At 56.4% G+C, this 139496-nt stretch overlaps 9 protein-coding genes across 12 annotated transcripts in view; 2 read left to right on the plus strand and 7 right to left on the minus strand.

Moving 5' to 3' along the window:
• Positions 1-16704: 16704 nt before the first annotated feature.
• Positions 16705-20460, minus strand: ERAL1 (Era like 12S mitochondrial rRNA chaperone 1; the record flags this gene model as incomplete). Its single annotated transcript, XM_079545207.1, has 11 exons — positions 16705-16827; positions 17118-17198; positions 17482-17631; positions 17832-18221; positions 18349-18461; positions 18916-18977; positions 19351-19397; positions 19698-19775; positions 19867-19994; positions 20067-20195; positions 20373-20460. 11 exons carry the CDS (start codon positions 20458-20460, stop codon positions 16705-16707), a joined length of 1389 nt encoding a protein of 462 aa, XP_079401333.1.
• Positions 20461-24997: 4537 nt separating this feature from the next.
• FLOT2 (flotillin 2) lies at positions 24998-37042 on the minus strand (the record flags this gene model as incomplete). Of its 4 annotated transcripts, none has more annotated exons than XM_079545093.1 (11): positions 24998-25036; positions 25191-25340; positions 25493-25676; positions 25810-26024; positions 26442-26561; positions 26651-26764; positions 27231-27349; positions 27787-27910; positions 29740-29830; positions 33185-33266; positions 36994-37042. In XM_079545093.1, 11 exons carry the CDS (start codon positions 37040-37042, stop codon positions 24998-25000), a joined length of 1287 nt encoding a protein of 428 aa, XP_079401219.1. The 4 variants fall into 4 exon arrangements, with proteins under 4 accessions (XP_079401219.1, XP_079401220.1, XP_079401221.1 ...); XM_079545094.1 differs by lacking the exon at positions 29740-29830 and adding an exon at positions 31392-31482; XM_079545095.1 differs by lacking the exon at positions 36994-37042 and adding an exon at positions 35752-35770.
• Positions 37043-37944: 902 nt separating this feature from the next.
• Positions 37945-40100, minus strand: DHRS13 (dehydrogenase/reductase 13; the record flags this gene model as incomplete). Its single annotated transcript, XM_079545033.1, has 5 exons — positions 37945-38228; positions 38624-38935; positions 39007-39130; positions 39783-39901; positions 39980-40100. 5 exons carry the CDS (start codon positions 40098-40100, stop codon positions 37945-37947), a joined length of 960 nt encoding a protein of 319 aa, XP_079401159.1.
• Positions 40101-41208: 1108 nt separating this feature from the next.
• Positions 41209-67702, minus strand: PHF12 (PHD finger protein 12; the record flags this gene model as incomplete). The annotated part of the gene is made up of 15 exons (XM_079545237.1): positions 41209-41543; positions 41838-41976; positions 42478-42560; positions 43079-43177; positions 44908-45051; positions 46379-46501; positions 47957-48773; positions 49775-49936; positions 50611-50775; positions 51475-51607; positions 52549-52669; positions 53204-53591; positions 55106-55178; positions 67201-67382; positions 67637-67702. The coding sequence occupies 15 exons, from the start codon at positions 67700-67702 to the stop codon at positions 41209-41211; spliced, it is 3030 nt and encodes a 1009-aa protein (XP_079401363.1).
• Positions 67703-69376: 1674 nt separating this feature from the next.
• On the minus strand, positions 69377-81412 carry SEZ6 (seizure related 6 homolog; the record flags this gene model as incomplete). The annotated part of the gene is made up of 17 exons (XM_079545222.1): positions 69377-69409; positions 69926-70028; positions 70105-70225; positions 70327-70365; positions 70451-70648; positions 70727-70918; positions 71001-71195; positions 71263-71459; positions 71541-71679; positions 71926-72120; positions 72201-72367; positions 72822-72990; positions 73056-73241; positions 73528-73720; positions 74315-74448; positions 74518-75066; positions 81343-81412. The coding sequence occupies 17 exons, from the start codon at positions 81410-81412 to the stop codon at positions 69377-69379; spliced, it is 2880 nt and encodes a 959-aa protein (XP_079401348.1).
• A 2397-nt stretch (positions 81413-83809) lies between these two features.
• Positions 83810-86599, plus strand: PIPOX (pipecolic acid and sarcosine oxidase; the record flags this gene model as incomplete). The annotated part of the gene is made up of 8 exons (XM_079544926.1): positions 83810-83947; positions 84499-84647; positions 85342-85543; positions 85625-85807; positions 85870-86016; positions 86087-86245; positions 86328-86403; positions 86469-86599. The coding sequence occupies 8 exons, from the start codon at positions 83810-83812 to the stop codon at positions 86597-86599; spliced, it is 1185 nt and encodes a 394-aa protein (XP_079401052.1).
• A 2247-nt stretch (positions 86600-88846) lies between these two features.
• MYO18A (myosin XVIIIA) lies at positions 88847-114449 on the minus strand (the record flags this gene model as incomplete). The annotated part of the gene is given in 43 exon segments (XM_079545297.1): positions 88847-90026; positions 91250-91375; positions 93386-93525; positions 93605-93790; positions 94494-94631; positions 94758-94841; positions 94915-95031; positions 95172-95285; positions 95355-95501; positions 95570-95674; positions 96363-96473; positions 96736-96936; positions 97027-97150; positions 97781-97935; positions 98020-98147; positions 98236-98347; positions 98422-98541; positions 98619-98708; positions 99465-99608; positions 100006-100134; positions 100367-100432; positions 100509-100618; positions 101016-101256; positions 101392-101578; positions 101668-101827; positions 101913-102054; positions 102810-102896; positions 103208-103400; positions 103480-103570; positions 103640-103840; positions 104919-105063; positions 105171-105234; positions 105310-105410; positions 105879-106021; positions 106122-106332; positions 106421-106597; positions 106673-106782; positions 106849-106936; positions 107298-107354; positions 107643-107774; positions 113436-113548; positions 113551-113752; positions 113754-114449. Coding segments are annotated over 43 exon segments (7368 nt in total).
• A 5982-nt stretch (positions 114450-120431) lies between these two features.
• Positions 120432-124050, plus strand: CRYBA1 (crystallin beta A1; the record flags this gene model as incomplete). Its single annotated transcript, XM_079545306.1, has 6 exons — positions 120432-120462; positions 120892-120956; positions 121751-121869; positions 123057-123198; positions 123642-123784; positions 123903-124050. The coding sequence occupies 6 exons, from the start codon at positions 120432-120434 to the stop codon at positions 124048-124050; spliced, it is 648 nt and encodes a 215-aa protein (XP_079401432.1).
• Positions 124051-132239: 8189 nt separating this feature from the next.
• Positions 132240-139496, minus strand: part of NUFIP2 (nuclear FMR1 interacting protein 2) — a gene marked incomplete at both ends in the record, with an annotated part of 8623 nt that continues 1366 nt past the window's right edge. The window contains 3 exons of the mRNA XM_079545351.1: positions 132240-132292; positions 132642-132674; positions 137246-138976. Coding sequence (XP_079401477.1) covers positions 132240-132292; positions 132642-132674; positions 137246-138976 — 1817 coding nt within the window. The remainder of the gene's footprint in view (positions 132293-132641; positions 132675-137245; positions 138977-139496) is intronic.

The following is a 139496-nucleotide window of genomic DNA, read 5'->3' on the forward strand; positions in this document are numbered from 1 at the left end:
ATTCTCACGCACAGCTTCCTTCTGCCCTCAAAGTAACCCTACTATGCACAGATCCCCTTCCCAGAGCAGAGCATACAGCTGCAGCCTCTGCACCAGCACGTGTGTGCTGCAATCCCATGTGTTCAGGTGGCTGGGAGCAAGGCGAGGTCATCGTTCTGCAGCTTGCTGCCCCACCAAGGAGCTGCATGGGCTGTATGCTCCTTGCACACTCAGCTGCAGCATCTCCTGACAGCTCCTCCTGCCCTGCACTGCTCTGCAGAGGAGCAGGAAGCTTTGCTGAGTGCCTGGGTGAAGGGGGAAGGAACACGAAATACTTCCCTCTCTGGTGCCTGGATCACCTCCACAGTTATCTTCTCTCATTCCACGCTTCCCCTACAAGAGCCCAGGACTTAAGTCTTAATCATCACTTACAGAAATCCTTGTGGCTGCACGTGACAGGAGAATGACAGTTTTTCCTTGTAAAGCATCATTAGAAGTTAGAGATTATGACAGTTCCCCGAGCAGGAAAGTGGCTCCTTTCCTTTATTACAAGCTGATTATTTAAAAAAAAAATACTTTATCAGAGCCAACTTTGAACATATTTTGCCTATCCACAACACACAAACAACAAACCAGATGTGTTAGAGACTGAAAAATGTGTTTGAACTCCCGCTTTAAAAATAGATTCCCTTGAAAACGAGAAAATATTTGCAAATAAGATAAGGCAGGATGAACATGCAAAGCAAGGAGCAGAGCTCTCACGCTGAGACGAGGAGGAGTGACTCACTCAGGGCTGGATGCGATGCTGCTGGATGAACACGTGGGGTCTGTGCTGGCTGTGCTGGCTGTGCACGAGTCCCTCGGTGGGACACAGAGGTTCTGCTGGCTCCTGACAAAGCAGCTTGCAGATTCATCTGTGACCGCAGGCACAAGACAAGCTGCCGGGGGAACACAGAGCACAGACAGACAGACGCTGCTGTGCCCAGGAAGGCATTTGCTTCCTCGCTCCAGGCGAGGTGCCGGCTCCTGCTGGGGCGTACTGACACAGAACTCTGCCCTCACCAAGAAACTCAAAGCTTATCTCGCTGCAAGAAAGAGGTTCTTTTTTTTGGGCTACAGTAAAGAAGCCTGTGCTTCGCTCCGTGCTTTTCCAACAAGCACAAGTGGCCGGTGGCACTGCCAGCTGCTCAAACAACGACAGGGAGAGCAACACAAGTTATGCAAGGTGCTCAAAGGCTCTGCACGGTGCAGGAACCACAGATCCCTGTCTGCAGGCCCAGCAAAACACTGCAGAGCAGTCTCACCCAGTGGTCTGAGCAGCCACAAACACATCACCCCAACAAAAACCCGCACGCACGTTTCTTTTTTTCCACAGTGAGGTGCAGCAGATGAATTGCATGCAGACAAGACAGGGATACACAGCTGTAGCTGTTCTTCAAGCCCAGGCCACTGCTTTTCCAACCACACAGTAACCAAGCCAGTCAACCAATTCCAAAAAGTAAATTTTTCAACCTTCAATTAGCTGCATTAGCACTGTTTATAACCGTGTGATTGATAAATGCTCTCCAGAAGCTGTAATGAATGCATTTTGCTCTCGGAACACACACTGAACCCCTTGGCACTCGATGCTTAATGAAAAGCAATTTATCAACTTGCTTTGAATAGCTGAATCTGACTCCTTAACGTAGAGAGCTTTGCCTGAAGAGCTCCAACTCTGAAAAAGCAACGCGTATCCCAAACCCACACATGCTGTCAGACACAACTTGCATTTTGACAAGGATGGCAATGACCAGAACGCTCATCTTGCTGAGGAAGAGGTTTTTTAGGACAATCCTCACCCCCCCAGCAGTGGGTCTGCAGACGTGCTGCTCCAGCATGAAGGTTACAGCTGTGTTCTTAGGACACTGGACCAAGCTTGTGGCCAAACAGCACTGACACACGTGGAGAAGTGGAAGCTCAGCGACTACCAGCCTGGACATGAGTTCAGCTGCATACAAAGCAAGCAAAAATAAAGTGCTTACAGAGTGTCTGAATGCTAATTTCTCAAATGGAGACTCGCTTTGTGTATTTGACATATGCAAAAAAAAAAAAAAAAGAAAGAAAGAAAGAAAGAAAAAAAGCCAACCCAGCATTTAGAAGGAAAGGCTTGACATCACAGAATGCTATGCTGGTATTAACTGCTGGGGGGATTAGCCAGCCTTCAAAGCCTGAAATCTAAACTCACATTTCTGGAAGCACAGGCTACAAATATCCAATCCAGAAATTGGTCTGCACTCCATATGGTAGCCTGAATGTAAGGATTACATATTTCCACTGCACATGTACGTCTGCTTCCCATTCCTGCAGAGTCCTGCCCTCTTCCATTTGTCTTTTGATTCAGATAAAAGCCAACGCAGATCCTAACTGCTGATATGGAGAAAGGTGCAAGGCACAGTGTGCCTTTGGATGAAGGAAGAAAAGGACTCGGGTCTGGACTGCTAGAGCATGTCAGGAGATTGTCTTTGAAACTACAGAACCAGAAATGAAAGCGCTGCTTTTGTATTTTGATTTGATCAAAGCAACTGGGGGCGGGGGGAGAAGAAATCACATCCTACAGATGCAGGCTAAATTTTAACTACTTCACACATAATGTGGGACCAGCTGATCCCATACAGGCCTAAAGAAAGAGAGAAAACAAAGAGGTAAAGTCACTCTAGCTCTGAATGTGCTCTTTCCACAGATCGCTGCTTCAGGGCCTGCCAAAGAGCAACAGGAACCCGTTTCAAAGCAAGAAAGACACAGGAAGCATGTACCCAGCCAAGGGCACACATTGTGAGTCTCCTGCAAAGAGCAGAGCAGAAAGCTCCTGGCAAATCAAGGGAAACACACTCAGAATGTAACGGCTGCTCGGGGACATAACCTGGTACTCCCTGTGACTGCACCCACATCTGACAGTGAGAAGCAGCAGCGTGTGAGGAGCCTCCAGAGGAGGGCTCTGTGCTGCCTGGGGACAAGAGGGGATCCTGCCCAGAGCAGCTGCTCAGATCCATGCTCAGCACAGGGGAACGAAGTTGCAAAGCACAACTGCAGGTCCCGAGCAGCAGAGAATAAACAGATACCTGTGGCTGCCACGCTTCCTGGTAGAAAGGATTACAGATACCTGCTGGGTCAGCTGTGTGCTTGGGGAAACTTCTGACTGTAGCAGGTGAACCATTTCCTCTGGGCCAGAATGATGGAGCTCTTTGCCCTTCGCTAAAAATTAAGCAGAAGTCATTTGAACAGATGACAACAGCTGCACACAGCAGATCAGAAAGCTCTCCAGATGCTGATTTTGAATGAAATTCAGAAGCCAGCATAAACCAGATTTTAAACGTAGAATAATCCTTACCATTATTTGCATGAGAAAACCAGGGAAAACGTTCCATGCCTGCACTCTGAAAACCTCCAGGAACACGTGGGGTTAAAAAGGAGATCCTGATGAAAAGAACTGGAGACTGCAAAATAGGACCAGAAACTGTTTCTAGAATCTTCAGGTGACAACTGGAAGTACGGGGAGCCCCGTCCTGAAATCTGATGGTGGTTGAGCACATTTCTCCCTTCTGTGCTGTATGTTCTGACGGAGCTCAGCCCGCATCCTGGGGCACCTCGTGCAAAGGAAATCTTTGACCTTTCTCACCAAGACTGCTCGCAATTATGGACTGAAAAGCATCGAAAAATCTCAGCCCTAAATCCAAAGCTTCTTCCCATCTTGTTCTTTCCTTTACTGAATGCCTCCTGATTGTGCCAAAGCAGAATATTCAGACCTCAGTCTAAACAGCCCGGGTGTTATGCTGACGGTGTCTCTGGAGAGAGGAAGAGAAGCGAGGACGGATTTCCAATAGCTCAGATGCTCCTCCGTAAGAAAAGCTGCTACACAGCAAGAGTGATAAATAAAGAGGGAAAGTCACACGCTGGAGAACTTCTACCAAGGTCACACCAGGCTGCTGAGCACTACCCATCTGCAGGCAGGATTTAGATGCCCATTTAACTACGCAGATCCATTTGCTTGTTGGCAGCAACAGTCCTCATTAAACCAAACCGGTTCTAAGCGTGAAAGGGAAGATGAGATGAGCTAATAAATACAAAAGGAAAGCCAACAGACTTTAGTCCTTCTCAGGACAACAGCCAGGCAACAGGAAGAGCACGTGCATGGGTGCATGGGTGGCACGGCGTGTCCCAGCTGGACAGGAGGAAGAGTGCAGCCACGCTGGGTTCTAGAAGCCATTGCTGTGCCCCTATCGAGAGTGCTCCTTGCCTGTTTCAGCAGGCTGAAAGACACGCTGGGCACCATTTCAAGCTATGACAAAGTGATCTTATCACTTCTGTGCTGTACTCGCTACACAAGGCCCTGATTCAGCAGCATGTAAAAAAAAATGTATCTTCATTTGCATGAAAAGCACTCTGATCACAGAGTCTTCTGTTCAGCAGCCCCCTTGCCATCCCCAGCTCAAGATGCACGCACTGCTGGCATTTTGCTGGCGACTAGAGGGGAATATTCTGCATATGCTCTGCACGTTTTAATGCAATCTTTTCCTAAAATTTTAACAGTATTCTCAAACAACACAAAAGCTGCACACATTCAAACAAGGCAAACGCTGCCAAGTGCTTTCACTGGCACTTTTCGTAACTGGGCCACACAAAGGACATTTCATACCAACGCACAGCAAAACAAACAGCTCCAAAATGCCTTTGCTGCTCAACAAGTCCAGTCTTTTCCAGTCCGCCTTTACAGTGCCTTGACACACAGCACTATAAGAGGATAGATTTGAAACTAAAGGAAGGTGTAGCCATGCAAAGAACAATGTTCTGACCGCAGTCAGATTAATCTCTGTCGTGGGAAACCAATAAGAACCTCTATATTGTTATCTCCTGATAAAAAGGGATTGTTAAAGCTTAACTGTGTTTGGAAACTTGCTCCTTTGGACTAAAGCACGAGCTCAATGCAGAGAGGTGCAGACTTAAGCCATGGTTCTCGCCTGATTCTGAGGGAGAAAGTCCACTAGTGCAGCAGCTGGAGGCTGGATCCAGCAGTCCCAAGCCCTTCCCTGATCACAGAGGGGTCACTGAGGCCATCCCCGGCCCCCTGCCCCATATCAGGTAACAACCACCGCCTCTTATGAGCCAGAGTGAGTCACGTCCCGCAGACACACCCTGAAACCACATCAGTCTCTCAGCCAACTCAGCCCAAATATAAATACCTGCCGTCCGGGCAGCAGCGCAGTCCCCATTGAGAAACGTTTCCCTTCCTGTTCACCCAGCACTGAAGCATTACAAAGTGAGGCTGACCCAGTGCCCTCCCGTCCCTGCCGAGCGTTTTGGGGCTCTGCTGAGCTGCTCTGCCAGCAATTCGTGGCCTGGTGCAGCGTGTGAGATCACAGCCATGGCCCTCACAAAGAGCAGACCTGTAAATGACATCTCGAGGATTAAACTGATTGAGATGCAATTTGCCTAGCAACCATTCATTAAGCAGAGTTCAGAAACAGGCCAGCAATCTCTTCCACCTCCTTATCGGAGCAGTAAACAGATAGCAGGCTCTGCTATGTCCTCTCTCCTCCGGCTCAGACGCGGTGCAAACACATTTCTCACAAGTTTCGGCTCCTGCAGCCAACAGCAGAGCACAGCTGTGCCTCCCAGCACGAGGGCGCAGCGCTCACCCACACGCGGCAGCTCCACGATGGCGACGCAGAGCACACGGGGAAGGCAGCTGCAATTCCCATCTCCCCGGTGTTTTCTCACATCCAGCACCAAAGCCTGTCCTGATCTTCTGCAAAAACAGCCAAGCGATTCTCCATCACGCAGCGCTGCTCCGATAGCTGGAAAAAAAACTCGATGGAAATCTTATTCCCCTCCTTCATCTGCTGAAAGGAATCGATTGGCACTCCCAAAGTCCTCAATACAGCCCCCCCAGCACAGAGAAGGGAACAAAAATCACGTCCTCCTTTCCCATTAAGCGTTTCTCCTCATCAAACGAGCGAGACAATGCCAACGTCACCAGCAAAAATCAAAGCAGCTATTTCAGCTCCGAGGATTGCACTGAAAAGATTAAGCGAAATCCTGATTTTGTGTGATTGCTTCCCCATAAGAAACATCTGACAATATCCTATTCTGCTCCCAAATGAAACAACACAGTGAGCTCGGACACATTTCATTTAAGACTATATACCTGAACGGCTTTCCTTTGGTGAACTGCTCTTCTGGGAAATCACTGTGACATACAGCACGCTACTGCAATTAAATATGCAAGAAAGAAGAATTAAACTGGCAATGAATAATTAATAGCATGTAATACTACTTCATAAGGAAAGTCTGGCTGAATATTCCCACAGATGAGAGGTACCTGAGTGCATGGCACATCACAGCTTTACTTTCACCATGGAGCCCAGGGCCCCACGATGCTGTGGCTGCTGCTCATGCCTCCTCCTCCTCCTGCCCAGCAGGACCCAGGGAAGTTCCAAGACAGACAAGCATTGCAATATTGCAGTTGTTGCTCTGCTCATCTGCATTTCAGTGTTACCAGGCTTCCCCAACGCTACCCGTTAAAAAGTGCACAGCAATTATTTCACTTCCCAGGAGAGAATAAAGCAAATATGACGCAATGATTACTTACAAGATAATATCAGGCTGAGGTTGGGAGGAAAGGAAAACAACTGAAAAAGTCTGCAAGAGCAAAAGAATGCAGTTTACTTTTCCAGAACCTCTCTTAAAGAGAAAGATAGCATCTGCTTGCCCAGCAGGCCTTCCTCCTTCATGTTTTGGAGGCCACGTCCCTCCTGCAACCCTGCCATACCACCTTCCAGACAACATGGCGATGCAAAACATGCTTTCCTCAGGAAGAGAAACCCTAAGTCCCGTTAACTGTTATGTACCAAAGTCCTCATCAAGTTGCTGTTCAGCCCTAAGCCTTTTCCTCTAGACATCAGCCAGGCCAGCTCCGTGCTAACCAACACAACGCACTCGTTCCATACCTTCAGCTGGAAATCCCCAGTTCCCTAAGTTTATCCACCACCATCCTGCTGCAGAGCACCGGGTTTAGGGATGCATGTCTGAAACACATCTGCTGGAGACGGTTACAGGGCACTGCTATCTGCCTGCTGGAGATGACAGCCCTCAGCCAGACATCCCCAGGGCCCGCAGGATTCAATGCTCTTCTCCAAAGCAAACACAAATTGGGAGTCTAATCTCTACAAAGGCTGGAAATAAGCTAGTTTAATATTAATTTTCTATTAAAAATTAATAGGATTAAATGAAACTCGCGAGCTGGAAGGCACCAGCAGCACTGCCCCTCTGGCTGCCCACAGGAATAGATGCAGAGGAGGGTGAGGATGGGTTGCAGCAGTGCTGTAGGGGAAGGGCACTGGGGCCCCATCGTGTGCCGCAGCTCCATGTCACCCTGCTGCCAGCAGCTCATCCCTGCTCTACCAAAGGCCCTTTGTTAGCACTGCCTGGCACCCACCCATCCTGCAGGCTTAGGGATTCAGAGACCTCCTGATTGCTGTGTGAGGTGGGAATGGCTGCTGGTGCCTTCCTGAGCTCTGCACGCACAATCTTTGGCTGGATGGCTGTAAACTCTGACCTTCCAGCATCAGTGCACGGCACAGCAGCACACCGCACGGACCCAGACACACATCCTGCACGTGTCTGGGGTCAGGTGTGAGCAGGAGGCTCTTGGAAGCATAACAAGGTGTGAAAGGGATGCCACGAGTCCCACAGAGACGTTCCCTTCCCTGATCCTTGCTCTGGACAGCAGAGCTCCTAACAGCTCACCCTGGTGACCACCATCGTCTCTCAGGATCCAGCCCTGCAGGGACTGGTGCCCACCTTCACCCACCTGCAGGCAAATCCCCTTTCTGACTGCCAGAATGAATCACTTTGCCAATAAGCATCCTGCAAACAACCAGAGTTTAAATAAGAGAAGTTTAACCTTCAGCTCCTATTAATGTTAACAGAACGAAGAAAAAAATAAAGTGAAGCAGGGCGCAACAAAAAGGTCTGTATCTGCATTTCTAATTATACAACCAAACGCTGCACGTGGTGGTATTTCCAAGCACTTTGCTGGTGATAAAGCAGCAAATGGACTACAGCTTCCATTTTGAGGAGTGGCTGCGAGAGCAAACAGCACTGAGGTTGGCAGCAGTAAGGCAAGGATGTGAGAATTAAGGAAAATAAAGCGGCACACTGAAAGGATGGTAGCAAGGATGTTCATAATTAGGAGAACGAGTCACCTTAAAAATGTTACATTTCATGATCTCTCATACTTTTAATGGCTTAGCCTACTTTTTCCAATCTAATTTGCATCATCCAAATAGGCCTCCTGCTGGGAAGCATTAAAATGGCAGCCCCCCATGGAGACAGGCTCCCTTCACCAAGCCAGTCTGAAGGGCTAATAAGTATTCCTAAAAACATTTTAAATCCATTAACGATGTTTAGTAAACATTTATTGAGAATTAGTGCCACTGCCAGAGTTGGCCTTACCACATATTGCTGGAGCATTTCATAAGGAGCTGGAGGTACCCCCAGAAACACCTGCAGCCATCACCAGCTCCCACCCAAACCCAAGGGCTCTCTTGCTGCTGCTCTGCATGGCCCTAATAACTGACACCTCAAAGCACGAAGCTTCCTCCAGGATCAACCAGGCAATGCTCCACAGCCCTTGGAGCAGCCAGCTGGAGATGGGGGACACAAGAACCACATGGAGCACCAAGGGACACCCAAGCAGGGGGCACCCAGCACTCTTACAAGAGGAAGGAAGGATGGGGCTGCTGTGCACTGTGTGTGGGGGGGATCTGCACCCAGGGCTGCACCTGGCTGATGCCTGTCTCCACACGTTCGGGTGGCTGAAGGATCAATCTGCTCCACCCTTGGCAATTAATTCAATCCCCTGAATAAAACAGGCCAGCACAACAGCAGTGGAAACCTCCCTATTACTGCTGTACTGAAGATGGGGGTGCTGGTACAAAAGCACGGTGCTTTGCACAAATATCTGAGCTGTGCATTATCCTCTGGGCACCATCTGCACACGACCAGGTAGGGTTTTATCTAAGCCCTGGAAGCTCGAATAAATCATTTCCTCCCTATCTGTGATCCTGACAGAGACAGACGCTGCAATCTGCGATCTGACGAGTGCAGGCTTGTCTGCTTAGCAGAAATAAAATTATATCTGCATCAATATCTGATATATTTTTAATAAAAAAATACAGCAAACCAGACCCTTAATATTGAAATAATCTCATCCTGCACCTCCATAACCCACAGGAGGTATCTACAGTGTTCCACTGCCACGGCAAAGCTGGGATTGCCACTGGCATTTCACCAGCAAGAGATGCATTCTAACGCTCACACATCAGGAAAAGCAGAAGCCCACAGCAGCCCAGGGCCGGGGATCCTACAGCACACCATCAGCAGAAGCACCCATCCCACGGGGCAACGCAGCCACAGCTGGGATAACACACTGCCAGGGAATGCCCCTCTGCCTCTGGGAGTCACCGAAAGGCAGGAAAGAAACGGCCCTCCTTCCCCCTGCCTGCTGGGTTTTATGCACTTTTGTTGGAAACGTTACATCAGGATAAAACCCAGCTTAATTGGCTCTTAAATAACTGAACAGCCACTTTAATTTTATTTCAGCAGCAATCGGTCATAAATCACGCCGCCCAAGCTCCAGCATGGGATGACAAGTAAATAGAGCAGAACATACCGAAGCAGAATCTGAACGCCGTGCACTGAAAGGTGATTTTTCTTAAACCTGTGCATCACCATTTAATGGACGTCACAAAGGCAGCAAGGCATCAATACCTGGAGCTCAAACCTGCCAGCCCTGCACGCTCCTTCGGCACCACCCGATGAGCAGAGCCCAATAAGCAAGGATCTCTGTGAGGTGGAACTGCTGGGATTGAAGCACAGGTGCAATTTCCCCCGTGCACACTAGGTGGAAGTATGTAAAACCTTAATTTGTTCCCTTCTTGACTTGAGTGGAAGTGGTTGAAGTGTATAACAGCACCTGTCACTGCTGGAGGAGTTTCAATTGCCCTTCATCTGTAACTTCTTTAATTGATGATCTGTAAGCAAGAAGATGCCCGGAACTATTAAGCTGAGCTGTGCTGGAAATGAGTGGCAAACATGAAAAACCAGACATTAGAAATATTAACTGTATCATCATTCAGACTGATTTTAAAAACAAATTCCATTCCCAGAGCATTTAAACACTCAGTGCTAATGGCAGCCATCAAAGAAATGGAATTTGCATTTCAGAAACATTCAGGGTTATTTTCACGACTACCATCTCTAAAAATAACACCTCGTTAAACAGAAACAAGGGACAGGAAGGTGCAAAAGGCTTCAGAAACAAATTTCTAGCAAATATTGGGGGAAGTAGGAGGAGAAACAGCAGCATGGGGTCTTGCAAAGGGAGGTAAGCACAGCTCAGAGCAGCAGAGCACCCAACCTGCCCGATTACATTACACAGAAGGCTCCTGGAATGTATGGTGGAAGTGCCTCGTTCCAAAAGAATCCATTTCTAAATTTAAATACCGACAGAAAATCTGGGATCAGGCCACACACAACCAGGAAAACGCCTTGGGAAGAGCTGCATCCTCTTCCTGCTCTGCCCTTCTCATGCATTGATTTTCCTCCACATTCATTCACAAATGCTCAGCACAGTAGCGAACCATTTAAAGTCAAAGGATGCAGGAATTACTGGCTCCAGGCAGAAGCCGAGGGCTTCCCTGCATCAGAATGGAGGTGGGGGCCAGGGGCCAGCCAGCAAACACCCCCATTTCCATCCCCTCAATGAGGCTGAAATGCTCGCCCTTATCCCCATAACGGCTCTTTGCTCACACAAGCACCAGGCTTTGTCCTCGCAGTCCTTGTTTAAACTCAAGACAGGGGAGCAGAGGCTGATCGCAGCCCGCTCTGCTCTCCGGCAGTGTTTGTGCAGGGGATGCAGGGCAAGGCCCCACCTGTGCATCACGGCTGCTTCCCGCTCAGAGGGCCAAAAACTGCAAACAACAGCGATGGCATAAAAGGCTGAATGAAGATGAATGACTTCCCCGGATCGTGAAATGAGAAACTGGGCACCAAGGACCCCCATCCCCATCCTACCTGCAGGGAGGGATGAGCCCAGCACAGAAAAGGGCAGGCTGGTGGCTCTGCCACGCTGCAAGCTGAGCAGAAGACCAGCAAAAAGGGGAGGACAGGATGCACCAAGGAGACAGGGGGCAGGAAATGCAACTAGCCCACAGCACTCAGCACCCACTTATGCAATGCTCTGAAACACACCGCTTTCCTTTCGCCCTGCCCTGTGGCTGCAATTCTTTCCTTTCTATCCACCGGCTGAGATGAAGTCACTACGAAGGCAGAGTGGCTCCCATCTCAGTGCTGGGCATTAAGGACAGGGAGGTGGCCGAAGGGTGAGGGGCAGCACTGCAGAACACTGCCTGCAGGATGCTCAGCACGGCATCACATCACTCATCCCTGCTTGCTCTCACACATTTCCCAGATCAGACACGATCAGAATCTGACTGCAAACAACACGCAGCTCGGTTGCTCCATGCATGCCCCACTCTTCACCCCAACACGCACCTGCTGTACTCAGTGCCAGCCCAGGCTTCGTCCCACCCAAACACATCCATGGGATATTATGATTCCTGGGACCAAACATCACTGTTTTCTTCACCACCCCTGGGAATCGGAACTGATCTCCCAAGGCAGCGTAAACAAGTCCAGCACTGGGAATAAACAAACTGAACATCGTTACTGAGCACAACAGGAGGACAATTAGCACAGAGTACAGAACGAGAGGGGGGTGTGAAGAGACAGAACGCACTGAACAGGGGTCTGTGGGGTCTATAAAGCTGGATCAACCACAGCCTGAAAAGGGTCTGTAGGCCTGGATCAACCACAGCACTGCTTTTCTTTTAATGCAGCTTCTCAGTGAGCTCCCACACGCTCCTAAGGCAATTATTTAACAGTTCCAGCCGTCTGTTCAATAAATCAAGCGAGTCAGGCTTTGGCTTTGCTCTCAGTGGTGTATTTAGTAATAACATAAATCCCCGAATCCTGGAAATTACTGAGCTTTAGAGAAACACAAAATGGACATTACTTCATCACCCATCTCCATAAATCAGTGTGGGTCGGGGGCTGCAGATGAGGGTGCTGGTGGTGAGGGACACAACGTGCTCCCATCAGGCACCAACGCTGCTCCGGGGCTGTGGGGTGGGAGAAGCTGCCAGCAGCACCCATCTCCTGTCCTGTGCCCATCCGGGAGCGGCTTGGGGTCAAAAATGGGGAAGAAGACATGAAAATGGAGAATGGATGAGGCAGAGTGCAAAACGTGGTGCTTAGGGCAAAAGGAGAAGTTCCCATCCCACGTCCAAGTGCACCGGCGTGTGATTTTACAGCTGTCTGCATTTCTGGACAACACAGCTTCTTTAGTTCTTGGGAGCAGTTCTGCTACCAGTCCCCAGGAGCAAAAGTAGATAAAATAGCCATCTATACGAGGACAACTTGAAACAAACACAAATAAGACTTAAATCAAGGCAAACACCCGAGCTCCAGAAAGCAAGGGATCAAAACCACCGTGCGATTAAGCAGCACGCGCCCGGTGCTAAGGGCACTCAGTTATTCACTCCAAGAACCCAGAGGATGAGAGGGGGTACGCTGGGTAAGGTCACCCTGTAATGTCAGCACCAATGCAGAACTGAGCCTCGGAGGGGTTCCAGCACCTGCCTTCTCTTTCATCTCAGCACAAAATGAGATCCACTTCTTTACACTTCAAAAGCCGCGACGCGCGACAAATAAGATACAGGCTAAGCGAGAAGGCACAGAAAACACGCAGCATCTTCCAGCAATCATCTCCCCCGTGTCATCCGTTATGTCAGATCTATCTATTTTTACTTAATTCTCGTTCCATTGCTATGCATCCTTGCTCTCCAGGCCATCAGGCTGGTTAGACTTGAACTCGACGCGGCTTCTTAAAATAGTTGAGAAATATCGCAAGTCTTCCCCGCAGCTTCATGCATTTACTTAAATGAATTCACTACTCCTCATGTTTCTAAACCTCTTTTCAGCATCTGCCCTTTCTGCTTTCATCAATTCAAGGAGCCTCCCGCGAGGATCAGTCCTCTGTGGCAGCACAATGCTGTCAGCCGGACTCACAGGAACGCTTTTCAGTCGTATTTTTAGAAGAGAAAGGAACGAGAGCCCACCGAATTTAATCCCTGATGGATTTTCCCACTACAGCCTGCTCCCCGCGTATCCGTGATGAGAAACTGCAAGCGCTCTTCAAGTTTGGGTGGAAAAAACCTGCTCAGAAACACGTACGGTGAAAGGGAAAAGCAGCTCCTGGGTTCCTATCTATCTCCCTGCTGCCCACGTAGGAGCAGCCGCAGGATTATCTCAGCCAGCTAGCCAACCAAAGCTCCTAGGGCACACGCTGTGCAGCCCAGCACCCGGTGGGACCGATTCCATCACAGAGTCGCTGCGGTGCTCCAGCACTGACATCACTCGGGAACCTGAGCTCCTGTACTGAGAGGTGCTACCAAGGAAACAGAGAGCTGTGGTTTTGCCATCAAGAGATTAACTATTACGGTAAGAAGTTTTCCAACGCGTGTTTTCTTATGACTTCAGCCGTGAGAAAAGGTGAAGAAATAATTAAGAACACCATAAAAAGCGAGTGCAACGCTCTGAACCAGCCCGTGCCGGATCCAGGCTGCATCTGCAGTTTATCCCCAACTTGTTCCCAGCAATTACAGGCAATGTCAGCAGGGTGACACGCACCCAGCAGCCCACACAGGTGCGCCGTGCGTGCTGCATCACCGACAGCCTCCAGCACTTCTCCGTGCCACAAGGCCGTTCTGACTTTATCTCCCCCCCCCCCACCCCTCCCGTGCTTTGGCACGAGCACGTTTCCCGTGAAGGTGCTTTAAAATAAAAAGGAAAAAAAAAAAAAGAAAAAAAAAAAAAAAAAGAAAAGAAAAGAATCCTCTGGCAGGAAGCAGAGCGGCCAGCAGCGCCCTAACAATGGCTGCTGCAAAACCCCGCTGCTGGCTGGCGGGCAGCGGCTGCACAAAGGGCTCAAGGAGCCCCTCCAGCACAGCAGGGCGGCCCCATGGGGTGCAGAGGTTGGCGGGGGGGCACCGTGTGGGATTCTCTCCATGCTGTGTGGGGCCAGCAGACAGAGGCACCTGGGCCTTCCCACCCTCACGGCCCCTCAGTACCCCCTGTGCTCCCTCAGCACCCCCTCCAGAGCCTCTCAGCATCCCCTGCGTGCCTTCAGGAGCCCCTTAAGAGCCCCTCAGCACTCCCAGTGCCCCCTCAGGAACCCCTCGGCACCCCATTCAGAGCCCCCAGCACCTCTTTTATCCCTTCAGGAGCCTCTCAAGAGCCCTTCAGCACCCTCTGTATTCTCTCAGCACCCCCCCACCCCACCCCTAAAATCCCCTGGATCCCCTCAGAAGCCCCTCAGCACCCCCTATACGCCATTCAGAACCCCTCAGCACCCCCTGTATCCCTTCAGGAGCCCCTCAGCACCTTCTGTAACCCCTCAGGAAGCCCTTAACCCCCCACTGTCCCCCCAGCATCCCTAAAATCCCCCTCAGAAGCCCCCCAGCACCCCCGTTCCCCCCTCAGCAGGCCCTACGAAGGCCCTCAGCTCGAACCAGGCCGCGGCCTCCAGGCCTCACCCTCACGGCCGGGCCTCACCCCGTCACCCAACCGCCTCAGAACCCGCGCGCGCTCTGTCGCGACCCTCCTTCTATCGCGACAGCGCCTGAGGGGCGGCGCCGGGCGGTGGGGAGATGAAAGGGGGGGGGGGGGGGGTGCATGGGGGCCCCGGGAAGGACAATGAGGGAAAGGATGACGAGACGGCGAGGATTCAACCCGGGTTAGGCTCCCGCCCCCGTCTCCCCGCACTCACTCTCGGTGCCCCTGCCCGGGCCTCATGGCGCCGCCGCCGCTGTGCCCGTGCCGGCCCCGCCGCTCCCCGCCCGCCCGCTCGCTCTACGCCGTGGTGGCTGCGCCAGCCGCTGCCGCGCATGCGCGTTGCCCGCCAACGGCCCGGCCCCGCCCCGCCCCCCGCGCACGCGGAGAAAGCGCCGCTGTTACGGCGCCCCCCTGCGGGCGCGAAGGGAAAAACCTCCGGGGGAGGTTTAAAGGGGGGGGGGGAGGCATCCCATCCATCCCATCCCATCCCATCCCATCCCATCCCATCCCATCCCATCCCATCCCATCCCATCCCATCCCATCCCATCCATCCCATCCCATCCCATCCCATCCCATCCCATCCATCCCATCCATCCCATCCCATCCCATCCCATCCCATCCATCCCATCCCATCCATCCCATCCCATCCCATCCCATCCCATCCCATCCCATCCCATCCCATCCCTACGCAGCCAACAGCGCTGAAACGAATGGAAGCTTCTCATAACCGCCTCGCTTTATCTGCGCGATGGTTTTAATAGAACGGTGCTGGGTTTATTGCAAGGGAAAGAAAAACAATACGTGGGTGAGATGGATTCACGGAATGGTGGTAAAGGGGTGGAGGAAAGCCAACGCTTGGTTCCTTGGAGGATTTTTCGGGTGGATTTTGGGTGACCTGATGCTCCTGGTGTGGTATTGGTGGCTCAGTGCAGGTTGGTAAAGCAGCCCCTTGCAGAGGGACACTGAACCCCTGCTCAACAGGTTTAGGTTCCAGGCAGAAGCCCCCAGCAGCCCCCTTCCTCCAGCCCAGGGGCACACAGAGCTCCTTCCCAGAAACCACTGTAAATGCAATGCGGTGCTGCAGTACAGCCTCCTGAGACTGATCTCAAACCCCACCTGAGCTGTTCTTCTAATCACGAGCTTTCCTTCAGCTCTGCCCCTCTCCAGCTTTCTATCCTGGTGCAAAGAGTAACGGCTTTGTAGTAACGTTCCTGCAATAAACTATTCGAGTCCCTAAGAAAAGGGCTGCCATCTGTCTGTGTATGAAAAGCAAGCACCTACGCAAGGCTGCTCCGAGGAGTCTTCAGACCCAACCCCTCAGCTTTCATTCACCAGCTGAACTGCCAAATAGATGCAAGGGCAGGACCCCACCCGACACCAAAAACAAGATATGTACAGCACAGAGCCTCCCTTGGCAGTACTGGCTCCTCAGGCAGCTGTGCTCACACCCATGAACTTTTAACAGAGTACAGGGCAAGGAACACCACAAAAATGAGACCACTGTGTGGGCTGGGGGAGCCTCTGCCTCCTGCCTCACCACTGCTGGAATCACTCAGCCTTCAGAAGAGGTGATAGATGGGTGCTGATAATCCTTCACTGCAACCCTCTGCTAAAAGGCAGGAGATGTTCCCTCACACTTCAAAGGATCACAATATCCACCCTTCCCTCGTTCAGTCAGATTCTTGACTCAAGTCATTCTGGATTTCCAAGCACGAACACTTTCCAGCAAGGATGCAAGGCACAGCCTTGAAGAAGATGACAACTCTGCAAATGTGCTGGAACTGCACTGGGGGTGCCGTGATGTGCATGCCCAGGTTCCATACCATAGATCTGAAGATTTTATTACCATCTGGGCCATTCCCCTAAAGAATAATATATTCTACTTCAGCCCGCTATCTTGATTCCATCACCCTCTGTTCCTGAATTAAACGAAGGTGTTAAGATACCTGCAGCAGAAAACGGGACGAGTTTCTCCACATGAGCTCAGTGGCAGTCAAAACCTACACGAAGAGTTCAACTCTTCACCTCCACCTTGAGCTTCAGGTGGATATCACAGAGGAAAACGTTCATCAGGTCCTGCCCGGCCTCCTGGGCGATCCTGCTGATAACTGCACCTCTTCTTCCAATCAACATCAGCTGTATCAAAACCCAGACAGAACATCATCACGCTCAGCCTTTCTGTGGAGAGGAGTCATCCAAGAAAACAACAGTGCAGACATAGAAGGACACAGAACACAGCAGTCAGAGGTGTCCTACAACCAAGCCGTGGGAAACTAATAGTGAGGTACAAGCTGTTACCGACCAGAAACCAAGCTCTTCTCAACACAGAGCCCAGAGCCAGGACACAGCATGTCTAATGCAGCAAGGACACACACGTGCTGGATACAGGGAATCTCCTTTCATGCTCCCCAGCTCTCTCCTCTTACCTTATGAGACTTTCTTGGGACCACAAGGTTCTGCACGATGACGAGCTCTCCGCTTGGCCCTTCCTCCCATAGCTCTGTCACCTGCAACAGAAGCACAGACTCAGCAGTTTGGCACAGCACCAAACAACTACAACTGCCACTCTTTCAGAGACAACAGCTCAGCACCCTGGCACAGCTGCATACCTGTAGACCCACTTAAAACACAAAAAGGGCTCCTGGCAGCTGACATGCAAGTCCCAAGCCAGGCCACGTGGCTTGTGAAGTCTCATGGGTCTCACAAACCCAGACAGGGATTCTCATCACAAAGCCTGTTATTCCCAACACAGATAACTGGAAGGCAAGTCTGCTAGCACATGCCTCCTACCTGAGTCACACCATAGGGGACTTCCAGTGGCAGGTACTCCAGTATCTTCTCCCTGATGATATTATCACAGATCTCATGAGGTGACTGGCTGGTCAAGACCCTGCTGTGGAACTCCCATGGACCTGGCTTGGCTTGCATCAGGAGGTACTGCTGTCAGCACAAAACACATCACACCCCTCAGACAACACACTGCACACACTGACAGAGAACAGTTCCTCAAGCGTGGGCCCATCCCAAGGGCAGCAGCTCTGCTGTTCCTCAAAGGAGGAGCAGCTCGGTGCGAAGCCCTGGGGCACCAGGCTGAGTGCACAACAATTTCAGAGCATAACACAAGTTCAGACCATATTTACCTTCAGCGTATCCACTTCCTCTCCATTGAGAGCTGCCAGCATGAAGATATCCTGGAAATGTGGCCAGCCTTTCCTATTTTTCAGATCTCCATATTTGTAGGCCTTTTGCCCTTCTGCTTCTGTAACAAGACTGGACTCAGAAGCCTTCACAGCGCTGCTGTTATCCAAACTGGAGCCTTTCTGGGCTTTATCTGTTTCCAGCTGACAAAGGGACTCCTGAGCTCTGTTCTCAGGTGGAGGAGTCTGAGTCACTTTAAGAACAGTTTTTGCAGGAGAACTGGAATTACGTCCAAATTCAGACCCCACTTTCAGTTTCTTTCCATTCACCATTCCCTCTGTGAGCTCATTTACGAGTCCCAACAGGATGAACTTCTTCTTTAGCAGATCCACCTAATGTAAGAGAGGGGCAGCCGTCAGGAATTTATCCTGAACAAGACCAGCAACTGGGCCCTGGCTCTGGAGGAGCTGGAAGAATCACCCCAAAGCCAGCAGTGGGAAAACCAACTTCCTCACTTACCTTGTTCAGAACCAGGACGCTGGGAATCTGAGGAAACTGAGAAAGACATTTCAGCACCTCCAGGCTCAGAGAGTTTCGTGTCCAGTGGTCTGAGACGTCCACCAAAACCAGAACTGCCAGGAGAGAGCGAGGGGAAAATAATGAACCTACGTTTCCCAAAGGTTCTTTCTAAGCTTCTCCGTAGGCTGTGTTTGAATCACTTCCCTCCTGCTGTTCCTCCTCTCACTTCTGCAGGGCAGTGTGCACGTGCAATCCAAAAATGGTGTTTCAAACGATAAAACAACAAACCCAGTTTACACTTGCTGTCCTACAAATATCACACATGCTAAAATGCAACATCCAAGGCCAAATATTCACCCAAGCTGCCTCCCTTTGCCATCAGGCAATTCTAAACCCCTCCCCCCAGTCAAGTAATTCAGTTCTTTCTATGCCCTTCTACCCCTGCTTCTTATTCACACTCCCAGGTCTGCCTTTAGTGCCCAGTAGTATATAGAGGTACTACAGCTGTAGGGTTGTAAGTTTCTGTGGCAGATAAAGGGTTTGATGCAAAGGAAGTTGAGTGCCCACCTAGATCTGCATGTTTCATGCTGTCCCACGGGTCTGTCAGCATGGCCGCCTCTAGTTTATGCCTGAAAGGTAAATACAAGTGAGCATGCTAGGCTTGTGTTGGACCACAACAATCTTCCTTCCCCCTGCAGGTGCAGGAACAGCACTTTCCATCATCCCAACTCACACAGAGCTGCCTTACAGGTTTATACCATCCTTCACTGCACACACACACACACACACACACACGCACACAGTCAAACACAACCGGGCTCAAGGGATTCCCCAGGCTCTGGGTGTTACTGAAATATAAACAATTAAGAAGTCAAGAGATCGAAATTAGGCTAAAAATTTACATTCCTGCCACTTCTACAAATTTGCACAGTGGAAATCACTTTGTGTTCTCTCAAACCTCTAGTGATAGAACCCCATCTCTCCCTACAGCAGCAGTGATACCTTTTGGCTTTCGTGGGACAAGTGAGACCAGGCGTGTCCAGAATGATCTAGAAAGAGGAAAAACACATTTTCTAAGTCCATGTGCAGTTTTAGCTCTGCCACTAACTTATATCAGCGTGATTAAACACCACTGTAAGATAGAAATGAAAAAAAAAACATAGAATGGTTGGGTTGGAAGGGACCTCAGAGAGGATCTGATTCCAACCCCTGCCATGGCTTGGCTGTCACCCAGCAGCTCAGGCTGCCCAGGGCACCACGCAGCCCGGCCTCGGGCTCCTCCAGAGATGGGGATCCTGCACTTTGCTGCCCCCGGGACACAACACCATTTCTGCAGCCTGGAAACTCACCAGCTGCGTGTCCTCGTGCGTGATGACACCGCGTGCTTTGCATCGGGTTGTGTGCACTTTCTTCGAGACTGGGAAAACCTTTAAGAAATTAAAAGGATCTCACAGCCACTACAGTTAAAAAATAAAGGTGATCAAACAGCCCTAACTCGGTGAATTGTGGCAGTTTTACCTTTCTGCCCAAGAGCTGATTGGAAAGCGTGGACTTGCCGGCGTTGGGCGCTCCGATGATGGCGATTCTCAGCACTTTGGGCTCCGGGGGCTGGTCAGGGCGGCCCCGCACCATGCGGGCCTGCTTCTCTGCGGGGGGAAAAGGCGCTCACACGGTGCCCTTACCCCGCGGCGGGGCCGGGGGCCGCAGGCTGCGCTCACCTCTGCTGGTGGCCACGGGCGGCGGGTGCCGGCCCAGGGCCGGGGTTGGCCTTTCGCCGGGGAGGCCCAGGATGTGGCCCAGCGCCGAACCGCTCCCGCTGCAGCGGGCGCAGCTCTCCAGAAGGATCGCTGAAACGGTGTAAAACCTGCGAAACCGCCCCGAAACCGAGACGGCCCCGTCCTCCCACCTCGCAGCTACCGCACGGCCCTTCCCCTACCCTCTGGGTTCGGCCCGGCCCGCCCTCACGTCCCCCAGACCCCGGCCTCCCCAGACCGAGGTTCCCGGCCCGGCTCCAGCCGCCCCACCTGCACGCCGTGACGGCGGACCGGCCGAACCGGCCCTGAGGGCCCAGAGTAGGCCCCGCGCCACCGCCGCAGTCATGGGCGCCGCCATGTTGTCCCACCGCGGGGCAGGCCGGGAGCGCGATGAGCGGCCGTTCTTACTGGAGGACAGGGCGGGGGGAGCATAGAGAGGAGGGAGACGGGCTTAGGGCGCCGCCGTACGCAGTGATGGATGTAGCGCCCCCTGCCGGCCATGCTGCATGGCGCCCATCAGTGCGGGCGGCGGCGCAGCGTAGTGTGCCCAGTGCTCCCAGTGTGCCCAGTGCTCCCAGTGCTCCCAGTGCTCCCAGTGTGCCCAGTGTGCCCAGTGTGCCCAGTGCTCCCAGTGTGCCCAGTGTGCCCAGTGTGCCCAGTGTACCCAGTGCTCCCAGTGTGCCCAGTGCTCCCAGTGCTCCCAGTGCTCCCAGTGTGCCCAGTGCTCCCAGTGCTCCCAGTGCTCCCAGTGTGCCCAGTGTGCCCAGTGTACCCAGTGCTCCCAGTGTGCCCAGTGCTCCCAGTGCTCCCAGTGTGCCCAGTGCTCCCAGTGTGCCCAGTGCTCCCAGTGCTCCCAGTGTGCCCACTGTGCCCAGTACACCTCAGTGCTCTCATTGCCCTCAGTGCTCCCAGCCTGTCCAGTGCTTCTGGTTCTTCCAGCTTTCCCAGTGCCCACAGTGTGCATAGTCCCACCAGTGCCCCCAAGGCACACACTGCTCCCAGTGCTCCCAGTGTCTCCTGCAGCCCACCCCCGTGCTCCCTCTGTGCTCCATGTCCTCTGCAATCCATCCCGCTGTTCCCCACAATGCTCCCCAGCCCATCCCAGTGCCCCCCACACCCCTCAGTGCTCCCCACTGACCCCTATGCAATCCCCCTCAGTGCCACTTTAGTGCCCCACACCCCTCACAGCACCACTAACTGCCCCAGTCCGTACCTCCCCCACACCCCAACGTTGATCCCCCCACACACAAGGGAAGGAGCCACCGTCTCTGTGCCATCTCTGATTTTATTGAACCCACACCACCACCCCACACTGACCCACACCAGCCCACACCAATCCATGCCACGCTGCGTGCCTGGCTGTCAGCAGAACCATTACCATTACTAAACTCAGTAATGGTAACGGTTTCCCTGCCAGCCATGTGTCCTTGGCTGCATTCATTCCTCAGGGCGCCCCATAACCCCCCTGTGCCCCACAGTGCAGTCCCACGGAGCAGCTCTCAGGGCCGGGTGCAGCCCAGGGGAGTACATCATCTATACTGTAGTGTCTTATAGTGAACTTACAGTATATGATGATATCCAGCCCAGGGCGGCAGGCAGCGTGATGAGAAGCACCTAAACAAAAGGAGAGCATCGTTAGTGTCACCTCGTCCCCAAAGTGCCACCACCACCCCGCTGCGTCCCCATAGGCAGCACCCACCTCTCGGGGTGACCCCGCTGCTTTGTGGGGTGCTGCTGCTGCACCCACTTTATAAATCCTGCACAGCCTCATCTGCATATCTCAAATCTGCACAGCACAGCTGGTGTGGCCCTGTAACCCCTTCGTGTCTGGGAGGGTGGGGGGTGAAAGGGAGGACACCAGCCTCCAGAAGCTCTGTGCCATCCCACAAAGCTCTGCCTGTGGGGGACATGAGGACAGGGGGGTGCCAGGGGCCAGGGGCCCCCCCCTTGCTGGATCACCCCCAGTCCTTCATCCCAGACTGGGAGCTGCCCATGGCAAACTGGTGCCCAATGTGTCCCTGTGTCACATATGCTACCCCAAAGGACGGATCCATGCGTCCCCAAGAGGGTTGTGTCACCTCATTGTGTGTGACTGTGGCCATTCATGGCCTCTGGCCGTGTGTGTCCCCAAACAGCCGCAGTGCCTGGCTGCGTGTGCCTGTGTGTGGCTCTGCCCATACGTGTCCCCAGCCCTGTGTGTCCCCCCGAGGGTCACATCCTGCAGCCAGCGCCATGCTATTGTGCTATTTGTGCTGGCAGGGCAGGGACATGGTGGCATTCCTGGAAGCCACCTGCAGGGATATGATAAGTCCCCACCAGGGCTGTGTGCTTGGAGACCCAGATAAGCAGCACTGGGTGGCTGCTGCAGACCCTGCAATGGGGTGCAAGGTGTTCCCAGCCCTGCTGTCCCCTCTGTGTGACAGGGGCAGCATGGCCAGACCCTGGCAGGAGGTGGCACAGCTGCCGGCAGCAGTGTGTCCCCAGCAACGTGAGGACACCAGGACTTGGGGACGACAGGGGGCTGTTTCCTGCTCCCTTTGGACCTTGTTGTGATGTGAGTGTCCCCAGACAGCAGCACAAGCAGCCAGCGCCCAGAGCAGGGACTCTGTCAAAGTGTCTCCCAGTGTCCCCATCCCTGCTGCTCACTCAGCTGTGCTCCACATCCGTGCACTGCCAAGCGTGCGGCCACCAGGACAGCACTGCAGAGCAGCTACGGGGGCTTTGGTATTACAGCCCCCCTCCGCCAATGCTGCAGGGCTGTGTGTGGCTGTAGATAAGGAGCCACCAACCCATCCCCACCCACCTATCTGCAGAGCCACCCTGCGTGGGGCATGCAGGACGGGGGGCCCTTCTGTCCTGCCCAGCACTTGGTGGGACACAGAGGGGCTTGGGGGCACAAGGTGTCTACAGAGCCCCCCGGTTGCTGGATGTCCTCACTCACATGGAGAGCACACGTACCAGCAGAGCCACCAGCACAGGGCTGGGGACAGAGGTGCCCCAGGACGTGGAGTCACAGCATTGCTTGTGCTGGAAAGGACTTTGGGCTGTCCTGTCTGACCCCTTCCATGGGCACTGCCATGATGTGTCCAACCTGGCCTTGTGCACCTGCAGGGATGGAGCACGGGCACCTCTGGGCACCCTGCACCAGATCCTCAGCCCTCTCACTGGGAAGTGCCATCCTCACAGCCCAACATCCCTTCTCCTGCTGCTGAAGACCCTGCTGAAAGCCCTTCTCCATCTCTCACACCCATGGGTGAAGAGCTGGTGAGGACAGCACAGTGCCACCAACCCGGGGACAGAAGTAGCCTTCAGTCCCTGCCAGCATCACTGCCCCCACAGCAATGGGGTCCCTGGATGACATACGGAGCTGCTGTCACCCAGCAAAGTGGAACAGGGTTGAACCCCACATAGTGTGGGGCTGGAAGCAGCCCTGAGGACAGGGCGATGGGACCATGGAGACATGGTATGGGGGGACACCTGAGTGCAGCCAAGGTGGGCTGCCAGGAGGGCAAACGCTCTGGGGGTGTGGAGTGGGGACAGAAGGCACAAGATGAGAGCCAGGGCACGAGGTGACAGGCTTTATTATCGCACAGCAGTGACACGGTGCAGGCATGCACACACACTGAGATAGGGAGCCTTGCCCGGCACACCCATCAGCAAGCACCAGATCAGGGTTGGCAGCCACAAGCTGGGGGCTGATAAGGCCTGGCCCCTCCTGTACAGCAGTAGGGAGGTGACACTGCAGCACCAGTGGCACTGCCAGGGCAAAGTGGGCCTGGGTCTCTGCACCCAGCAGCCACCCCTCTGCAAAGAGGGTGACATTGAGCTGTGGCACCGGATGCACAAAGTTGGGACCCCCCCCCCCCCTCCCATCCCACCAGCTGGGACTCCATGCAAACGTTTTTAGGCACAGCCACAGCAAACACAGGCAGCAGGACAGACACAGAGAGGGTGAAGGTCAGTGCCCGCTCCTGGTGGCACTGCAGGGGACACAGAGGGGACAGCCTTTTCACAGCATCTCCGGGGACAGCAAAGCCACGGGCTGCCAGGTGGGTGGGGGTTTGCAGGAGTGCTGCAGGAGGAGAGTGTCCCCATCGCAGTGCCCCGTGCCGTCCCATGCCGCTCAGGCCCTTGCTCTGCTAGCAGCGGTGAGAGGCATGGTGGCACTCAGGGACAGCAGCCTGGGTGGCTGCCTCCCTCTGGGATGATCAAACAGCTTTGGCACAACGCTGCTTTTTGGGATTTCTGCAGCACGGCCGCCTTGCAGCGCTCCTTGAGGTCAGGGAGCCTAAGGGTGGGGAGCAGCGCGGCACCGAGGGACCCGGCTCAGGGCTGAGCAAGAGGCCAGCAGGAAATTCCCTGAGGGAAGGCAAGATGGCACTGAGCCCTGGCAGTGCCCCAGCATCACCCAAGCAGGACTGCCACCTCTGGGAAGCCGTGCCCAGGCTGCAGGCAAGACAAACATGTGGAAAGCCAACCACAAACCCAGCTTGTGGGCAGCAGCAGGGGTCTGGGCAGCGCCCCATAGGGTCGCAGTGGGAGGGCAGGGAGCCCAGAGCAGGTCCTGGTGCCTGCACACATCTTGCTGAGCCCCTGCTGTGAGCTCCTGAGGACAGAGAACAGCAACACCAGACAAGCTGCCAGTCCTAACCGTGGATCAGAGCCAAACACCGGCTGGATACAATATACAATTAGTTAGAAAATAAATCTCCTCCCACCCTTTGTAACAAAAAAGAGCGGCTGATTGAACATGCATCTTTCTGGCCCTACAAAATAAGGCACCAGAGCTTAAAAACGAAACTCCAATTGTCTCTGATATAAAAGGAATTCCCAAGTGTTGAAGGCAGTTGATGTCGGAGTGCATAACAGGGAGTGATCTTCACACGCTTTGGGTCTCATGCCTGGGCCCCAGTGGCTTTCTGGATCAGGGGAATCTGTAGCAGGGAAAGAGAGAACTGTTAGGGCTGCAGGAAGATGCAGGGAGCTCCAGCAGGGCAGGGCTGCGGAAAGAGGCCGCCTAAAATCTGAACAACTCAGGGCAATTCCGCACACCCAAGAGCCATTGGCTGCTGCTGGTACCCAGCTCACCTTTGTGAGGTCCACACCGGTGATGGCACGCACGGAGGCGGGGATCTCGGCCAGCAGGCGGTTCACCTCAGATGTCACATTGCTGCTCTCCCCGCTGAGAACAACGATCTCATCCACCCTGGAGAGCGGAGCAGCCACTTTGGCAGCAATCTGAGGAGGCAGGGAAGGAGCTTGGCATGAGCACGCAGCCACGGAGCTGCTGGTCAGACCCACAGGGTCTCTCTGTGCCTCCAGGAGAGCTGGCCCAGTCTGGCAACTCCCCACCTCCAGCCCAGAGCAGGGGAAAGCTGCTCCCTCCTCACCTCAGGCAGTGCATCCAGCACCAGAGCCAGCTGGGCAGCTTCCCCGTAGCTCTGGAGCGCTTCGGCCTTCAGCTTCATCCTCTCGGCCTCTGCCATCCCGATGGCCTCAATCACAAAGGCCTCAGCTTCTCCGATCTTGCGGATCTTCTCTGCCTCCGCCTGAGCCAGGAGGACTTGCCTTACCCTGAAAAGGCAAAGCAAGCCCTACAGCAGCCAACATCTCCGCCATCAGCCTGCAAGCCGGGTCAGAGCACGGCGCTCCCAGCCCCGCACACAGCCAGCTCCCTGCGCCCCACTGACAGCTCAGGCTCACTCACTTCTCCCCCTCAGCGATCTGCTGGATGCGGTAAGCTTCGGCCTCCGCCGGCCGCTTCACAGTGGCTATCAGCTCTTTCTCCTTCCGGATGATCTCCTTCTCTTCCACATCGATCTGCTTCTTGCGTTGCACCACCTCGATTTCTATCTCCTCCTGGCGGATCTTCTGCTGCTCCCGGGCACTCTGGAGCTCGTAGGCCAGCTGGGCCTCAGCTGTCTGCATGTGGGAGAGAGGAGAACAGGGGGCTTGTACTCCTGGGTGCAGACATAAGGACCCTTGGTAGGCCCTGACAGCAGACGTGGGTCAAATCTCCACCCAGGGGTGACATCCCAGTCCTCAGTGCTGCACTTGCAGTCCCTCTCTGTGTGCTCTTCTCACAGTATTTGAACAAAAACTGCTCTGGGTTCAACTCAGGCAACTCTCCCCATCCCTCCATCTCCCCCTAGTCTGACTTAAGTGATGGCAACAGGGTAGGAGAGGAATGTGCTGCAAGCAGCGTGCACTGTGACACACAGACCTGGGTTCTCCAGACCCAGCTCTCTAAACATGCAGAGAGAGGAAGCTGGAAAGCCTCGGAACAACCAACACCACTGCAAACCAGGGGACACCAGCAGGCTGTCAGATACCTCTCACCTTAATGTTGACCTCCTCAGTGAAGGCAGCTTTCTGCAGTTCAAAGGCACGCCTGGAATCTGCTATTTTAGTATCTGCCATGAACTTGACATCCAGCATTTCCTTCTTGCACTCTGCCTCCTGCAGAGAGAAAATGGAGAGCACAGCTCAAGGGTGTGCAGCTGGAGCAAAACACTGCTCTGGGATGCTCAGCACAGCCCTGCACTCACCCGAATGCCAGCATCCCGCTCAGCTTCTGCCACACCAATGTCTGCATCTCTTCGGACGGCCGCAGTCTGAGTCTTTCCCAGGGAGCTCAGGTAATCCACTTTATCATAGACATCCTGGAGAAAGGGAGATAAGTCACAGCCGCTTCCAATGAGCGACTCCATCTTGTTGCCTTCCTGAAGGAGCTCACAGCAATCATTGGTTAGGCCAGACTCAGGAAGAGCCACGTTAGGCTGCTGCCAAGCAGAACCAGGCATGACAGGGAGAGGCGGCTCTCCCAGCATCCTCCCTCCAGCCCTGGGGGCTCGGCCAGCAGCGAGCTCTCCTGTTTGAGCTCTCCTGTTTGAGCTCTCCTGTTTGAGCTCTCCTGTTTGAGCTCTCCTGTTTGAGCTCTCCTGTTTGAGCTCTCCTGTTTGCACAGTGCTGCCTGGATGCAGGGCACGTTGCAGCGGCTGTCATGGAAACCCCTGGAGGGCTGGGGCAGGCTGTCAGCCCCTGCTTTTCCATCAGCCTCAGTGGGAGAGCCGGGGTCAGGCTCTGTCCCTGCTTCACAGCACGGCTGGCTGTGCACCATGATGGTACCTTGATGGTAAAGCTCAGGATCTCGATACCCATGCGACCCACGTCTGGAGCTGCCACCTCTCGCACCAGCTTGGCAAACTGGTCCCTGTCCTGGTAGATCTGCTCCACCGTCAGGGTGCCTGCAGAGGAAAGGCAGGCAAAGCACTTTATTTGAAACAGGGAGCATGTAACAGCATGGGTCTAAGCTCAGCAACATCCTACTTGTCTCAAATCACACAGACAGCGAGGTCAGCTCTGGGCACAAGGGCACAGCTTGCTGCCCAGCCCATGTTCTGCACATCAGCATCTCAGAAGTGCAGCCACACACAGGGCTACCTGCAACCCGTGGGGACTCAGACATCTCTTACTGCAGGCACCAAAAACTCATTTATCACAACACCCAGCAGCACAGCACGAGCTGCCGGAGGGGAGGAACAATCTAAGCTGCCACATCTGCATTCAGCAGAGGAAGCACCCATCGTGGCCTGCCATGGTGGCAGCATTACTGCTGGGGTCAGCCAGCACAGGGGGAAAAAAGCTGCTGATGATGCCTGCGAGACTGTGAGCCCATCCGCACCTAGGATGGAGCGCAGATGCCCCTCCAGTGTCTGAAGGACCACGTTCTTCACATCCTGCACGTTCTTCCCCAAGAACTGCTCACAGGCCACAGCCAGGAGCTCCTTCTCGGTCATTATCTTCACCTGGAGACAGGAGACAAAACCAAAGGGGCTGATTGTGCCTGTCCAAGGTGGGAGAGACACCCAAGAGCAGCAGCAGCAGCAGCAGCAGCACCACCACCACCAGGCTGCCAGATCCCCACGCTACCAATGGGAACGGCGGTTCCACATGGTGCTCCCTGCAAGGAGGGATGACACGAGATGGCCACAGCATGCTGTGTTCTGCCTGCACACGCCTGGGGGCTCTGTGTGCCCCCATGTGCCAGCACCTGGCCAGCCTGCTCCTCACCATCTGGTGCCAATTCCCAGAGCTGCTCCCCGCTGCCTTAAAACCCCCCACTGGGTACGGATGTCAGGTAGTGGAGATGCAGCACACGGTTCCTGAGCGCAGTCCTAAAGTGGCAGCTCCTGGTGGTCCAGGACATAAGGATGCCTGTGTGTCTGGCAGCAGCAGGGGGGGGAGCAGGGCCATATCGGCATGCAGCCACCATGGCTGGGCGCTGAGAAAGTCCCACAGCACCCTCTGATGGAGACAGCGGGGCTGGGCAGTGCCGGTGGTGGGGCAGCCCTCTGTGTGCCGTCCACCAGCCCTGGCTGCTGCTGCCTGAAAGCCCAGCATCATCCTGGCTCAAAGACCTCCAAACGAGACCCTTCTGGAGGCTCCACTGTGTGCTCTCGGTGGGTTCACGACCTACAGACCTCATCCTGCCCCCCGCCAGACCCACATCCAGGGTTTAAGTGCCGGTAAAAGCAACACAACTATTTCTAGGTCTGTGAGGTGACAAGTTCAACACCACAACACTACCCCGATCACACGAAGAAATGCCAAAGCCTCAGGTGAGTGTGACAGATCAACAACAAACAAAAAACAACAGTGGGAATAGCAAATAACCTGGGCAAGGTAGATTTGGAGCTGTATTGGAGCATGGTGGTGCAGCTTTCTGCCTGCATGCACTGCCCAGCCTAGTCCTGCTGTGAGTAGTGGGAGGATGTCCCAAAATGAAGCTAAAAAGAGCTTAAAAGAGAAATCCCTCCCATGAAGGAGTGTTGCCAATCAGAAGATGGAGAAGCTGACAGCTTTACAGAAGGGTGTGAGGGAGGCAGGGGTGCATGCATTTCTCCAACCATGCAAAGACAGAGCTGAAGCCACAAGTGTGCCCAGCCCTTCTGCTGCGTGCAGTGATGCAGACACTGCTCCTGGCTGAGCACAGCCCCACTTACAGCACCTTGTCTGTCAAGGGCCAAGCAAGGAGCCCCTGCAAGAGCACTGGGTGGAATCTCTCCAATGCACAGCTGTTAAAGAGCTGCAGTGCTCATCCTGGGGGGCTCCTGGCGCACGTGAGGTTTTGGCTGTGTCTGAAGAAGGCTTGAGGCAACCAAAACTCAATTCAAGCCAGAAATTTCATACGCAGATTTTATTGCCCTGAGAGTTCAAGTTCTTCCTTCAAGCTTAAACTCACCACGAAGAACAACAAGACCCACACACTAATAATCCAAAGCAACCCAACTCTCGGCACCATCTCAGATGTGAATGGCTCAGCCCTGCAGTGTCACACAGCTCCAGGGCCACCACGGCACATCACAGACAGATGAAGTCACCCACACAACTCATCTGCCACAGGGACAAACGTGACATTGCAAGAAGAGGAATGATTTTGGGGAGAGGAGAGGTCACAACCCCTGTTACAACATGGACGTGCTGTACCGTGCTCGAACCAAAGAGGACAGTGTGGTTTTGTACCAGAATTTGTCTCAGAGCAGTTGGCTTCTGTTCCAGGACAACAGCAACCTTGTAAGGGGGAAAGCCAGTTAGAGACATGCATTCCTGAAATGATGGTTTGGAGTTACTGTACCTGTGCCACACCTGTGACAGTTAAAGCTACCCCCTCCGCCGTCTCTACGTCCTCACACCTGGGCTGTAACGTCATTATCTCTAGGGAAATCCTGCCAAAAAACGTAAAATATTTGCACGTTTCCAGGTAACACACACTCTGCCTTCCCCTGCACCTCCTGCCCTGGCTACCAGCTGCACTCCTACGGGTAATGCGAGACAGGCACAGAACTGTGTGTGACTGCAGACAGACAGGACACCTTGGACAGAAAGAAGGAGGTTTCCAAACGCCACTTAACAGGAGTGTATCAGCAGGGCTGGTGAGGCGGCCAGGAGCTTTGGGTCCCCAGCTCTGGCTGCTGCCACTGGTTTAAAAGCACAGCACGGAGCCCAGATGCACCCACACTGCGCCACCCCCGTGATGCTGGTGCTGCAAGAAGCAGCCATGCCTTTTCCCTCGTTGGCTTAACACTCACGCAGCCCTACTCTCTCATCTCCCTCACTCTCCCTACTTTTCCTATTTGCCTTTGGGTCGTGCGTCTCCAGCTCCTTTGAGGTCAGATAGCCAAAAGCATATCTTGCTTTTGGCAAGGGCTGAAGGTGCTGTGGACAGATCTGCAGGTCACAAGATGGTGACACACGAGCTGTGCTCCAGGCAGCGCAGCCCATAGATAGGAGCAGCTGCACCGAGCTGGGAACATGCTGGGACACAGAGCAACGTGTTGGTCTGTGCAGCCTGCTCGTGTTGGTCAGCATTAGCTCAGGCATCCAAAGCATGAGTGGGTGGCAGGGGCCTGCAAAGTGCACGCCGTGGGCACGTCTGGGACTGGTGGGGTGCTCAAACAAATCCCTGTGAGCCCAACTCTGCCCTGGCTGCTGTCCTAATTGAACTGGCATGCAAGCTGGGAGCTGAAAACACGAGGTCCCGCTGCCCAGGATGCGCACAGGCATTTTGTGCCATATGCAGCTTCAATCAGCTGGTGTAGGACTTCCGATGGCCTAATCCGTACCTTTAATTTCAATTAAATGCTGTGTTGCTTCCTAGCTGGCCAGTCCCAGGGAATTTCGGTAATCGCTGTGACGGCGGTCTGTAACTGCTCACAGCAAGAGCAAACACCACTCCTCAGTGCTGCAACTCACCCGAGGTCTCCGTGCTGTGCTTTTAAACGAGACAGCATCCAAAACGGGCACTGCCTCTGTGTGGAGGAGGAAGGGCTCAGTGGAAATTCGTATTCAAAACCAGAGAGCTGCCATTTCCCCACGTGGGTGCAGACTTCCTTTCGAAACGAGCCAAAGCTCAGCTCCCCACCTTCCCTGTGTAAAACCCAGCCTTGCCTGTCTGCAGCCAGATGCACTTCTGCACGCAATGCGAATGGTGCTGCCAAGGGAAGGGTTACAGTCGAAGCAAACGTCTGCAGCATTATCAGGAGCCAGCATAGCAACGCCGAATTTGGAATTTGCCAAGTATGCATCTGTCTGCATTACCTACACGCTGCAGAGTGCACCCCAGAGCAAACGCCAGAGGAGGGGTAGGAGAGGAAGGTGCTGAGATGTTCACCGTCCCATTAGAAAACCATTCGTTTTTATGTTGTCCTGCTGCTGCTGCTGTTGCTGCTGCTCAGAACAGAGGCAGAAATAGTTAGACGTGACGTTAGGAAGCTGGTGGATTATTACCTGTGCAACCCCTGTTACGTACAGTGGGACCCCCTCCGACGTCTCAATATTCTCACAGCGACAGAGGATGGTCATAACCTCCAAAGACAGTCTGAGCAGCAAGGAATAAGGGTAGGACAGCAAATACACAAAGCGGTTACCAGAGAGTAAGACACTTGTTGCAAAGGACAGACGGGGCTTTCAGCTTTTTCCCTGTTCATGTCTGCATTTCTCCCACTGCTGCTCCCTGGACTCTGTAATGCTGGGCACGGCTTCCCCCATGCTGCATGGAGCTCTCGGCATCTGGAGCTGCTTTTTAGTGAGGTTAAAGAGGCCGGGCTCTCACCCCGACCCCCATCAGGTGCTGCCACCTGTAACCCACCTGCACTGCTGTCCTGAAGTCAGCTGGAATTTCCTGCTGCAGCACTTTTAACACGGGAAATAATTTTCTGTAACGGCTTCGCTGTCGCTGCCAACATTAAAGATGGGCCAGAAAAATAAAAGCACCAGGGACCTGGCTACACATCCCTGCTAAGGCACTGAGGAGAGAAGATGCTTCCAAGTGCTGTCCTGAGAGGCTGAATAACACCATTTGGTTCCCTGGGAGGCACTGCCTCTCTGGCTGCTTTTATTTCTGACCTCAACACAGGGATGAGATTTTTCCTGCTGTGTTTTTTTTCCCCTCAGCCCTCAAGGTTGCAGCAGGATAAGAGCCCATTGCCCTGCCAGCTCCAAGCACTCCTTCTGTCCTCAGGTTGGTGCTACCTGGCGAGGTGCAGCTGACAGCAACACAATTACTGCTGTCTCATCCATAGTTCCAAAAAAGATGTCCTAATTTCAAAGGAAGAAATCTGCCTCACTCGTGTGCGTGCAGCAGGTTCCAACTGTGGCACAGCTTATGGTATTTGGGAAAGACTCCAGTCTCAAAAGGAGAATTTAGCCCCATGGCGTGACCTGAGGGTACAGATTTTAAAGTACAATATTTGCTTGGGTGCTGGCAATCCTGTCCAAGCCCCATTTGCCAGACAGTGCACAGACCTCCAGCACATGACAGCTCGCTCCCAGCAAGCAGCTCTCTAACCTGGACTCAACCTTTGCTCAACTTCACAAGTTAACAGCAGCACTGCCAGAGAGCCTGGGCCAAAGCAGAGGGTGTTAGCTGAGACTCTTCATGCAAGGTCCCAGGAAAGGAGCTAAGAGCTGTGAGCCCATTGCCAGCAGCAAGCTGGCTGAGCCAGGCGAGCAGCACTGAGGGCTGTGCAGCATCTGCAGGGGGAGGGCAGCAGCATGCTGGCTGTCTGCTGGTGGCGACACGTTGACGTGGAGGAGGGAAGGTCAGCTGCAACCTTCATGTAGTGCAAAATACTCAAAAGTCACGTCTTTATCCCTTCCCTGTTACTTTTTTACATAGGCAGAAACCTGTGCCTGGGTGTGAGGGAGGTGTTAGGACAGAAGCACACTTAGCAACATCCCCACAGGTCCTAAAGAACAGCCATAGCAGCAGTACCACAGCATGTTAGTTCAGAAACAAGCAAAGTCCAAGACCGAGGAAAGGGAAGGAAAGGAAATCCTGTGCTTTTAAACAAGAACACAGCCTGCTCCCGTGGTGACAGCAGTGAGCACGTCTTTAGAACAGAGCTGGGCAGCAGGCAGGGGCTGCAGCCAAAGGCAGAGTGCTGATGCTCAGCCATGGTTTCCCACGTCCGGGCCAGCCCTGCATTCCTACAGACACTGACAGCCCTGCAGGGACGGCTCTGCCTGGCGTGTCCTCCAGACCCACGAGCAAAGTGGGGGTGACCTCTGGGTCTCCTTACCTCTGTGTGTCCGTAATGCACCACCAGGCCCAGGCCCAGCCGCCGTACACATACTGCTTCACGTCGGAGCCACAGCAGCCACCTGCAGCACAGTGGGAAGAACACAGATGGAAGAGCCATTACACCCATGTGTCGGGGAAAACCCTGCACCCAAACAGGGCGAGTTGCAAGCAGAACCATCTCACAGCACTGCAACGCCTGGTAACATTTGTTGGAGGACCTCATTTCCCAAGGACAGGAAGGGAGGTGCTCCTGGCAGCACGGAAAGTTGCTCATTTCACAGCATCCACGTGGTCATTAGGCCTCCAGTGAACCTCTGGCAATTGTTTAATAATCGTTTTCTGAGAAAAACGTGCCCTAATAGCACTGCTGCTACAAGTTGGGAAGGTGCTTCTGCTCACAGATTCCTTTTTTCTTCTGCAGGCAACGCCTCGCTCAGCATCACACCCAACACTTGCTTCCCAGAGCCTCCTAACACCGCTATGCAGCTCCATTTGCTAAACTCTGCCCTGAAGCCCTGAAGCGTTCAAAGCATAAGAAAAACAGGGAAGCCAAAGCCATCAAGCAGAGGTGGGATGCCAGCTGGTTGCTTTCCTGCAAGCTGGACGTTGGACTGCAGCAGAGCTCTGTCCCGCTAACGCACGATGGTTAATTTTCCATTGCACTTCTTGCAGCCTCTTTGCCAAGTCTCAGAGATCAAGTGAAAAAAGAACCCACAAAGTGAAATCCTTGCAAGGCTGAAGAATAACCCCTCTTGCACAATGGGATTTGGCAGAGGAGGTGCATTCTTCAGCTATAATACACCCGCTGTTCCCCAGGGCTGGGTCTCACAGCCACTCTGCTGTCCCTTTCACCAACATCCCCACACTTTCCGGGTGCAGCGTGCCACAGTCAGACCTGCTGCAAACGGGGGATTCATGGCCAGGCAGCTGCCAGCCACTTTGGCCTCTTCAGATGAAGGGGTCCCATGTTCCAGCATGGCTTCCCAGAGCCGAGAGAAAGCACACTGCCCGGCTTGGATGACATGAGATGAAAGATTTGAGGATCTGTAGATAAGCTGAGCTCTTTGGTAGATGCAGGGAAGTGTTGCTGGGAAACAAGCAGAGTGATTGCTGGGAGCACTGCTGAACACAGAGAGGAGAAGGCAAAGACATACGCAAAGAAACTCACGTAATAAAGCAGGGTCTAGACTAAAATCAGCGTCTGGTTCTTAGGTGCCACTGTGAATATCAATCAGGCTTTGTCCTCGTGCCTCGTCCAAGGTTAATAAAATGGATTTATCAGATGTGGGATTCTGAGGTGGGTCTGTGTAATCCTGATGGTCACAACAACAGGGAAGTGCAGGTTGTGCTGGTGAGCTCCTTCTGGAGGTCATCCAAACCCAAACCACTTCCAACTCTGAGTATCGCTGCTACAGAGAGTTTGCAAACCACACCTTCAGCTGAACCCACCTTGCAAACAGAAACCCAGAGGAGAATGAAAGCAAACACAAGCAAGCTGCTGAGACGTTACCCCAAAATTCCTCCCAGAAACAAAAGGACTCTGCCCGCCTCTTCTCCTGCTTTCCTCTCTGCAGAGACCTGGAGATTGCAGCCTCCCTTTCCTACAGGAGATGGCCTGGAGCTTCTGTTCCGTTCTCACGCGATTGGTTGCTCTCCCCTAAACAGCACTCTCTGCATTTCTCTTCACTGAACAGCATCGCACCCCTTTCAGACCGTTTGGCCTAGCTGTTGAGTTTGCTTTGATCCTAATCCTGCTCTCAAAGCTCTCGAATCCATTCCCAGCTCAATGTCATCTGCACATTCAATAAGCACGTTCTCGATTCCACCACCCAAGCCAAAACAAGGCACTTACTTGATAAATCCCTTCAGCTGAACAGTGAACCACTGTCAGGTTCCCTGGCACTGGTTTTCCAGCCTGGCTCACATCAATCTTAAAGTACCTGAGGACTGCAGGGCTCTCGCAGAGCAGGAAGGGTTCACAGAGCCTCCAGAAGACTGTATTTCTGGCTTTCAAAACGTGTACAAGTGACTGTTGTGTGTTTTTGTGGTACGCTGGCTCACAGGCAGTTCCTCTTGCAGGAATAAGAGGGATGCAGCAAGAGGATGTGAGTGCTCAGAGCAGGTTGGGAAGGGTTAACCATCCCCAACTGCTGGGGCCTGACAGGAAATGTTGACACAAAACTAGAATCAGCTGCCTGCTCTTCTCTTGCTCTGAGAGAGATCAAAGAGCCCAGAGGGGCTGCACTGGGGAGCTGAGCTGGGCCCTATTACTTCTCCTTTCACACCCTGACCTCCAGCTGAAGCAGCACCCTGCTGCTCCACCAGCACTGTGCTCTGCACAACCTGCCCCACACTGCACCTCCAGATGTCCCAGCTGCTGCCGGGCCCTGCACTGTTTGCCCTGTTGGCTCACAGGAGCTGTAAGATGAGCGCAGCCATTAAATATGACACCTCCTGATGATGAGGCTCTGCAGAAATATTAGTGTCGGATTTCAGCATTAGCAGATTGATCCCGAGCCACAACGGCTGCGTTCAGCCAGACTGCAACTGAAAACCATTACGCACTTGGAGAGGATCTGTGCATCTTGTGGGAAGCCTGACGTCAGGGTGAGCAGGTATTGCTTCTCTGAACGCAGGGCTCTGCCCAGGAGCAGCCTGCAAGGAGCCAAAGCCTCCCCAGGGCCCGCGCCAAGCCCCAGTGGGAAGCTTGCAGCTCCTCCTGCAACATAAGACTCAAATTGCAGAGCCCATCATCACCTCGCGCAGCTCCCCAGAGCATTCCTGGGCTGTGCACGGATTGCCTGACCCAGGGCAGTTTCTTAGAAGGAAACGAGTGTTGCTCAAGAGGGAAGGACACAGCACAGTGCTGGCCGTGCCCTGGAGGCTGCTTCCCAAATAAGGCTGTGGATCTCTGCACGCACACATGTTTCCAGGGTACGGCTGCTGCTCCTGGTGCTGAGGGCCTGAGATGTCTCACCAGCAAAAAGAAGGAGCTCAGAAAGCATCACAGCTGTACGACAGCAAGCCAAGAGCCAGCTGCTGCCACGACCTGCTGTCAGATTTCTCCTCCCTTTCCCAGATCTGACCTAATATCACCCAATTAAGCGCCGGATGCCGTCAGCTCTCTCTGTTCTGCACACAGACCGCTTCAGTTCCCGGAACCCAGGGCTGCACCCTGCTGCTCTGCCCAGGGGTGCTGAGGAGCCGATGCTGGTAGGGAACAGCAGCAGAGCTGTGTCTGGGGATGGCACTGAGCCCACTCTGCGTCCCTGGGCTGTGCTGTGCCCTCGTCCCACAGCTCGGTGCTGCATCCAGGAGCAGCCCTGGCTCACCAGCTGATGTCACGAATTCCTGCCAGGCCATCCTGCGAGCTGCACGCTGTGAGATTCAGGAAGGAACAGAGGTTACAGCAAACCCTGCAGCCTGCGCGGTGCCCTGGTGCAGATGGACGATGGCTCCTTGGCTCCCGAGCACTGCGCTGCGCTCCTCGGAAGGGGTCTCACGGGGAGCCAAGGGAAGCTGTCTGCAACTCCTGAGCAGCAGCAGGCGCACACAGCGCGCATTTCCCTGCTCCTGCCACGGCCTCAGCAATTCCCAACGTTGTCTCAGGGCTGAGCTGGATGCACCAGTGCTGCACCGGTGCCACGTCCCCCTAACCCACCTGCTGACCCCCCCAGTGCCACACGTCCCCTCCCCACACCGTGACCCCCCCCCCCACCCAGGCCTGGCGCAGCCCCACCCCCAGAGCTCAGGACCCCCCCGGGTCCCCTTCAAGCCAGAGCCCCACAGCGCTGTGCCCGCCCGTACCTGACACCACCAGCGCCTCGTTGGGCCCCACCGTGTGGCAGTTGCCCATGCTGCCCGCGGAACGGCTCCTCCGCCTCTCGCCGCCTCCCGCCCGCACCCGGTCCGCCCAGCGCCGCCCCGCCTCCAGGGCGGCCGCCATCTTGGGGAGGTGGGCAGAGCTCTTGGGGGCGGAGTCACGGCCGGCCGCCATCTTGGGAGGGCGGCCGCCATCTTGGGGAGGTGGGAGCCGCGCGGAGGGGCGGGGTCAGGGGCGGCCGCCATCTTGGGGCGCTACGCGGCGCGTGCGCAGTGTGCGACGACAATGCAATGCAATGCAATGCAATGCAAGGGGAGGGCGTGCCATGCAGAGGGTGGCCAGTGCGCAGCGGTGTGTTCCTTAATGTGCGAGGCTGTATGCAATGCAGTGCGTGCAGTTCAGCACGTGTGCAGTGTATGCATGCGTGTGCAATGCAGTGTGTGCGAGGCAGGGCACGTGCAGTGCAGTGCAGGCGTTGCAAAGCATGTACGGTGTGCGTGCAAGGCTGTGTGTGCATGCACAAGGCAGGACATACACAATGTGTGTAGTGTATGTGCAAGGTAGGGCATGTGCAGTGCAGTGCAGGTGTGTGCATTGCAGTGTGTGTGCATTAGGGCATGCTTTGTTGCAGAGTGTGCAATGCAGTGCATGGTGCAGTGTGCATGCTACAGTGTGATTTGTTGCACTGTGCAAAGCAGAGCGCATTCACGCTGCAGCATTTGTGTGCACATGCATGCATTGACAAGGCAGGGCGTGCACACAGCTTGTGCGTGTGTGTGCAAGGCAGAGCGTGCTGCATTGTAGCAACTGCACTCTTTGCAAAGCTGGACGAGCTGTTCTGCATGTGCAAGTGTGCACGAGATGGCATGCAGAAGATGGCACCGGGGCAGCTTAGGGAGCTGCATGACACCGTGCAACACAACTGCAGGACTTATTTATTCCACAGGTGTGCACAAGGAGGGCTGCAGCCCCAACAGCCTCTCGCTGCGGTCCCACAGCTCCCGTGCTGCAGCGTCATCCCTGCCCTGAGCCCAGGGCTGCAGAGGGCGGCAGTCGGCGAAGTAGCAGCCACTGAAGGGCTCGAGGCCATCCTGCGTGGCACAGAACAGCACTGGGCGTGCGCCTTCAGCTGCACTGCGGAAGCAGAACCGGGACAGCGGAGTCCACAGCAGCTGCAACCACAGCGGTGCGTGACGGAACAGCTGCGTGTTGACAAAACCTGCAGGGAGAGAGGAGGGGGTGCATTGCAGCAGGCACCGGTGGGGAGGGGACCCATCAGCAAAGGGACACAGCACGCAAAGCGACGTGCTCTGTGGTGTGCAAAGAGATGGCTGTGCAAAGGGATGCTTTGCACAAAGGGATGTGGCATGCAAAAGGATGCTGTGCAGAAGGTGAACTGTAGAAAGGGTGTACTATGCACCGTGCAGTGAGATGCATCATGCAAAGGGATGCTGTGCAAAAGGTGAACTGCATAAAAGATGCACAGCACAGAGGGATGCTGCATGCAAAGGGAACACCGTGCAAAGGAGCACCGTGCAAAGGGATACTCCACGTGAAGGGGTGCTCCACGCAAGCATGCAACAAGCAAACCACTTGGCACTGAGCTGCCCATACCTGGGTGCACGGCATAGGCAGTGACTCCAGTCCCCTGCAGGCGTGCTGCCAGCTGCCGTGCGTGCAGCACGTTGGCCAGCTTGCTGTCACAGTAATCCTGGAAGGCAGCAAAGGGGCCGGGGGGTGGGCGGCCGAGCTCAGCCATGCGCAGGCGGCCAGCACAGTGTGCAGAGGAGGCGACGATGATCACACGGCTCGGGGCGCTGCTCTGCAGGCGCTGCAGCAGCAGTCGGGTCAGCAGGAAGTGGCCCAGGTGGTTCACCTGGAACGGCAGGCTGAAACCATCCTCTGTCGTGCCCCCGGCGCTCACTCCTGTGTGGGCAGTGCGTGGTGTGGGTGCTGGGTTTGGGGGTTCCCATGCAATGCAGTGCTCTGCTGCTCACCGGCGTTGTTGATGAGGAGGTGCAGGTGGGGCTCCTGCTGCAGGAAGGCGGTGGCGAAGGCGTGCACTGAGTGGAGGCTGCTGAGGTCCAGAGGCATGAAGAGCACCTCGGGGTTCCCTGTGTCCTGCAATGGGGGTGGAGGGAGCAGGAGCTGGTCTTGAGGCTTTAGGGAGGAGGGGGCTGCAGGGAATGGCTATGGGGTGGTCTAAGGGTGGGGTATGCTGGGGGTGGCCCCATCTGGGTGTCCTAGAGATGCATTGGGAGTATGGGAGGAGGGTTACAGTGGGATGCACCACACATATCAGGGGAGGGCCAAGGGGGGGTCCTAAGGGTGCAGTGGGGATGGACCATAGGGGTGTCCAGGGATGTGTCACGGGGTCCTAAGAGTGCACAAAGGGCTGCAGGGGAACAATGGGGAGAGGCCATGGAGGTGGCCTAAGGGTGCACTGAGGTGAGGGACGATACAGGGATGTTCAGGGGTTGCAGCTGGGGTGTCCAGGGATGTGCTGTGGGGGTATTTTAGGGATGCACGTGGAGGTATTTGGGGGTGCTTGGGGTGCAGGAGGTGTGCTGTGGGGGTGTCCTATGGGATCATCCTACCTATGGGCATTCTGCGCCATGGGGTGCTGAAGCCATGGGTGCCTTAGGGTCCTCCAAGGATGTGCCATAAGGGTGAACTGGGGGCACGCTGGGACCGTCCCGTGGGGGTGTCCCAGCGATACCCCACAGCCCCTCTTTGTGCCCCTATTACCCTCCCTAACCCCCCCAGCTCTCACCCTACGGATGCGCCGCGCAGCCTCTTCTCCCCGCAGCGCACTGCGCGTCGCCAGCACCACGCGCGCCCCGCACCGTGCCAGCTGCCGTGCCGCAGCCTCCCCGATACCACTGCTTCCCCCTGCAGAGGAGAGCACAACAGAGAGCTGTGAGTCGGCAGGCGGCAGCCAGGCAGCAGCACACGGCGCCCCGCGCTCACCGGTGACGACGGCGGTGCGGCCGTGCAGCGGGGGCAGGGCGAGCGGCGGCGCGGGGCTGCGTAGGGTGAAGCGAAGCAGCAGGCAGAGCAGCAGCCCCACAGCCAGCAGCCACCACCCCATCCCGTCCGCAGGGAGGAAGGGGAGGAGGAAAAGAGGAAGAGGGCTGTGCTGCCGAGAGCCGCAGCCCTTTGTGCAGGAAGGGGTGGGAAAGCCAACGGAGCGGGCAAAGTGCAGCGCAATGGGGACAGGGAGAGCTCGAGGTCACACGAGCCCTGGGGAGGAGGGGGAAATAAAATCACACCGAGCTCTGCTGCAGCCTCCCCAGCCCCACACCCCCCCCCATCCTGCTGACAGAACGACACAGACAGGCAGAAAACAATGTGAATTTTTCTTTTTTTTATATACAGAATACAGGAAAGTTTCTGTAAAGTCTAAAACGTTACAATTACTCTGTACAGTGGAGCTAGCTGGCCTGCTGCAGGGGGTGGCATATAAACAAAAGAGACAGAGGGGTTACGACGAAACGAGCTGCTACAATAGACAAGTCGGGGGACGTCATACCACATGTAGCACTGTACACAGCTTTAAAACATTGAAAATGCCATCACTGATGTATTTACACAGAATCCAACACTTTTCCTTATTTGAAATTAAAAAAAAAAAAAAAGAAAAAAAAAAAGGAGAGAGGATGGACACCAGGAAAAGAATTTGTTTCTCACTGCCCAATACACAGTAGCTACTGTAGTGCAACCAGAGCGGGGAGGGATGGGAAACGTAACTGTGGGAAGAAGAGCGGCTTCTTTACATTAAATAAAACAATGATATTGTATAGATTTGCTGTATGAAAACTGTATTTCTCTTTTAATATAAAACTATTGTCACTGGCACAAAATAGAACAAGTTTCTGATTATTTTACAACTGCGTGGGTGCGATCTGTCAGAGAGAGTCCTCGGCTCAGACGCCCCTCGCTCCGACGCGTCCTGCTCTCGCTGCAGTTTTCCTTTTAAAATGAAATGTATAGTACAAATATATGTGCAAATGCCCCTAAAACTTGAGCAAAAAAAGAAAATTAAAAAAAGTTAAACGTTCTTCATTTCATGCAAACGGCGTGTGGACAGTCTCTGGGCCGACGTTACAAAATCCCACCTCGGTTTTGTACAGTTTTTGCATTGCAAAGAGTCTGAGGGCGTTTCCTTGGATCTCCAAAGCTTCTCTTCCTCGAAATTCCTAGGGAACAGAGTTGGAGCGCAGCACGGGCACCTGGTGGGGTTTCAGAGAAAGCTTCTCCTCCAAGTCCATGTCTTGTACTAAGGCAGCGTCCCCCTTGGGCTGTTTGGTCGCAAATTCGGTAATGCTGAAAACAAACTGCAGGCAGCCCAGCTTGATGTAACTGCCGTGGTGGAGCAGAGCCGTCCCCTCCCAGCCAGCCCCGCTGCCCCCTATCAAGCTGGAGCTGCTGGCTTTGCAGTTGCAGGGTTTCCGATGCTGCCCTTGTGCCTGCGAATTCATCACGGCGGCTTCTTCGTGCGGCTCCTCTTCCTGCTTCCTGCTTTTGTGTCGCTCTGGAAAAGAAAAAGCACGTCAGGTTTGGTGCAGCTCGAGGCAGCGGCTTGTTTCAGCCCGTTGGGGCTGCTGCTCGGGCGCTCCAGGAGCAAACCCTGCAGCCTGGAGGCACTTCGGCAGCAGATGGAAGAGGAACAGAGTCCCAGGGCAGCCCTAAGAGGCGTCCCGTTGTCCCCAGGGGGACACGAGCGCGTGCAGTTCAGCAGCCGGGCAAGAGGAAGCTGAGCAGAGGGGAACAGGACCTCCGACGGGTCCCCAGGGCACGACAGGGGCCGGGCTGCGTGGACACTCACTTATCACACTCTGCACTTTGGCAACAATACTGCTGGGAGGAGTGGGAGCCATCTTCTCCGAGAAGTCACACGAATAGAGAACGTTGTCCACCGTTGTCCCGTGCTCACTGTAGTTCAACAGCTCGTAATGTTTCGTGTTCTGAGCAAGGAGAAGAAGGAACTGATCACAAACAACCCCTCCCTGCCTGCTGCTGTTGATGGTCAAACAGGAGCCCGTCTCCAGCGGCACTTCCATTGGCAGACCGGTCTGTTTACGCCATGAACAAACTCATCTCTGGATGGTAGGAAGAGGCAGCTCTGTTTACACTAACATTTTAGTTAAATATCAGCCGGGTCAAAAAGGATCAAACCATCTCTGTGCTATTTTCCTTCCCCGGATGCCAGCAGTGACAGCGCTCGCTTGTGGTCAGCCTTTGTCCACAAGCACTTTGCTCAGAGCAACCATTGCTGGCAGAGCTCTGTGCTTCAGAAAGGGGTTTGACACAAAACGCTGACGCAGCCTTCATGGAGTGAAACCATTCACAGCTCTGGCTCCTACTTTGCAGTCCCATAAAGGAGCACCGCACAAAGGCAACCTGCTGCCTGTATCTCCAGCTCCCCCTGCCATGCATGCCAAGCAAAGAAAGGCTCGGGCTCTCACCTCATCGTAGAATATGCAGGCGTGTTTGCCGGACACGTAGTTACAGTGACCATAGCTTGTAAGGCACACATCCATATCGGCTCCTGCCAATGGGGAGGACAAAAATGCTCAGTTCGTTTCAGGAAGAAAAAAAAGAACTGCCAGGCAGCAGAGAACAACAGACAGAATTAAACTTCAATTAGCAAAACAACAGGGGAGCAACTGCCTTTGTCTGCACTCCCAGGCCTGCATGAATAACGCTGCGATAAGCCACGAACAAAGTTTCAGTGGGGGAAGGGAGAGCTGGCTGCTGCACAGGCAGGAGGGCTGAGCAGCATTTAGGTGTTGCCGGCCATTTCCAGAGCACCAAAGGGACGCGAGCAGCGAGAAACAAAACCCACAAGCAAACTTTAATTCCTCCCCCTGCCCAGAGACGTTCTGGTGCCCACCAGGCTGCAGAGGCACAGCCCCAGAGCAAACATTCTGCTGCATGGGGGACTTCTGTGTTCGTGAGGAATCCCAGCAGCGGCGCTCATCTCCCCCTGGAGCACACGGGGGGGGGGGGGGGGGGCAGGGGAGCCACTCTGCCTCTAGAAAGTGACACTGGGGAAAAGCCACTCACCTGTCCCAATGTAGAGGGTTCGATAGCACATATTGACCGCACCCCCCAAGCCCATCAGAGGGTAGAACACTGCCCGGGCTTGCACTTCCTTTCTTTGCGCTGCAAGATAAAGAGAAAGCACTTGAACAATGTTATCAGCTCCGCGGGCTGCTTGATGCCAGCAGAGAGCACAGATCCTAGGGGAATGCAGCTTTAGCCTCAGCTCCAGCTTTCCAACCCGCCAGAAACGTTTGTGGATAAAGCATCTCATCGTTAGGGAGAAGCCTTCCCAGGTACCCAGAGAAGCCATGCAATTGCAGAGCACACGCAGCAGAGCCATGCTGAGAACAGGAGCTCTCTACTCCTAGCTTCTTTCTTCATCTCTCCTGCTTTGGGTTATCAGCCTTGTGCCTTGCTGGCAAAGCACCGCTTACAACAATTGCTGCTGGTGAACGTCACCAACATCACAGCTCCACTTGTAGAGAAGCTGCGGGAAAGGCACAGGTTGAGCAGCCTGGTCCAGGGATTAACCCCATTCCCAGCACGGGCTGATGTCCTGAGCACACTGCTTTACCCTCAGGTCAGTCCCTGCAGCAGTTTCCTGGCAGCCAGGTTGAAATCATTTGCACACACCCGCGTGAACCGGGCAGAAAATCATTTTCTGTGGAACAGATATCAAACCGCAGGCCACACAGCGCTGTCGGGATTTCAGCAGCTGTCTCTTGGAGATAAGCCCCTTCTACACACAGAGCCTCTTCTGACACCACATCTGCAGGCCAGTTTTATGCCAAGAGTGTGAAATCAAAGAGCAGAACACAAGGATTATGAGACTGCTTGCAGAGTCACCTATGTCAGGAACAGTGGCCACACTGAGTGGCATCCCTGGACGTGCAGCACTTGGCACAGTTGAATTGTGCAGCTTGCCACCTCTGCATGAGTCCTTTCAGTTGTCTGGCTCTGCTGACTCAACAGGGCTCACAAAAGGTTTGAAATCTACTATCAGTAATGCTGAATAGTCAGCTGGATGCATCCATCCTGTCCAGAAAGGGCTGTGGGTTAAGACAGCATCAATCTGCCTTTTGGAAAGCAGAGTGCTGAAGAATTTCCAGGAGTTGGTTGCTTGGAGCAGCACAGGAAAGCAGCTCCGATCGCGGCCCGGCACTGTATCCAACAGCAGCGCTCAGAAGATGATCAACAAAGCATTCAGAGAATGCTGTGATGCTACAGCAGCAAGTAAGCAGGCAAGCACAGAGCTTCAGAAGAAGGTTAGCCATGCCAGCAGACTTCCAAAGACCTTATCTTGGATACCCAGCCCCAGGCCCAGCAGGGGGGAGCAGACAACTGCTCCCACAACAAGGCTGTGCACTCAGTGCTCGAAAGCAGATCGCACTGAATGGCTGCATGCAGAGGAACAGGAAGCCACGTTCCCCGTGCAGCTGGTGGTGTTTTAGTAATGCCAAAACCCACGACCAGAGCTGAATTCAGGCCTGTGGAGATTATCAGCGTATTTATCTTAAATGTTTCTCTTGTCCATCTCAAAGATGGGGAGAGGAGAACAACGCAACCTTCCCATCTCGTGCTCAGATGAGTAAAACGTGACATCACTAAAGACCTTCAGAAAATCAGAAGGCTCACTGAACATTACTGAAGGTGTTCTCACTGCATGACAAGTTAGCAGAGGGACCTGGAAGCATCCCAGGTCAGCAGATATCCAGAGAAGGAAATGCAAAGAGAGAAAGGCAGCATCAAGCAGATACCAAAGGAAGAGTGAAGATCTCCTTCAAGGAACAGGCAGAAGTGCCAGAAGGGAAAGGCTCAACATAACCCAGCTATTCTAGGGCTGCTCTTACCTTCAATGTGGTTTGCCACAGGAGATTGCTGATGGGCACTGACACTGCTTGCTAGAGACTGAGCTTTGGAAGGAAAGAGCTGATGTATTCTCTGCAAGGCCAGAAACTTGATCAGCTGCTCATCCAGCATATTTATCTCAATCTCTGTTAAAACAAAAAGCAATTAGTACAGTTATTCATGGAAAGGAGTCATCTGAGCTGCAGTGGATTTAACAGTCCTGCTTTCAGACCTGCCATGTGCTTCAACAGCAAGGATCAACAACATCCACAGTACTGAGAACGTGACACAGGGTGGTCTCTTACTTCTCACGTGAGCAGTACATAGAGAGTGTCAGCTATGGCTGCAAAGCTGCAAAGCAGGCAGCCAGCAGAAGTTCAGGGCTCAGAAATTCAGGGCAACAAGGACTGCTAGGTTGAAAACCTGCTGTTTCAGCTCAGAAGCAACAAGGCTGTAGGGGCAGACATTGCCCCTTAGGCAGTGGGCTGGCTCCTTCTCCTGAGGCTTCGTTATCTAGTCGTAAAGTCTTTGCACTGCAGCAGTAACCACCTCTGAAGCAGCTCCATGCTCATTCCTGAGTCACATGCTTTCACAGCAGGGTCAATTAACCAAAACAAGGTAATTCAGACTGGATTATTAACAAGCTCTAAAGCAGATCTGTTGCTGATAGCTTTGAAGTATTTCTAGTCGTAAAGCCCTATGGAGATCTGCCTTCTGGTAGCAAAAGCAGGCTGGCTAACCTCTGCTTCCAAGTTTTTTTGGCACCAGCAACAGTTAAAACAGCAAGCAGAAGAAGCACAGACACAACAGCCTTTCCTGATGGCAGAGGGGTGGTCTGGCTGAGCTGAGCAGCTGGGATTCACCCATGAGAAGAGGGCCATCACACTTGCAACGCCAGAAAGGCTCCATTTGAGAAACAGGCCCTGGCACCAGCCTGCCTCGCTGTGCTGTGGATGACTGCTGGTTAGCAACCTCCTCCTCCTGAGGTCACTGCACTGAGATAGGGCAATTCTTGCCAAGTGCAACAAAAGGCAAATAAAAAACTACGCCAGTCCAGGAGAAGACAGACAGAAGCAGGAATCAATCAGGAAATGAGCAGAGCTGATAAAGCACCACGACTCAGAGACTGCTCAGCTACAAGGCGTGGAGATGCTGGGAACACCTCTGAGCACAAATAGCACCACAACACGGCAGGGCTGCAGGCTCCTGCATGTGAATCCCACCTGGAAAGAAGCCCAGGCAATAGCATTCGGATTGTTCCTCAGAAGAGCTTCAAGCAGAAGCCCTCCATTGGCCTCGCTGCCTTGGCAAGGCTACAAGTAGGGAAATGCGTGACACGTGTAAGGTAACACATATCCTGCCCCTCCCTCACCTGACTGCAACCCTGCCTTATCTCTGCAACTCCTTCAGCACAGAAAATGCCCCGGAAGCAAACGCACAGCGCTAGCAGAGACCGATAAACCAAATACTCACCGCCGTCCATAAACGCTTTCAGGGAACTGGTGAGGTCCAACATGGCTGCAGAGTTCGACGTGAGCGACGAGGGCAGAGTTAAAGCGCTTCCTATGGATAAGGTGCTGGGGCTGACCTTACCATCTACAGGGAGAATGGTGCAGAGGAGATGTGTCACCGTGACGTGAGACATATGCCCAGCCCTCGGGCTGCTCAGAGTGACTAATTCTGCACAGAGCCATGCTTTGAAATGGGCCCCAATTGGAGACCACGAGCTTTCTGCCCCTCGCACGAAGGTCAGCTTGTGCCTGGAGTACAGCAGCGGCTCTCGGCCTCCATGTCCTTCAGTTCTGGAGGAATTCTGCACTTCAGAAAGCCAGGCCCCCCCACTCCCCAATTAAAGCAGCAGCAATGAGAGACAGAAGTGATGCTGTACTACAGACACTGGCCGATAAGCACTGAGCCCCCAGAGCTGAAGCAGCCTGCTAAACCTGCAACACTTTGCTAAGCAGCCTGCCCAGGCCTGAACACGCATTAAAAACACGTCTGCCTCAACCTTTTCATTTCTGTACAATTACCAACTCCGGGCTGCAGCTCACTGCTCAGAATGTGACAGTCACGGGAATTCTCCACTCACAGCACCCTGCAGCACCTGAAGGCCTCCCAGCCTTGCATTTCCAAGCAGGGGACAAACCAGCAGCCCCAGAACGACTGCGTTGGTTCAGCAATAAGCAGGGATGGCAGCTGCTCCGGGAGCTGCTCCCAAGCACAAGCTAACGCTCTGAAGTTACTCAAGAGGAATTTTCAGAACAATAGGATGCTGCCTACATTGCACTCCACCCAAACCCACACCGAGCAGCTACAGCTGCAAGGAGAACAGTGACAGGCAGCTCTGCTGCTTGCTTCAAACCCAACCTGCACAAAGGATCCAATGGCTTGAGCTTTGGGCTGGTAGGGGGGAGGCAAAAGGAAAGTGAAAGCTTCTTCTAGCAAAAACGTAGGAATTAAGAGATGCTACCCTCACACCTTCAGCTCTCCATGTTTTTCACTCGATATTTTTACATTGATGAATGGGTTTGTGCCCTTTAACAGCAAGATTTTAGGGCAAAGCCCAGGACAGAATGGTAAATCATAAGTATCTGTGTGAGCAGAGTGGCAGGTACTAAACTCACTACAACGTCCCAGGTCACATTCCTGCACGTCAGTGCTGTGCAGCTGCAGACTTTGCACAAGGGGACACAGCCACCATCAGAACAGAGAGCAGAGCATCAGAAGGGTGAGAGGTGCTTGGGAAAAAGCCTGTCTGGCAATCCAAGCGGTGCTCTAAAAATCAACTGGCAGTTTTATAGCAGCACCGGAGCAGACAGGGAGGCAGCAGCCAAGGGATGGGAATCTATTGCTGCTTCCCAGAGCTACCGACCCACTGCCTTGATGCTGAGGATAGAACTCTGCTCTCAGGTTCATCCCACAGCTCCTGTGAAGGAGCCTAGGATAGGAGAGACTGTCCTAGGTTCCTGAGAGAGAGCCTGCGGGTCCAGAAACAGCACTCAGCTGCACGCCTCCCCACCCTGGGGCCAAGATCAGCTGCTGGGCACTTACCTGAAGGTGGTGCTGGTGAACAGAATCTGTTTGTGGATCCAACAGCAGAGATCCCATCTCCTGCAGCCTGGGGAGGGGTGAGAGCCCTGGTGGCAGTCAGAGGGGAGCCCATGGATCGCAGGTCCGCTGACAGCGGCGGTCCTATCTGCGTCTGCACGTTCTTCCTTTGCAAAGTGCTGGTGGTCTCCAGGCTGGCACAGGAGCTCGATATGGAAGTAGGCATGCTTGTGACTGGCACAGAACCCCTTTGTGCACAAGAAACGGGTCCTCCTACGTTCTCCGTTTTGACAATGGTTCCAATGGTGTGATTCAGAAGTCCACAAGTCGCTGGGGGCGTGAGGGGCCTGGGCCACGTTTGCCGATGGGACAAAACAGGTATTGTGTTACCAGCTCCAGCCAGCCTCTGGGAGTCAGGCAACTGTGCTGAAGGTTCAGATGAAACGCCATAGAAATGAGGACCGTTTACTTTAACGTCAGAGGCTGTCGGCCCATTCGAAGTCCCGCAAGAAGACACCTTCTTGGATTTATCTAGACAGGAGCTGCAGTTGACATCTTCCTGTGACACAGTCTGCTGGGATTGTGAGGAACTCAAGGAATTCTGGGTGGTAATCCCTGAGGTGCAGGATGACATGGAATAGAGGGAAGGTGTGGGTGCCTTGTCAGCTGCCTGGTAAGGGTTGGCGAGCGCGCCGTCTGCCACAATAACAGGCTTAATATCAGCCTTCTCTGTTTGTTCAGAGTCCCAAAGCGAAGTCATCTGCTTAGCAGATAAATGTTTCAATATGCTGCACTGGAGCGCAACAACACTACAGAGCCACTGGGAGAAAGGGAAAGAAAACCCACACGTTAGCTCTGCAGGCACACCGTGCTCCAAAGCTCCACCGCCCCACTGCACAGCACCCAGCACCTGCTCACAGCACCCAGCACCTGCTCTGAGCTCGTCTAGTACTGGGAGAAGGCTTTGGATGTGCACTGCTCAACTCTGTGCAGAGCTCAGCACACAGAGAAGCTGAGATCGCAGGAGGGGAAAGGCAGCAGGCAGCTCTCTGCTCCCGAATGTTTCCCTTTCTCTGCATTGAAAGTGGTGCAAATTCTTCAGCTAGTTACATTCACATTTTCCACTAACACGGGCTTCTCTCTAAACAAAACCCTTCAGCTTACTCCACAGCACGCTGCAAAGAAATGCTGATTTAACTCATGCTAAAGGCAGTCACCTGCCAAAGCAGAGGATCAGAGCATCTTTTCTTCTACACCTGGCTGAAGATGCCCAAAAGATTTCCTCGAAGTTTTAAGCCTTGTGGTCAGTGTGCACACACCATGCACAAGAACCATCAGGACTCGATGCCTTCGCATCGTGGAGTCCAGCAAGGAATTGCCTACAAGATTTAAACAACCATTTGAGGTCGATTTAGAAATCTTTGGTTATCAGCAATAAAATGCTGCCCAGTAATGTGACATTAACACACAAGCAAATGTGTCAGAGAGCAGCCTTACATAATCAAATTGGAAGTTATGTCTTCTCAGCCAGGAAATAAAAATGACATCTAGACAGAAAGCCCTCAATGCCACTGTTAAGAGCAGAGAAATATTTCACCACTTTCCTGAAGTGTGAGGTGAGGAGGCTTTACATTTCACCCAGAATACCAAAATGAAGTTTTAATGGGCGAGGGGTGTCAGAGAGAAGACAAGCTATCACCTTCAGAAATACGATTTTGAGACTGGTTTCCCTGACAACTGCTCTGATGGCAACTGAAAGGGAAAAAGATTGTTGTACCAAAGCAACTACAGACAGAGTCTAAGCATTTTGACTTCATTTACCTCCTGTTGTTCTGTCTGGCTGGCTAAGTGCTCAGTGTTCAAAAGGTGCTTCTGCAAGGGTTCCTCAGGGATCCCGTTACAGATCAGCTCGCCATCTCTAATTGCTGCAGGCGCAAGTAACGGGGGTGGAAGCCGGTACTGGGACTTTATAGCATCAGGAACCTACATGGGAGAGAAAGAAGATCGCACATGAGAACAATTACTCAAGAATGACTTGTTAAATTAAGTGCCTAACCAGCACTGTGCTTTGTGTTTGGTGTTTTCTGACCCAGAGGAATCCTGCAGACAATACATTAGAAGTTTCAAGTACCGAGTACTTCAAATTGATGCAGCTATGCTGAAATTAATAGGTTTCATTCCCTCGGGTCAGGCATGACTTCAGCATAACACAGTGGCTACAGCACAAGAAAGTCATGCAAAGAAAAGGCAAGGAAAAAAAAAAGGGGGGGAAGCATTTAAGATAGCCACATGTTATTTTTCAGGCATTCTGGTAGAGATGTTCCTTGGGGTTCAACAGGGAACACAGTGCAGCTCAGATTCTGACTCTAGGGCCACCTTTGGTCGGTTTTATGTTGTACTTCCCATGCCTGTGCTACATTTAAAGGTTCACTTCTCATAGTTGAGCATCACAGGTGCTGGAAAAAACAGAGCTGCTTGAACCCTATGTGCAGTGAAAATAACTGCCCTGACTGCTGACTTCCAGACATCCCACCAACACGTTCATTCAGTCCCCACCTCCTCCTCGTGCCCCAACAAGGCTATCCCTATGGAGCATGCTGGTTTCCCTGCCAAACTAACACGGGGAGTTTCACCAACACCAACTTGTTGACACTCACCTTCAAACCCTTTCTCTTCACTGACTGAAGAACTCTGCGATTCGGAGGATGTTTCTTATGGATTCGGTTTAAGAAATCCACCTTGACAACGTGCTGAGAAATGGTGTCCTGGAAGCGGTCAAACACTCGGCACCGATTACTCAGGGTCAAGTTCTTCTGGTTCAGCTGGGTGATCAAATAATGCCACAGTAGTTAGGGATCTGCAGGGCACTAAGGCACCCTAAGACTGTCATAATGCCTCGCAGCACTGGCAGTACAGCATGGGCTCTGCTTTACGCTACTTACTTCCTGCAGCTCTAACCGTTCCTGCTAAAGGCCACATTGCTGGAGGCAGAGACAAAAGCACTCAGAGGCCTAAAAGCAGCATCAGTGCTCTCAGAAGCAGTTTCTCTGGACACAAGCCCTTTGTTCCAGCCCCGTGTTTTCTGAGCATTTAGTCTCAAGCACAACACTTTTCATTTGCTTTTCCACAAATGAAAGCACCTGCTTGGAATGAAACTTTTTTGGGTTAAGCATGCAAAGAGTGACTTCCCCTGTTTGTAGCACTGAGCTGCTTTGTAGCACAGTTCGGGAAGCTCATCTAGATCTTAAGGAGTCCAATCCGAAAACCAGACAAGCTGGCAGTGAGTCACACTCTGAGCTGTCGGCTGCAGTTACAAGGAGATCCCCCATCTTTATATTTTATTGCAGAGAGCAGCATCATCTTCCTTTGGAGGCACACTGCTTGCAGCAGGAGCTTTACAAGCATTACAGGGAGCAATAAGAGCTCAGAAGCTGTTTTACATTGTTGCACTTTGTCCCTTAATGGACCTGCCAGGTTCCATTCCAGCATCCGGTTACCATACTGCAATCAGTCCTGCTTACCACCACGTGTTCTATGTGATTTGGGCACATCCATCTACCCAGAGGCATGGCAGTAAGAGGTGGCTCCAAACAATCCATGTGGAACAGGAGCGGGCAATAATCACACTGAATTAGAGGTGCCACTCTGCAGCTCCTGCAAAGAGAGAGTCACATCTCATTTCCCATGCAGAACAGAGAGTCAAAAGCAAACGTGCAAGCTTGGCTAACCACATCAGCTTATCTTTCCCTACCAAATCCCACATGCTATGTTACTTGCATCTAAAATTAAGCTTCAGGTTTGTAACTTGAACTGTATGGACATTCTGCAAGACCCACTCGAGGTGAAAGGACTTGCCCTAACACACGAGGGCTTCTTGGTGCTTTGGCAGGAGAAGCAGCAAGCACCTGTCCAACTCACGTATGCAACTTCTCAAGCTGATGTTATGCAGTGGTTATAAGTGGCTTTGTTTAGAGCAAGACTTAAAAGATCAGAAAGAAACCTCAAACATAAGCTATTACATTTTTTTTCCAGAAAACTCATTCTGACTGGGTTCCCAAAGTGCTTATTAGGTCCTGCTGACAACTTGAGTAGGGATATATCTCTGAGTTTTTTTCCTACAGTCATAAAAAAACCCACAGCAGTACTTTAAACTAGTTTTAAGATTTACCATTGCAGCACAATACTCCTGTTTGCCTTGGGCTTATAGCTCTCTCTGTATATTTCTATTTCCTAAAGGTCACCTCTTCACATTCTTTCTTTATGAGCCATAAACAAACACCTCTGCTTTCTAAACCACCACCACTTTAGATTTTTTCTGAGTAGAAAAATACCAAAGGCAAGATGGCTCAATCTCTTCAGGCTACACTTTAAAACCTTTACAGCTATGCAATACTGCAGAAGCCACGGCTGCACTTGTCGTTAAGCATCTGCTATTTAGCAAAGGTTATTATGCCCTTATTTGCTTAGAAGATCGTAAGCAGTGAAGGAAAACAGGAAAGATAAGAGGTTGGTCTTCTTGTTTTTTTGTCAGGAAGAACTTTGTTCCCATGAATGGTGCAGTTACACCAAACAGCTTCCCTGGAAGAATTAAATACCTGTTGCATGTGAAGCAGACTTTGACCGGCAAGGGAACCAAACCATTGTGGTCTAACTCGTGTTGTGCTTTCTTGACATTCTTTCCTGTGGTTTCTTCCTTTCTCCTCCTCTTGCTAGTACCTGAAAGAAAATTTTAAAAAAGCTTTGGGTTACCCACACAGCAGAGATTTCCTTCCTGGTAGATAATCAGCACAGCAAGAAGCAAACAGAAAAGCCTAAAAGGAGCTGCTTAAGGAGCCCTTATCCATCACTAAACCTAGATTTAAGTGACAGAGATTGGCTCTAAAGGTAGGCATACTTCAAGCTTAACACATAGGGAGCCATGGAAACAATCCAGTCATTACTTGATATGGTTATATCATACGAAGAGTTAAAAATCAAGTAATTGGACAATAGGAAAATTCTTCAGATTGATGATTTAGACTCAACTGAATGCAGAATCCATTTCAATGCTGACAGAGCTGCCAGCAGCGTCCCCACATCCTGGGGAACCAGAGGCAGTTAGAAGAGGACTGCTGGACGAGGACCAAGGAGAGCAGAACACCTTTTGCTTTCACCACAATCAACAAGGAGTGGAGAAGGAAAAAAGGCAAGATGGCAGCAGGATGCAACTGCAGACACCTCCACCAACACAGCGGGCGGCCCGTTGCTCACCTGGAAGTGCTGTGGTGCAGGTCAATTCATTCGGCAACTGGAACTGCGTTGGGTTCCTTTCCATGGCAGCAGCAATAAGAAGCTCAAACGGTCGCTTCAGCTGGGGCTGCCCACAGTCCATTTCTGCAATGGCAGAGTCATCATCCACGTCAATTATGTCCTCATCGACATCATTCTGCTCTGAGTTGGGGGTCTCGGTGCTGGCATTGGATGTGGGAGTGCCAGGCCGGCTCGCTCTCCTTTCCAAGATCCTGGCATGCGCATTAGCCCTGATGCTGCTGCTAGACCTGTCCAACAGGTCTGCGTCACTGGTTGGGGAGGTGGTCCTTTTCCCAGATTTGTCCACCAATCCATTTACCTGCCCCAGCTCTTTCTTCTGTTCTCGCTTCTGCACGACATGAATAGGCAAGCTTATCACGGAGGCCACAAAGCACAGCAACTTGACAAACAAGCAACTGAAGACAAACAGCATCTGAAAAAGCTTGAGCCACTTACTACAACTTCACCCGTGAAGTCACCAAAGCCTTGACCTAGCAAAAGCAATTTGATTGCAGATGACAAAAACATACAGATGACAAAACAGCCGAAGGGAACACCAAGCGTAGGGAAGAAAATGAGCATCTCCCTCTCTCCTCTCAGGACAGCTGTACCTGAGCCCAGATCAGGACAACGTTTCACAGCATCTAGCCCTAAGTACCTGTCTGATCAGACAACTCTGTTTACTTTGCCAGCCAACACTGAGACAATCTCCACGGTAGGTCATTCATTGCCGATGCAGTCTATTAACCTTGGCAGTGCATCCAAACCCGTTACAGAATGAGAAGGTCAGCTGGAGAACACAAGCACATCATAAAAAACACTCTGCTATCTCCTGACACCAGGACTCGTGAACAAGGTGGGCAGAGGGAACTGCAGCAGAGGAAAACAACACACTGCCATCACTGAGAGGTCCATTCTGCAGGCAGGGGCAGCTGCATGGCCAACTACCATGCCCCAGTGCCTGCCAGCACCCATCTACTCCATCACTATGAAACGTTCTGGAAAAGGAGAGATTTTTAATACAGAGAGGTCTTTTTGTTGGTGCTGTGCTTCTAAAATTTATATTAAATATTATTACATTTGTGACCTTCATCTCTGCTGTCAGCAGATGCCTGAGCAGTACCCTGGAAATGTAACGAGGGAATTGCTTCAGTAACATAAGATCTGTTTTGGGTGTCACTTCAAGAGAACAACTGGTAGATAGTTCAGCAGAGCTCCCAAATCCTCTGTCACACAGCCTCGTGTAGTCACAGAGATAAGATGTTTATGTTGTGCAAGACAGTTTCCTGGACAAAGAGTACCAAAGCAAAGAAGACAAGCCACAATCTTGCTCAGTCATCTCCCCATCCTGATCAACAGCCCAGGAAATCACAACTCGCTGTGATTTCACCCTCTGCTGATGTGCAATTGCTGTGAAGTCACATTTTTTTTTTTTTTTTTTTTTTTTAAATAGAAAACAACCCCACACACATTAACCACAATCACAACCCCAATGCTAAAGCTGCATTAACAGGACTCCTGCTGCACCTGCAGGCAGCTCACCTCCTCCTGTATGGGAGCCCCTCTCTCTGTGCCTCAGTTCTCCCTCCTTTCCATAATGGGAGGGAAGGTTAAAAGGCACAGCCTGACTCAAACAGGTCAGGTGCTTCAGTTCTGTGGTTCTTGGTAACAATATTAAAAATATCAGGATGGTCTCATCAACACACTTTGGTTTTCTTGAAGCCTTTCCTAAACAAAGCCCCTCCTAACTCCGTGCACAAAGAGCATCTCTGGCACTATGTGTGCTGATACGAAGGGGAGAGGAGATGACAGAATCACAGACAGCTGAGAGGCACAGAGCACACTTGTCACAAGAGGCTTTACCTTTCGGCGCACGGTGCAGCGGTGACACATCCACTCCCCTGGAGGCAGCATTTCCTCGCTGAGTGGAGGGTTGCTGCAAGAGAAACACAAAGCAATGCTTTAAAGTTATTTCTGGAACATCTCATCTCCACGCAGCCCGACTCAGGGCAGCTCTGTCACCAGTGATGTTTGTCCTCCATGATATCCATTTCGTCTCCACCGTGCAGAACGCTCTGGCAGTTCAGTCTTAGTATTGAACAGCAAAAGGAAATGGAATTATTTCTGTGCCACACGTACACCTCCCCCTAACCCTAATGCTTCTTTCAGCTTGATGCTTCTCAACACTCCTCGCCTGGGCGCACCAACTTCATGGTGGGAATCACCCTCCATCTTAAGACAGCCCAAATACTCTCAGAAGTGTCACCACATACAGCCTGCCTCGCCTGCGATGCAAGATGCATCCTGCTCGTATGGACTTGTACTTACTATAAAAACAGCATTACGTCAAAAGGACATTCTCATTTTGATTCTAGAAATAAATCAAAGCAAATTAAATGAAGGAGTAAGGAGGGCTATTTTGAGAATTTTTTTCCCCCTCACTTAAAGGCAGAGCAGCATATGTTAGCTGCTACACTTCCCTTACAAATCCTACAAGCTCGAGTACTTTCCAACACCTCTTTATTGCAAAGTTCTGTTATTTCAGCAAACTGCTGACTGCTGCAAGAGAAACATCCACGCTGTCAGATAAACAGCTAGTTACCACGCAGCACGGCTTTAAGATATATTTCTAAAAGCCCTGCCTATCGATGCTGGAGATACGACACAAAGCCTGCTAAGCACATCGACCCCCCGTGCCCAACGGATGCGCTCTGCAGGGCTTGGCAGCTCCCTTTCCCCACATCAGCAGCAGCGACTGAGAATCACTGAGTTGTTTGAGCTGGAAGGGACTTTTAAAGGCCATGTGGTCCAAGCCCCTTGCAGTGAACAGGGACACCTACAGCTGGGTCACAAGGTGATTGCTGCATGGCCACACAGGCATGGAGCTCACCGGCCCTGCTGAGAAGCCATGCAAGCACAGGCAGCCAGCTCACAGCTTCCCTAGCACAGCGGAATCACACAGGGCGTTTCAGCCTGGGCTCCTAAGCCCGAGCTAAAAAAAACAAACACGCTTCTTTTGTTTAGACAAAGTCCCAACACTGTGCACGCTGCTGTTCCGACAAAGGTGCCGCAGCCACTGTGATGTGCGCTCAGCCCTGCAGTGCTTTGCCGGAGGCCTGAGGGAAGAACGCCGCCAGGATGGAGCTGGTAACCTCAGCACTTGTGGTGTCAGGCTCATGGGAGCTCTGTGGAGCCAACACATCTGGCAGCCATTTTGAGGAGCAGGGTTGCAGAGGCCTCAACGTTCTGCGCGCTCCAGAAAGGCAGCGCTCCGCGGATACGCAGCAACATACCTGCAGCTTATGTTTCTCATTTCCTGGAGGGCTTGGATGAACAAGAGATCAGGCTCTAGACGACAGCACCAAAGCCCCGACTACCAACTGCTTCCTAGGAAGCCTCGAATGCCTGCCGCAAACTAATCTTCTGCTGATAGCAGCGAGGAGAGGGGCTGGGAGGAGCGGAACCAACGATCTCCAGGTGCCCTCCGCAGCCTCAGTCCCAAGGTGGGCTTGGGAACAGCTCAGGTTCAATCCCGCTGAAAACAGAGCCCTTAGGACTGCACTACAGTCAGCACAGATCCTCCTGGCCCAACCCTTCCCAGCACCCCAGGGACTAGGAACCCGCAAGACTTTGGTTTATTCCTGGTGGATCCATGCCTCTGAAGCTGCTGCAGAGCGTGCCCCGACGGCTGGGAACACGCCTGCCCGCCTGCCCCGTCCCAGCGCCGTGCCAGCCAGCCACACGTTGCCAGAGCCCCAGGGCATTGGTTTTAACTGTTACCTTCACCTTACATATTTTGTAACGAAACAAATTAATACCGCAGCAAACCTCCGGAGGTGCCTAGAAGAGTTAGAAGGGGTTTCTTCCTAAACGTGCAAGCTGTTGGGATGTTTCTTTAAAAATCTGAGCTATCTGCTCAGCAGGCACGGGATCCTGCATACACAGTGATCTTAAATAAAGCTCTCACAAAGCAGCATTTAAGAGAATGCTTCTTCCCAAAGGATTGGGAAAGATGAGCGTCAGTGCAGTGGCAAGGCTGGAGCTCCCAGCTTCACCCCCTCAGTTTTTGTGCTCTCTGTCAAGGCCTGACTGCCGCGGCAGTGCATTAAAAGAGCGATTCTGCTTCTCCTGGTTAATGAACTGTTCATCAAGGCGGCTCGCTGCACTAACAAAGACTGATGAATGCTGCACCCGGACTGCCGGCCCCTCCGCACGGAAAGAGCATTTCCTGCATCTTAACATAAAGCCAAGGAAGCGCTGAAGAACGCCGTTTCAACTGCCCGGTTATGACCACATTCCTCAAGCTTTTACCGTCAGCGTTACGAGAAGCTCGTTTTTGAAATCCCAGCGAGGCGTTTGGTCTTCACAACCAAGGTAAGGAGCGGTGCTTTGGCAGGAGCACGGGGCTGCTTTCCCCCATCCTTCATTAGCATGCAGCCCTCCAGCCGCCGCAGCCTGCTGCCAGCAGGACCCGAGCCGTGCAGCACCAACGTGATCTCCGGTTACAGCACATCTCCTGGAAGCACACGTTGCTCCCCGCCGCACCATCCTGCCAAACCCTCCTTTCAAAAAGTTTCCTGTGTTGTTGTCACAGCGGCCCAACGCTCTTTTACCTGCAGGGTTTGGTTCGACCGGACTCCAAACAGCCCAGAGGACAAACGCGTTCCTGAATTTAACACAAAGACAGCTCCAAAGCAACAGCGACTTTCGGTCAGTACCCACACAAACATCTGCAAGAACAACTGCAAGCCTCTGGAAATTAAAGGAGATGTTGATCATCACATATCCCAAAGCCGCTACAGCCATACCCAACTGCCCAAGGCTGGACTAATTGCTTTTTTTGGGAAAAAGCTAAGTGGCATCTCTTGAAATTCAGATCAGATTTATGTTGCCAAGGCTTGCCCTTGTGAACTTTTAGGCTCACTATAATGCAGAGCTTCACAAATAACATTTAAATGGCTGTGATGAAATGAAAAATCTTCAGGAGTCATCTGCACGTTGGGAGCTTTTCATCCAGCAAACAATAGCACAAAGCCACTCTGCTTTTTAATTTCACACTCTGCAGCTCTCATAGATCAGATGCCCGTTGTTAGTCTAAACCCCATAATTACTCTTTACTTTGCTGACCTCCATAAATGAGTAAACAAATGCTCAAAGAATGGCACCTTCTTCACAACCGGGAAGGGAAGGGAGCACAAACTGGGCTCAGCTCTCAAAGGAAGCAGTTAGCAGCTAACCAGGAGCTATTTCCACGTGGCATTCCTGGTGGCCACCTCGCCTGCAGGCAGGCTGACAGCTCTGGGGACGGGCAGCTTTGGGGTACTGGCAGCAGGCAGATGACCTGGTGTCTGGTAGAGCCTTCTTCAGTAACTTCTCTTTGATTTCAGTCGTTTTCAGCAGAAATCTTCTCATTACCTCACCAGGACTCAATGACAGGCTTACAAGGAAGGATGCTGGTTACGTCTGCCAGTAAGACAGAGGAAGAAACATCCGGCTCTGCTGCTGGATCCTATTTATCCCGGTGATGGATAGAGGTACAGCTGTTCCACCGGCTTCATAAAGAACAAGGCTTCCTGGCTTCCTACAGCAGGGCCTCAATGGCAGCCGTAACGAAAACGAACCAGGAAACCAACGGCACTGTCTGCACATTACAAGCGACCCATTGAGAAACAGAGAAGGTTGCATCATTTACACATGCAGCTCTTTGAATCAGTGTTACCGAGCCTCAGTTACACGCTTCTGCTCACAGCTGCTCCAAAGCCCTGCAGAAGGACACCTGGAACAGGGCGCCTGGAGCCTCTGCTGAGGGCAGGAACCACAATGCAGGCAGCAGCTGCAGCCTGGTGAAGGTTCTTCTGTGCTGCAACTCTTACCTTCCTGCTGCAGATCTTGGGTCAAAGAACTTACTATTTTCTGTGAAGATGGAAGCAAGGCTTCATTATCCTGAAGGTAATTATTAGGAACGCCAGCAGCTCTGCCCTCTGTTCCGGTAGCCAGGATGGCTCCTTGGCACAGATGGACCAGTGAAGTTCTACAGCAAGTTCTTCAAACTCCGTCCGCTCATTCACACGGACATTCTGATGCTCAGAGTACAAGCAGCGATGCTGCTGATGAGCACAAGCACCACAGCAGGGATCACCAAACTTCAGATGAGCTCAGCACTTCAGTGAGCTCTAAGCATGACCTGATCACACCCAAACTAATGGCTTTGGAGTTTTCTGGAGTCCAGTAGGCTCACGTATTGCATATGTTATACCCACTCACAGCCAGCAGTGCAGTCCATGTTAATGGCTGAGCATCAGTTGCTGTACTTTCATCTGTAGTACAGATTCCCCTCCCCAGAGGAAACGAGTGGAAAAAAGCTTAACAGCACTCAGCGTCAGTTTGTTTACTCTGAAGTCAAAGTCTTGAACGTGTATATAAAGGCAGGGAGATGTTTGTACATCCAGCAGGGAGAGATGGACATCCAGGACAGGTCAGCATGTGATTACTTTGGCTGCCACTCAGTAAGGAGGAGAACAGAAATGGTCGTTTCACACGACACCAACCATCCCATCCTCTGCAACAGTGCCTCTGCTCTGCACACACCTCTCAAACAGAGTTAGAAATAAGGGCTGAGCAACAGACAGAGAACAGAGGCAGGATTAAAACACTGTGATACAGCCAGATAGCGAGAAGCAAGATGCAAGCAAGGAAAGACAAAGGTACGCTAACATCTCTGTGTCACCAGGTATGCTACATCCCAACATTCATTGCACGCTTCTTTCTTCCTCCTACATATAGTGAAGTCCAGCTTTCTGGCTCAGACCTGACAATCAGGAGTGTCCAATAAAGCAGTTAAGCTGCAGGTAAACATGTGATCCCCTGATGTAATTGCTTGCTACTATTCATAGGAAGAACCCAGCCTAGAGACCAGTCCCCAGGCAAGCCATTAGTTATTACTCTCATTAACAGTAGGAAAAAATTAAAGGGAGAAGAGGTTTTCAAGATACTGGATTTCCATACACACAACTATATGGCCATATAAATAAATGTGATTGAAAGAAACACGTGCCCTCCAGTTGTCTTCTGTTCGCTGTTGTTTTGTTTCTAAATTAGCTTGGCTGCTTTTGAATTTCTGCAATTTGGGGCATACCTGCAAGTTCACTGAGCCTGGCTTTGTATTTCTATCCAGAAGTCAATAGGAAGACTTGTTGACTTTGGAAAATTTGGGTCACGCTCTGAAATTCAGCCATTTTGCACATCCCCATTCCATCCCATGCGCCTGTGCTGCAGACAATGGTAACAATAGCCTGAATTCAATGGCCACATTCATCATTAAGTGTTCAGATCTCTATAGCACCATCTTCTTAACAGATTAGAAGTCATCTTCTCAAAGCAGGATGACACATAGGGAAGCAACAGGGAAAAGAAACAGGGCTGAGGAGAAACACAGCACTAGTGAGAGCCAGTTCACCCAATTTTGTCTCGAAAGAACAATAAATGAAGAGACAGCTCTACTGAGAAAAAGAAAAAAAAAAAAAAAAGGAAAACACGGGTTAGAGAGGTTTCTGAAAGGTGAACACATTCAGCCCTAGCGATACCGAGTGTGTTCAAAGGAGAGGGGCTGAAAGGACAGAAGCAATAAGGTGGCAAAGAGAGACGAAAAGCAGAGAAAGCAGCACATCAGAGGAAGCTGAGACACAGACCATAAAAGCAAAAATATGAATTCAGTTTCACACAGACACAAGTGAGGTATGATTCCAACACTTCTGTGTGGGCTAGGCTTTCCCAAGAACACTGGGGAGGAAAGGGAAATGTAGAGCAACACAAATATCCCTCCACTCCCAGCCCCCAAAAAAGCCCTGACAGAGGGTATAAATCCCTTCTGCCTTTCCTCATCACCTTCACATCCTGCTCCTGTGGCTATTCTAGCCTCAGATCTCCGGGAAGCTCACGTGATGGCTGCCCCAACTCAGTGGCTGTAGGCAGGTGTTTCACACCAATCACTCCCGCTTGCCAGGAATCCAGTATGGGGTTTTCAGCCTTCCAAATTGCATCCTCAGGCCACTGCTTTCCGTGGGGTTCAAAGTCAGTAATCTCCGGCTCCATCTCGTTTACTTCAAGTGAGTCGTGCAGAGCAGACGTCAGCAGAAATAGGTTAGTGCTGGGTTTGGCTCTGTGCTCCCCCAGCTGCCCCGAGACGCTTTTTGTGCTGCAGATCTGACACGCTGACTGAAAGAATGATTTACAGCATTCCTTTCCTTCTTCGTTCTCCACTCTAGGAAGCGTTTACTCCACACCCTAAAAGGGTATGGAACCACCTGACTACTGATACCCGTCAGCTCCCTCATTAAAGGAAGGCACTGCACTGTTTTTACTCAGCTTACACAGGCACTGCAGCCTTCCTTCCAACAGCTGGGCAGGCACTGAGCTGCTGTGGGGCTGCAGGCACCGTGCACTGACTGCTCTAAGAAAAAGCCTCCTCTGACTGCCTCGTAAAATCCCAAGGTTCGCCAGTGACTCGACGTGGCAAGACGTTGAATCCAGCACTCCACAGCCCTCGAACAAAGCCATGTTATATTCTGAGATACATTAGCATTTTCTGAAGTCCCAGCTTACTTCCTGAGTGGTTAAAAAAAAACAACAGGTAGTCATTCTCACATGTGATTTATACTCTAACCGGCAGCACTCCCTGAAGGCTCAGACTTCGCAACACTTGCCTTCAGGAAGATACATCTCCTTCCTGTAAGTAACTGCTTTCTTCTCAGTGGATTCCAGCTCCTTGCTATCCACCTGACCACTAACAGGGCTCCAGAGCACAGGAAAGCCCCCAAGAACCTGCCAGGTACCACTGAGTCAGTGCAGAATCACCACAGCTTAACGTCCACACCTGCAGATCCCTGTTTCCTACCCCATCTAAAGCAGCTCTGAGAAACTGAGAGCAGTGAGAATGATGAGAGCATTACACCACTTTGTGTAACGTGCACAGTGGTCCTTCTCCCATTCCCAGCTGTAAGATCTGCAGGCAGCTGTATAATCTTAACAGCACTGAGCTTGCATGCGATAAAAAGGCACAAGGCGAGCTAAATTGAGGTGAATATATTTACAGGATAGCACTAAGATCTCCATAACAAACAGTCATTAGCAGATTAGCATTATGAATCTAATCCAATTAAGAATTTCCTTTGCAAATGCCTAGAGGAGCTGGAATTCCTCTGGGAAGACCTTTCCATGTTTTCAAACGCTCCCGTGAGTCATGCCTGCAGGTCTGACATAGCAGGAGGAGCAGCTAACGAGGCCACGCACACTGCTTCCCAATGAGCCACTGCCACCAGCACGGCCTTTTCAGGACGACTCAAACACCAACTCCACAACAGCACCAAAAAATAAGAGTTCTCAGCTCCGTGAGTCCCGGTCAACTTAAAAGTGGCACCTTCCCAAGCCAAGGGACAACACAGTGGAGAAGTGTCCTTACTAACAGCCTCATACTGCGCCCTTCGGATCGCGGATTTGACAGAACGCTGGGCTGTGCCTGAAGACAAAGCAAAGTGAAGGAGTTACACATCCCTCTTGAGATGGAGAGCATCCCCATGCCTTGCTGTGACCCACGCTGTGAGCGCTGCTCTGCTGCCCACGCCGCAGGATGTGCTCACGCTCGGTTTAACACAAGCACACGCAGGCTACAACTGTCATCCACCGGTCGCAAAAAAGCTGAGATTAGTTCATGAAGTTCTCGTTATCAGCGGCTTCCTGGTGCCCCCAGCTTAAGGTCGCACATTTAGCTTGACCTTATCTGGTTTTGCACTGAGAGATTTAAGACGAAAATAAGGAGAGCGAAAGATTTCATTGGTGCAACTCTGCTTCAGAGAACTGCCAAGTCCGATCATGTTACCACATCTGCAGGCACATGCGCAGTGACCCTCTGCACAGAGAAACCAGGCCAGAGCAACTGCTTCCTTCTGCTTTGGGATCTCGACTCCAGTGGCCCCAGCAGTACCGAAATACCACAAGCACAGATGCACAATAAGCTGTTGGCTTTCACCGCTTTTCCTAGGGCTAAGACAGCCTGCAGGGCAGCTTTCTGGCCATCCTGCCGCTCCTTGCGGATGCTTTGAACCTTTCAAAGCTTCACCTGAAAGCCTGAGGTGACCAAAGCACCACCCGAGGGGCATGAATAGCAAAGACAATAGCCAGGCTAATGCTTTCCTCCTCACCCCTCACACAGAATGGATATTTATGCAAAATCACAGCTAGACCAGATGCCGAGATAAGGCAGGACTTGAATAAGGTAGAGAAAGAGTTACTGATGTCCTACAGTTAAACACAACTTTTTTCCATTCTACGTGTGAAGAGTTTAACTGATGTGACTCACAGAAAATATGCAAGGCTCAGGCTGAGCTCCGCTGTCTCCTCTTTGCAGCTCTGTTACTCCAGTTCTTCGACAACAGCACTCGGGAGAAGACTGCCAAAGCCGAGAGGAAACAGAGCCAAACGCTCCAAATACAAACATAAAGAGGCAAGTGCTGCACAAAGTGCGTGCAGGACCCAGTGGGGACGCGGTGTATTTCTGCCACAGATGCAGCAAAGGGAAGCCCACTGCTGGGCAGCACCACTGCATGGCACTGTCTGCTCACTGTGATGGGCAGCTGGTGGGGTTGGGGCAGCTCAGGTCACTCCAGCAATGCTCCCACAGCAGCACACGATCATAAGAGGGACTTGAACAGCGATGCTCAGCTGCGTGAGCAGCTCTACGAGGGCTCCTCCACACCGTGAGACTCGAAAAGAAGCACAACACCGGGCTGGTATTCCCCTCCCCCTGTTGCTAACTAAACTTCTCTTCTCTCAGGGATCTTTCTAATCCTCTGCTGACGCTGTAATGAATTTGCAACATCGCTCACTTTGCAAACAGGCGTAAGAAAATAAGGGGAACTTGAACAATCACACACCCGGGAGGAGGAGGATATAGATGGGGATGAATAACAGAGGTAATGGAAAATAAAGCTTTTTTTTCTTTTTTTTCCTCCAAATGTGTAAAGATGGAAACACAGGGACCTGAGTTAAGACAACATCAGGATGAAAATGCAGGCACTGCCCCATGACCCAAGCAGCAAATTCCAGGCAAACAGCACAACCAAAGCCAGAGTTGGGAGCTAAAAAAAAAAATAAATAAATCACATATTGTTTTCAAGGAGAGGAAAAAGCACTTTGGAAATTCAAACCTGAAGACCTGTCTGTGATACTAACCAAAGGTGGTGACTCTGAAGGGGTTCTGTGCTTCCCCATATCCCTCCCACCAGGCCCTGTATCTGCAGCACCCTCTCACCAGTACCCGGAGCTCTACACCAAAGCAGCTGTTCTGTGTTGTGAGAAGAGCTGAAACCCCAACAGCTGAACCAGGACAGCTCTTTCACCTCTAGGAGAGCAGCCATTCCCCCGTGCACCGACACAGCTTGTTGTTTCCCACCAGAGAGGCGTGATGCTATCAGACTTGGGAAGTTTGGGGGATTTTGAGCAGGCAGGTTCACGCAGCGCAGTGCCATGGAGCATCGTTTCCATGTGGGCAGAAATGAAACTGCTCTGAGCTGGGGCTGTCTCTGAGCTGACCACACCTTGACCTCTCCTTTTATTGACTGATTACAATTCCTTGGCCAATTAAGTGCCCTCTTTCTTTTTTGTGTGCTTCACGGATAGTAAGTACAACCTAGCACGAAAGCTTACGATAAATATTAAAAGAACAGTTAAGCTGCCAACACAATTCAGCCAGTACAGCTCAACTGCTATTCAAAACCACTTAAGCAAGCACTGCACTACAGCTGCTATTCTTTAAAGAAAAACAATAATTAAAAAAAAAAAAAAAAAGCCAGAAAGGAAGTTTCAAGTGCTGCCTTTATGCCTGAGTTTATATCCTGAACGGAAGTTTACTTTATGCAAGATGTGGAAGGTGAGGGGAAGAAAACATGGATATAAAAGCCAAGCATCGCTTTGAGACAACCTGGTTTGCTCCAAGGCCTCAGCAGGGCCGGGGCTTCTGCTGCTCCTGAGTGCTCACCCAGAGATAGCCCAAGGAAGGGAACAATAAAAGCAAGAAGGAATAACCAGAGCTGCACCTTCTGTCCTGAAGGGTGACTAGTTAGCCCAAGAATTTTTGTAATTATCACGTAACCAACTTGAGTACAGCCAAACCTCTCTAGATGGCTGATTTACATGACCATTTCCCACTGGCTATAAGAATCTTGCCAAATTAAGTCATGAATCATAGCCAGATTTCACCGTGCGCAGAGCAGACCCATTTACAGTTAGGATGAGCCAGGATTCGGAATCAATTAAACTTTGCAGCATTAGTCACAGCCCTTCCATCCGAAAACCCAAGCGTGAAGCCTCTGCAAGAGAAGGCTCGGGATGCATTCAACAACATCTGCAAGCAAACACTCGAGTTAAAAGCGAGCATATCTGGTGTAAGAAAAAAAGCCCTTACGTTAAAGCCTGTGGAGAAGGTCGGAGGAAAGAAAAAAAGGTCGGTGTCATTCTAGTAAATGCAGAGGATGTGCCCAACCACCAGCAGCACTTCCTCGGGGCACGAGGGATGATGTCATGGCTGCTCGCTACAGCATTGTTGGGCTGGCCTGGCTGTGTGCTGCTAACGGGACACTCCCTGCACAACTGCGACCGCACGCTCAGCTTTCCCGGTATCAGCAATCAGTTCAGAAAGTGTTCAGAGAGCTGCAATCGGCACAGAAACGCGGCACAACCAGCGTGCAAAGAGAGGGGAAAAAAATAGGTGAAAAAATAAAGAAAGAGACAGCTGTAACGGGGTAGCAAACAAAAAGCTCCAAAGCATGAAAGAGAGAAAGGAATGCGGTTAAAAAATCTCCCCTAAGGAAGAATACTCGGTAAGCATGAGCTCCAGCTGTTTGACTCGCCCCGCTCCCTCCTCCACTCCATTATCCACTCTGGCTGTGCTAATTTAACACAAACCCTCAGCCTGTGTCAACTGTTGAGCGAGCAGAACGGGCACCGCAGCCCCCATTGCATCTCCTGGTGCAGAACGGAGGAAAACTCCGCTGCGGAAAGTTGAGAGCTGGCTTTGTGCTGCGTGCATGGGAAGGGCCGAGGTGAGGCCCCAGAGCCCTCCCTGCTGCAGCCTCCACTGAACGGCGTCGCAACCGCCTCCACGCGTACCTCCAGCTCCAGATTTGCATGCAAAAAGATCTGCTTTTATCAACCGAGCCGCACAACTCCAAGCAAGAGGGCCCGGCTACCCCGAAATTCACAACAGTCATTCCCCACGGATGAGATAAGCGTGTCTATGGAGTCAGGAGGGAAGGAAAAAGGAGGGAAAGAAATAAGCCGTGCCAATTTTAGAAGTCCGGAGCCCCGGATTTCTGCAGGGAAGGTATTTTCACGATCGAGATACTCAGGAAGAGCTGCGAGGGTTTGGAAGTCACATATGCAGCCAAAATGGCGCTGAGAATAAAAATATAATTTAAAGGAAGGTCGCCATATTGTAAACAGTGAGGCAGGGAGACACAGAGACAGCAACCTCCATTATTCCCAGCAGCCGCTGCAGCACGGAAGCGCCGGGAAGGCCGGGCCCAGCACAGGGACAGCACTGTGAATCCCCTTAAGGCAGGGACCGGGGGGGGGGTGGGGAGGAACGGGGATGTGTTTGGAGGAGAGAGGAGGGGAAGTGGGGTACAGGCAGGGAGGAAGGCGGCGGGCAGACCGAGGCCTGGGTTCTCCTTTAGGCCTCTGGGCACAGAAAGAAAGGAGGGCCTGGGGTCAGCGTGTCCACACCATGAAGGCGTCCGGATGGGGTTTTAGGTGTGGATTGGAGGCTTTTAAAAGGGGGATGGGGGGGGGGGGGGGGGAAGGGAGTACAGCAGGGCTCACAGCTCCGTTCGGTTCCAAGGCAGGCACTTAACGGGGGCCCCAACCGCAGGGACACAGAGCAGGAGGGCGGGAGCACGGAGCCTTACCAGCACTGGAGGTGGAAAGCGGCGGGGCAGTGATCGCAGCACAGCAGGTCCCCTCCTTCCTTGCAGCTATCGCAGCTGTCGTGGTTTGTGGCCCTGCCACTTCTCCTGGGCTCCTTCTCGGGCCTCCTGCTCCTCTTCTCCCCATCTTCGCTCTTAGGGGGAGCCAGCAGGGCCTGGATTTGCTGCGCACACACACACACAGAGGACTCTGAGGGCCGCCCGCACTCTGACCCCCACCGCCCCCCATAGCACACGGCTCGGTGGGGCCGGGATAAGGCCGAGCCCGCCCCGGGAGGCCCCCACCGGGGATTGGGCGAGCGGCCGCACTTCCTTCTATGGCCACGGGGCTCGGGGCCGGGTGGGGGGGGGGGTGGGGTGTCGTAGGGGGGGGTCCCCTCGCCATTTTGCAGCCCCGCCGCCCCCGCCGCCCCCTCACCTCCATCAGCCCCCCGGAGGTGTCCAGGTCGTAGACGATCGTCTTCGTCTCCATCTTCTCCCACATTCATCCAGCCCGGGGGGAGCGGCCCCGAGAGACCCCCCCCCCACCCCACCGCGAGGGAGCGGACGGAGGGACGGGGAGCGGCGGCGGCGGAGCCCCACCGGGCGGCCTCGAGACGGGAGCGAGGCGGGGCGGGCGGCGCTGAGGCCTAACCCACGGGCCGCTGCGCTGCTCGGCCGGGACTCCAACACCTCCTGCCGCCGGGCCCGGGGGAGGCTGCGGGGGGCCCCGCGCCCGCTGCCATACCGCGCACAGGAGGGCCCGGGCCGGCCCCGCTCCGCCGCCTCACAGCGCTCGGTCCCGCACCGCCCCGCACCGCTCAGGCGCCGCCGCGCTCTGCCCCTCTCCTCCTCCTCCTCCTCTCTCTCTCTCTCTCAGGGCCCCTCCGTCGCCGCCGCCGCCGCCGCGCCGCCCGCGCACGCGCAGACCGCGCCCCGCCGCCCGCCCGACACTGCGCACGCGCGCCCGCCCCTCCCCCGCTCTCGGCTCAGGCGGCGCGCGCGCCTGGGCACCGCGCTTGCGCGCGTTTTTGGCTCCGCCTCCCGCGCCCGGCTCGCCCCGCGATCCCCTCGCGCGTGCGCATCGAGCGCGTGGCGACCGTCACGTTCCGGGGTGGGGTGAGAGAGAGCGCGGCGTGGTGACGTCATGACGCACGGCGGGGCGGAGCGCATGGCGCGCCGGCAGAGGGCGCGCTGCGTTTGGCGCGCCGGGGCGGACTTCCCGTCGCCCCTTAAAGCTACAGCGCACCCCGAAAGCGAGGAGGGAGGGGGTGTACCCCGAGTGCAGGGGGTCACCTCTACCGCAAATCCCCGGGAACCCCGGTGTCAATCACCCGCACCCGTCACTCATCAACGTGCCACGTTTTCTTCTAAAACACCATTTTGTTTTTAATTAATGAAACAACCAAAAGATGGGCGAAGGGGCAGGGGCTCCTCTCCAAAACAGGGTACGCGCGGCTGGGGAACGGGACCGTATGTTACATCGGCCTTGGACAGAACTCCCAGCCCCGGGCCTGTCCTGGTCCGGGGGCGGGGGGGTGGGGACACAGCCGAGCTCAGTGCCCCACCTGCCCACTCCGTCACCGTGGGGCTGGGGGTCCGGATTCGGCCCTCGTGGGATGCTGGGACGTGCAGGGCCGGGGCGCACCTCGGGGAGGGGGAAGCGAGCAGGTGCTGGGGGGGGCAGCGGGGGGACGCGGCATGCTTGGGGTTTCGGGGGTGGCTCTGGGAGACGTCGGGGTGCTAGGAGTGGGTGGAGGGTGAGGGCACCCCGAGGTTTCCTTAGCCCCCTCCCTCCAGGGCACCCCATTGCCCCCCATCCCGCGACCTGGCCCCTGTCCCCAGCATCGTCAGGCTGCAGCCCCGGGGGCTCCTCACTGCGCCTGCACCATCCAGGGCTCGCTCCTCCATCGCTGGGGCCGGGGGGGATGGAACTGCTGCTCCGGGGAGGAGGGTCAGGATGTGGCCCTGCTGGTTCAGCGTCCCGTGCCCACCCAGAGCAGGGATCAGGGGCAGTGGGGCTGGGGGAGACCCCACGGGGGTCCGGGCGGGTTGGGGTGTGTGTGGGGTGGCTCCCGCTTGAGTCTCCTTGCGAGAGGTGAGCCTGGCACCGTGTCCAGGGCCGGCAGGCGTGAGCATCCTGGGAGGGGTCTGCTGCACCCTCGCCTAGATGGACACCTCATATTCCCTCGTTTCCTGCAAAGAAAACAGACTGCGAGGGGTTGGACACTCACTGGTGCTGTGCTTTGCCTCCCCCCCTCCATCCTTGGGGACCCAGGGGGCACATCCCATGGACAGCCACAGGGTTCAACATCCCATCCCATACGAGCCCCCAGGTGAACGACCCATCCCATGCGCGGTCATCAGATGGAGGTCCCATGCATGTGTGTGCAGCCTCTGGGAATCACATTCCTTCTCTGCATGGTCTGTGTGATCTATGTCCTATCCCCTGGATGGCCTCAGGGATGCACATCCCATACATGCTCCCTGAGATGTATGTCCTGTCCCGTATATGCATAGGCTCTTGGATGAATGTCCCACCCACTGTACAGCCCGTGGCACACGTAGCCCGTTGGATGCATGACGCTTGGTGTGCACATCCCACCCCACATATGGTCCCCATGGTGCACATCCCATCCTTTCCACAGTCCTGGGGTGCACATCACATTTTACCCCTGGTCCCCAGGGCGCACACCCCTGCTGGTAGGGCGTGGGGGCCAGTGCTTACTCCTGTCTCATAGGTGGGGTTGTCAAAAGCCGACTCCACGGTGATGTGATCATAGGGGTGGGATCCGGAAAGGGGCAGCTGTAGGGCTGGCTTCCCCTGCAGCCTATAGGAGGAGATGGAGATGGAGTTGGGCAGGTGGCAGTGGGGCTGGGGATCCAAGGGGAGCAGCAGGCACTCACTTGGAGAAGTAAAGGTAAACGCCTCCGATGAGCAGGGCCACTACCAGCACGGGCAGGAAGATGGCGATGGCCACATTGGTGCCCTCCAGTGCTGTCCCCGAGGGCACAGCTTTGGCCACGGCTGCGTGGGAGAGTGGGGGCTCAACGAGGGCACCCAGTGCTTGCTTCACCTTGGGTACCCGTTACACCCCAGCACCCAAGGGTGCCCCGAAGCTCCCTTACCATCCAGGTTGCGATTGCTGTAAAACTCATCGTAGGAGGCTAAGATGGGGAGAAACAACCCAACATCAGTGGGAAGCAAGGGGGGAAAACGGAGTCATATAGAAGGGCGGAGGGTTTTGCTTACCCGCCTTGCAGATGGGAGGTGAGCCACTCCAGTGTGAGGGATGCCCGGGCAGGCAGCGCAGATTGCCCTCACCCAGCAGCGCCCGCCCAGCAGTGCAGGAGAAGCGCAGAGTGCTGCCTGCCGGGTACAGCCGCCGCTCGGGGCTCTGCCGCCCACCCGCGGGCACACCGGGGTTGTGGCATGGCTCGTATGCCTCTGCTGTGGGCAATGGCATTGTGTCAGCACCCACTGGGTGCCGCCAGCCACGGAGGTGTGCACTCGGGATGCCCGACTCACGGATGCATTTGGGCAGGCGGTCGCTCCACTTGGGTCCCCCCGACGCGCGGTCGTGGCAGGTGAGGAGCCCGGCGCCTGCCAGCACGTAGCCCTTATCGCAGACGAAGCGCACGGTGGACCCCACCGGGAATTTGGGGCTGGAGACCACCCTGCGGCTGTGCTCGGCGTCCCCGGGGTCCCGGCAGGTGGTGACTGTGGGTTGGAGGGACAGGCGGTGACAGTGAGGGTGGGATGGGGTGGCAGGAGGGAACGTGGGATGTGTCACCCTGCTCACCCCGCTCGCAAGATGGCAGGTCGCCGCTCCACGTCAGGTCCCAGTGGCACATGAGCAGGTCGGCACCGGCCAGCTCGAAGCCGGGGTAGCAGTGGAAGGTGACGACGGTGCCGTGCAGCAGCTCCGGCTGCGAGGCGGTCTTCCAGCCATTGGCGATGTCAGGCAGCTCAGGGCACGTGTCATTGCGGGGCACCTCTGTGGGGACAGCAGGGGGTGAGCAGACCATGGGAATGACAGCACCCATCCCCACCGTGGGGCTCACCGGAGAAGTGGATGACAAAACCCTGCCGATAGGCAAAGACGCCGGAGCCGGGGTCAGATTGGAACTGGATGGTGACATCGGCGCTGGAGGCGAAGAGCTTGAAGCGGCCGCGGGCACCCGTGTACTGACCCAGGATGCGTGCTGTCAGGTCATCCCCGTCATAGAAGGTGAGGATGTCCCCTGCGCCCAGCTGCAGCCTGCAGCATGTGGAGAACAAGGGTGGGGAATAAAAGGGTGTCCCCCCCCTGGTGGCCCGTGTCCCACAGACCCTCACTCACACACGGATGTCCAGCATGACACGCTTGTCCTCCTCCACGTGCAGCCCCCAGATGCAGTCCTGGCCTTTGCCGTATGCCTCCGGCCAGTTGGGCGACAGCACCACGCCGGCCGTGTCCATCAGCTCCCCACTGCACACCGCTGCAGGCACACACCATAGCACCCACCATGGCGAGCCACCACCATGGCACCCACCATAGCATCCTGGATCCAGTACCCCCCATGGCCCCCTTGGCACCCCAGATCTAGCACCCACCACCGCCTCTGGATCCCACGGTGGTCCTACCCCCATGCAACGTGGCATGCTGGCTCCACCAGCCATGGTGCCCAACACCAGCTCCAGTCCCTCAGCTCCACCACCCACATCCCCCCACCTCCGGTGCCCACCGCGGCATGCCGGCTCCGTCTCGTTCCACTGTGGGTCACTGGGGTCAACGCACTCGATGATGGTGGAGCCTTGCTCCAGCGTGTAGCCAGGGTGACAGCTGAACTCCACCGTGGTGCCCACAGGGTACCGTGGGTCGCTGGTTGTGAAGTTCCCATACTTGACGTAAGGCTCATAGCAGTGCCCCTGCTCGAAGGCTGTGGGCACAAGTGCTGAGGTCTGTGGGGGCCAAGGGTACATGGCAATGCCGGGTGTCCCCAGTGCCCATGCCTCGTACCCTCATAGCGCAGTGCCATGCCTGCAGCAGCCCCGCTGCTGTCGGTGGTGAGCTCCACAAAGAAGTGGCGTCCAGTGCTGAGCAGCCCTTCGATGGGCAGGTACTCCACCTCATAGGAGTCATAGACCGGAGGTGCCTCCACGTTGTTCCCGTTGCGGATGATGAGCCTGCCCAGATGCAGCAGGCTCAGGATTCTACCATGGCCAACAGCAACGAACCTTGTGCATGGCCAATGACACTCATCCCGAGGCATGGCCATAGTGCCCACCCTCATTTATGGCAAGCGACACTTTTGGACATGGCCAACTGTGCCCACCATCAGGCCTGGTCAATGGCATCCATCCTTCAGCACTGCCAACCACACAGTGGTCCCAGTCATGGCCAACAGCACCCATCCTTGGGCATGGCCAGTGGTTCCCCTCCCCAGGAATGGAAAACAGCAGCCATCTTTGGGCATGGCCAATGGTCCCCCTCCCCAGGCAAAGACAAGAGAACCCATTCTTGACTGTGGCCAACAGCACCCACCCTTGAACACGGCTAACACATTCCATCCCCATACATGGTGCAGAGCTGTCCCAGGGTGCCCCCGCTCTCCTATTCCCATGCTGTGTTGACCCAAACCTGTCATCATCCTCTGCCAGTGAGACCTTCTCGAAGTGGAGGTGCAGGCGGTGTCCGGCGGGAGCCTCCAGCAGCCAGTGGCAGGTCAAGTTGTTGCTGTAGTTCCCAGGGAAGCCCGGGGAGATGACACGTCCCACGGTGGCATTACGGATGGTCCCACCGCACGCCGCTGCGGGACAGGAATTGTCAGCGGGTGCCCAGGTGACACCGGCCACGTCCCCACGCAGAGCTCACCCATGCACTGAGGTTCGCGGGCGCTCCAGAAGGGCCGGGTGGCATTGCGGCAGGTGAGCAGGTGGGCACCCTGCAGCTGGTAGCCTGTGGTGCAGCGGAACCGGGCGTCCCCACCAGGGTGCAGGCTGCTGACCGAGACGTCACCGAAGGCGGGCCGTGCCGGGAAGGGGCAGCTCAACAGGTAGGCTGAGGATGAGTGGAAATGTCACGGAGCCAGACAGACCCACCTGTAATACCCCGTTAAGGGGGTCCGGCACAAAACACCCTAAATCCCAGCCCCTGCATGTTGTTGATGTTGGGGATGCTCAGTGAGACAAGCATTGCTCACGCTGATCCACACTGCTGGTTGATGCCCACTTACCTTGGCATCTCTATGCTGCAAAATGGTGTCATGCGGGAAGGGCACACCATGGGGACAGGGGACCCCCAAAGGGATGGGACCATCCCAGCTGGTGGCAGCAGCTCCCCGTACCTTGGTACTGGAAGCGGTAGGATCCGGGGCTGGTGGGTCGGGGGCTCTGGAAGCGCAGGGTGAGCATGTTGGCAGGGCTGCGGATGACCTGGCCCCGTAGCAGGAAGGACTCGTTGGCCAACACCGCCGGCTCCAGGCCCCCTGCGCTCTCCACCGTCAGCGTCTCCCCGTCTGCCAGGCTGATGTTCTGCACCTTTGGGGACGGTGAGGTGTCACCACGCTGCAGGATTTCCCGCAGTCGATAGCGCGCTGGAGCTTGTCGGCGCGAGGCAGCGCCTTTCAAACACGCTTAGCATGGCCATAAATCTCTCCGTGGCATGGAGAGCAGCACAGCCCCGCGGCACGGCTGGGCCCATGGCAGCCCGGCGCGTGCTCCAGCGCTCCGGAGCAATTTGCTGTTAATGATGTTAATTAAGCAGTGCTGTGTGGTGATGAACGGCGGCACCAGTGAGTGCTGCTCTGCGAGCTGGGGCTGAGCACGGAGCAAGCAGCAGCCTTGTGCCAATGCATTCTGCTCACTGTCAGCTATTGGTGATACCAGATTGGGTGAATGCTGTCGTTAATTAAATCCTATATTGCTGCTTCATCAGCAGGTGCCAATCACAGCAGCCAGAGGCCGATGGGTGTTGTATCCAATTCATGCATCCATGTCTCTTCTCCATAATCCAAGGGTGAGAGATGCCATAAGCTGGCTCACACTGGCTCATGGCACAAAGGTGAAGACAAGGAGAGGGACAGGACCCAAAGCTATGCATGTGGGACTCATGCCCACCCCCCAACATCTCACCTTGATCTCCACACCATAGCCAGGGTAGACGGAGATGGTGTAGGTGCAGTCCATGCTGCTGTCATACGGGGCACTAGCTGGCTCTGGGGACACCAGCCAGCCCTCGGGACCCGCCAGCGTCCGGTTGCATGGTGCTGGTGACAAGGAGACCCCCGTGTTAGCCCCACATATACCTGAACCCCCATCTCCCTCCCCGTGCTCACCTGGTCCCTGCAGCGTGGTGACGGTGGTGGTGGTGATGGTGGAGGTAGTGGTGGTCCCCTCCTCATCCCCGGAGACCCCAGTGACCCCCAAGGTGGGCACCCGGCTGGGGGCTGCGGAGCTTGATCCTGACCCCCCAGTAGGGGGCTGTGAAGGGTCAGTACCTGGCGCGACCCCCCAGGGCTCCCCCCACGGCCCCGAGCGCCCAGCCGGTGTGGTCAGTGGGGCGGTGGGGAAGGCAACCCTGGGCAAAGCAGGGGCACGTGGTAGGATCTGGGGGGCTGGGGGTCCAGGGTCCGGCCTCAAGGCATCGTCAGGCAGCACAGGGCCAGGCAGGCCAGGTGGGAAGGGCGCCTGGGCCAGGTAGTCCTTCTTCAGGAAGGCCTCGTGCAGCAGGTCCTCCAGCAGCGGGTGGTGGTTAAGCAGCTTCAGGGTGGGTGCTGTGCTGACAAAGTGCGCCTCGGCCTCGCGCTCAGCTGGTGTGGGGAGGGCTGTGGGGTCTCCTTCAGCCTCGGCGCTCTCACCTGTCTTCCTCTCCAGCCCATTGAAGCCTGGGAAGGGAGAGAGTTGGGTGTGTTGAGGAGCAGTGCTGCACCCTCATGCATCAGTGTTGCACTGTAGAGCGATGCTTCATTGTCATCCAATGCTGCATCACAGACTGATGCTCCATCATGAACCATTTCATCACGGACCAGTGCTGGACCCTGGGTTGGTGCTGTGCTGGGCACTGGCACTGGACTGGGGATCCTGGTGCTGTGCCACAGACCTCTGCTGTACCATGGGCTGCACTTCATTGTGGATTGATGGAAAACCACAAATGCATGCAACACCACGGACTCATGCTTCACCCTGTAGCAATTCTTCATGGCCCAGTGCTGCACCATGCATTGATGCAACACTAAGGACCCGTGCTGCACCACTGGCTGATGCTTCATCATGGACCAATTCTTCATCACAGATCGAAGCTGCTCCGGGCACTGGGGCCCAGCATTTCACCATGGGGCTATGTGCTACCCTGAGCATTATCACATCCCTGCAGGTCGATGGTGCACACAGGGCTGGTGCTGCACCACCCAGGGCAGCCGTGTCGCCGGGTCCCACTGGCCATGGTGCCAGGAGAGGAGCCGTGCCGTGCCGTGCCATGGAGAGGAGAGCTGCAGTGGAGAGCTGTCAATAAAGCTGATTGCTTTATTGAGGACACGTTCCTGGGTAAACAGGGACAGAGCATGGACGGCAAACAGGCGCATCGACCGCATGCAGCGGGGCTCCGCCGCACCTCAGCGCAGCACACCCCTCACCAGAGAAGCCCGGGCAATTAAGCATGGTTAATTAACTCACATCTGCACCAGAGCTCACATTAAGGTGTACCCACTCCTCCTGTGACACGCAGCATCCTGACGCCTTGCCCAACGTCTCGCCATGCGGTGCCGCGCACCGGCACTGATGACACGATACTGCCAATTACCGGGTAATTACACCGAGCCGTAGCAGGGCAGGCCCCGCGAAGATTAATTACTCTGTGACTGCCACTTTTAAGGGACTATTAAGAGACATTATCCCTGGAGAGTGGTGTGCGAGGAGCCACCAGGTGCACCCATCATCCTGTCCCCCGTGCCACCACTGTCACCCCTCTGCACGCACACCGGCTCCAAAAGGGTAACCTGCCCCCCGGCACCACCAGAATTATTTCCTAATAGGATCCATTTATTAGAACATAAAAGTTAATGAGTTTATACTGAAGGGCGCCAAAATCTCTTTCAGGCTTTAATGGCAGATTAGAGCTCCAGGCCTCGTCCTGTGCTGCATGAGAGCCACCGCAGACACCCCACGCAGTGAGCGGAGACACTGGGGTCCATCACACCCCCATGGTACCACGGGATGCTCCAGGTACTACAGGATGCTCTGGGTACCCTGAGAATCTCAGGACTTGGGGTTTTGCTGACCCCTGGAGCACTCGGGGTTCTCGGGCCAAGTCAGCTTGTGCCCAGATGTTACCACCCATGCCTCTCGAGATTACAGCTTCCACCTCCGCGGATGTCTCTAAGCTGCTTATCTCCACCATGGCTGTGTCCCTCCCGGGTCCCTGAGCTGGCCAAGGGGCTGGTGACAGGGCACCCTGCTACCCAGGGGGCTGGCACTCAGAGAAGGGGGAAACGGGGCTGCTACACCCCGTGCTGTGCCTCCAGGACCTGTTGACATGCGGGGCACGTGGCCGCGGCCGGGCCGGGGTCCTAATCCTTCACATCAGCTTTGCAGGAGTCTATTAACGGCGGCCACGAGCCGGAGAGATGCTGGAGACTAATCCGTCTGCGGCCCCCCCAGCAGAAATCAATCGCGGCTGGTGTCGCAAATAAATAAATAAGCAGCCACGCAGCCGCCTGGGGAGCGCGGATCGATGCGGGCGGCGAATAAAGCAATAACACAGCACCCAGCAAAGCAGCTGCGACGGGGCGAGCCGCCTGGCTGCCCGGGGTGTTGCCTTGTTCTGTGCCTCAGTTTCCCCATTCTGAAGACGGTGGAGTTGTTGTGGGCAGCCAGGACCAAGGGCAAGGGGCCACGGAAGGATTGTTTTCCAATTTAAAATCCAATCTGGCTTTGCCCCTGCGGCCGGGGCTGGCTGCTGCGATGAATGAGCTGTCAGGCAGCCGGCACCATGCTCAGCGCCCTGTGGTCCCCAGCCACAATTCCATGGTCCCCTGTCATCACCCCATGGTCTCCAGTCATCCTGATGGGCACGATCATTGCCACCGGGCTGGGCAGAGACGTGCTGAGCTGCTGGCAGCTCCCACCTCCATCGCCTGCCTCAGTGTCCCCAGGGATGTGGACACGGTCTGAGCACAGGGACACTCTTGGTGAGATGATGCATGGGGGCACAGACAGGCAGGGAGCAGGGCTGGCACAAGGACGAATGCAGGCAGAACGCAGGTGGGTACCAAAGGAGCGTGTGCAGCAGGTGGGTGGGCGCAGGCAATACCACCCTGGTGGCCCACCACTGTTATCCCATCTCTGGAGAGGTGACAGACAGGGACAGGAGGGGACCCACAACGTGCTGCCCCAGAGACACCGCCGCCAAACACATCCAGCAGCCCCAGCAGCTCGTGGCGTTAATATTCATGGCGGTACTCGCAGGGAAGCGTTTGACCTTGTATGTTTTGCCATTCTCCTTGAATGGAACAGTCATTTACCCGCTGACACGTGTCACATGTTGCCACAGTCGGTTCCCCGGAGCACCGCGGCCGGCTGACATCCCAACACACCACCGGCACGCGCCAGGATGCACCGAGCGAGGAGTCTGGGGGCAGCGGGGCATGGCACAGCTCCCTCCTCCCTTAGCGACCCCAAATTGCAGCCACCGATGGGTGGGGGCCGTGGGGAGCCGTGCACCTCACATCTTGGTGCCCCCGTGCCGCTCGCACTCCCCACGCCCCTGCCCCATGTAATCCCTCTTCCCCGCTCTCTCTGCGGAGCTAATGCATTTGTACAGCAATTTCCATGAGCAGCGGCGATGATAAATTGCATGTCTGCTGCTATTTCGGACCTGATCGCTGTCGCCGTGCGCGCTGCCGGAGCCAGCCAGCCTTGCAGTGGTGCTGCCCCCCCTTCCCCACGCTCCCATCACCCTAAAAAGGCCCCGCAGCCACATGCGGAGATCCCTGCAGCAGCCCCCAGTGCCACCCGGGGGGGCTGCCACCATCCTGTCGGGTGCTCAGGGATGCAAGAAATAGCACCAGGGTTTTGTATGGGCGATGGTTTGCTCAGGGAGCAGATTCCCTCCCCCCCCTTCCCCCACACCGGCTCCCCTTCTGCTGCCAGCAACAAGAATTGCAATCTGGTTGAGCAGAGCGCGAGCGCTGCTGGCTGGGCTCTGTGTTCAGCTGCTTAGCCGAGACAGCCTACCCTCAGCCCAACCCCAACCCACAGCCCAACCCCAATCCTACAGGCACTGAGCCACTGGGCCACCAAACACACCCTGAGGTCTCCCATGCAACCTCACCCCCAAAAACACCCTTGCCCTCCCCCCCAAAAAAACCCCACCCCACATGCCACCCAGAGCCACTATGTTTGTGTAGGGCCTACACTAATAGGACATCCACCCGGAGCTGATGCGATGGCCACCCCCAGGGGACCCCGGTGGCGACCAGCCATTGCCCACCCAACCGGCACAGCTCCCACCTGCCATGAGCAGATCTGGCATTTTGAGCACCTCTCTCCATTTTCACAGGGTCACAGCGGCGCTCTCGCGGCTGATTAATATTTGATCCCTTCAGCACAGCTCGTTACTGCATTTAAATTATATCTGTAATAACCCCCACCGGCACGGCGAGCGCGTGGGCTGCCTTCTGCGGGCTGCAGGCTGGACGTGTCCTCAACGCCAGCCAATGGGACCTCGTGGCACGTCCCATTGGGGGCCATGGCAGCAGGGAGTGGGGCCACCCCGTGTCCCTGGGGATGCTCTGTGATGGTGACACGGAACGGTGTCGCTGCCCCATCTCCCGCAGCAGCCGGAGGAAGGGAGGCTGCTGCCTGTTACTGGAGAGAATCCATTACCTCCCTGGTTATAGGCAGCTTTCAAAGGCAATCTTTCAATTGTGCGCATTTAAAGAATTGATTGGAAGCTAAATTATCCTCTCCTGACGGATCCACTGGAGACACAACTGCATCCGCCTCCCAGGGCGTCCATGTGCGGGGTTCCAGCCCACCCTGCAGCCCCACACCGACCCAGGGGGTCCTAAGGCACCACAGGGGAGTCCCTCTGCTCCGTACCCAACCCCACTGCCCTTGCCGTGCCCTTGGTGACACCTTGGTTCCCACAGCAGAGCCCCAGAACGATTCCATCCCAACGCCAGCAGCCTGGGGCATGGCCTGTGGCCATGAGTTTTCTGAGTGAGTGGGGACGGCCCCACGGGGCACCCCTGCCCTGCTTAAGAGCATTATCCAGATAATCCTGGCCTGGCAGCACGGCAGTGACGAACTCCTCTGAGGCACGCAGGGGATGGGCACGTGCTCAGTTAATTACTAAAGCAGATGCTTGCTTGCTTGCTTGTTTCCCTGGCCCCCTCCTTGAATGCAGAGCCCCAACTGCAGACCTGGTGCTCCCCAAGTACATTGTCCCAGTGGGCACAGCGCATCCTGCTGAGCGCGGATGGGGCAGTGGAGCTCATGGGGCAGTATCAGGACCTGTGCCTCCAGCCATGCCATCTCCCTTTGCTCCTAAGACCTCAGTCTGCAAGGAGCCATGCCCTGGAATTGCATTCCCTTGCTGCAGCGGCACCACGGAGCTGCACCAGGGGGTCAGGAAGGGGGGAGCAGAGCTGCACCAGAAGCCAGGGCATCCCACAGGTCACAACAAGGCAAGGGCTGATGACAACACTGCCATTGCTCTGGAGTATCTCCAGTCCCCTGGCCTGGATCAGGAACCTAAGAGCACCATCCCCACATCGCAGTGCCCTGTCCCCAACATAACACAACCCCATCATCGAGTCAAGGCCACACTGAGTGAGGAGGTGCGGCACTGAGGTTGGTGCCGGGCTGGGGCCGCACCTGGTGGGGATTTGGGATGGAGGCTGAGCCCCCTGCATAGCTCCTGGCCCTGGTACCATGCATGGGGTGGGCACAACCCAGCCCCAGGAAGAGCTCAGCACCTCTGGCATCCCTACCTCTAACACTCTAGGAAATACACATGCAGAGTTTAATTAACTTTATTGATATTCAGAAATTAGGGGACTGACTAGAGGTAATTGCTCATTAGAAATCATTAAACTGACACAGCAAGCAGCAGCCTCCCTCCGGGGAATCCCGCCCTGCCCAAAGCCCTACTCCCAGGACAGATCCATCCCAAAGGAACCCAGGGATTTGGGGACACTGGCCCCCCCACCAGACCTACTGCCCCACAGCGGGGTGTGCCGCAGCACTGCCCCACTTTTTGCCACGTGAAGGGGGATGTATGGGAGACGCTTTAAGGAAGACGGCGTTGCCATCAGCTCTGGTGGAAGAGTGAGCCGGGAATAGCAGTGGGCACAGGGCCACGGCGTCCTTTCCATCTCAGCTCGGCAGCCAGATGGGGAGTTTATGTAACTCCCCGCACGGCTGCTCCCTGCAGCTCGGCTCAGCCTGCATCCCATCACCCCGCTTCCCAGCAGAGATGGACCCCTGCATGCTCTCCACCCATCACACCGCACAACCACGGCAAACCCAAGCCCTCCAAGCCGGGTCACCACTGCTGCTTTTTGGGGACAAGGCATCGAGGCTTCCCATAACACACACCCCATTGAGTCAAGAGGATGCGGGTGTTGGCTGCCCTCCTTGGGAAGAGCCAACGCTCGCCCTTCCCTACATCACTCCAAAATCAGAGGCTTCAGCACAAGCAGCGCAAAGCCCTACACACAAACACCCCCAACCCCACTGCGGGGTCTACATGGAGAGAGTGGATCCCAGTGGGGTGCAGCCTAAAGGGATTTGGGGGTTCAGACGTCGAGCGGTGCCCCCGGTTGGGCCCCCCCCATCCCGGTAACACTGCGGGGGAAGCTCTCAGCAGAGCTCACCGGGGGCGGCGTTGCGCCAACGGGGCTGCAAAGCTCTGCGCGCCCCCGCGCCACCGGGGAACGGGCGTGGGAAGGGGGGGGGGGGGAGGAATTACTGCTGCCCGGTGCGGGGGGGCAGAAAGGCGATTTTGAGGCGGGGGGACAACGGCGGGTGGGTGAGCGCAAGTTGGCAAAGTTTGGCGGAGAAAGGGTGGCGGGGGGAAGGCGAAAGGAGGAGGGGGGGGTCCCCGGGTTGGGGTGTAGAGGTGTGGGTGTCGGGGGGGGGGGGGGGAGGTTCTCGCTTACCGTGCGCGGGGGCGCGGAGCAGCGCGGCGAGCAGCGGCAGCAGCAGGGCGGGAGGCGGCGCGGAGCCCATGGCCGGCGGCGTTCAGCACCACGGACAGCTCCGCGCTGCGGGCACGGCCGCGCCGTAACGCTCCGAGTGCGGCGCCCGCCAATCCCGGGGCCGCGCGGCGGCGGCGAAAGGAGGGGGGGGGGGGGGAAAGGGGGGCTCCTCCCTGCCCACCCCCACCCCCTCCTCCGCTCCCACCCCTCCTCCCCGCCCGCCGTAACGCTCCGAGTGCTGCGCGCGCAAATCCTGCCGGCTGGCGAACGGGGGGCTCCTCCCTGCACTTCTCCCCCCCCCCCCCAGCCCTGCCCAGCGCCGTAATGCTGCGAGTGCGGCGCGTGAAAATCTTGAGAGGTGAAGGACTGGGGAGGGGACACAACCCATACAGCCCTCTCCAAAATCCCACTGACCCCTGTGGGTGGAAGCCTGAAAGGTATTCCCCCAGCTGCCCTTCACCACCACTAAGTAGCCCCAGTTAGGGCTGGGCTCGTCATACCAAGCAAAGGAACCTGGCTCAAGGCACAGCCCCCCATCCCATCCATTCCTTATGACCATTCCTTATGAGCAGCAGTCACATCCTGCACCCCCACATCCCTCCCCAGAATGTCAACAACCCCAGTGTCTGTGGATCTCCAGAGTAGAAGCCTCAATGAAGCCCCTTCCCCCTGCTGCCCATCCCTTAATAGCCCCAATTAGGGCTGGGCTCATCGTGCTTAAGCAGAGCACCTGGTTCAGGAGCAGCTCACTCATTCCCCCACCCCGCTCATCCATTCCCTGTGGGCAGGATCTCATCCCGCACCCCATCCCCATCGTTGCCCAGAGGGACTCATCCCTGCTGCAGGCAGATGGTGTTGGCACCAACAAGGAGCTGCCGGGCAGCTCTTGCGTGCGTTCAAAAATAATAAAGCTCAGCCTCATTGTCTCATCGCCCCCTCCTGCATGGCAGCCCAGATGGCCGCGCCTCTCCGCGCTGACAGCGTGCTGAGATGGGCAGGGGGCAAACACAACCCTTGGGCCATCATGGGGAGCTGATTGTGTGCACTGCATCCGGGAGAAAAACACCCCTTCCATAGGGATCGGCAGCCGAGGGGCGGCACGGGAGGGTGGGGGGGATCCCTCTGTGGCCCCTCTTGTCCCGCTGCAATGCGGGTGAGAGCGATGAGCTTCCAGAGCTAAACCCAAAACTTTGATCCGCCGGTAGCTGCATAAATGTTTAATGCACCGCAGCCCCGCTCGGGCTCGGGAGATGTGCGTTTTGAGGCCAAACCGATGTTTCTAATATTATGATATTCAAATAATTCTAATCTCCCCGACGCTTCCCCAGGCACGCACCTGGACTGATAACGAACGGCCGCCTTCGGCGCTGTTGGTTTTGAGACAAAGCAAACCGGCGCGTAGGGCCATGAAGGCCAACGAGGGCGAGCGCAGGTGGAAGGATCCCAGCACCCTACAGCTCCGTGGGCATCTCCACACTGCTCCTATTGGGGCACGCAGTCATTTGAGCACGGATGACCCAGCAGGAAGCACTCAGCCTTTGGGAAACGCCAACGTACAGCCAAGCACGCAATGGGTGCCTGCCTTTTGGGGTCATCCGTGCCGCGACAGCGATAGTCAGAGCCCGTCCCTGCGCTGCCCTGGGGGTGACCATCAGCACTGCGGGGGATGGCCGTGCCCTGTGTCCCCAGGGGTGTCCTCAGATGTCCCCATGCCGCCCCGGAGCTGCGTCGGGGCTTTCCCGAAGCGCCATCCCATTAACGCGCCGTTCGTGGGAGAAGAGCTCAATTTTTCCCATTTAACATTTCATGGATAATTAATTATTCTTCATCTTCCCGGCGCAGAGCAGAAGCAGGTACTGCTGTTCAAAGGCTGGGCGCCGGCGGAAAAGCCAGCCGAAACCCCAGGAAATCAGAGCATTTATTCCTGGCATCAAAGCGAGGGCGGCGCACCGCGGTAATGGGGCCGCGCTGCGGTAATGGGGCCGTGCAGCCCCAGGCGCCAGCAGCGCAGTGAGCACCGGGCGAGGGCTCCCACCTCACGTCTCCATAAAGAATGGCATTCAGCGCTTCCTAATCGTGACAATTAGTCGGTAAATAATGCCTTACACATCCTTCTATTCTAAATGAATTCCCCTCGTTAGCGGGCGCGCTGCACAGGGTGCCCATAGAAACCCGACAGCAGCACCCGTCCTCAGATCCCACCCCAAATCCACATGCTTCCCCAATCTCCCATCCCACGGGGCGGTGTGGGCACCCGGCCCTCGATCACCGCTATCTCCCAACAGGGAGAAAAAAAAAGGGAGATGGCAGCCAAATAGTTGATGGGCCGTAAATTACACTGGAGGGAAAAAAAAACTGTTTCCCTGCGCTCGGGAGGACTCTGCCCTGTCCCTCCCCTTGGCTCCGCTCCCAGCTGCAGGAGGACAGGATGGGGACAGACATGGCTGCTCCGGGACAGCCCGGCTGCACTTCTTACGATGCCATCGTCATCGGGGCCGGCATCCAGGGCTCCTTTGCTGCGTACCACCTGGCCCAGCGTCGTAGGGACACACTGCTGCTGGAGCAGGTACTGATGTCCCCAACCTTGCCACCTCCCTGGCCCCAATGCTGTGCCCCCAGCCCTGATGCAGCAGGACAGGGACCTGGCTGCCCTCTGCCCAGGCATTTGACACTCCATGGTGTTCCAGTGCCAGGACGCTGTGCCTTTTAGTGCCAGGACCCCTATGTCCCCAGTGCCAGGGTTCAGGTGTACCCAGTGCCGACAGCCCAATGTTCCCAGTGCCAGGACCCCCATGTCCCCATTACCACGATCTTGTTATTGTCAGTGCCAGCATTCCAGTGTCACCAGTGCCCCAGTACCAACGCTCTACTGTCCCCAAAGCCAAAACCCTAGTGTCCCCAGTGCCAACTGTCCAATATCCCCATTGCCAGTGGTCCAGGTGTCCTCATTTTCAACACCCTACTGTCCCCAATACCAGCACCCCACTGTCCCCAGTTCCAGAACCCCTACATCCCCAGAGCCAAAATCCTCCTGTCCCCAGAGCCAGGACCCCAAGCCTTGCGGGGCTGGGGGACACCTGGAGGCTGCAGCCACCCCCATGTTCCCATGCCCCACAGTTCTTCCTGCCCCACTCATGGGGCAGCTCACACGGGCAGAGCCGCATCACACGCAGCGCGTACCCAGAGGAGCATTATGCCCACATGATGCCCCACAGCTTCCGCCTCTGGCAGCAGCTGGAGGACGAGGCGGGCATTCTGCTCTACAGGTGATGGGAACGGGGACCCCGCATTGGGCACTGCCCCTTCCCTGGGAATGGGGCTGGGGCTGTGGGCAGGCAGCTGTGGTTATTTATGGGGCTCTTTAAGGGAAGAACCATTAAGGAAATAAGCGTGTAAACGATTCCTGCAGCGGGGTTGGGGCTAACGGGTCATCCATCAACCTCAGCATCATCCAAGCACTGAGCCTCTGCTTCCCCAACCAAGGGGGTGGCATGAGAGGGGACATGGGAAATGGGATAGGGGATGTGGGATAGGGGATAGGGGATGAGGGATAGGGGATAGGGGATGTGGGATAGGGGATAAGGGATGTGGGATAGGGGATAGGGGATGTGGGAAATGGGATAGGGGATGTGGGATAGGGGATAGGGGATGTGGGATAGGGGATAAGGGATGTGGGAAATGGGATAGGGGATGTGGGATAGGGGATAGGGGATGTGGGATAGGGGATAAGGGATGTGGGATAGGGGATAAGGGATGTGGGAAATGGGATAGGGGATGTGGGATATGGGATAGGGGATATGGGACAGGAAGTAGACAATAGGGGACAAGGAACATGGGATGTGGGATACGGGTTGAGGGATGGGACATGGGACAAGAGACACGAGATATGGGACATAGGACATGGGATATGGGACACGGAACAAGGGACATGGGTGCCACTGATGTGGCTGCTGGGTGCAGGCGGACAGGGCTGGTGGTGCTGGGCCCACCAGGTGACCCCGAGCTGGAGGGCTGCCGGCGCAGCCTGGGGCCCGATGCCATCCTCAATGCGGTGACACTGGCACAGCGTTTCCCTGGGCTCCGTCCCCGTCCCGGCGAGGTGGCCCTGTGGGACAGCAGTGGAGGTGTGCTGCTGGCAGACCGAGCGCTGCGGGCGGTGCAGGTGGGTGCCGACGCAGGGACAGGGATGGGGGACACGGAAGGTGTTCCATCCCCATCCCTTCATCCCTTCCTGCCCACACAGGACGCGTTTCGTCGGCGCGGGGGCACAGTGCGTGATGGGGAGAAGGTGCTGCGTATCGATCCCGGAGCAGTGATCACTGTCACCACGGCTGCTGGGCTGTACCGTGCTCCCCGGCTCATCATCGCCGCCGGCGCGTGGACCAACGCCGTGGTGGCACCGCTGGGCCTCCGCCTGCCGCTGCAGGTAAGGGCTGGTGGCCACAGGTGGTGGCACAGCCATGGGCATGTCTGACGTGCAGCCCCCAGCCCCTGCGCATCGATGTGTGCTACTGGAGGGAGAAGGAGCCCGGCAGCGGCGGCGCGGTCACCCCCTGCTTCATGGCCATGGGGCTGCCCTACGCTCCCCATGGGATATATGGGCTGCCGGCCCTCGAGTACCCTGGCCTGGTCAAGGTGAGTGTGGCACAGTGGTGGTGGCGCCGCGGTGTCCCTTCTGTTTGCTCCCACTGAGCGCTGTCTTCAGGTGTGCTACCACCACGGCAGCCCCACTGACCCCGAGGAGCGGGACCGGAACCCCCCAGGCTCCCCCCATCCCCACATTGCCCTCCTGAGCAACTTCATCAGCAGTTACCTGCCTGGGCTGGAGCCGCAGCCGGCTGTGCTGGAGAGCTGCCTCTACACGGTGAGACCCAGGTCCCCATTGCACCCACAGTGGGTCCTGGCTGTGCCCCAAGCCCCGCTCCTTTACCCCACTGCTCCCCCAGAACACTCCGGATGGAGACTTCATCCTGGACCAGCACCCCAAGTACAGCAATATCATCATCGGGGCCGGCTTCTCGGGTAGGTCCTGGCCCCCCTGGGGTACCTTGGGCATGGCTGTACCCCCAGTCCTCTCTTCCCTGCAGGCCATGGATTCAAACTGGCCCCAGTGGTGGGGCAGCTGCTGTGCGAGCTGAGCCTGGGTGAGGAACCATCCCACTGCATGGCTCCATTCGCAATCAGCCGCTTCCCAGGTGTGCTCCGTGCTGCTCTGTAGGCGCAGTGTCACAGCTGTGCCCACGCAGCATCACGCTGCCCTGTAGTGATCCCTGCATCCCAAAGTACCACCGCCCCCAGCTCCTTGCATCCTGATGTCCTCAAAGCCTGCCAGCCTGGTGCCCTGCATCCCTCCATCACCTAGCACCTCAGCATCCCTGCAGCTGCACCCCCACATCCCAGTATCCTCATTCCCTCTGTGGTTCTGCATCCTGGCATCCTTATACCCTGTTCCCCTACATCCCTCCATCCCAGTGCTCTGCTCCGACCCATCCTCACATCCCAACACTCCCGCATCCCTTTATCCTGGTTCCCTGCCCTCCTGCTTCCTCACATCTGTATCTCCCATCCCAGTACCATCCCTACATCCCGATCCCCTGCATCCCCACATCCTGCCACCCCCACACATGGCTCCCCTGCTTTCCCACCGCTCCACACTGTGTGCCAGCCCAGCTCTCCCTGGAAGCACACGAAGGCGCTTTGCCAGCGCCATGGAGCCGGAGCAGCGCGGGGAGGCACACTCGCTTAGGAGTCAAGTTAAATGTTTTAATGTTAAATGTGCCATTTTATTATCATTAGATTGCTCCCACTTAATGAAAGCGCATTAGCGCAGCGTAGCTTTAATGGCGGCGAGCGCCGAGTTCGGCCCATTTGTTTAGAGATGTCTGGGAGAGGGGTGGGAACTGCCTGTTTTGTGAGGGCTGGGGGCTGCGAGGAGCCCCCATGGAGCCAGCAGCTGGCAGCAAGCAGAGCCCCCCTATGGGAACAGGGATGGCACCGGGCTCATCCCTCTGTGCACCCCATTTCCTTGCTGGAGCCCTGCACACCACAAAAAACCCACCCTCCAAAACCAATCCCCCCCCACCCCAAAACGGGGCACGCAGAGCAGGCGTCACCAGCCAGAAATGACGTTTCTTTATTTTCGGATGGAAAGGAAATGGGGTAGGAAGGGCTGCACAGCTGTAGTGCAAAACAACCGGTGGGGTTGGGGGGCAATAGGGGAGGCGACAGCCCATGGGGGACCCCGTCCCCACGTCCCCTTTGCGGCTGTGGGGCGGCTGGCCCCGAGGCCCGGCCAGAGACGTCTTTGGCTCAACTAAATGGGGATGAAGAGCATGGAGGGGGGTGTCCGGGGGGGGGTATTTTAACTTATAAAATAAGGAGACAGCAGGCACTGAGGAGGAACCGATGGAGCCGCCGAGGACAGATGGGGTGGGAGGGGTGGGCTGCCCCCCCTGCACGAGGGATGGGGACGGCAGTGTGTTCCTCCCCTTTTCTTCACCGTGCAAAAAAGAAACAGTGGCTGCCCGGGGGGGGGGGGGTCCCGAGGAGCCCAGCATGTCGGGGCCATGGGAAGGGTGGCGGGGGCTACGCGGGGGTCTCGGCGGTGCGGCTCTCCGTCTCGCCATCGCTGGTGGGGCTGTGGGATGAGCGCTCCGTGCTTTCTGTGGCATCCAGCTCCTCGTCCCATCGGTCGTAGGAGAAGGGTTTCCGGCAGCTCGGGGGGCTGTGGGGAGAAAAAGGGGTTAGGTGCTGAACCGCCGTCCTGACGCATCGAGGCTGCGTTGTCTCCTTGGGTTGTTTGTGAGAAATGGGGCCGCGGCCCTCCTGCTGGGTACAGAGCAGCACTGAGTGGTGGCAGTGCCAAAAAACATTGGGTTTGGGCTCAAATGGGTGACTGGCCATGGCTGCACGTCCTGGATGGAGATGCGTCCCAGCCCTGAGCCAGTGCCCCGCAATGTGACAGCCCGGCCAAGGGCTGCGATGGTGATCCAACAGCATTCCCAAGGGATTTTTCCTCCTCCTCCAGCCCTTTTCCTACAGAAGCCATAGGAAGCAACCGAACCCACTCACCACTTACTGCCAGGATGCCAGAGAGCTGACTGCAGCCCCGTTCCCACACAGATGGGGTGCAGGACTGGAGTAACCACTCCAATAACCATCCGACCCCATCTACTCACCCATGTCATCCCACATCCGCACCCCACACTGGGTGCTGTTAGTACCACTGCTCCTCCCGGAGCCGCAGCCCCATCTGCCCACCCCAAACTTCCATCAGAGATCCATGCAGCCACTCCAGGACGGGGTTAGCACTTCTCGGAGTCCAACCCCACGGCACAAGGACGGAGCAGCATTCCCACCACCGTGCGGCCTCAGCAGGGATGCTCGGAACGGTGCCTGGGCACGGTTAGGGGTTAGTGGCACACTCGGGTCATGCTGCAGGCACACACCGCTCCCACCTCCTGCCTCAGTCGCTCTCAGGCCGGTACAGGTACTTCATCATCAGGCTGTCCACCTGCTTCTTGCGCCTCTTCTCCTCCTTCCTGGCCCGGTCGGGGCGCACCGGCTCCTCTCCCCCGGCCGCCCGCGGGCCCTTCTTCACACTGGAGGTGCTCCGGTAGGAGACGGTGGAACCGGAGGAGGAATCGGAGGAGGAATCTGAGCCCGACTCGGAGGATGACTTTTTCTTCTTCTTTTTGGATTTCTTTTTGGATTTCTTGGATTTCTTCTTGGCGCTCTTCCTCTTGCGCTCCTCCTCTTCCTCCGAGGAGGAGGACGATTCCGAGGAAGAGCTGCTGCGGCGGCGGCCGGAGCGCCGGGATGGACGCGACACCTCGAGGGCGGACGCGGAGCGGCGGAGGCTGCCGGGGCGGTCGGCGGCACCCAGCGGCGCCGCGCTGCGCACACTGCGCACACTGCGGACGCTGCGCCCGTCGTCCCCGGAGTCGGGGCTGGAGAGACCCCCGGCCCGCGGAGAGCGGTAGCTCAGCACCTCCTGGATGGCAGCCTCCAGGTCGGGGTCGAGGTAGGAGCGGTGGCCCACCGGGCGGGCGTCCCCGGGGGGACCGTCCTCGGAGGCGGCGCTGCGGGGTCGCGGGGGCACGGAGAAGCTGCGGCCCAGCGGGGGCTGCCCGCGGGATGCTTCATCCGCCTCATCCAGGAGGCTGCGGGCGAGCGAAAGCCGCGAATCGGGGCGACCGCCGGCACCGCTGCGCCGGCTCCGCAGGCTGCCGGGGCTGGAGAGGGCGAAGCTCAGCACCGAGCACGCCTCGTCCCCTTCGTCTCCATCCTCCGGCGCGCGCCACGAGGCCGACGAGGCTCTGCTCACCGGCGCGGAGGCGACGGAACCCTTCTCCCCATCGCCAGCCGACAGCGACCAGCGCTTGCCCAGCCCCTGCCGAGCGCGGCCGCTGGCGTCGGCGAAGGCGCGGGCGATGACGGCCGCCCGGTCCTCGTGCTCTGCGCCCCGCGCCCGGCGGGCAGCGCGCTCCGGGGAGGCCGCCCGTTCGCTCAGAGCGCTGAACAGCGTCTGCTCGTCCCCGCGGCCGCCTATGGAGTCCTTCAGGCTCGGCCGCTTCCTATAGCTCAGGCTGCTCAACACCGACACCGGGCGCTCTTCGCCCTCGGGGACATCCGTGGGAGCCGACCTGGGTGCGGGCACGGCGCGCACCGGGGGGGGGGGGGAGAGAAAGGAGTGAGTGCGGGGAACGCGGCGGCACACGGCGGAATTATCGGCGTCAGCGAAAAGCTGCTCCATGCAAATGAGGGCATTGTTCCACCCCGTCACTTTGATTCGCCTTTAAAGTGCTCCGTTCAATTTATCTCACTGTCAGCTACCTGCAGCCGCCGCCTTTGATTCCCGACTTCAGAAAACTGGAATTATCTCCAATAACAAAATGTTTTACATCTGCGCCGCTGAATAAATTAAACCAATTAAGAGAAAACAGCTCAGATCTTTCCCCCTGCTCGGTAGAAGGCGGGAGAGCCCCCCGGGACGCCTGAATCCCTGCCAGAAAATCGGGTTTGGATGAAAGCAATCTGCGCTCATCAGGAGAGAGCTCTCCCTGATGGCTGTGGGACATGAGTGGGGCCGTGTGGTCCCCAGGAGGGCTACAGCACTGGGATGGCGAAGTGGGGATGGAGGTGTGATGGAGGGATGCAGGATGATGGAGGGATGCAGGATGATGGTGGGATGTGGGATGATGGAGGGATGCAGGATGATGGAGGGATGTGGGATGATGGAGGGATGCAGGATGATGGACGGATGTGGGATGATGGAGGGATGTGGGATGATGGAGGGATGTGGGATGATGGAGGGATGAGGGATGATGGAGGGATGTGGGATGATGGAGGGATGCAGGATGATGGAGGGATGTGGGATGATGGAGGGATGAGGGATGATGGAGGGATGTGGGATGATGGAGGGATGAGGGATGATGGAGGGATGTGGGATGATGGAGGGATGAGGGATGATGGAGGGATGAGGGATGATGGAGGGATGCGGGATGATGGAGGGATGCGGGATGATGGAGGGATGCAGGATGATGGACGGATGCGGGATGATGGAGGGATGTGGGATGATGGAGGGATGAGGGATGATGGAGGGATGTGGGATGATGGAGGGATGTGGTAGAGCTGCCAGAGAGAAAGGATGGAGTCCATCACTGCTATCCATTTGAGGAGGCTGCACACAGAGCTGGGATGCCGGGGGCTCAGGGATATCCCTAAGTGTGTGTGGAGCTGTGGACGTGCCAGCACTCGGGCACGTGTCCCCAGTGGAGACTGAGCTGCTCCCCAGATTCACCCTTTCCTGACACCATGTGCAGTGCCCAGCTGTAGCCACGCCGCCAGCACCCAGCCCTGCACCCACCTGCTGCTGCCCTTCAGGCTGCCATCATCTGAGAGCGCTTTGGAGGAGCCTTTGTTCTTGGACAGCCACGACTTCACTCCATCCACGCGGTCCTCCAGCTCTGAGTCCACGTCCGAGTCACCGTCGCTGGTGGGAGAAAGGCAGCGATGAGCACCTGGGATGTGGTGCAGGGACGTGTGACATCGTGCCACCCATCCCCGTCCCTCTGCCCCACTCCATCTCAGGACACCGCATGCTCTGCGACCCCACAGCCCCAAAACCACCCCCAGAAGGATGTGGGGCCACTGGGCTCAGCGCAGCCCTGGCTGTGCACGGCCCTATAGCCAGGAAATCAACCACGAGGTGGAGAACCACGCGGGGCACGGCTCCAGAAACACAGGGGGGATGCCGAGCTCACAGAGAGGAAATAAGTGGGTTCGTTTTATAGGCTGCCACCGAGTGTAGAATTACCGCGAGGAAGAGCTACATGGATGTCCCTGGGTAAACAGGAGTTTAGCAGGCAGAACAGAAACGACTCCGGCACGGCGGGCGCACGGACGGATTTACGGCCCCACCGTGACGGAGAGCCCCTGATTTATGGGCGGACATAAAAAAAGCCCTATCTGCCTTAAAACATCTAATTTATAACGGCCGCTGGTAACCGTATTGATCGCCTTTAGCGCGAAGGTGCCGTCTGCATTGCAAAATCCATTTCTGCACGTTGAGAGCATCCCGGTGTAAATCTCTGCTAACGCCGGCCGCGCGCTGCTCTCATTAGCGAGATCGCGGCGCCTATCAGAAATCGAAGCACCGCGTTCCCCCCTGACCCCGCCGGGCTCCCACATCCTAAACGGCGGCTGGGGACGGGCTGGGCAGTGCCATCCTAAAGGGCTGCTCCGTCTGCACAGCCACAGGCTCAGCCCGAGCGGGACGGGCTGCTACGGCTCCTATATATGAATCCTCCTTGTTGCATTCAAAGCAACGAGCTGCGCTCCATCACGCACATCTCCCTCCCCTGCAACATATCCGGGCTTTAAAAATAAATGCAATAAAATACCTTCCCCTCCTCTCCTCCCCCTCCCCCCCCCCAAAATAAAGCCCCATAGAACAAACCCTGGGGTGCTGTTAGCTCATGCGAAACTGGGCCAGCAGCATGCAGGGGCCCCGGCCCCAGGGGGGTGAGCAGGGTTAGGGGATGGGGGAGAAGGAAAGAGGAGGTCCTCACAGTTTACTCTTTCTTTTCTGATACTTTGCCACCATGTCCTGCAAACTGGGAGGGGGTGGGTGGGGGAGAAACATAACAGAATGAAATCAAATGAAATTAAAATTGAAAAAAAGAAGGAAACCAAGTCGGGCAGGGCGATGAATGGAGAACAAATCAAAAGGGATGAGATCTGATGAGATGGGGAGGGGAAAGGTTTGGCTCTTCTGAGCCCATCTGCAGGGCTGGGCTGGTTTCCAGCGCCCCGAGACCCCACATTGCCCCTGATCTTGGGGTCCCTCAGATGTCCTCAGGATTTGTGGCCGGGGATGTGGCAGCAGGTGAAGCTGCACCAGGCTGCGGGTGAAGGGAGGGGTGGGCAGGTGGGTGGGTGCACAATGCACAGATGGGTGGATGCATGGGTGCAAGGATGGATGGATGGGTGGGAGGGTGAAAGGATGGATGGATGCATGAATGGATGGATGGGTGCAAGGATGGATGGATGGGTGCAAGGATGGATGCATGAATGGATGGATGGATGGATGGATGGATGGATGGATGGATGGATGGGTACAAGGATGGATGGATGGATAGGTACAAGGATGGATGGATGGATGGATGGATGGATGGATGCATGAATGGATGGATGGGTGGATGGATGGATGGATGCGTGCATGGATGGGTGGAAGGATGGGTGGGTGAAAGGATGGATGGATGCATGGGTGCAATGATGAATACATGGATGGATGGATGGATGGATGCATGGGTTCAATGAATACATGGATGGATGGATGGATGGATGCAATGGGTGCACGGGTGGATAGACAGATGGATGGACAGCATCCTGCCAGGACTGGGCAGAACCAAGGCCCCCCTTGGTGTTTCAGAAGTGGCGAGGAGAAGCAGTGAGCCCAGGTGACGTGCCCCATGCAGGAGCCAGCTCCGGGCACACTCACCTGTTGATGAGGTCCTCATTGCTGTCGCTCTCCATCTCATCCTCGATGGCAGCCTGCAGGTCCCCGATGCGCTTGAAGGCCAGCTTCAGGTCTGACTGCAGACTCTGGTTGGCAGCTTCCAGGCTCTCCAGGTCCATCTCCTGCGGGGAGAGTGGGGTGAGCCTGGGCTGTGGGGAAGGGGAATCCCAATTCGTGGGGGCTCAGCAGTGATGCCCTCACCAGCTCGTGCTTCTTGCGGCTGGCCTCCGCCTCCTTCTTGGCCAGCTCTCCCATCTCCTCCTTGACATCACGGAGCTGCCGCTGCAGTCTCTTGTTCTGCTCCTTCTCCCTGTTCTCAGCAGCTGCTCGCTGGTCCCGCTCCTCCGTCAGCTTCTCCATGTTCTCCTTCAGCCGTGTGGCCAGGCTCTGCGGAGCAGCGAGCGTTCTCCCTGTGCTCCATCCACCCATACACACATGCATCCATTCACACGTGCATCCATGCATTCACCCTTCCACAGCTCTGCCCCCTGCGTACCCCCCACCTGGCAGTAACACCCACCCCCTGTGGTCCTCACACCAGGAAAGATCCCAGCTCCATGAATTTACATGAGGGGATAGGAAAGAGGTGGGGGGGGTGATGAGAAACCACCCCCCTGGGGCCAGGGAAGGGGTAGAACAATTGCAGGAGCTTTGGTGAATTGGAAAAATAGATTTAACTTTGTGTGAAGTAATTACAGCATGTAATGTAGGGAAAAAATAGCTTCCATTCTCTGCCAGCCGCCGAGCCAGCCGCTGCATATTTATGGCCCCGGCAGAGAGAGCGGGGAGGGAAATAACAGCTAGGAAAATATTAAGAGGAGAGCTAAGCTGCTCAGTTCCCCCGGCAGAGAGCTGCAAAGGCAGAATATAAAGCAGGCTGCGTTTAGTGGGGTTGGGAGAGTCTATAATTTCACTAAGTCGATGCGGGGAAATAGCAGCACTTTGCCAGGCTGGGTGGTGGATTACGGTTATCAGCGCCCGCGGGAGCAGCGCTGTGCAGCACGGGGGGCCCAGGATGGTGGTGGTCACAGCACTGTGACACTGCCGTGGGGACTGAGCGTGGCTCTGTAAGGGAGATGACAGTGCCCACCTCCAGGCGCTTGACTTGTGTCCGCTCAAACTCCAGCCTGGTCTCCAGCTCACGGATCTTGGCCTCCTGCCTGCTCACCAGTGACTTGTCCACCATGGACTGCTCCAGGAACTCCAGCTGGCTCTGCAGCCCTTGCAGCTGTGGGGAGGCAGCCTCAGCACCAGCATCCTGCCCTCCCCACTCTGCCCCGCTCTGGGGACGGCCCCCATGATGCTGGGGGACCAAAAGGTTTTTAGGTGCTCCCACCCCAGCTCGGCTCCTCACCTTCTCCTGCAGCTCCTGCTTCTCCTTGCTGACCTCCTCCAGCTGTGCCTGGAGGTCGTTCATCTGTGCCAGGTCACGGGATGCCTGCGAGACGAGCGGGGCTGTTAGCGAGGCGGGCAGGGGAGTGGTGTGAAGGGCTGTGGATGTCCATCCTCACCTGGGCCACTGCTGCTTTGTGCTTCTTCATCAACTCATTCATGTCCTCCTGGTCTTCCTCCAGGCGGTTCTGCACTTCATTCTTCTCCCGCTGCAGCCGGCTCAGCTGCTCTTCCAGCTGGGGGGAGAGAACATCACCACTGCACCACGCACCTCACCCTGTCCAGCTGAGCCCCCAGGCAAGGGAGCACAGCATGGGCAGGGTTCTCCCCATGGGCATGTCCCCCTCTGAGAGGGAAAACCCCTGAAATGCCCTACCGCTGCCTTGGCTTTGGAGAGGTCATCAATCTGCAGGTGAAGGTCTTCAATCTCCACCTCCATGGACTTGCGGGCTTTGACAGCAGCTGCGCAGGTGAACTCGGACTCCTCGAGCTGCAGGAGCACAGCTCAGCACCCAGCCAGGGGGCAATGGGACACCCCCAGCCTCTCGGGGCCACGCACCTGGTTCTTGAGCTGGGCGATCTCCCTCTTGCTGGGCGCGTTGTTCTTCAGGTGGTCCAGCATGATCTGTGCATCGGCCAGCAGTGCTTTCGTCCTCTTCAGGTCGCGGCGTAGGCGCTTCTCTGTCTCGAAGTCCCTCTGGTTGGCCTGCAGCAGAGGATCCGTGCCATGCTCTGTGCCACGGCAACCCCCCCACAGGGTGCCCCGTGCCCTACCTGATCACTGACTGCAGACAGTTTGCTCTCCAGCTCCCGCTTTTCTCTCAACACCTTCTGCTTGTCTTCATACTCCTCCTCCAGCTGCATCTCCATCTGCTTCAGCTGTGGCAAGAACCATCACGTCATAGAATCACAGAATTGTAGAACCATAGAACCATCAAATCATAGAATCTAGAACCATAAAATCACAGAGCAGCTGGATTGGAAGCGATTACAGAGCCCACCCAGCCCCAACCCTCTGCTGTGGGCAGATTGCTACTCATGGGGTTGGCCAGTGCCCCATCGTGGCCTCGGGCACCTCCAGGGATGGGGCACCCACAGCTCTGGGCAGTGCCCGTGCCGCAGCCTCACAAACATCTGAGTACAGAAGTTTCTCCCAGCATCCAATCTAAATCTTCCCTCTTTTATAGAAATCGTAGAATCATGATGGTTTGAAAAGAGCACAAAGATCATCAAGTCCAACCGCTGATCCATCATCACCACGCCCACGACAGCAGGTCACAGCTCACATCCAGCTTAATGTGACCCTGGGTGAGCCCGGCTGGGGCCATGGCGCCAGCACCCTGTGTGTGCCACCACGTGCCCTGGGGACGCTGATGACCTGCCGGGCCAGACGCGGTGACTCCCTTTTGTGCAATGTGTGCACGATGCCCAGGACCGGTCAGACCTGCCGGGCTGCTGGAGCTGGGCAGCGGGCGTGTGGGATCCGAGCACTGCGTGACCACAGCCCAGCATCTCCCGGGATGTATCCTGGCTCCCACAGTGCAGCAGGGCCACGGGTAAGGCCTACCTTCTTCTGGCACGACTGCCGGATCTCCTCTACCTCCTCGTCGCGGCTCTCCACCTCCTTGGCGTGGGTCTGCCGCAGCCGCTCCATCTCCATCTCAAGGCGCAGCTTGGCCTGAAAAAGGGGGGTCCATCAGAGCCCAGGGGATGTGGGGGCACGGGGACACCGCAGCCTGCTGCCCCGCTCACCCTGAGAACCCCCTGCTCCGGGTCTGCCCGTGCCACCCGCCCCGCCGCAACGTGCCGTGCCATGGCACCAGGGGTTCTGGAAACCAGGCCTGACGGCGCGGTGAGGGCGGCCGCCTCCGCGGGCCCATCCCCAGTAATGAGAGCCCTGCGAAACCACCCCGCCCAGAAACCCTCCCCGCCCACCCTACCTGCTCCAGCATCTGGATGGTGCCGGCCTGCTCATCCAGCTCCTCCTCCTGGTCCTTCGCCTTGGCCTCCAGGTCGCGCAGCTGCTTCTTCACCTTGGCAAGAGACGCCTCGTCCTTGGATTCCTGGCAGGAGATGTCCTGCAGCTCTGCCTCCAGCGCCTCCGCCCGCTGCGTCAGCCCGGCGATGTCTGCATCTTTGTCCTGGATTGGGATGTTGGGATGGGGACGTGGCGGTGAGACAGCGCTGTGCGCCACGCTGAGCGGAGCACTGGTGGGTGGGGAACCGCTCACCTCCAGCAGCTGCTTGAGGCCGAACACCTCAGCCACCAGCACGTCCTTCTCACGGCTCAGCTTCTCCCGCTGCAGCCTCTCCCTCTGCGCCTCCTCGTGCGCCTGCGACAGCTCTCCATCAAACCTACACGCGACAGCACGGCACGCTCAGGGACCCCCATCTCCAGCATTTCCCTCCGGTGTCAGCTCCCCGTCCCATCCCTGCAGGGTGTGTGGCTGCAGTTCAGCCTCTGCCAGGATGGGATCAGAGGGGTTTGCTGGGAAATCGCTGCCTCCAGGGCTTGGAAAACTGCCCCGGCTCGGTGACCTGCCTTACGCATCCCGGCGGCTAATCCCCATTTTTCTTTGCGCCGGGTAATAAACAGCTGCATTAGCACAGACTCCAATCCACGGAAATTGAAATTAATTAGATTGGATTCTCTCGCTGTATTTGTGTGCGTGATCATTACCATAATGAGATGAAAGCATCCCCGCTGCTTAATAACGTTAGCAAACTTTGGGGCTGGGAGAGGGGATGGGAAGAGAGCGGAGCTGCGCAGCGTGGCACGAGGGTCCCCCGGCACGGGAAAAGAGTGCTCCCACCCTGAGCATCCCTCACACCCAAAGCAGAGCGAAGGCAGCACTCCCTGTGTGAAGCACCTCAGCCAAGTGGGAGCTGGTGGGGTGCCCAAACCCCAGCTAAAATGGTAAAAGCACTCTGCGAGAGGCTCTGAGGGCGATGTCACCACACCGCTGCCGTGCCGCACAACCCCACCTGCGCTGCTTCTTCTCCAGGTCGTGGTTGCGGCCCTGCTGCCCCTCCAGGTGCAGCTTGGTGTCCTGCAGCTCGGCCGCCAGCCGCTGGCACTTCTTCTTCAGCTGCTGCAGCGCCCGCTGGCTCTCCTCACCGTCCGCCTGCAGGTCTGCCAGCTGTGGGCAGGGCGGGCAGGGGGGTCAGCGCTGCAGGGTGGGCATGGGGGCACGGTGGGGACGGCGGTGCGCAGTGGCACTCACCCTGCGCTCCAGCTGCCTCTTGCCCTGCTGCTCCACCTCCAGCTTGTCCTCCAGCTCCTGCTGCAGCCGCTTCTTGGTGAAGTCGATCTCCCGCACCGCCCGCTCGTATTTCAGCCTCCACTCGCCGCCTGCACGGGGAAACGGGGGCTGAGCGGGGCGATGCTGCACGGGGCACCCCACGCCGTGCCCCACGCTGAGCCCACGGTGGGACGCTACCTGAGTCATCGTCGTCCAGCTCCCCGTTGAGCTCGGCCGCACGGATGAGCCGAGCCTCCATCACCTCCATCTCCATGGACTCCATCTGCTTCTTCAGAGCATCGTACTTGGCCTGGGGAGGGGACAGGGTGAGCCTCACAGGGACGTGGGGTGGCAGCGGGGGTGGGTGGGGGCACGGTTGGATACCTGCAGGTCCTTCATCTCCTTCTCGGCACGCAGCCTCTCGGCCGTCTCGGCGTCCAGCAGCTGCGAGGCTGACTCGCCCGTGTTGCGTTCGTCTGTCAGCTCCGATGTCAGCTCCGTGATCTGGGGACAGCAGGGATGTGGCAGCGGCAGGGGGGGGCACGGCAGCACGCTGCGCCCATCGCAGGGCTGGGACCTACCCTGCTCTCCAGGCGGTCGCTGTTGAGCCGCAGCTCGTTGCGCTCCTTCTCTACTTTCTCAAGTTTGCTCTTCAGCTGCTGGATCTCTTCCTGCAACAGAGCGGTGAGGGAGGGGATGGGGCTGGCAGCACCCCCAGCTCCCCCCGCACGGGGCGGGCAGCATGGGGGCTCCCCCTGCCGAGGGCTGGGCAGGGACTTTCCCAGCACGACTCCAACCCCATAAATGGTACCGAAACGCCTGGCAGCCTCCAGAGGAGAGGGGTCTGTGAGCCTCCAGAGGAGAGGGGATGGGAGCAGGAGGGGACCCTGCAGCCCTCAGCTCAGACACCATCTCACTGGGTCAGGGTGAAAGCTGAGCCAGGCAGTGGCTCTGTGCCAGGTGGGGGCACAGTGTCTGGTTCCCCCCTGTGCACGCCTCTTGGCACGCGGTTTCATTTCCATTCTCCACGCCTGTAATTGGGCTCTTGCAACAGCCGGCTCTTGGGATACTAATGACATGCTGATTCACAAATTAGGGAGCAATTCGAGCCTGATGCTGGGGGGCACGGGGTGTCCTGCATCTCACCCAGCATGGGGTCCATTCACCATAGTGTCCTTCATTCACCATGGGGTCCTGTATCCACCATGGGGTCCTGCATTTACCACAGGATTTTGCACCCCACCCACTCCAGGTTCCTACATCCACCACGGGATGGTCATACATCCACCACGGGGTCCCACATCTACCACGGGGTCATGCATCTCACCTACTGTAGGGTCCTGCATCCAACACAGGGTCCCACATCCCACCTCACTGCTCTGCCCATCACCAACCCTCCCCCATCCCCGCGGCACGGCGATACCCACGTCCTTGCCACGGATCTGCTCCTCAGTGAGCTGCACCTCGATGAGGGGCCTCACGGTGGTGAAGAGCTTCCACCAGGGCCAGTCCTTCACCCCTTTGTTCTTCTTGATGTTCTTCTGCACGCAGCGGATGGCCAAATCCTGGATCTGCACCGGGGCACGGCGTCAGGTCTGGGATACCACCGGCCGACTGGGATGTGTGGGTGCTCAGCACCCCGGCACACTCCCCTTCATTATCAAGCAGGCTAATTGCCCCTGGCTTATCTATCCAATTGCCTCCAGCACCGAGGTGCTGCAGCAATGCCTATTTTACGCAGCCTTTAATTACTAAGTGGGAGCCGGCACCGCTGCTCCATCCCGGCACCGTGGGGCAGCACCAAGCCCACAGCCCCACAGCCGGCCCCACAGTCGGCCCCACAACTCCCCACAGCTCAGTGGAGGCGGGAGGGGGAGGTGCTGGGCCAGGCGGCAGCAGAAAGGCTGCGCTGCCCATTTTAGGCGAAATTGTGCGCAGAGGAGCGGGGAGGGGAGAAGCACTACGAACCTTCCTCTTCTTGAAGTGCTGCCGTGCCAGGAAGCCCCTGCACGCCGCCTGGAACAGGGTGATGTTCCTGCTGGTCTGCGCGTCCCGCTGCTCCTCCAACCTGGCCAGTGAGCCAGCACGGAAAAACACCTGAAGGGGGGAGCGCGGTGAGACGCCAGCATCCCTCCAGTGTCACACCAACGGGAATGGGGTGTTCTCCCTCGTCCCCAGCTCCGTGGCCCTCATCCCAGCGTGGGTGGCCCTGTGTGGGGCTTTTGTTCCCCGAGGAATGGCGTAGGGGGAGTGCACAGCGCTGCCCTTGTGCCAGGCGCCTGCCCTGCCCTGTCCACAGAGAGCAGGGATGTCCCTGCAGGGCTCCTACCCGGCTCAGACCCATGTGATAGCTGCTCTTCTCCAGGTCCAGCGACTCCAGGAGCTCCTCGACTGCCTGCGGGGAAGGAGGAGCATCAGAGTGTGGGACACGGTGTGTGGGATGCGAGATGTGCGAGTGCAAGGCTGCGTACCCGCTTCTCATCCATCACGATGTAGTTGCGGCCGTGCTTCTTGGTGAGGTGTGGGGCCAGCACGTCAAAGCGCCGCCGGAACTCAGCAAACACCATATGGTCAGGGTAGCCTGGAGTGGGGAGAGCAGGGCCATGGGGCAGCTATGGGGCAGCCAGAACACCTGGGGGATGGCTAGGCACACCCCCATGCCTTTTCCTTTGTTTGTTGCTTGCACAGAACGAGGCTTTCCTTGGCCGCATTGAACAATTTTGGCCAAGATCTGGGGAAAAAGCAGCCTCGGGGGAGAGCAGAGACACGTGTGTCACCCGCAGCCTGGGAGAGCTGCCAGCAGCCGGGCAGCACCGGCGCAGACACCCAAGTAAGGCCATGTGTGTCCCCAGTGTGACAACAGCTGGGGGGAGGACACTGGCAGCAGCACTGCTCCAAGCGAAGCTTGTGCCAAAGGGGATCCCCAGGGGGACCCGAGGAGAACGCACGGGGATGTGACCCGCAGGGGGGGCGCTCACCTTGTCGGTACATGCGGAGGGCATCGAGCAGGCGGGAGCCGCGGAGCTGTGCGCGCAGCAGGGGCACATCCAGCTGCATCAGCCCTGCGGGCTCGCAGTGCTCGGCCGGCAGCTCCAGCTCACTGCCGCTCACCCGGCGGCACGGCAGCCCTCGGGGGTCCCCACCGCTCCCCGCCGCTTTGGGTAGGAAGCAGTGCACAAAGTGCAGCTTGGATTTCTTGATGCTGTCGATGAGGGCATCCTATGGGGACAGGAAAGCGTGACACGGGAGGTGCTGTTGGGGTCTCACACCCGTGCCATGGAGCACCCAAAGCAGGGTGACGGGATGCACAAAGCATGGTGGTGGGATCCCCCCAGCCCGGCGTCCCCTGCTCACCACTTGCAGCTTGACCTGGATGCACAGTGATTTCTTCTTGACTGCGGCCACCCCGGTGGTGAAGGTTTTTCGCATGCTGGTGGCCCGGCGCAGGGCCAGCTGTGAGCCCCCCTCCAGCCCTGCCACCGAGCCCGACAGCACCAGCGCCGAGCTGCCGCGCCCTGCAAACAGGCTGCTGATGATCTTCCTGGGGGGTACAAAGGCATCGTCACCCCCAAAACCACCTCCTCCAAACCGTCCCCTGCTCCATAACCCCAAACTGGGGACCCCGCTCACTTCTGCGACTCCTGAAGCAGCACGGAGGCGTTCTGGGTGGCTGGGTTGTGCTTGACGTGGTTGAGCCAGCCCGTGGCATCGTAGTGCACCCAGTTGGTGCCCGAGCTGTGGCCCAAGAAGAAGTGCCGGGGTTTGTCGCTGGGCAGCAGCGGGTCATGTCCTGGAGGGACACAAGGCACTGCTGGGCACAGGGACCACAGGTGGCTTGGTCAACACATCCAGGCAGTGTCGGTCCCCATCCTAACCTTTCTTGCTCCCCTCCTGGGGGCCATAGTAGGCCAAGAGCCGCTCCAGCAAGGTGTCCTCGCTGCCACCTGGCTGCAGGGCCTCCTCCTCCAGCAGCCACAGCAGCCCCCGTGCCTCATCAGTGCGTGCCAGTGAGCGGACCTGTGGGTGACACTGCACTTACACCAGAACCTGGACGCCAGAGGGGATGGGGGAGAGTGAGGGGAATCCTGGGCTGCATGCAACACAAGCAGCAAAGCAACTCTGCACCACGTGAGGCAACCCCTGCTTAGTGTGCACCCAGTGAAGAAAGGCAATAGGCGATGCAACAACTTTGCGGGGGAGCAAAACAATGCACTCGGGTAAGTGAAAAGCCAGTGTGGCATCAGCACCATCAGCCCCACTTGGTTTCTGCAGCCCCATCCAGTACTGGAGCGCCCTTGGGACTGGTGCACCCCAGGGAGCAAAGCAGCCCAGGGATCAAAGCACCTTGGGGATGGGGCACCCCAGGGAGCAGAGCACCCCAAGGACCTGTGCACCTTGGGAACTGGAGCACTCCAGGGATCAAAGCACTCTGGGGACAGGAGCCCAAGACTGGTGTGCCCCACAGACTGGAGCATCCCAGTGATTAAAGCACCCTGGTGACCAGACTACCCAAAGAATGGATGCATTCTGGGGATCAGAGCACCCTGAGGACCACCAGAGACCCCACCATCCTCCCTGCAGCCTGCTGCACACATGCAGCCTAACTCTCCCAAGCCTTCAGGAAAGCATCTTATATCACCTTTTCTTCCCCTCATTAGCACTAATGCCTCCAGCTCCTCATCCACGCTACGGGAGCAGGTCTGGGGGATGGAGATGGCCACAGCAAAGCGGGGACCCAGCCGGGATGGTGGCCATGAGGAATGTGGGCTTACCAGTGCCTGGTGGGAGGGCTGGTCTACAGCAGCTACAGAGCCCCAGGAAGTGGGCTCTGTGTCAGCCAGAGCGAGCTCTATGTTTTCCTGGAGAGGACGGACAGAGAAATGGTTAAAGCCTGTGTGACTGCAGACCAGCATTAGGGATGCTCGGGTCTCAGTTCAATCGGATCAAGGCTGAGGGGGTTCCCACTGCCCTGCTGCCCTGCACTTTGGGAGACGTTATGGAAACCCCCATGGTGCAAAGAGACAGTGTCAGAGCTGATGGGTTTGACTCGGTCTGGAGTGATCTCTGGTTAGTCAGTTTGGGAAGTAAGGGGGATCACAGGGACTTGACAATGCTGGAGCAGAAAGAAAAGGAGAGGAGGGGGTCCCGGTGGCCAGGGGGTCCCTGCTACCTCCTTGTAGCGCTCCAGCTCCTGGGCGAAGGTGCGCTGGTGGAAGAGGAGCTGCAGGCGCTCCTGGGCGTAGTTGTGGCACAGCTCCTCAAAGGTGGCCCCTCGGCTCTGCCCCACCACCTCGGGGTTCTGTGCCCCAGGGGTGTCCACCACCGTCACTGAGCACACCGAGTGCTGGCTTGACTTGAGTGCCCTGCAGGGAACAGCAGGGTGGATGTGTGGATGGATGAATGCTGCCAGACTCCCAGATCCCTCAAAACCCCACTCTATACCTATTAAGCAGGGAGATAAGCAGGGTGAAGAGCTCCGAGTACAAGCCTGCAGCCATGCCCTCCAGGCACTCCAGCGCCGTCAGCTTGGGACCTGCAGGAGGGGACCGCTGTGCTCTGAGTATCCCTGGCCATATGCCCCCCAGGGCCGCCTGCACCCTACCTGTGCCATCACCCATGCCCGGCTCCTCGGGGCCCTGTCTGAAAGAGGTGGAACGCTGCAGGCTGCCCTTGGGCTGGTGCTTGAAGATGGAGGAGGAGAGCTCCTCCAGGCTGCAGCCCAGCAGGTAGGCGGCTTTCTGAGCCCACTCGTGTCGTGCAAACTGCTTCCTGCCAGCTAAAGAGGAGAAAGAGAAGCTCAGCACTGGTTGTCACACGTGTGGTGCTCTGTTGCTATACCCAGTGGTCACAGGGTTCCCCATGGTGGGTTAGGGTGAAAGCCATTCCTGAGGTGGCATTTTGGGGCTCAATTAGAGGAGATGAGGATAAGGAGCTTTTTTCCTCTGCAAGGCAGAGCCACGCTGGGGACAAAGGGACAGCCCTCTCCATTGCTGCCACCCACAGAGCCCTGAGGTGGTGCAGGGCTCTGAGCTGCCTTGGTCTGGGGACATGGCCCTGCTCGGCCACCACGATGTGACAGGACGGATGGATGGGCACACAGACGCAGGGAGGTGGGAGCAGGTTAATGGTGACACGACAGAGGGAAGGCGGTGGCACAGGGGATGGGGAAGGCAGAGGCACGCGGAGAACAGGACATTACCTTCGTCGGCGTCTGCATTGCAAAAGGGCAGCATGCACCATGCAAACAGAGACAGGGGTTAGAAACAACAGCACGGCACAGCGCGGGCACGCAGCATAGGGATGCCCAAACCCGTGCCAAACTCCAAACCAAGATGTGGGGATGCTCCTCCTGACCAGGTTTTGGAGCACTCCCCACAAGCAGAACGTAGTGATGCTGCCCATTACTGGGATCAGGGGATGCCCCCAGCCCCACGCGGGAGCTTCCACACCACCCTTGCATCCTCGCAGCAGCGCTGCAGTGGGGTCCTGCTGCCCTCTAGTGCCTCAAAACACCCTGAGGACAGTGCAGTGTCCTTCAAACCCCTCCAAAACACAGGGCAAATGGGGCTCTCCTCAAATTCCTTTCTCATCTTTCTCCCCCCCGGGTGCAAAATCCCTTGGTCCAAACTCTCCTGTGAGCCTGAAAGCAGCAACAGAGGCTTTCAGCACCTGGAAGGTGGCACAAGATGGGGAGAAGAGCAGCCACAGAGGCTGAACCTGCACAGAACCTGCAACCTGCCCACCCAAGGCAAATTTCCAGCTCTCAGTGAAGGAGAGGAGAGCTGTCAGGGTAAGCCCAGGTGCCAAGAGGACTGCACTGGAACACCCAGCACACCCGAGCTCAGCTATTTAACGCATCCCGGCCCCAAGCAGTTTGTTACCTTTGGTGGCTCCAGCAGCCCCCAGGTGGTAGATGGCCCCCAGGACCAGCCAGAAGGCTTTCTGCTCATCGCTGGAGATGCCCATCACCTTCATGGCAGCCTGCAGCTTGTTGAACTGCTGGGTGGCCTTCTGTTTCTCCTCTGGCTGCAAGGAGAAAAGAGCCATTGGCACACAGTGCAATCCCTCTGCCCATCTCTCCCCTTGTCCCCCACCCCTCTGCAGCCCCCACCCAGACCAACAGCACACAGGACCTTGGCGAGGGGCACAATGCCAAAGACGTTGTTCTCCGCCAGGTGGTTGAAGTGCAGCTCTGTCCTGTCAGAAGAAAACCCCCAGGTTGGTCCCCGTGGAGGTAGGAGCCTCTTGAGCCCCCACCAGGGCTGCACTCACCGCAGGGTGCTGTCGGAGCAGGCCAGCAGGTAGTAGAAAACATTGAATGTGGCCTCGTTGGCTGGGCGCCGGGCAACACGCAGCTTCTCCAGCAGCAGTGTCTGGGAGACAGGGGGAGGATTGGGAAGCATCCCTGGGGGACACACTCCCACCGAGACCCCCAGCCCCAGCCTGGGCCTTGCTGTCAGCCCTGGGTCCCCATGGTGGCACAGAAGTCTCCGTGCCCTGTCAGTAGACACTGCTTAATACAAAGATCTGAGTGAGCCACGAGCATCTCTCCTGGTGCTGCCGAGCGTGCTTGGCATGTACCTGTTACCACTGGAGCTGCCGTTTTAAGGGCTGCTGCTATCACACGAGAGGCAGACCCCCTGGTATCAGCGCAATCCAGCCAGCAAAGGGAGCCAAACTAATCTGTGCTCTGCCCTCCAACTGCCCATGCGCATCAGGACGCAAAGACGTGAGCACAGTGTGGCTGCAACCACAGCGAGGCTGTGGGTCTGCACAGATCAGGGAGAAAACCCCCATGGCATGGAGCCGCTCTGGCGCCCAGGGGGCTGAGCAGCCCTCACCTGTATGGAGGCGGATGCCACCTGCCCAGCCTGGTCGAAATCCAGGGAGATGATCTGGGAGAAGCGCGTGGCATTGCCGTTCATGCTGGTGCTGCTATTGCCAAAAGCCTCCAGGACGGTGTAGAGCGCCTGCCACTTCTCCGCTGCGGGAAGACAAGCGGGGCGGTGCGGTGTGCGGGGCCGGCGGCGTGAGAAAGCGAGAGAGCGGCGCGCCGTGAGCGCAAAGCATGCGAGGGGACTCACCGGAGAAGACCTTGCCGGTGCTGCCGGCGATGGTGGCGAGGTACTGGACGAGGTGCTGGCAGTTGGTGGTCTTGCCGCTGCCGCTGGCGCCCAGCAGCACCACCGCCTGGTCCTGGCGGCCCATCAGCATGCTGCGGTAGGCGGCCTGCGCCACGGCGTAGATGTGCGGGGACGCGTCCTCCCGGCGGCAGCCCTTGAACATGTGCATCACCTGCGGGGATGGCACTCAGCGCCCCGGCCCCAAACAGCGGCGGCTCTGCAAGGTGACGTGTCCCCGTCTCCCCCCAACCCAGCGTCACCTTCTCAGAGTACATGGAGGGGGAGCTCAGCGGGTTGATGACCACCATGGCCGGGCCGGCGTAGGTGTGGATGAGGTTGCTGCCATAGCGCTGCCGCAGCGTGTGCAGGACGCTGGACTCGTTGAGGTAGAGGAGGCTGGCGAGGTCCTCCGCGCGCTCACAGGACGGAGGATTCGCCTGGCAGCGAGGAGGGGGTCAGATGGAGAACTGGGGTCCCCTCTGCCCCACAGCCCCCCCATCCCACATCCCTACCTTCTCCACGTCGTCCTCCTCTACCTCCAAGACAGCTCCGTCGTGGTCCAGCTTCACCTTCACCTTGCCCTCGGGCAGGGCGCTGGGCTCCTCCGGCCGCAGCTGGCTGCCTGCAGGGGCACGGGGTTCAGCGGGGTCCCGAAAGCCTCCCATGCCCCAGCCAGCCCCCGACTCACCCAAGGAGAAGCCGTCCTTGTGCACCAGCCACACCTTGTCGGTCTCATACCAAGCCTCCTCAGCAGCGATTTGCTCCTCTGTCTTGGCCTGAGGGACAGAGGGACAAAGGGGCTGGAGGGAGCCCAAACCCGCGTGACACCCTGCCACCCCAGGAATCCGCTGGGTGGGATTGGAGCTCCAGGTCCCTGCCATGGATGGGACAGACTTGAAGTCACAGTGACTTCAGGGTGCTTTCATCACGGTCACCCCTGTTCCCAAACTGCAGCCCCATGCTGGGATGCAGGGACACATGGTGTGCCATAGGACACGGCGTGCTGCAGGGACATGGCATGCTGCAGGGACACAGGACCGGCACACTGGTGGCCATCCCCTAAGTGTGGGAAAGGCCAGGCTGGCACTTTGGGGACATCGCTGCTATCTGCTAGCAGGACGAGCCCCAAAGACAAACCTGAGCCGCAGCAGGGCTGGGGCCGACGGGGGCCGAGGGAGCATCGTCTGCTTGTCCCTATTAGGGCCAACAAATTGGGAGCGAGGGTAAGAAGGGGCACGCTGCCCTGCTGCGAGCATGGGGGAAGCAAACAGAGCCTGAAGGCACAGCACAGCCACCCCAAAGCCCCCAGGCATGGGGCCAGCGCTTGGCCACAATGGTGCTGAGGACACACGGAGCTGGGGGGGCACAGTGACCACGAGGCTGCCGAGCAGGCAGGCGCACTACTGGGGATGGTGCCGCATGCTGGGACATGCAGGAAAGCAGGGTGCCTTCCTGGCCCCTCTGTGGTGGGGGAAGCCTTACGCTCCAGCACGAGGCGCGGGCGCAGATGCCGGCCCAGTGGCACACAGAAGACAGCGGGAGGGCGGCGGGGGCAGAGAGCTGCTGAGGACAGGGGTACGGTACCTGGCTGGGAGCCGGGGTGACAGGGTCCAGCTGGCAGCGGCGAGAGAGAAGGAGAGAAAGAAGAGAGGGGTGAGAGGCAGAGAGCAGAGCCGGCACAGCCGCGTTGTGCACGCAGGGATGGTGACAAGGCACGGTGGCTCCAAGGCCATGTGCACCGCTCAGGGCGGCGACTGCCAAACCTGCTGCCTGCAGCCAGCAGCACCCAGTGTGGCACCATGGGGCCAGTGGCCAAATGTGGGGGTGCGAAAGCCCCACGCGAGCGCACGCTGAGGACGGGATAACATCCCCATCCCTACCCCTAACCCTAAGCCCATCCTGCACAGCACAGGGCCGTGCTTGAGCATCAAACCCCTCCACCCGAATTACAGAAGCAGTGAAGATCCTCTCCAGCCGGCGCTGGGCCTCCTCCGATGGGCTCAGCCGGGGCGTGGGGCCGGGCGCAGCCTGGAGGCAGAGCACCATTAGCAGCAGGCAGCCACCCTGCAGCCCTTGCTGGTGGCACAGAGGACATCACCAGCACGTGCTCAGCCCTACAGCCCACCGGGACCAACACCGTCCCGACAGTGGGACACCCACAGCACCCAGCACCGCCCCGGGCAGCCCTGCAGGGCACGTGGCATTGCAAACCCCGCTCCCACACACCTGCTGGGGGGGTCCCGGGGCGGTTTTTGCTGGGGTCGCTCGCTTCTCACCAGGCTGCTGCTTCTTCTCGGCATGAGCAAGACGGGGAGATAAGGGCAGTGTGACGGGGTGCACCCCAAATAACGTCCCCACGTGTCACCGCACACCCCGCATACCCCAAAACCACTGCACGCCATGCGGGTGAGCTCACACCATGCTCTGCCACACAGGTTAGGGCACCCATGCTGTATGCACACGCGCTACCTTGTGCCTCTCCAGGGCGGTGGGTTTCGGGGCGGACGCCTTTGCCGGCTCCGCTTTCCCTCCCGAAGGCCGTGCTGGAGGCTCTGGTGTGGCTTTGGCACCCGGGGACACAGCCGGCTTTGCATCGCCTGCCGCTGGCTCGGGGGACTTCTCCTGCCTGTCCCCCGGCCGGACCCGTGCCCGGTGCTCTTTGGTTTTCCCCTTGGCCATAAGAGTTGTGAGCCCTGCTGAGATCTCGTCTCTGGGCTCCGGCTTGGCGGGAGTGGATGGTTTGGCCGGGGGTGGTGGAGGGGGTGGCGCAGGGGGGACCATCTCCTCCTTTCTGGGGGGCGGCACGGGCTCGGGGGGCTTCACCTCACCAGCATCATCGCCAGGCAGGACTTTGCGCACCACCTTCCGCACCACCCGCACCACTCTGCGGCGGGACAGCCCCTGCCCGTCATCCCCCTGCCCATCGCCGCCCGCCCCGGGGCCCTCAGGCCCATTGGTGGCCCCGTTCAGCACCGGCTCCGGGCTCTTTGCGCTCCCTGCTGGTGGGTCGGGGCTCTTCGGGGGGTCGGGCTTTGGGCTTGCGGGTGCCGCATCCTTCCCAGCGTTTGGGCTTGGGCTCTCTGGCTGCAGCCATGAAGACAGCAGGGGGTTAGTGGGGGTCGGACAGAGCACTGCCCACCAGGACAAGGGGTCAGCCCCCTCCCTGCCCACCCTACGGCTCCAAGGGGAGGGCACGATGCCGACCTCCCTGTCCCCACACCCAGGACCCCGTCAACCCCTGAGCTGCAGGTATGGGGCAAAAACTCATTGTGCTCAGCTATTTTTACTGCAGTGCACGGGACAACCTGCAAGACATCCCCTTCTGACAGTTACGGCAGCTGCTGCGTTAACAAGCAAGCAAGCACTGAACCTCTGTCCTGCCAGACTCTGTGGAGCAGGGACCACAGTCCACCATCAAAAGCACCCACAGCCCACATACTGCCCTGGAGCAGCTGCAGGAGGGGGATTTGCTCAGAGGTGTGCCCCAGCCAAGGGCGAGCCCTAAGCCAGCCCTGTGCGCCCTGCCCCACGCCCTGCAGCACTTACAGCCCCGTCCTCCTTCCCGGGTCTTTTCACAGCTAAGGCTTTGTCCTCGTCCTTTACCTGAGGGTCACAAAGGAGAGGAGAGCGTTTCAGCCCTCAAAGGTGCTCTGTGGGGACAGCACATGGCCTTTTGTTGTGGCACTTTGGTGGGAGGGGGGGGTGCAAAGCCTCAGCACAGAAATCTGCAGGATGGAGGGGGGGGGAGGGTGAAAGGCACAGCCTGGTTACAGCGAGCCCAAAGCAGGAGGGCTGCACTGCAGCTCGAGAGTGGGGCGACTGATAGAGCCCCTTCACATCCCCGGTTGTGTTAGAAAGTGAGTTAGTGCTGGCGACGTGTTAGGGGTCATGTTAGGGGGTGCCTCAGTGCTGGGGGAGTTCCGGCCCCAGGAGCACTGCCATGGGTGTGATGGGTGCTGGGGAGCAGTGCAGGGTGCGAGCAACCACGAGCAACACTTCCCTTCTGCTCCCAGAACGCAAAGCGGGACGAGAAGGCCATGGCGATGTCTCATGGAGCCGCGGCCCTGGCTGGGGGAAAGAGGCAGAAGTGAGCAGGACGGGGCTGGGGACCCAGGGACCCTGAGCTGAGCCGGCCCTGTCCATAGGGAGTGCCTGGGGATGGGAACTCATTCTGCAAAAAAAGCCGCTTCGCTCACCCCCCAGCGCTGCACACAGCGCTGCAGCCCACGGCTGTAAGCAGATGCCGGGGTGAGCGCAGGGATATTTCTGCCCCGCGCACGCGCTCTGCACGCCGGGGGTTATTCTGAGCCCGACCCCGTGCCAGCAGCCGGGCAGCCCCCAAAGGGTCCCAGCGCCCCCACACAGCACCGCACCCCAACACCCAGCGGGGCCGACGCGGCTCTGCCCACTGGGGCGCCGCAAAGAACCGCCCCAAAGCACGGAGGAGCGCCCCGACCCATGTGGGATCGCAGCACCCTCCCCGCAGCACCTGGGCCCAGTCCCACCCTCCTGAGCGCAGCGCTCCGGGCACAGAGGCCCCCTAACCCTCTTTTCCCCCCACGCCCCCTTTCCAAGTGAACCCGACAACGGGGTCCCATCCCAGAAGCGGCCCCCGCTGCTGCCTCCACCCCACTAAGGGAGCGCCCCCCCCCACCGCCCCGAGCTCCCCACCTTACCGCGGGGATACAGGGGGCGAGCGCGGCGCGAGGCGGTGGGTGAGGCTGGCGGCGGTGCGGGGACAGCTGGGCTGATAGGGCCACCCTAAAAATAGCCAAGGAATGCGAGGGCCCCGGCGGCGCGCGCAGCAGGCGGAGGGCGCACGGAGGGGGGGGACGGGAGGGCAGCGGGGCCTCTCCCCCGCTGCTGGAGGAAGTGATGTGGGCCCTGAGGCTGCTCGGGAAGCGTCCGGCCCCCGTCCCACTGCCCGCCCCTACAGTGCTGTGTTGAGGATCCTCGTGGCACCGCACTGGAGTGGCCTCGAGGAGTAACGCTGGGGACGGAGAGCCCTGAGCCCCGCGGGGTGGCACGGAGGGTTGTCCTCGTGCCAAACCGAGCTGCTGCGGCTGATCCCAGCACCACAGCACCAGTGAAAGTGCCCCAGATCATGACAGGATGCACAATGGAGATGGCAAAACCAGGCATCGGGATGCCAGGAGGTATCATGGTAGTTCCTGTCTACCCTGGACATCAGGTGTGCCCTGAGCCAAAACCACTGCTGCAGGAGACAGCAGGTCGGAGCCACTTATGGGGTGAACACCCCCATCCCACGGCTGCCCCAAACCCTCTCCACACACCTCTCCTGGGTCATGCACGGGGGATGGCGATAGGGGTGGCACAGCAGAGCATGTCAGCAGTGACACTGCTGTCCTTGGTGGCCGCCACGCTGTTACCAGCCAAGAGGTCGTAGCCGTGTCCTCCGACAGTGGGGCTGGGCTCTGACATGTGCCTGGAAGCCGGTGCTGCTGCCCATGGGCTGTGTCTGCCTCCATAGGGACCCACAGCCCAGCCACAGTGCACCAACCCTACGGCCAAGGCATGGCACCAGCCCCCTCCCTGGGGTCTCCTGGGGACCCCTGCAGTGGGGACAGCACTGTCCCCGTAGCAAAGGCAGAATAAATGGTAAATGAGGAGCTTTTCAGGGAGGACGCAAAGAAATAAGGAGGAAGCACTTCTGGACACGGGTGCCCAAGGCGGGTGAGGGCACGCGGGATGCGCCGGCAGGGCCACGGATGTTTGTGGTCTGACCAGATCGGGAGCGTTTCTGGAATATTTCTGCCCCACCAGAGCTGGACGGCGCATGCCTGCACCCTGCCTGAGGAATTTCACTGGTAAATAAATAAATAGGAGCCTGGAGCTGAGCCAGAGTGGCTGCCCAGCACCCAGAGCATGGCTGGCACCCCATAGCACAATGGGGTCTGCCCAGAGCCCCCCCAGGCATCACATCCAGTGCCTCCTGTTCCTGGTCCCCACCATGGGAGTGGGAAGTGAGATGAGGGTGGCTCCTGGGTCCCTCCGTGGAGGGGTTAAACCCCGCCACCTTCCCCGCTTCAGCCGGGGAGGGGCTACTGGAGCAACAGCCCAAAATATGTCTATAATTTCCTGTTTCAAAAAGGATCATTTTTATTTAAATTAGGACCAGAAACATTCCAGGGAGCTTAGCTGGGCCTGGGGGAGCACTGGGCCTCCCTGTGTGCATCAGCACCTTGCACAGCCTCAGTGGGAGAGGGACACTCCGACTGCGTCCATCCCGACCCCTGGCAAGGCGGGTGGCACCTGCAAAGCCGTGGTGTGTCCCTTGGTGTCCTCACTGCAGGACGAGGGACCCCAGAGAGCTGCAGCTGCCAGGGAGGACACAGGACACACCGGTGCAGAGCAGTGTGGACAGGGGGAGCCCATGTCCTGAGCTGGAGGAAAGGGCTGGGAAACAGGGGGCACTGCTGGGAGCCCAGAGCACAGCGCTGGCTGCAGCCCAGAGCCCGCCCCGGCTGCGCGGCACATCCTGCAGATAAGCAGCCATCTGTGGTCAGCGCGCAGGACGGCTCCTTTCCAGGAACTGCTTCTGCCACGATTTATGCCTTAACCCCCTGCAGGCATCGGCCCTGCAGCACCAGGCTCAGTTTGGTGCCTGCTAAATGGGAAGAGCACTGCTGCCCGCAAGCGCTCGCCATGCCAGCACCCACCGTGAGGCCGCGTGCCACGCTTCTCCCTGCACCCCACACTCCAAGGGCACAGCGTTTCCTCCTCCCCCATCCCAGCCTGAGCACCATGCTCTCACTGCCACCGGCACACTGCCAGCCCCCACTCGCTGGCAGCAACTGTGCACCCGCACCAAGCTGGAGTGCTGCAGCATGGGGTGCCCCACAGCTCTGCATCACAGCCCACTGCGTGTGGGGTCCAGCTCCATAGGATCACAGCATCCCAGGATGCCTAATGCTCACAGCAAGGTCAACGGAGCCGGCAGCACACGGGGAAGATGTGGGTCACCCAGCCATTGAGTTTCTATTTATACAGCACCGACTGCGCACGCTGGGCTGTGCAAACCCTCTGCAGCTCCCTGTCGAGCACCGTCCCCGTGAGACCTGGGGTTACAGCACAGAGAGGTTCCTAGCACTCCCATCCTCAGACCCAGCGGGAAACAAAAGGATTTTCCCCATACTCCTCCATGGGAAGGGAGGTGAGCACTGCAGAGGGAGGCAGAGGGAAGATCCGCAGCACCCACTGCTTCCCACGCCCTGTGCCAACCCAGACACCTGCAGTGGGGACACCAGTACTCACATCCCACGCGGCACGGCGCGTCCCCTCGGCGCCCCGCAGCCAGCAGCGGCTCAGCTCGCTCAGCTCCAGGATGGGCTGCACCTTCAGCTGCACCGTCTCACCGGATTGCCGATCATCTCCACGATCTCATCCCGTGTTTTGTTCTCCACGTTTTTCCCGTTGATCTCCACCAAGCGATCGCCCGGCACCAATCCCAGTGCCAAATCCTTGGTGCCGGCGCCGGGTTCAGCAAAATGCACGACGCGGCGATACACCTGGCCATCGGGGGCACAGTCCAGCATGGTGGTGCGGCGCAGCGAAAAGCCAAAATCGCCGGTTATTGCGTCTCTGCAGCTCCAGCTGCCGAGGTGCCGGGGGCTGCGGGGGCACCAGGGCGGGCAGGCGCAGCTCTGCAGGAAACCTCTTGCTCACCAGCTCTGGGGGTCTGGAGATCGAGGAGGGCACAGGAGGGGTGCGGGGATGCCCTTGGGGTGCGCCTTGCTTGGAGAGCTGAGCCTCCAGTGCGCGCACCTCCACCTGAGGGGAGGGGGCTGCTGAGTGCTCCGAGGGGGTGGAGGTCTCCGACGCGCTCTCATCGCGGCTCTTCTGTGAGAAGGAGAAGCGCTTAACGATCATCTGTGAGTTCTGCTTGGCCAAGGAGCCAAACTTGGCCGCCCGCTGCAGCACCGAGCCCTTGAAGTTGGCGTCGTCCACCTTGAGGTCGTCGCTGGAGCTGGCCGTGCTCAGGTGGCCCGAGTCCAGGATGACGCTGCCCCGGTTGCTGTCGGAGTCGATGTCGGTGAGGTGCAGATCGGAGCCACTGGCCACCTTGATGGGGATGGGGTTGGAGATCTCCAGGCGCGCCTTGGAGTCCCGCTTGGACGCACGGTTGAGGTTGAAGAAGCCCCTCCGCATGCTCATCTCCTCCAGGCTCTTGAGCTCGGCCGCCGACATCCGCTCCTTCTTCTCCTTCTTTTCTTTCTTCTCCTTCCTGGCCCCATCCTTCTCTTTGTCTTTCTTCATCAGGTTGAACATGGTGCTGCTGCTTGTGGCACAGCCGCCTGCCTGTGGGACAACGCACAGACATGGTCAGACACTGCATGGAAAACACTGACCCTAACCTGCCACTGCCTAACGCTGCCACCCCATGCCCAGTGTGCCCCAAAACAAGCCCAGAGCTTCGGCATGACCCCATGCACCTGAGGAAGATTTACCCAAATCTGGCCACATTCACAGTGGGGACAGTGGGGAAGAAGGCCCCAGCACACAGCTCTGACTGAGCACTCTCTAACAACCAAGAACCTGTAAAATTGCATCACTCTGAAGCACTGAAAAATGCCCACTTTTAGCAGGGCGCTGCACATCCCGTGAAGCTGTGTGACCTCCAGGAACAGTCGCTCTTTCATTTGGGCATCCCATGCGGGGGGAGGGCCCCAACCCATGGCAAAACCATGCCACGGCCTCCCCCCAGCCTCCCAGCACAGCCCCAGGGCAACCACAGGGTCCCCACCCTGCCACCCACCACCCACCGACCTCCCTCGTGCATCAGGGCCCTGGGTAAACAACCCCAAACCCAACCAGCCGGGTGGGAAAGCAGTGAGGGACAGGCTGACAGCTATATATAAACAGGGCAGGAAGCCACACCGCGCAGGAACTTAACCTCGGCACAAAGGACAACAGGAAAGCTCCCTGCATTGGAAGCGCCTGTGGTAGAGCTCTCAGAAGGCGTCAGGGCAGTGGTTAGTGCATCAGCAGCAGGACTACAGGCACCCAGCGAGCACGTGTGCCACGCCGTGCCATGCTGTGCTATATGATGCCAGAAGAGCTGTGGCTCAGCTCTACCAAAGCATCACCACCCCCTGGGCCACATCCCTGCAGTGGAATGTGTCCCCCGTCGCACCCAGCAGGACACAGGGCACAAAGCCGTGAGCCCCACAGCCCCATCCCAGCATCTGCAGTAACAGACCGTGCAGCAAAGCCCCTCTGCACTGAGGACCAGGGGGTTACAGTGACAGCTCTGGGGTCTCGGCGCTGGCAGAGGGACACCCATCTCGGGTCACCCTCGGTGTCCCCAAGCAGCATGGCTGGGCCGTGGCACCCCATGCTCACCCAGGGCGGGCAGGGACTGCCGGGACCATCGCTTGGTGCCGCTGGGTGGCACAGCCGAAGGCAGGTGCCGCTAGGGCCCCAGGCGTCGCGCAGCTCTTTGTCCTCAGCCCTCCTCTCCCCCGCGCACACGCTGCCTGCCGGCCTTTGTATGCTCAGCAGCGGAGGGAACGGGCGGTAGGAGCTGCATGGTTAATGAGCCGGCACCGCCGACCAGCTGCACCGCTGCGTGCACCCAACGCGACGCGAGGTCACCGCCTGCTCCTGAATCACGCAACGCCCCGACCCCGCTCCCGATGCACTCACCCAGCGCTCTGCCTGCCTCGGCCCGAGCTCGCTCCGGGATTATCTGGGTGTGTTCGGGTGGCAGCGTGCGTGAGCTGTGACACGGGTGGGAGCGGCGGCCGCCAGCGCCAGCTTCGCCCATGCACTGCATGCGAGGTCCTTGCTGTGAAGTCCCCTGCGTGCTGACCCCAATGCGAGGTGACCCCCCGGCCCCAGAGGGTCTCTCCCCCCCTATGAGCCCTACAGGTGCCCGGCACAGAGGGAAGCACTCACTGGAACTCGGGGCCACTCCCCTCCACGCAATCTCGCCCGACGCGCTCCCGACGCAGGGACCTGCAGCACCAGTTTGCTGCCTGCCCTGTGGTGCCGGCGGTGGGAGCCCACGGCTGGCAGCCCTTTGGGGTCCCCGTGCTCCACTCATGCTCAATCTGGGGACAGCAATGGAGACCCGTGCCACGGCTCCCAGCTTCCTTGCCGGATGCCAGCACAAGATTTCCGCACTCCAAGGAGATTTAGGGGTTTTCCAACCTCTGCACACTGCCTTGTGGACACCATTGGGATGCATGAGGAGGACAGCGTGCTGCCAGCCTTTGTCTGAAGTGAGATTTTGGGGCTTCCCATGCAGGAAGACAGCGACAGGGGTCACGGCTAGATGGCAAACGCAGCCCTGTGCCCAAGAGCTCCAATGCATCAGCACAGGGTGTGTGCACCTGGCAACAAAGCAGGGCAACCACACAACCTGGGCATTACAAAACCCTACTGCCCAGTGCTGTCGGAAGGAGGGTCCAGGCTCAGGGACACAGCACGCAACGGGTCACCAGCAGCACGTGCCATCGCATGGTTTGTGCCCCCACTCTGCAGCACGGCCCTGCTTTGCTATGTGGCTCCCAGCTGCAGCGTGCCCCCCGGCAGGGCCCAGCCCACAGCACAGCGCTCAGCTGCTGTTCGTCACCGAGCAAAGTCCAGCGCCGGCACAGCAATTACACCTGGCTCAGCCCAGGGCAGGGGGTGCGTCCATCCCCCACCACCGAGGTACCCCGTGGGCACGGGGACCGGGGCCATGCCGCGAGCCCACGTTTTTCAGTGCTTGCCCTAAGTGTAGCTGAGGTGCTGGGTGACCAAATGATTTGCATCTCAGGGTTCGCCGGCTGCAAACCGCACTATTTCTGGACACGCGTCCTACCAGCCCTCGTCCGCTTCATATATTGGTCCCCAGGCGAAATAACACCGGGACAAACCCCGCAGCAGTCACAGCCCCGCCAGCCCCATCCTCAACCCAAAGCCGCCCCTCGGGCACCCCGCAGCCCCCCCGCCGCTGCTGGTTCGGTCGGGGAGAGACGGGCGAACAGCTTTAGTGTCATTCCCTAATGGTGCGGCGGGGGAGGGGGTTGGTGGCAGGCCAGAAAGGTGCGCAGGGAAGCACCCACGCATGGGGCACCCCCTGGGGACACAGCAGCCCCCCTCCAGTGGGGTCGCACCCCGGAGGGGTTTGGGGTGCGGAGCTCCAGCGGGGAGGGGGAGAGACGCAGCAACGCGGGCACCGCAGCACAACAGCGGCATTCGCAGCGCGGGGGGAGGAAACGCGCACGCAGGGACGCGCGCACACGCGCACAGCGTTGCGGCCCGGCCCGCGCGGGGGGTGCAGGCGCGGCGGCCCCGCCCCGGTGCCGGTGCCGGTGGAGGAGGCGGCGCGGTGCGGAGCGGTGCGGCGGGCACTCACCCGGCGGTGGCGGCGGAGCGGGGCCCGGCGGTGGCGGTGCGGTGCGGTGCGGAGGTGCCGGGCCCCGGCGGCGGCGGCGGCGGCGCGGGGCGGGGCGGGGCTGGGCGGCTCCGCACCGGGGCGGGCACTGCCGGCTCTGCGCGCGCCGCCCGCTGCTCCGGGTGCGGCCCCGAACGGCGCCGCGCGGCGCGGGACGGGCGGGACGGGGCGGCTCGGGATGGAACGGCGTGGGGGGTGCGGGCTGCGGGCTGCGGGCGGCTGTCCGTGTTGACCGCAGCCGGCTCTGCGCGCACCGGCAACGCGCCCCGAGTGTGCGCGGTGCGGGTGCACGGGCCGCGATGTGCCCCCGGTGCACGCACACCCCCTGTGCGCACAGCCCCGCTTGTATGGACACCCGCTGGCTGTGCACACCCAGAGGCACCCTGCGGGAACACACCTGTTCACAGCACAGGTTGCACACACACACCCCGATGCCCGCAGTGAGATGCTTGCACGCTCACTTTGGCACACGCACACGGTGTGCTCGCACCGTCAGCGCAGCACAGGGCGCAGTGCCGGAGTCCCCGCAGCTGGCAAAGGGAGCTGCTTTGGTGCTGGGGCAATGAGGCCGTGTGTGCTGCTGAGGCACTCCTGGGAAGGGAGCAGCAAGGAGCGGCGCTGTGACCCTGTGAGGGGACGATCACCATCCCCATGTGGGCACAAGGATGGAGCTGGAGGCCCTGGGATGCTGGGTTCCTGCAGGCAGCACGCAATCAGCGGTGAGCACCCCCAGCAGCGAGCCATGAGCCTTTGCTGTGCCCTTCCATTCATGTCGGAGGGCTTTAAGCACAGCCCAAGCCCAAAAGGCTGCAAAAAACCCATGTGGCCCACCCTGAGCACTGTGAGGATTGTGATGGAGGTGGGACCACCCCCCAAGGACACATACCCCCCACCAGACAGCCACAAGTGAGAGCAGTGCAGCCAGCAGTCAGACCCTGCAGCCGCTCTGCTCCCTTCTCACAGTGTGCAGGGGCTCCGGGAGCCTCGTATGGCTGCACAGCTCCATGGAACACAGCCTGGAGCCCAGCACATGCATGCAAGGTCCCACTGGATGCCACCAGCTCTCTCTAAGCACAGCTCTGTGTCAGCCATTGGCAAATCCCGCACCGCACAGCATTCCAGGGAGAAACGGCCCCATGCTGGGCTGGGGGGAGGCATCTGTTCCGCAGCACCACGGGGCTTTGCTAAATAGGTCACTGCTTTTTTTATAGTCTCCGGGATCTAGAAAAACCAGTTGTTCCAGACTGCCGGCGGACCTGGAAATGTGGTGGTGGCGGATCCCCAGGTGCTCTCACTGCTGTTCTCCAGCTGTCCTCAGCCGAGAGGGTCACAGTGTGAGCGAGATGAGTGGCGGATCCCCGAGCAGCACTGCTGGGCGTGACTGCGGAACAGGCAGAGGTGTTTGGGGCCGGCTGCCCGCCGCAGGCTTTGCCTGGGTGCCGTTTGCCGTGTGGGTGCAGCCCCGCACACCGCTGTACGCCTGCCTGCGCCGACTGCAGGCCGCTGCTCGGGGTGAGCTCTCCCTCTAGCGGCACCCAGCTTCTAGCCAGCCTGCCAGCCCTGCGGGGCCGTGCCCAGGACAGGTCTGGGGGCTGTGGGGTGCTGGGGCCGTGCTGCGGTCTGCAGCCCCGCGGTGACAGCTTTGGGGGCAGCGGGACAACCCCCCACAGCGAAGGCGCTGCCACGCAGCAACAAAACCAGCCGCCTTGTTGTGGTCAGCGGTGCGTCCCCACGGTTCCGCTCAATCACCTCGACCCCATTAATGGAGGGGGCCACACACCACCCCGATCCTGCCCCCCAAAAGCAGGGGTGCTCCAGCTCCCCGTGGGCACCGTCCCAGCCCTGCTGTGTCCCCGCAGGCCTCGCGCCAGGCTGGGCTGCATTCCGCGCTGACAGGGCGCTTTGTTTTGTGCCGAGCAGACAAAAGGGGCAGTCAGACGCGGGCGGCGCTTTGTGCTGGCGGCCATGAGCTGAGGCAGCAGCAGTCCTCACTGCCACGCTGCCTCCCAGCCCCAGCAGCCTATCCTGCAGCAGCCGTGCCCCAGCAGCCAGGCCTGCACCCACCATGGCACCCCTGCCTGGCTGGGAAGGGGAGCAGGGCCTGGTTGCCATGGTTACCAGGAGGCTTTGGGCCTAGGTAGGCCTTGTTGCTATGGTTACTATGGGTCTTCAGACCCAGGTAGGCCTCGTTGCCATGGTTCTGTGGGGCTTCAGGCCTAGGTAGGCCTCATTGCCATGGTTACTGTGGGGCTTCAGACCCAGGTAGGCCTTGTTGCCATGGTTACTGTGAGGCCTAGTGCCTTTGAGGCCCATGGTGGCCCTGCACCCCCACAGGCCTGGCATCATCTGTGGGCCCAGGGAGCGAGCCATGGGGACCTGAAGGCCCCACAGCAGCTCCCACCACTGCCCCACGTCCCTCCTGTAGTGTGAGGAGGGCTGGAGGATGCAACCACACCATGTTGTCCTCGCTGCCCAAGCACACAAGGCAGAGGACCCCAGACGGTGCCACGCTGCTTCCCACCTGCCCCCAGGCCAGGCCAGCCCCGTGACGGCGCGCTGCATTGCCCCTGGAAAATGCCAGAAGCGTCAAACTGTTGAGTCATTCGCGCCCAAGATTATCTGTACAAACAGCCGTCCCTGATTATTTTTGTTATGATCTTTTTTTTTTTTTTCTTTTTTTTCCTTTTATTTTTTTTTTTTCCCCCAAGAATGTAGCTCGGACCATGGGGATGAGCTGCTGAAATCTCCGGGGATCAGCAGGACAATGCCAGTGGGAGCATTGTGCTGACGGCTCTGCAAACGCTGGCACCGGCTCCGGGCCAGCAGCGCCCTATAAAAGCTGAGCCGCTGAAGTAGGCAGACATGACATGGGCGAAGCAGCTGTACCGCCTGAGCTAGGTGAGTCCTGGGGCTGACCTGCCCCATCCCAGCCCTGCTCGCCCTGCTGCTGCCTGGTGCAGCCCTTCTTCTGCCCGGTGGTAGGAGAGGTGCCCAGAGGGTGACACGTCCCCATTGGCACAGTGGGTGGCGGACAGCCCCGTAGCGAGAGGCAGATCCGCACCCAGCTGTGGCATGGCACGCTATTGGCACCTCAGGTTGTGAGCCGCGGCCATCCCGATGCTCCTGAGGAAGGAGTGCCCAAGGGAGGCACAAGAAAGGCAGGGATGGGAGCGGGGGTCTTGCGGACCCCCCAGGGCACAAGGCAGGCTGTGGGAGGAGGGAGCTCCCCACTGTGCCCCTTGGGCTCTTCTGCAGCTGGTGAGGGTCTCATTGGGAGCGATCAAGGGAATGCTCTGCAGCATCAATTGGTTTTCCTTCCTTCTCCAGACACCTTTCCAGCAGCAAAGATGGCTCAGACAAACCCTCTGCCTGTCCCCATGGGCCCATGGAAGGTATGTCCTCGCATGCCCTGTGTCTCAGGTGGGAGGTGGGGAACAGGGGAGGACAAAGCCAGTTCTTCCTGGCAGTCCTCTTTGCAGTGTCTGGCCTGGCTGTGCCCTGCCAACACCAGAGGTGCTGTATTGGGCAGCTGTCTCCAAAAGCCATGCACTGCCATTACCACCCCCTAAGGGTGAAGGCAGGCTGGGCACAGGCCAGCAGGCATGAGAGCTATGCAGGTGGCAGTGGGTATGGAGAGCAGCCTTGAGGGTGCCAGGGCTGGTGACAGCTCTGGCGACATGGCCAGTTGATGTAGGGAACGAAGAGGGAGAGGAAAATCACAGATAAGTGGGTAAAACCCTGCTGAAACACGGAAAGGATGGCATCAACCACAGCCCCAGGGAATCCCCCCTCGCCCTTTTCCCGTTAATCCTCTTTGCCCTAGAGCGTTCGGAGCAGAGGCCGGGAGAACCGCCAGCCACAGCCCTGCCACCTGCCCGTCCCAGAAGGGCTCCACTCCTCTCTCCGGACGGTGCTGCTGCCCCAGGAACTGACCTTAGGGGTGAGCAGGAGCAGAGCGGGGCTGGCGTGCGGCTCCCCAACAGCAAGCAGGGAGTGTGGGCCAGCAGTGCAGGGATGCACGAGGTGCAGGGGCTGCAAACCAGCCTAGGGATGTGCCCAGCCCATCCCAGAACAGTGCTCGGTACTCCTCCCTGGATGGAGCATGAACCCATCTCAAAGAGGTGCTGAACTCCCCTGGGACCACTGCTGTGCTGTTCCCGACTGGGCAGCTCCTTCTCTGTTCCAGATCACTGTGTACGACCAAGAAAACTTCCAGGGCAAGAGGATGGAGTTCACCTCGGCCTGTCCAAACATCATGGAGTGTGGTTTCGACAACATCCGCTCCCTAAAGGTGGAATGTGGCGCGTGAGTACCTGGTTCTGGTGGCATATATGCTTTCCTCACTCGGGAGCTTGCGGGGGGTGAAGGGTGCCCAAGTGCAAACAGGGCCAGGCGGGTTTACTCCACTAAGCTGGATCCAGCACTGTAACTGGGGGAAGCAAGGCATGGGGATCCCACGCTGCCGGAGTAGGGCAGCCAGCTCTAGGCAGTGTCACAGGCACCGGGCAAACAGGGCCAGAGAACAGCAGCAATATCTTTGGCACCATCCAAACCCGCAGTCTGAGAGCAGCCAGGATTGCAGCTGTGTTGGATCCAGCATGGATGCTGCCTAAAAATACAGTGAGGATCAGTGCTTAGAGAGTTCTTGGCTGGTGAGCTCAGCCTGCTCCCCATTCATCCGTGTAACCCTGCAAAGCACTGCTTCAGAGCCCCATTTCTCACCCCAGCACCCTGCTCCTTGCTCTTCCGGCACTATGCGGCTCCCCCAGGCCAGACCTGAGTCTGCCTGCAGCCCGTGCTGAGCTGCCCCAGTCACTGTTAGGGTGTGCAGCAGAGCCAGGCTTTTCCCTGCACTCAGGAATCCTCCCTGTACCAGGCAGGACATCTCCCGAGCTGCTCGGAGCTGCTGTGTGTAAGGAGCAATCCTGATGGCAAACATCCCACTGGTGCTGGGGAAGCAGACAAGATAGATTTGCGCTGCTATATTTAGGATTTGTAATGCTAATGGGATTACCACAGCGTGTGTGCTCACGCAGTAATCAGCTCACTGCTCCAGTTGATGTGTTCCCACTCAGGCTGCTCACCTTGCTGACTGGGAGGCTGACTGCAGGGACGGGACCAGGGCTGAACTTCGGTCCTCAAAGGAGGCGAGAAGTTCTCAAACTCCCCAGCATCTCACATGCCCCCTGGGAACAAGTGGGATGTACAGTGGTGTGCCATCCTCCTCCTGGCCCCTAGCCTGGCCCCTGCCTCCCTGCTAAGCTCAGCTGTAGCTGTCCCATCCCCAGTCCCTGTACTGCCACGATGAGCGTCCATCAGGTGGCAGCCACGGTGACACCCTTTCTGGGGGTTCTGCCCGTGTCCAAAACAGCTTTCCTTTCCTCCACTGCACCTGCGCTGGTGGGCAGATATCAGACCCCAATCCTCCTTGCACCTCCATCTGTGGCCCCAGCGGGAAGCCCTGGCAGCCCTCGCTCTGTTTTGTTTTGCAGCTGGGTTGGTTATGAGCACACCGGTTTCTGCGGGCAGCAGTTCATCCTGGAGAGGGGCGAGTACCCGCGCTGGGACGCCTGGAGCGGCAGCAATGCCTACCACATCGAGCGCCTCATGTCCTTCCGCCCCGTCTGCTCTGCTGTGAGTGCCCAGGGGCTGCCCAGCTCCTAGTGTGGGTGCATTGCAGGGCAGGAATTGCCCCGGGCAGGGCAGGAGTTGCTCCAAGGTTTCTTTGCTGCAGCATTCTGTTACCCCAGCACGGAGCCAGGCATGGGCAGGGAGCAGCACTTTGCTAGGGGCAGCACGGCACTGCGTAGCAGCTTCTGAACCTTCAGTTTTCCGAGCCAGGAAACCCAGGCAACATCCACTAGGACAAGGGAGTGCAGTTAGAAAGGGCAAACCTGCTAGGCCAGGGGCTGTGGAGGTGGTGGGGTCTTCAGGGTGGTCCCAGCTCTCCCCACGCTCAGCAGGATCGGCCACAGCAGCCCCAGGAACCTCCCAAACCAGGCTGTAGGGAGGGGAAGCCATCCCCCAACCGTTCAGCCCCACTCACCTCCCCTTCTCCTGCTGCTTTTCCGGCCCAGAATCACAAGGAATCCAAGATCACCGTCTATGAGAAAGACAACTTTATCGGCCGCCAGTGGGAGATCAGCGACGACTACCCCTCGCTGCAGGCCATGGGCTGGGCCAACAACGAAGTGGGCTCCATGAAGATCCCCTGCGGCGCGTAAGTAAGAAGGGCGCAGGGCCGGGGCTGAGCAGCGGGGACGAGCCGAGGCCGTCAGCACGCGGCCCCGTTCCTCTCTCATTCCCTTACTGCTGCCTGACAACTCCGTTTCTTGCAGCTGGGTTTGCTACCAGTACCCCGGGTACCGTGGCTACCAGTACGTCCTGGAGGCCGACCACCATGGGGGAGACTACAAGCACTGGAGAGAGTGGGGCTCGCACGCCCAGACCTCCCAGATCCAGTCCATCAGGCGCATCCAGCAGTAGCTGCCTGGCGCCCGGCCCCACTTCTGAGCACATCTTTGCAAGGTTTCTAAAGCTCACCGGCTCCCTTTTGGTGCTAATAATCCCCTCCTGAAATAACAACCCCTTCTTGTACTGCAACCGCTTGATGGAACAACACTTCTAAACGGTACCAGCTGCCACAAACTGCCAATAAATAAATGTGACTGAAAGAAAAAGATAAAGCGGCCTGATGGGTGTTTCCTATTGCGCGTTGAGGTCACACATGCCATCCTGCCCCATGCCCTGCACTCGCAGCCCCACGGCCACAGGCACTGTGTGTTCCCTGTGACCCAGGGCCAGGGGATGCTCCCTCAGACAGCAAAAAGAGACACGCCGACAACCATAAACTTTAAATTTTTTATTCAACGATTTACATCACTTATTGTCCATCTTAACGTATTCCATCTACACGATTTTTTTCTTTTTTTTTTTCCTGATAAAATAATAAAATTTGGATAAATTTTGAAGACCTGTTGGTGCAGAATAAACAAAATTCAGGTAACTTTTTTTTTTTTTTTTTTTTTTTCCTTTTAATTATTTTTTAAAACATTTAGTGTGAAGTATGACATCATTGGTAAAGATACATCATGCCATTACAGCTCGTGGACGTTCCCTATCCTTACAGTCCGTGACACCACCGGCCCCAGGCGCAGCTCAGCAGGTCGCACACTCACTCCTACTGCTGCCCTCTCACCACTGGGAAAATGATCCCGTTCCAGCTGGGCACAACGAGTGCGTGAACCCATTCAAACAGACCGGGAAGGGGAGAAGAGAACAAAACTGACCTTGACTGTTTCGACGTGGACAACAAAGAGGGGCTGCCCCTCTCCGGGGTCAGAGGTAACTCAGCCCCCGAGCAGGTAAAGCACAGCCCCTCGTGGTTTTAACACGGGGAACTGAAGGATGTGAGAGCTACGGGCAGGGCAGGAGGGGCCGAGCCAGACCCTGCTCCATTCCACAGCTCTCTACACTGCTGCTAACACTGAAGTATTTGGGGAGGGGGGGGAGAGGGGCATCTGTCCCCCCAGTAAACAAGTCGAGGCCCTTCGGAAACGTGCAAGCTGCCGAAGGTGTGTAAGTACACGTGTGATGGTAGGTAGAAAAGCAGCCCTGTTTGGTATGAAAAAAGCCATCAAGTTAGTACAGGTTTCTGCCATGGCGAAGGGAATGTAAGGAGAAAGGTGCCGGCGTCCTCCTCCCAACTCCAGCCTTCCCCACACGGGGCTCAGCAACGCGCCTGCAGAGCTGGCACCTGCAGCCCAACACACGTCACTCACGAGAACAAAACCAAGAGCAGCTCTCAGCCCCCACTGCACGCACACAGCCCTCACTGCGGGCACAGCACCCTGCGTGTGCCAGGGCAGAGGGCTGCCACGTGCCAGCAGCACACACTGCTCCATGCCCTCCTCTGGCGCAAGGGCACCGTGCAGAGACATGGAGCACACGTTGGCCCGGAGCACGCCCAGCACGCCAGCTCGCCCCTCTCCCTCCAATTACTAAAGTAGGTTCTCTAAAATAAAAAAATAATATATATTTCTATAGATATACAGAGAGAGAGACAGAGAAAGCAAAGAGAGACAGGCTACTAAACTCAAGAAGCGCCAGTTTTCTGCTACGCTGTCAGCAAAGAGCTGTCACCTCGCATCATGCCCTCCGTGGTAGGAAGATAACGCAGGCAACGACAGCATGGGAATGCAAAGAGGGCAGATAAGTCACTTCTGGTAATGAGACACAAATTAAACTTTCAAAACATGTGCATAGCTTTATTCATCTGCTTCAAACGAACCTTTTCATGGAGCTTCAGCGAAACCCGAGTGTGCAAAATGCATTTCTAAAAAATAACGCAAGCAAGCTTTCACATTGACAGTGGCAGAAGTACAGAGAGACTGAGGGAGAGCACATGGGAGGATGAGGAGAGAGATGAAGGAACAGGAATTGCACAGCTTCACGTCCCAAGTCGCTGACTGCACGCTCCACAGGTCTGCTTGGGCAACGCACGGCGCATTTACTTTTCCTTTAAGAAAAAAAAAAATAAAATAGGGCAAAAAAAAAGCCCACAGTAACGTGAACCACGATGTGGAAGGGAGCAAAACCCCGCGCCGTGGGGATCAGAGAACCTCGACCCCAAAGAAGGGCTGCTTTTGGACCTCTGCTCATTTCCGTCCGCGGAACAGCAAAGCAGATCCTCTTCCTCCTGCCCCGGCCCCCTCAGAAGCCGCACCAACAGGTCACGTTTGGGAGGACAGCCTCCACCGCAGCCCCACGCCGTGGCTGAGCACACACACAAGGCACGTCTGGGATGTGCACACAGCTGGGTGTGCAAGAGAGCAAACGCTGGGCAAAAGACGGCGCCGACGGAGGGGAATTCCGGTATCTGCAATCCCACAGCGTGATTCCTGCGCTCCTTCGGACCCTCCTGACTCTTCCCTTACACCAGGGCTCCTGTAGGATCTCCACAGCATCAAGCTCTCCCTGCCCGAAGTGCCATGGACCCTCCCTGGGGCAGGAGGCCGTGTGGTCTGAACATCACTGCTTTGCTTCTGGTCAACTTCACATTGGAATAAAGCATTAAAAACATATATATATATATATACACATATATTATTTTTTTTCTTTTTTCCAGAGATGAGCGATTTCCTTCCAAAGATGTATGCAAATAGAAAACAAAATACTCCCAGTGGCAACGAGCCACGAAGCTCATTGCGATTTCAGACCTTCCGAACGCTCGGCCATCATCCCCACATCGCCAGCAGGCAGGAAGGAGGAGCTGGGACAGCACAACCCTTCCAATAGCAGCTTGAGAAGAGGAAGGAGAGAGAGAGAAACGCACAGTGTTCTTCCAAGGTCAGAGCTCTCCTTTGCTTTGCGTTTGCATAGAAATCCCCATGGGTCAGCACCAGGGTCGGGCCGTGGGGGGCTGCGTTACGGGCCGGGTCGGCTCTCCTCGGGGAACTCGGGGGACAAAAGTGCATCACACAGTCTGGATTTTCGGGGTTACGAATAGCAGCAGCAGCATTAAACCGTGAGCGGCTGGAGACTCGCTCTCAAACGCAGCAACACTGAATGAAATGTCTTCGAGGGAGGTGGGAGGAGGGTCCTTCTCAAAAGGATAACGTGAAAATCAGACTATTCCGTACAGACAACGAGGAGATCAACCGAAAATCAAAGACGCGTCATCTTATTTACATTAAAAAAAAAACAACAACATTCTTGTTAAAATACCTTAACGACACCTAAGCAAAAAAATACGGATTTTAAGAATAAAGCCCAAACTCCTAAAGCAGTATCCATTTTTGGAACCCTTATTTAGCACCTGAGGAAAGACCGTCTGGAAAGCAGTTTCTTGTCGTTTCTCTTAAGAAAACAGCACTGGTACTGCTGCTCCACGCTCACGTATTCGCAGTACACAAGTTTCATACCACAGAAAAGAAATGAACTCATGTTTTTCTCTTTTTTTTTTTTTTTTAATTTTTTTTTTAATTTTTTTTTTTTTTTAAGATAACTCGTTACTAAGGCTGTAAGAAAAGGGATCCCGCTATCTTACAAAATGGCTTTAGAGCTCTGGACAGGCGACACGAAGCTTTCCCATTAACAGTCGAGATCGATACATCTCAGCAGCCCCCGAGCAGGGGGTCCCGGGGCCTTACCCTGTGTGCGACACCTATTGTGCAAATTCCTAAAGCTCTGGCATCTCTGGCCGACAGAGCACATCGGGCTCTTCTGCTCCCTTCCCCTCGCTTCTCTGCGCTGTGTTTTGCAGGTGCAAAGGCAGAAACCTTGTTCTCGCGCTGGCCAAAGCTGCTGGGCTCCTTCCCCAGCCTCACACCTCCGCGTGAAGTTTTGTAGCAGCTTTACGTTGGGTTCAGCCTCGTTCTCTCCCCTCCTGACCTCAGTCACCTTCCTTGTAAGCAGCCTCTATACAGAAACGAAGGGCTGTGGGCACACAGATCTCCAGGACAGTGCTGCACAGCAAGGTGCTGAAAACACCAAATTGAGAGCAAAATCACACACAGGAAAGCTCCCAGCTACGAGCATCAGTGCTCCAAGCAGCTCCATGGGTGCTACGTGCCGAGGCGATGCTCTCCTCAAGGTGAAAAGCACACGTTAGACTTAATTAGGAGGATAACTTCTTTTTTTCCCAAGCAGGAAGCAATTCCTGCCTTGGCTGAGCCCGCCGGTGCTCCCCGTTTGGCCATCGCAGAGCAGCACGGCTGGGATCCAGCAGGAATTGGTTTCTGCCGCATTTCAAAGCTCACAGCAGCTGGGAAAGGCAAACAGCAGGGCTGACGGGACAAAAGGTGACGGTGAGCAACAAACCACGTGCTGGAGCTGAGCACACCATCACACAGATCCCAGAAAGTGAACATTTGGGATTTCACAGATAAGGAGGGTTTAGAGCAACCAACCCAACCGAACCTCAACACCACAGCGCCGCCGACCCAGCAAACAGGCAGGAAAACGGAGTGCGGAGGGGCTGCAGGTCCTCGTGCTGCTGCTGGAGGAGCAGCTGTGAGCCCTGCCCGAGCCACCGCCACCAAGTTTGGGGACCATTTCGGGGCACGTGACCAAGACTTTGCTCAACAGACACCTGCAGGACCTGCTGGAGACGTGGGGGATCACCAAGCTCCAGTGGGCACAGATACCCACAGCTTGCACACCGCTCACATCAATGAGAAACCCTGCAAGGAACCAGGCGGGAAGGGACACGGGGCACCACCAGAACAGAGCAGTGAAAGCAGCCCTAACCTGAATCAGCATCCTCACCACTACAAGAAGGAGGTCACCATCTCACCCTTAGAGCCGCTCTCCAACGCTACACCTACAGAAGGGTTTGAAACTCACTCTGCTCAGTGTAACAAAAGCAATGGCACAAATAAACACACGCTCGCGTGACGCCGGCGCCCGCAGCCCCACGAGCGCTCGCCCCACTGGGCTGTATTTGGTTTATGCTACAGTACTAATACTCTGAATCCAACCAACCAACCAACAGACTCATCAGTAACACTTTAGCATTATTTAAACGGCTAAAATTAGTCACAGCTCCATTTTTTTCTATTTTCCTCTTTTTTTTTTTTTTTTTTTTTTTTTAAATGTTTACACAAAAATAATCAGAAAACAGATTAAATCTGAAGATATTTTTAATAAGTGCTCAGCAAAGAATTGTGTGAGGACAAAGGGAGGACTGCAGATGGACAGGGCGAGTTACACAAAGCACAGAGGGAGCTCCCCCCACGGCCCTGCATGGGTCGGGGCAATGCCTGCCTGCCCCACGGCCCTTCATCAGCAAACCAGAGCTGCAAGAGCTCAAAGAGGAGCTCCTGTCTGCCTAGTGCCCAGCAGGTGCTGGGAGGACAGCCGGACAACCAGAGGGCTGGTAGGAGAGAGGATGGTCAGGGATACAGCAGGAAAAGTGGTGGCTGTGCATCGGTACCACTGACAGCACGGGGCCAAGAGAGAGGATGGCAGAAGAACCCAACCAACCCAACACAGCTCCGTGTAACCCAACGCAACTCAACGCAACTCAACGTCACCCAACGCAACTCAACCCAACGCTGGGCCCACGCTTCTTTCTGGGCTTCTACCCGGAAGGCAGATGGGGCTGGGGTACGGGGCCACACGCACGTGTTTATTTCTAGGCTCGACGCCCCAGGGAGCAAAACAGGTCTTGGTTTTGTGTTTTTTAATGGAACCCAGCCCTTAAGGCGACAAGTGACTACACAAGGCAAATAAATACACAGCAGAGCCTTAAAGCCAGTGAAACAAACTGGAAGCTTTGCAAACAGCCTTTGCAAACACTTTGCTTTTCATTTTGCAAATAATAATAATAATAATAATAATAATAAAAGATTTATTCTACCTTTCCCCTCCCAGCCCCATTATCCAGTTTGTTCAACGCTTTAAAGCTCAGGAAAGCCCTGGCCCTTTTGCAGCGGGGCCAGAAGCAATTCCCACTTTTGGCAAGCAGTTGGGAGACTCAACAGAATCGGAATAGGAACAGAGGAGGACTGGATGCAGGGCACACCTGTAAACATGTTGTACATCCGCAAGTCACACACAAAACCTGCAAAGGTGACACAGGTTAGAGGTGAAACAGAACTATTCGCGACTGGCCAACCACAAATTTCAGACCTTGGACTGGTACAGGACAGCACTGCTATAGGGCACCACACCGGGGCATGGCACGCTACAGTACTTGAGACATAAATGGAGTAGGCAATCCGTAGTCGAACCGGTAAAACTAAGCGTTGCAGAAAGCTAGCCATCTTACAAAGGTACAGAATTCAGTTCCATCGTCCCACCGTGAACCTCAGCGCTTCGTCCAGGAACAAGCTCATGAAAAGAGCAAAAGCAATTAAGAACAAAACCCACATGCTACACACTGATAGCGCCAAACAAACCGAAACCAAAGCGGCTCTAAGCACAAGGGCAGGCAAAAGCTTTGGGCTTCTCTGCTTCCTGAAACGCCCCCGGGGATCCGGACTGGTTGGAGAAGAACCCAGTGATGCCCTCAGTTTTGGACCCAGGGCACTTTTTCCACCTTCACCAACCCGGGGAGCACCAGCCGTGCAGCGATGGGACAGAGCGGGTTGCATGGCACCACTGCCTGAAAGCTCTCCTTCTGGTTGGATTTCTTTTTGTGTTTTTTTTTTGTTTTTTTTTTTTTCCTTCCTTTTTCCTTTTTTTTTTTTTTTTTTTTTTTTTAATTATTTTCATTCCTAAGTCCTCTTTTTTTTTTTTTTTTTTTTTTTTTTTTTTTTTTTTTTTTTTTTGGTAATAAAATATATTTTTATTAAGAGATCATTAGAAGCAGAGCCCGGAAATACACAGACTACATTAAAATATAAAAGACCATTTCCAAGGGCCGCAGCAGGAAGCCCAGCCGTTGGCATTCTATGGACAAATTGAGAAGGATTCAAATTCCCATTTTTCCTTTTTTTCTTCTTTTTTTTTTCCAATTTTTTTTTTAAGAGAACAAAACCAAACCAAACCGATTTCGTAAGGGCGACAGTGAGCAGAACTCGATTCCGTTTCAGTTTGATCAATGAAAATGGGAAAAAAAATCCAGCATATTTAGTGTTAGGAGACAGACACAGCAAATATGAAGCACCTACGGTTGAAAGCAAGAGATTTTTTTCCTTTTTTTCTTTTTTTTTTCGTTTTTTTTTCTTTTTTTTTTTTTCTCTTTTTCTTTGCTCCCAGTGACACAATGGCGTTAAGCAATGGGAACAGCGGCGTTTATCAGGTTTTTTTTTTTTTTACTATTTTTTTTTTTTAACCATAGTAAATGCCTAAACCCAATGACTCAGTTTTCAATGTTGTCTTTTAAAACAGAACAACTCTTCGGTTGCAAATAGTCCGACGTTGTGACCGGAGCCAGGTCAGCGCTGTGACTTCACCATGCATCCCAGAACTGCAGTGTGACCGTTTTCTCCCCCCAAAAGAATGCTGCTTTAAGACAATTCCCCTACACCAGGGCTGGCTGCTTTTACTCCTGGCAAAACGTGCCTTTACAATTCGCTGGGGAAAATAAAAAACCACCAAAACAAGAAAAAAAGAAAAGTCTGCAAATTTCGAGTGTTTCTTCAGCGTTCAATGGAAAACGAAACGAGGAAAAGAGAGAAAACAACAAAAAAACCCAACAGAAAGGGGAAGGGGAGATGAAGGATGGCGGATCATCCTGATTTCTGCGGTTAGTGTGTCGTTACAGTCACACAACAAGAGACACAGACCTCGTCAAGAGGAAATGCCTCTCCTGCAGGTCGCTGCTGCCACGCAGACGACAGCGGGAGCTTTAGAACCGGGTTTGCAAATGGAGTCTGTGTTCATTAATCGCTTGCATTTCACTCTTTGAACAGAAAACAACACGAAAATGAAAATAACGAGGGGAAAAAAAAAAAAAAACCCAAAAAATTCTATTCGGTACCGGAGATTAAATAATCACGTGTGTAGACTCGTTGAAATAAAACTTTCCGATTCCTTAAGAAGTCTAATTACTTTCAGTCGCCATTTTTAAATAACTATATTATATATTTGTATATATTATCCTGTGATTCTAATTACGGTTCCTCTGCTGCACTGAAGATTTAGAAGGAGCATAAAAGCCTTTTGTCCCCCACGGACAGCACAAATGCTGCAGAAAGGTTATAACAGGCAGTCTTGTCTTGCTACCTTCATTGATCCGGGTGATCCATGGCTTCGTCGTAGGTGATTATCCTTTTGGGATCTGGAAGAAAACAAAACCCCTCAGTTTCTGACAAGCGCCTTCCAGGACCTGAGGCACAGGGCCTCCTCCTGCATCCTCCCCATGAGATGTTTGCAGACGAACCAGGGGGAGGTTCAGCATCTAATGCTGATTCTTGAGCCCAACAGCAGAAATACAGAATGATTACAGCACAGACGCAGCAGACCCGTTTGAATTGCTTTCTTTAGGCTCCCAGCACCGCTGCCTGTCCTGGCTCTGAGACCCAACACGGATAAAGCCAAGGAGAAGCAAGCAGCACAACGCACCGCTGGGCAGCGGCACGAGCAGCAGGCGGGGAGGGGGCGGCCGTCATTCCCTCCCACATCCTTACCTTGCTTCTGCAAATTCCAAACCGCTTCCATTTCTGCAGAGACAAAACAAGAAGGCCGTTATTGCACACATCTACGCACCAGCAGAGCCCACCCCAAGCACTCAGCCCAGCACCTCCCCACACAGCCAGCAGGACTCAAAGAAGCCGGCGGCAAAGGGCACGGCCGCAGCTCTACCTGGTCTGTGGCATCAGATGACCAAACCCAGCACCAGCAGTGCCACAAATCCCAACCCCAGGCCGCACAGCTCAGTGCGATGCTCTGGGATTTGTTGCTCCACGGTGCACAAACCCGGAACGGCCCCACAAGTTCTTTGCACGCAAAGTTCTCGCGTGCCTTCGTTGACCTACAGAACAGCGAGGGAGGCAAACGCTCTCCTCATTCGCATGGAGACACAACAGAAAGCTGCTCCGTTTGCATTCAGCCCCTACAAAATCGTCACAATGAGTCTTCAGAGACCTATTCCAAATCACGGCAGTTAGCCGCTATCAGACTGCATTTATGAGCCGGAATATTTATGAAGACACCAACTGCAGCCGGTGCTCAAGTCAAGGAGACGACGCTGCAGAAGAAGAGCATTTAGCAGGAGCACGAGCTGCAGGAAGGATCCCCACGGCCTCCCCCTCTGCCAGGGGGAGCACAGAACACACACTGATCAAACATTGCCTGGGGACAAGAGCACAGCGAGGCAGTGGGAGAGCCAACAGCACGGGGAGGGAAGGAAAAGCCCTCGGCCTGGGCTGTGGGCTGCCCAGCTGTGAGACAAACCAGCCCTAGGATCACCTGAACCCATTCACCACAAAGTTGGGTGCGTCGTGTCCTAAATATCACCAGTTCTGCAGCTCTCCCCATAGGCAGAGCTCACCCAAATTCTGGCTCCCCAGCAGCATCGGGACAGCGGGGAAAAAACTCAGAGCCCATTGCTGCATCTTAATGCCAGAGCTGCTCTCTTTTGCTCCATCAGGAACCGCAAAAATGAACTGCTTATTTAACAACACACAGCGAGGTGCTACCAGAGCCCAACTTCAATGCATCAGAATTCTGTAGTCTAGGGAAGAAACAAACCCTTTTCAGGCTTCAATCTTCTTCTGAAGGAGGTGGGAATGTCCTGCACATCCCAAGGACTGGACGGCAGCAGCTGGAGGTGCTTGGCCTGACCCATTCCTAAACAACACCCAGCTGGCAAAGCGGCATGCTCCCTTCCTGGCAAGCTGCAGCCTGGAGGAGACACCAGCCTCAACCTCTTGCCCAACAACAGCCAGCTCTATTGTGAGCCAGGGTGAAACGAGGTGACCTCCAACACAGGGCAGGCAGCCCAGCAGCACCCACCTGCACCTGCAGGTACCAGAGCCACCCTGGCACCATCCCTGGAACAAAGGGGCTGCAGAGGGCTTTGATGTCAGGAGCGCTGCAGCAAGATTCCTCCCAGGCCAATAAACTGTATAGCTGGATTGGTACATAACCTTGGAGGGGAAAGAAGTCTGCGTGATAACTTGCTTGGACAGGCACTTGGATCTACATTCCCCTCACCAGAGAGAATGCTCCTACAACAAAAGTCCCCGTGCTGTGCTATGGTGGAAGCTCTTCACTGTCACAAACCTAGCACCCAAACTGACAACCTTACCCAAACTGAACAGCTTAAAAATAACCAAGAGGGACCATCCTCGCCTGGATTCTCACTACCTGCAATGTGCAACCGTTAACTTTGGGGATGCACAGGAAACAAAGCAAAGGTTCAGCATTCGATGCCACACAGCCTGACGCTGGGCAGCAGATCTGCCAACTGGAAAAAGCAGAGCCTTGAAGAATTACATCAGCTTCTGCCCCGCAGCACATCAGCAACCAACTGAGCCCTCACCCTTCCCACCGAGGGGGAAGGAAACCCAGGCTCATCCCCCCCCTCCCCGATGCAGAGGATGGGAACTGCTGAATTCACAGCGCTGCTGCTGCTTCTGACCCAGTTCCCCATTCCGCCGCACGTCACTCCGCGCTGCCCCTCGCTCTATTTTGCACGCTGCTCCCCTGCTTCTTCATGTGAGCAGGATCAAAGCAGGGCAGGCAGAAACATGGGGCAAGGCACGAGGAAAACAGCTGCAGTTTCCTCTCTCCTCCACTTACGCTGGCTTTGCTGCCATGCAGCTGGAGCAGAGCTTGCCCGCCCTCCATGGGCAGCCTTCTGTGGAAGGAGAGGACCAAACCACCTGTTTGCATCAGCCCCAAAACGAGGATGTGAACAACGCCACATCGAGACAAAGCTTCAGTTCTACCCTGGGGGAGGGGGGAACGGAGCCCATAAGCGACAGCATCACTCCCACTGCTCCTTGTGGGCTCCCATCAGAAGCTCACAGCCCTGCCTCCAGCCAGCCCGCAGCTCCAGCAGCACGGAACTAACTCACATCCACCTCGCTGGGCACGGCACCAGCGAGCAGCACGAGCTGCCAGTGAGGGCAGAGCCCTGAAGGAGCGCGTGCTCCGGGTGGGCAGATCAGATGGCTGTGGGAAAAGGGAAGCGCAGAGCAGGATAGCAGAGGAAGCACCACAACAAGCATCCGAGAGCAGAACACGAGTGTGCGCCAGCTGCTGCGCCAGGGGGTCTGCAGTGCCCCTGGGGGGGGGGCAGCCTGGGCACACAGCAGCCCCCCATAGCTGATGTGCAAGACAAGATGAGGATCTGCAGGAGCTGACCGCAGATGCCAGCTGGGCTGCAGTGCTGCAGCTGCTCATGCCAAGCTCAGCTCTCACACCCTCAGTCCCACCCTCTCCCCACGGGCAGCCCATGGAGCTCAGGGCAGGTGCTCTGCTCACCCCGTCCTTGCCCCACACATCCATAACCCTGCAGGAAGGGCAGATTTGGAGATCAAACCACTGAGGCTTTGCTCGAAACCAAACAGATCGATCTGCAGAGGGAGGATTTCGCCCTTCTCTTGAAATCCAAAGCAAACAAAGTGAGGACAGATACCCACAGCCCAGAACAGGGAGGAGGGCACTGCAGGTTGTGCGAATCAGTGCGTGCAGCCGCTCCCTCCTCCTGCACAGGGACTTGAGGGGACCTCAGGAAAGCAGCCCTAACTGAATGGGAAACAGTGTGGGAACGAACTGCCTGCAAGCTGAGCCTCAGCAACTGTGGGCCAAATCTTTGGTACATGGTGACTGCCAGGCGCTGGCACAACTCTGCCCTCAGGGCCGTGGCCACAAAGAGAGAATGGGGATTTCCCTTCAGCACAGGGCAGGGGAAGCTGCTGATCCTCCCAAAAACCAAACTCAGTCCTCAGCAAACACCAAAATGCAACGTTTGGCGTCACTGCAGGTGTTCTCAAACCTTCATCACCCCATGCTCTGTAAGCCAGCAGCTCCTGGACACCAAGCAGGAGAAAGATGAGCTCAGGCTGCCAGAGCAGCCCTGTGCTAATGACACAATGCTGCTCAGAAACAGCCAGAGCAGAGGAAAAGGAGAGAGCAGAGAGCAGTGTTTTAAGAGGTGATTTAGGTATTCACTCCTGCCAGTGCATGTAATTAACCTCTGTGCTCAGAAGGAATAAGCAGAGCCAAGCTTTGAAGTTAACACCTCCTCAAGAGGACATGGGAAGGGAGTATTCTTTATTTTCCTGTTGTTACTATTGTTTTAGTGGGGTCTTTCATGCAGCGAGTGAGAAGGGGAGAGACAGGGCAGCTTCTGCACAGGAAAGTGCAGGAAGACTAATAGAGACAAACCAAAGTGGATAAAGCAGCAAACTTAATAAGAGAACTGGAGCAGGGAACCTTGGCTCCCTAGCACCAAGCCAAGGCCAGCAGCTGTGAGAGCTCCAGCCTATGGGGCTGGGACCAGAGGTGAAGCAGAAAGGAAACCACCCTGCAGGCTTCGCTCTGCCCTGTTTGCTGCATCCGCACTGTACTTCTGTCACTTCAGTCTGAGAGGACTACAAAGGGGCTCCATGAAAGCAATAACATCATCTGAAAGATGCGTCCTACAAAGGAAGGGAGGAAATTCAATCTGCAGCTTGCAGAAGAGACGAGAGGTGGAGATTTGCCGTGCTGTCGCTACAACACATTTAGAAGGGTGGAGAAAAGGTGAGGGATGGAGGGAGGCTGGGGGGCTACAAAAATAAATAAATGACAGCAAGAAATCAATCACACCGTGAGGAGGAAGAGACACACAGGAACAACCTTCCTCCCTTTAAAGCCACGATCTCACAGCCCCATCCGCCCTGGGGAGAAAGCGCAGAGGTGGCAGAGGTGTGAGCACACAGCCCTCTTGGTGCTGGGGCAGCTGCAGCAGAGCAGTGAGCCCACACAGCTCCTCCTGGGGCCCAGGGAGACCTGGTTGGTCCATAGGGACTAAAAGGAAGAACAGACCAGCGGCTGACCCCCAACCCAACCAACTGCCCATCGCAAAAGAGAAATGAGCAGCTCTTAGCACAAACAAAGCAGCTTTTCAAGTCACCTTCCCAAGCTGCGGCTGCCATTTGGCATGGGCAACCAAAAGCTCCTTTCCAAAACAATCGGAAGCGCTGCAAGAGAGATATCACGTTATTGCATTGCACTGACAGAGGGAAAAAGCAGCAGAAGAGAACAGAGCATGCCCTTAGGTAGCGAGTGAAGCCATTACCTTTAGTGTGATATTTAACAGCAGCACTCAGGTCAAAAGAACCCCAGCTATCTTTCCTTTCTAGGCCTCTCTGGTACCCCTGTTCTTTGGCGGAGCTTAACAAATTGTTCGTGGGAGAGGCCAGAGGGTTCTCTACTTCATAGTCTTTTGAAAGAAACACTAAAGCACCTTGGCTGCCGGCGTCTGCCTTTTGCAGCTCGCCGGTGTGATGCGACTCCAGGGCTGCAGCGCCGCCCTCCCCAGCAGTCCCAGGCTTCGGGGCGGCGCTGAGCGCTGGGGATGGGTTAGTCCGTTTGTCCAGCTCGTACGCCTTGGGGAACGCGGGCTGCTCGGCTCCAGAGGGAACGATCTCAGCACACTGCGAAACCAAGGCGGCGGGATATTCCCCCTGAAACGTCACTTCCATCAGCTGGCCATCGGCAGATTTCCCCGCCGCGGTCTCGGGGCCGGCACTGGGCTCGTTGATGAACGACAAACCCCACTGGTTCTGGAAGATGTCTCCCAGGTTCTGCTGATTCGTCTGCGACGGGAAATCGACTTGAGCCGTGCCCAGCAGCACGGTTTGCATATTGGAAGGGTAGATAAAAAGGTTGGATTTCTTCTGCTCCACAGCCGCCGGGGCTGCGCCGACGTCCGGGGGCACCGCATCAGTGGGGGTGGGAGGGACAGCAGCAGCAGCAGCAGCAGCAGCAGCGGAGGTGAGCAGGGGCTGAGCGCCCGGGGGGTACGCAGTGCCATCCGTCCCGGCCAGGATGGGCCCGTTGGAAAAGCTGGCAGAAGTGACGGACTTCATAGCAGACATGGGGACCTGGGACAGCCGGCTGGACGGCGGGGGCTGAGCTTCCCCGGCAGATGACGAAGACGACGACGATGAAGATGCAGATGGGGTCTGAGCTGCTTTGTTGAGGTTTTCCTTAACTTTGCTTGCATAACTTATTTTGGGAACGATTTTAGCACTGCTATTGTCCACCGGAAAAACCGGGGGCGGTTTAAATAAGGTCCACGAGTCCTCCTTAGACGCAGCCGACGAAGCGTGCTTCCCTTTGGGCCGGTCATCAAACTTCTTGCCGCTAATCCCAGGTTTGGCATCCGAATTTTTCCTCTGCACATCACCGAGCCCAGGCTTCCCCCGGCCCGCCCCGCCGCCCCCCGCCTCGTATTTCCAAACAGGCTTCGTATTTTCAATTCGGTTCCCTTTTTGCTCGCTATAATCGGGTTTGAAACTCTCCAGTTCCTGTTTCAGGGCCGGCGTGCCGACCTCCTGTTGCATTACTTTGTCCTGCACCAGGTTCAAGCTCTCGCAGCCCTTGGCGCTGTTGCGCCGGCCTTTCCGTTTCTTTGGGGTGGTGTAGCCGCTCTCGGAGCCGCTCCCATCGTTGTCGGCCCCTTTGCCCACGTAGCCATTGGTGATGTAGCCGGCACCGCCGCTCACCACGCCGTTGGGAACGGACCCCCCGTCCTGTTTGTCTGCAGGCTGACCTTCTCTGAGTTTGCTGTCGTAGGGCTTCTCATTCTTTTTGTCCATGCTATTTTTCTGAACAAAGTTCTTGGGTTTGATCGCGGCTTTCCCCAGGGAGCTGCCCTTCGCAGGTGGCTTCGGGGTCACATTCGTGTCTGCGAGCTGCTGGCTGCCATTGGGCACCCTGGACGTGGGGCTGGTGGTCTCCTCCGAGCACAGAGCCTTCAGTGACACCTCTCTGTCCCCTGCGTTACCATTCAGCTCTCCATAGCCTGGAAGAAACCAAGAAGAGACAAAAGAGCAAGGATTAGAGCGTGCAGCGTTCAACTTCTGACTGCAAACAGCTGTGTCCCGTTTCCTCAAGGTGTTCTGAACCATAGAACTCTATCTCCCATAGAATCACAGAATGGCCTGGGTTGCACAGGAGCACAGTGCTCATCTGGTTCCAACCCCCTGCTATGAGCAGGGTCACCAACCAGCAGCCCAGGCTGCCCAGAGCCACACCAGCCTGGCCTTGAATGCCTGCAGGGATGGGGCATCCACAGCCTCCTTGGGCAGCCTGTTCCAGTGATTCACCACCCTCTGGGTGAAAAACTTCCTCCTCATATCTAACCTAAACCTCCCCTATCTCAGTTTAAAACCATTCCCCCTTGTCCTATCACTATCCAGTCCACGTCATTGCCATCCACGTGCAGAGCTGGCAGCCCCACAAGGAGAGCTGAGCATCATCGATACACGGACAACCCAAAGCCAGCGCAGCGTTGTTCAACACGCAGAACAAAACAAAAAAGA

The sequence above is a fragment of the Tetrao urogallus genome (genome assembly GCF_951394365.1).
Source record: "Tetrao urogallus genome assembly, chromosome: 20".
In the NCBI taxonomy this organism is placed as follows: Eukaryota; Metazoa; Chordata; class Aves; order Galliformes; family Phasianidae; genus Tetrao; species Tetrao urogallus.